Source organism: Chionomys nivalis, chromosome 2 (assembly GCF_950005125.1).
Source record: "Chionomys nivalis chromosome 2, mChiNiv1.1, whole genome shotgun sequence".
NCBI lineage: Eukaryota > Metazoa > Chordata > Mammalia > Rodentia > Cricetidae > Chionomys > Chionomys nivalis.
This window is the reverse complement of record NC_080087.1, coordinates 86,681,150-86,786,340: the sequence shown is the minus strand read 5'-3', so window position 1 is coordinate 86,786,340 and position 105,191 is coordinate 86,681,150. Positions and strand designations below refer to the sequence as shown.

General features: G+C 44.4%; 2 protein-coding genes across 2 annotated transcripts; one reads left to right on the top strand and one right to left on the bottom strand.

Annotated features, from left to right (window-relative positions):
• The first annotated feature begins 200 nt into the window (after window positions 1–200).
• Window positions 201–73,090, top strand: Tdrd12 (tudor domain containing 12). Its single transcript, XM_057762297.1, has 31 exons — window positions 201–336; window positions 8,200–8,358; window positions 11,811–11,947; window positions 13,778–13,897; window positions 22,026–22,081; window positions 23,412–23,497; window positions 27,646–27,835; window positions 31,837–31,931; window positions 32,470–32,546; window positions 35,196–35,276; window positions 42,425–42,485; window positions 42,819–42,926; window positions 46,973–47,158; window positions 49,027–49,183; window positions 49,608–49,735; window positions 51,538–51,729; window positions 51,934–52,062; window positions 52,792–52,909; window positions 53,754–53,893; window positions 54,086–54,306; window positions 55,679–55,778; window positions 56,938–57,125; window positions 57,789–57,999; window positions 60,992–61,084; window positions 62,911–63,083; window positions 70,237–70,346; window positions 71,842–71,905; window positions 71,981–72,094; window positions 72,222–72,375; window positions 72,458–72,524; window positions 72,996–73,090. The coding sequence occupies exons 1-31, from the start codon at window positions 313–315 to the stop codon at window positions 73,088–73,090; spliced, it is 3,834 nt and encodes a 1,277-aa protein (XP_057618280.1). The 5' UTR covers window positions 201–312.
• A 2,891-nt stretch (window positions 73,091–75,981) lies between these two features.
• Window positions 75,982–97,805, bottom strand: Slc7a9 (solute carrier family 7 member 9). Its single transcript, XM_057762486.1, has 12 exons — window positions 97,719–97,805; window positions 95,111–95,258; window positions 94,567–94,809; window positions 93,842–93,967; window positions 93,453–93,552; window positions 92,431–92,475; window positions 91,756–91,879; window positions 90,350–90,453; window positions 80,574–80,670; window positions 79,564–79,713; window positions 77,814–77,988; window positions 75,982–76,082 (listed from the first exon to the last, which is right to left on the bottom strand). The coding sequence occupies exons 1-12, from the start codon at window positions 97,803–97,805 to the stop codon at window positions 76,021–76,023; spliced, it is 1,461 nt and encodes a 486-aa protein (XP_057618469.1). The 3' UTR covers window positions 75,982–76,020.
• Window positions 97,806–105,191: the final 7,386 nt, after the last annotated feature.

Here is a 105,191-nt window from a genome sequence, read left to right as displayed (position 1 = left end):
AGCAAAGGGACCTGGCAGTTCACCGCCCCTCCTCAGGGCGGCGCTGTAGGTAAACAGGCCGTTATCCAGGCCGTTGGTGCGCAGGTGCTTTCTAGCCCTCTCGAGGCCTGTGCGCAGGCGCAGGGTGAGCAGCACGGGCGGTTAAAGGTGCGTGCGCGGGCTTCGCGAGGTCTCTGGTGCAAGAGGGCTCCAGGCCACGTTGAAGTGTGCTTGTTGTCCTTGGTGAGCTGTTCCCCTCAAAGAATTGCCTTGCCAGCCTGTGTGGTTGGTGTAAGCGACTCTGCAAGAGAAGGACGAGGAGGCGTCGGCGGGATGCTGGAGGTCCTGGTGCTAAAGGTGAGGAGCACCCACCGCCTTCCTCGAGGCGCTTCTCCACGTGTGGCTGACATCCTACCTCCCCCACCCCCCAGCCCAGGTGCCCGAGGCTCATTTTCAGATAAGCAAGTGATGCAGTTGCACCCCCTGGTAATGTAGGTTGCAGATGTGGCGGCAAATGCTAATAGCCTTTGAACTGTCCAGTATAGGAACTGGTGGAGCACGCAGGAAAATCACAGGAAGTTCCAGGCCAGCCTGGGCTACATACTGAGAACCTATCACATAGACACTACCTCCCCCAAATTAAATATTCACTGGTGGTCTGCTCTGTTACAACGAAATTTATTATGTAAACTTTGACCGTGTAACCAAGGTATATTCGCATATTCTAACATTTGTGGTTATTGCCAATGTGGGTGTGCCATGGTTCACATTTAGAGACAAGTGACCCAAGGGTTGAACTTGGGTAGTCAAAGGTGCCTTTTATTGGATCATCTTACCGGCCTTGCTTATTTTTATTAATTTGTTTTAGGGTCTTAATCTGTAGCCCTGGTTTGCTGGGAACTCCCTACATAGACCAAGATGGCCTTGAACTTGGATCCACCTGCGTTTGCCCCTCCAGTGCTCGGATCAAAGTCGTGCTCTACCACCCCCAGTCATCTTTAAAAATCTGTTTTTTGCTATGTCTGGATGTGTACACATTGAGTGCAGGCACCTTCAGAGCTGGAGTTCCAGGCAGCCATGAGTCACCCGATGTGGGTGCTGGGAACTGCCGAGAATTGAATTTGGGTTCTCTGCAAGAGCAACCAACTACACTTTTAACCACGGAGCCATCTCTGCAGCCCATCAGGCATCTTTTCACGGGATGAATCGGCCGCCTTACTGGGTTCAGTAGAAAAAGGCCGTTTCAGGTCCTTAGTCTTTTTTTTTTTTTTTTTTTTGAGTGGTTCAAGCTTATGGTATGGTTGTTGAGTCTTAGAAGCCCGCTTTACACTCTGAAGGTCAATTCCTTTCCTGCTAAGTGACTTACAATTTTTTCTCCCATTTCATGGTGTGCTGGTTACTTATAATTGACACAGCCTGGAATCATCTGGGGAGAGTGTCTCAGTGAGGAGTTACTGAGGTCAGGTTGGCCTATGGACACATGAGTGGGATTGTTTTGATTGCTGATTGATGCGGGAAGCCCCAGCCCACTGTGGGCCTCTGCATTCGCTGGACCTGGCATCCTGGATTGTATGATAAGAAAGTTAGCTGAGCAGAAGCAAGCAAGGACCCAGTCACATGTTCTCACTCTGTTCTTGACTGGATGCGATGATCCAGCTCCTTCTGAGTTCCTGCCCTGTCTTCACTTCCTGCATAATGAACCGCAGAAGAAGCCCTTTCCTCCCTACATTGTTTTAGGTCAGGACCATTTATCACAGCCACAGAAAGGAAATGAAGACATATGGACTATTTACTGATGGACTTCCTGGAGGCAGAAAATACAATTTTGATCAGTTATTTTCCTTTTGTTGCTGTTTCATATCCAAGTAGCCAAATATAACGTGAAGCTTTTGTATTGTTCCCATCTAAGAGTTTATAGTCATACATCTCATAATTAGGCCTTTGATAACATTTTGAGTTTTCTTTCTTTTTTACATTTTTTATTGTGTGTATGCATTCATGTTTATTATGAGGAGGCACATGCCATGGTGTATGTGACAAACTTGTAGAGCTAATTCTCTTCTTCCATGTTTACATGGGTTTCAGAGATTGAACTCAGGTGCCAGGCTTCCCCAGCAAGTGCCTATATCTACTGAACCTTCCTGCCTGTCCCTTGAGCTAATTTTTTTATATGTTGCTAATAATTTCATTCTTTGGCATGAAATATTCAGTTTCCCAATAACATTTTTGGAGACTGTCATTTCCCCATAGATATTTGGGTACCTTTTGTCAACTATTATTGGACCACATTGTACAGGAGTTCATCCTGGGCTTTTTATCCTTCTGGTATGTATGTCTATAATTGTAACAGCACCACACTGTTTTGATTATTGTAGTTTCGTAGTAAACTTTGAAACCAGGTGTGAGTCCTTCTAGCTTGTTTGGCTTTGATACAATGCCTCCAGCTGGGACTGGCTTCTACCCCCTTGAGTAGCCTAATCCTGCCCACCACCCCATGCGTGCTGCGACTACAGGCATGCACTACCACGTTCCGTCTTATGTAGTGCTGGGGATTGAACCTAGGACTTCATTCGTAGGTAGGCAAGCATTCTACTAGTTGAGCTACGTCCCCAGCACTTTAGCTTTGTTGTTTTTAGAGGTTTGTTGGCTACTTAGGATCCCTTAAAATTTTGTAAAAAAAAGAAATAAAAAGCCATTGCGATTTCATAAGATTTGAATATCTAGTCAATATTAACATTTTAATTAATTTATATCAATGTTAAATCTTTCAATCGACAAGTGTGGGTGTGTTCTCATGATTTTTTAAATTATTTTTATTTTATGTACATTGGTGTTTTGCCTGCATGTATGTTGTCTATGTGAGGGTGTCTGATTCCCTGGAACTGGAGTTACAGACAGTTGTAAGATTGCCATAAGGGTGCTGGGAATTGAACCCCAATCCTCTGGAAGAGCAACCAATGAATGCTCTTAAACACTGAGCCATCTCTCTAGTCCCGATTTTTTTTTTTTTTCTGAGTCAGGACATCTCTGTAACTTTGGAGCCTGTCCTGGAACTAGCTCTTGTAGACCAGGCTGGCCTCGAACTCACAGAGATCCTCCTGCCTCTGCCTCCCGAGTGCTGGGATTAAAGGCATGCGCTGCAGCCCTGATTTTTTAAGGAAAGGATCTCACTCTGTACCCCTGGCTTGCCAAGAACTCACTCTGTAGAGCAGGCTGGCCTTCAAGTTAAGGAGATGTCTCCCTCCTCGGAGTGCTGGGACTAAAGATGTGTTTTGGCTCTCCCTGTGTTTTCATGTCTGTCTCTTTTATCATTGTTTTATTGTTTCCATAGTAGCTGTAATATAGTTTTTATAGAATCCTTAGGATTTTCTGTGTAGACAGTCATACTTTATAGAAACTGGCAAGTTTATTTTTAGTTTTTTGGTAGTCTTGTCTTACAGTATTATTTAGCAGACTCCAGCCAATGTTGAATGAAATAGTATGTATAACACTATTAGATTCTTATTTCCTGTATTTTACTTCCTGTCCTTTAATATAGATCCCATTGGTAAATACAGCTGGATGCCCTGGCATACTCTTGTAAGCCTAGCACTTAGGAGATGGAGATCACTCTGCTGTAGCTAGTTTGAGGCTAGCTTGGGCTAAGTGAGATCCTGTCTCAAAAACCAAAACACAACAAGCCCCATTTCTTAACTAAGCTTCTTTAGACACTAGCTATTGTCTGGTCCTTAAGTTCTTGAGCAGACTTGTAAGCTACTTTTAAGTCCTTGCCATTAAATATCTAGGTGGCGGGGTGTCCTCCCTCTGTTCCTTTCTAGGAACAGAGCTCTGGACCTTGAGGGGTTAGGCAAGTGCCTGCCACTGAGCCGCATCCCCAGCCCTAGGGTCACTGTCTAGTGACTTTTTCTTGGCCATGTGTTATAGTTTCATTCTTCATATGCCTAATACCTGGCTTTGCTGGATTTTGTTTTGTCCCTTCCTTGTTATATTAAACATGAAGGTGACAGTTTTGCCTTTAATTATATAACTATAGACTAATCTGCAAATACCAAAATCAAAATGACTGCTGTATTCACCCCCAGTTTTATAAAAGCCTCAAACAGCCAACTATGGTGGTACAAACCTTTAAGCCCAGCACTCAGGTGGATATAGAGGCAGGTAGATCTTTGTGAGTTAGGGGCCAGCCTATTCCACATGACCAACTTCCAGGCCAGCTAGGATGCATAGTGAAATCTAGTCTTAAAATAAATCCTTCAACAACCCCACATTGGACATAGGACTGATCTCCAAAATATACAAAGAACTCAAGGAACTTGATAGCAAAAGAACAAATAATCCAATAAAAAGAATGGGGTACAGATCTAAATAGAAAAGTCTCAAAAGACAAATCTCAAAGGGCTGAAAGACACATAAGGAAATGCTCAGCATCCTTAGCCATCAAAGAAATGCAAATCAAAACAGCTCTGAGATTCCATCTTACACCTGTCAGAAGGATCAAGATAAAAAACAATGATGACAGCTTATGCTGGAGAGGATGAGGGGTAAGGGGAACAATCCTCCATTGCTGGTGGGAATGCAAACTTGTACAGCTGCTTTGGAAATCAGTATGGTGATTTCTCAGAAAATTAGGAAACAACCTACCTCAATACCTAGCAATACTGCTCTTGGGTATATATCCAAAGAATACTCAATTGTATCACAAGGACCACAAGGACATGTGCTCAACTATGTTCATAGCAACATTGTTTGTCATAGCCAGAACCTGGAAACAACCTAGATGCCCCTTTACTGAAGAATGGATAAAGAAAATGTGGTACATTTACACAATGGAGTACTACACAGCAGTAAAAAATGACATCTTGGAATTTGCAGGCAAGTGGATGAATCTAGAAAAACATATTGAGTGAGGTAAACCAGACCAAGAAAGACAAATATCATATGTATTTACACATAAGTGGCTTTTAGACTTAAAGCAAAGAAAAATCAGCCTACAGTGCACAATCCCAGAGAAACTAGACAACAAAGAGGACCCTGAGAGAGACATACATAGATCTACATAGGAAGGTAAAAAAGATAAGATCTCTGAGTAAATTGGGAGCTTGGGGGTCATGGGAGAAGGTAGAAGGGGAGAGGGAAGGAAGGGTGAGAGTGGAAAAAAAAAGGAAAAAGATCAGCTTAGTGCTAGTGGCGGTGCACACTTTTAATCCTAGCACTTAGTGCTAGTGGCGGTGCACACTTTTAATCTTAGCACTTAGGAGGCAGAGACATGTGGATCTGAGTTTGAGGCCAGCTTGGTCTACTGAGTGAGTTCCAGGACAGATGCCAAGGCCACAGAGAAATCCTGTCTTGGAAAATCAAAAAATAAAATGTTCAGAAGAATAGAAACAACTAAAACATATCTATGCTCTCTAAAGATTCAGAGTTGTGGTGTCTTGTTGCTTCTAGCCCCTCTCAGTAGACAAAGGTGGGACATGCATTTGAAAAATCAATGGTGGTTTTAACCGGTGTTTTTAATTGAAATTATAACTTTTTCCAGTTTCTAGCTTATCTCTAAAATTGATACTTTGTGCAGTTTTTAATTTTCGTTTGTATGAATGGTTGTTTGGATAAAGATGGCTTCCATAGGCTCATAGATTTGAATGCTTCGTCACTAGGCATTATTTGAAAAGATTAGGAGGTATCGGAGGAAGTGTGTCACTGGGGATGGACTTTGAAGTTTTCAAAAACCCAAGCCAGGTCCAGTGGCTCTCTCTTCCTGCGGCTCAAGATGTAGAACTCTCAGCTCCTTCTCTAACACCGTGTCTGCCTGTGTGCCATCATCTTCCTGCCCTGGCCCTGATGATAGTGGTCTAAACCACTGAACTGTAAGCCAGCCAAGTTAAATGTTTTCCTTTCCAAGAGTGGGCTGTGTTCATGGTGTCTCTTCACAGCAATAGATCACTAAGACAGTATGTATCTGGGTGTATACCGTGTCCTTGGAAGCTGGAAGATGGCATCAGATTACCTGTAACTGGAGTTACAGGTGGTTTTGAACTTCCTGGCTTGGGGTCTGGGAATGAACTCAGGTCTTCTGGAGGAGGAGCAAGTGGTCTCAGCTGCTGCTTTCTCTCCAGCCTCTTGTAGGTCTTTTAATCCATTTTAATTTATTTTGTGCATATGTGTGCCGCAGCAGGCACATGGAGGTCAGAGGACAACTTAACAACTTGTGGAAGTTTTCTCCTACTTTTTGAGTTCCAGGGATCAAACAACTCAGGTCTTCAACCTTGACAGCAGGCACCTTGATGGCAGAGCCATCTCACTGGCCTAGTTTTTAAAAATAATAATATATAACAAGGCATATTTAGATAGCTCTGACTTTAATCTTCTACTCTACTCTTCCTTTCCCCAGGTAATAATTTATATTTGTTTGATTTGTATTATCCTTCTCCAGCTTTTCTTGAGTGGGGCAGGGTGTCATGTTAAGACTGGGGTCCAGGGCCTTGCCCATGTTAGTTAGGTGCTTGCTCCCACTGAGCATTCCTCGTCCCTCTTCACTCTCCCTCTAGCTCACTTTCGAGATATGGAATCGTAGCTCAGACTAGCCCTTGAACTCACTGTGTTGTAGGTACAGATGATGTTTAACCCCTGATCCTCCTGAGTGCTGGGATTACAGGTGTATGCCAACACATCCCATTTTATGACATGCTGGAGATGAAACGAAAATGACATGCATGCTAGGCAAGTGTGTTACCAACTGGGCTACATCTCCAGCCCCTATTTTCCTGTTGAATAAATAATAAATGTTCACATACAGTGCATCTTAATGTGACTTTGGACTTAGCATGACTGCGGTGACGAGGGAATGAAGAAAGGATAGATAAAGACACATGAATGTAAAGACTGGGATATGGTGGGTTGTGTGCACTCTGAAGGAGCATCGCCAAGTATGCAGTGAGTTCATTAAGTGCAGCAGGTCCATGAGGGGTTAGCTAGTCTCAAAGGAGTCTTTGTATCAGAGCCATCTTGAGTTGCAGTCATGAAGGAGGAGAAGCTGTAGCTGCTAGTTCTTATGCGCACTCCCACCATCCACAGTCCAACCAGAGGAAGGCTTTGCTGATTCTCATGACTCTGAGGCATTGGTGTCCTTGGCGTGCCTGTGCCCATGTCAGCCATACACATTCACATAGGACTTTTTCTGCTCCTTACACTCTCACTCAGCTTCCTTGGCTCCCCACACTTATATGGTCTTTTTTGTTTTTGTTTTTGTTGTTGTTTATTTTTATATTTTTGATTGTTGTTGCAAGTTTTTTGAGACAGGATGTCTACATAGCCCTGGCTGTCCTAGAACTCATTCTGTAGACTAGGCTGGTCTCAAACTCACTGATCTGTCTGCCTCTGCCTCCTGAATGCTGGGGTTAAAGGTGTGCTACCACCACCTCCCAGCAGGTTTTTCCTTTCTTAAAAAGAGGTTATAAATATTGTCAATAGCTTGCTTATGTATATCATCTATATTTTTGAAATATTAGGATAAGGGCGTTTGTTTGCCTTTTTGGAGGGGTAGAGTTTGAAAAAGGTGTTAGATTCATAGTCTAGATTGGTTTCAAACTTGTGATCCCCCTACCTCAGTCTCCTAAGTCCTACTATTATACATGTGTGTTCCCATGCTCAATATCCTATTTGTTTTTTTTTGTTTTGTTTTGTTTTGTTTGTTTTTTTTGTTTTTCGAGACAGGGTTTCTCTGGAGCTTTGGTGCCCGACCCGGAACTAGCTCTTGTAGACCAGGCTGGCCTCGAACTCCCAGAGATCCGCCTGCCTCTGCCTCCCGAGTGCTGGGATTAAAGGCGTGCGCCACCACCGCCCGGCCCTATTTGGTTTTTTAATGTATACATAATTAAGAATTGCTTGCCTGTGCTTGTTTGTGTTTGGGGATTTTATCTTCAATCTGACCTTTTTTTTTTTGTTTTGTTGTGTGTGTGTGTGTGTGTGTGTATATATATATATAAAGACAAGGTTTTATTATATGGCTCTGGTTGTTCTGAAACTTACCGCGTAGACCAGGCTGGCATCAAACTTACATAGATGTGCCATCACACCAGCTTCAGACTAACCATCTAAGACAAAGGTGCTTGTCCAGAGTTTGTTAGAGCACTTGAGGTCAGGCAGTTGCTGTGATTTAAGGGTCTGTATCTCATGGCTCTGCTTCTAAATCATACGCTATTTTGTCTTCTTAAAATACTGCAGATTGAAGATCCAGGTTGCTTTTGGGTAATTATAAAAGAATGTCGTCAATTTTTAGAACAAGAAGTCGACTATCAAAAACTGAACAGTGCTATGAATGACTTCTATAGCAGCATGTGTCAAGACATAGAAATAAAGCCGTTAATGCTGGAAGAAGGGCAGGTATGTGCTTTCTTACTGTTGCCAAGACCTACGTGTGCCTTGATCTCAGTGTTTAAAACAGCATTCAAAATGCATGGTGTTCTGTACCTAGCTGGTGAACTACTTAGCACCTCGTATCGTCATTTGGTACTAGTTTGTTTTGTGCAAGGTAGAACCTAGTCTGGAAGAGGATGGTTAGGCCAGGCTGTCCTGCTGTGTGAGCTCCCAGGATCAAACTCCATTGGCCTTGGCAGCAGGGACTTGACTAGCAGAGCTGTCTCCCCGACTGACTTAGAAGCACGTGGTCTGAGACAGCACAGGCTGTCTCCTAGGACTGGACCAGAGTGTTCTAGACCCACATATACAGCACATACGCTTACTCAGCATACAGGACATGGGATTTTAGTTAGTGTTGGTGCTTCTTTTTCTCTTTTCTTTATTTTTTTGTTACCTAGACTTTGGGCAACTTGAGTTTCTTCATTCTACTTGTTCCATGTTGTGGCCCCTCTGTGTTCATACAACATAAACTCCATTGCACACAGTCTGGCCCTCTCATCGGGCCTTTTTCGGGAAAATGATAGGAAAATATTTATAAGCTTGTTTTGAGAAAAAACTAGAAAACATTTGTGTCCCCCCCTTATCATTAGTAACATGATGTCTTATTTTTCATGTAACACTAAATGCTAGCTTCAGAAATGAAGCTAGATCAGTTGGTCTTAAGATGTGTTTGCACGCATGTGCGTTTGTATTTAACTTCCCCTTTTGTCCTTTATGTTTGGTGCAGGCCGATAGCGTAGTTAATTGTTTTGGATTGATTTGATCTCTTTCTCTCAATAGCATTTATATTTTGCATTTCCCGTTGTGTTAATTTGGGAGATGAGACTGACTTGGGAGGTGTTAAAGTGCCGTGGATGGATATTGTCAGCCTGGTCTCTCCCATGGTGCTGCCATCAGAATTTCACTTGCCCAGCTCTCACCAGTAGCGGCCATTACTGCCAACACCAGCTCTTTCATTCGCGTTTTGACATAAGATTTTTCTCATTGCCTCTGCATTCTGAGTTAGACTTCATAAAGCCAAAAGTAGAACTTTTCCTTGTTTATTAACTAATATGAAATAGTTAACTGGGTGTGTTGGCACACACCTTTAATCCTAGCACTTGGGGGAGCAGGGAGGCAGAGGCTCTCTGAGTTCAAGGGCAGAGAGCCAGGGCTAGAGAGAGACCCTGCCTCAACAACAAAAGAGAAAATAAGCAATTTGTAATGTAAACACTTAATGATTTTTAAAAAATGTATGAGTGCTGTATCTGCACGTACAACTTTATGCCAGAAAAGGGCACCAGATCCCATTATAGATGGTTGTGAGTTACCATGTGGTTGTTGGGAGTTGAATGCAGGACCCCCTTAAGAATAATTCTTATTCTTAAAAATTTTCATCTTGGTGATTGGTGCCAGTTACCATCTCCTTTGCTACTGAGTCTTCTCTATATTTACTTAACTTTATTTATTTATTTTTGATTTTTTTGAGACAGGGTTTCTCTGTGGCTTTGGAGCCTGTCCTGGAACTAGCTCTTGTAGACCAGGCTGGTCTCGAACTCACAGAGATCCACCTGCCTCTGCCTCCCAAGTGCTGGGATTAAAGGCATGCGCCACCACCGCCCGGCTCTTAACTTTATTTTTGTGCTGGGGATGAACCCAGAGCTCCATGCATGCCTCTGAACTTCACCCCCAGCTCCTTTGTTCTTTACAGTACCATTTTGATCTCTGTGGCTTCTTCGTGCTTTCCCTTTTATGTGTCTATTAGATGTCCCTTGATCCAGGGGCTTCGGTTCTGCTTCCCCCAGAAGGGATGTGCTTCTGTTAAAGCTGCGTCTCTGCATGTGGGCTGACAGAAGATAGGGCGGCAGGCAGCAGACAAGAGTACAGCTTGTGTATGGCTCAAGACCATGGTAATTTTACAGGATCCTGGGCATTTCACATACATGAAATAGGAATAGGAGTCCAACTCCAGGCTGCCTCATGTGTTTCTCTAGAAGAGGCATGAAGAAGGCATGTTTTTATAGGGAGGTTGTCACCACCATAAAGGTGTGTGTTTTGGATAACAGGGATGGAAGCTAGGTTTCTGCATATAGGTATATTACTGAGCTACAACCTGCTCATTATTTGTGGTCAGTGTTATTCTTGGTAGATTGCTGTAGAACAGTAGTTTCAAAATCCCCTGGCTGTGGGAGTTAACTGTGCCTTTGATTTTGACATTCAATAGAAGTGCCCTTCATTCTTTGTCAGAATTTCTCCCCAGCCACTGATGTTTGAACTGTATAAAGTTCTTGTGGAATGGCTGTACTGTTTTCAAACTTCAGTTTGCAGGGTGGCTTTGTGAAAGCCTGTGGTTAGCACATGGTTAGTCTGGCTGTGGGCTGCCAGTCAAGTAGCCTGTGGCCTGGTGGGGACCTGTGGTCCATTAAGGATGATAGGGGCTGTCACTTTATCACAGTGATTCCTTTGAGAGCAGCTGCAGGCATTTAGAAAGTAGTTTTTGAAGACTCAGTATATGGTAGGCAATGTACATTGACCAAACAAACACCAGAAGACAAAGTTCATATGGTCGTAGATCTAGGGACTATTTATGCCAGACAAAAACCAGACATTACAGTGTGTGAGGCCACGAGGAAAAGGAACCTGGGGTTGAAGTTTCCGCGAGTCATTTGTAGGCTTTGTTCTCTGAAGAAGAAAGAACAATGCATTTTAACTTGCATGTTGTACAGACAGCCTGGTCAATGAGCTACCCTGCTAAGACCCCAGTGGAGAGCTGAGTTACTGCAGAGTTTAACTTACAAGTTAGGTCTAGGAATTATTGGCAACAATAATAAACTAACATCATGACAATATACTATAATAAAAATTCGCTCTAGTGCTATTTTTAGGTGATAGGAAGGGTGTTTGAACCAAGTGCTTCAGTTCCTATGACAGGATGACTTCTAAGTGATTAAGAGGCCAGTACTGTGGCACACACCTTTGATCCAGCACTCGGGAAGCAGAGGCAGGCGGATCTGTGAGTTAGAGGCCAGCATGCTCTACAGAGGGAGTTCCAAGATAGGCTCCAAAATTACAGAGAAACCCTGTCTCAACCCCCCTTCCCCAAAAAAAGAGACCGGTACTGTTTACATAGTATGTTCTGGGCAAGTGAGCACTTCATGTTCTAGGCTCAATGGCACAAGATGATATAAAATTTCCTTATGGTACTTGATGCAGAGGATAATTAAAATTATGAATTGTTTACTCCTGGAACTTTCATTATCGGACCACAGTTAACTGTGAGCCGCAGAAACTGTTATGAACAGGAAGTACTGTAGTAAGAAGACATTTCCTGAATTCTTACTACAGTAAGAGATGGAGACCCCGGAGCTCTCTCCTGTAATGACCTGAGGGACTTTTTGGTGTCTCATTTGTGACTGAGATTTGCTTTCGTTTTGCAGGTGTGTGTGGTATACTGTCAGGAGCTGAAGTGCTGGTGCAGGGCTGTGATTAAGTCAATCGTCTCTTCCGCAGACCATTACCTGGCAGAGTGTTTCCTTGTGGATTTTGCCAAGTGCATTCCAGTAAAATCCAAAAAGTACATATGTGTTAATCTTGCCTCATCTACCTTAAGGAGACAAATAGCAGTCTTAAAGGAAAATGTCAGCAAAGAAAATACATTGAATTCTTTTCAAAGAATTTTAAAGATGTGTTTCAATTATGAGTACATGTGTGTTGTATATGTCTGTGTGTGTGCACCAGAAGACCATTGGATCCTTGGAGCTGGAGTTCCGGGCAGTTGTGAACCGCCTATTGTGCGTGACAGAACCAAATTCAGGACCTCTGCCATAGCAGCATATGCTCTTAACTGCTAAGCTATCTCTCCATCAAAGTCAGTGTCAGTTTTTAAAGGAAGGAGATACTTGGAAGCACAGATGGTCAGAATGGGGCTCTTAGGAGGCTTCTGTTCTGAAAGCACAAGACAAGCCTTTGTCTCTGCATCTCTTGGTGCCTCTGCCAACTCCTGTCTAGTCTGTTCCCTTAGCTTGGTCATGGACGCAGGAGCTCTTAGAGGGAGAGAGATGACTCAAGAATGAAGCTGCCAAGAGGTAAAACTTTTTGTCTAATAGAAGAGAAGGATGTAGACCAATGTAAGGATACACAGGGCAGAGTATGCATGCATACATTTGCGGTTAGCCTGCATAACACAGGGAGGGCATGACCATCTCTCAGGGTACGACACAGGAGCCAAAGATCTACTGGGCAGGCTGCTCCAAGTCTGGGACCGATTGTTATAGTTTACTGAAATTAATAGGCCAGTCTTTGTATTTGTGCCAACCTTTCCAGTTTCCATCTCAGAGTAAAGGTGGTCAGTTAAGTAAATATAAGGGCCCTCTTCCCATGAATAAGGCGCTTAACAAAGGAGGCTAGAGTTACATCAGTGGCGTGCGACAAATGGGACATGAGGGTTTACAGAGCACAGGAAGAAAGCAGCTTCCACAGCTTTACAACTTCGATGGTTTTGTTTGGTTTTTATTTAGGACAAGAGAATTACATGAAAGAGCCATGTCATTCAGTAAAGCCACCATTTTCTCATCTCCCTAGATAACAAGCCTGTGTGTTTGTCTATGAAGGGAATGGATGGTGGGGACCAGAAAGAAAGCCAGTTGATATTTGAAATGTCATAGGGTAATGTGACTGGTAGTTTGAAGAAAAATGGAGTAAAGATACTGAATTTACAACGTATCAGTCCCAATCCTCCAGCTCTAGTGGCATCAATGTCTGTTTACAGAAACTTGTGTGTGATTCTGAGATGGTGTGTGTGTTGGGTTGATAGTTAAGCCACAGTACACACAGGGAGGCTAGAAGACTGCTCGCAGGAGTCAGTGCTCTCCTTCCCTTCTGAGACCATGTGGGTGTCTCAGGCTTGGCGGCAGGTGTGTTGGCCCTCTGAGGTACCCCCACCTGCCTTAATTGGTATTTTAAAATCTGAAATAGCCAGGCATGGTGATGGTGACACGTGCCTGAAATCCTAGCCCTTGGATATGGAAGCAGGCCTGTCTGAACTATGTGAGACCTTGTATAAAAGAATAAAAATAAAATTTTATATAAGTTCTTCCCAGGTTCAGTTGTTGTTCAGTATTTCTCACCATTTGTAGCCTCACTGGACATATTTGTTTTGCCCAAACTCCTGTACCATGGAATTTTAATAACAACAGATTATTTATGTATAATTAGACATATTAAAAACTCCTGCTCCTTAGGGAACAGCTTAAGGCCCCTTGGTCAGGTGTCTCTAAGGATTGTTGTAACTATATAAGAAAAAGGAAGAATTGTTTCCTATATAAAGTATATTATGTAAGTATGCACTAAATGAATTATGTATGATTTTTACTTATAATAGAATTATTTGTATTTTACTTTTAAGCATCCGAGTCGCAGTAGAATCCTTTATGCAGCTTCCTTATAGAGCAAAAAAGTTCAGACTTTATTGTACCAAGCCTGTGACATTGCACATCGACTTCTGTGAGGACAGTGCTGAGATTATGTAAGTACAGCTTCTTTTTGACCGCTTAAAATGTTGACACCCCTTTAGTCCTGTGTGTTTCCACCATTTTTTATGAAGAACACAATCAGAGAAGGTAAAGTCTAGTTAACTAAAAATTAATTCCATAGCTGGACAGTGGTGGTGCATGCCTTTAATCCCAGCACTCAGGAAGCAGAAGCAGGCGTATCTCTTGAGTTTGAGGCCAGTCTGATCTACAGAGTAAGTTCCAGGACAGACCCCAAAGCTACACAGAGAAACCCTATCTTAAAAAAAAAAAACCAAATTGATTCCACTTGCATGCAGGTTTGAGCCAGTAGCTCTGTAATACTACGGTGTGTGGCATTGTGAAGTCACTGCCTCCAGATTAAATCTTAACTAAAACTATCTGACGTAAGATATGCTTATTGAATAAGGGGATAGGATCTGATGTCTTGGGTATCTTAGAAATAAAAGACAATAGCCTACTACAAAAAATACTTGAATTTTTTACACTTTCCTTCTGAGCATGCAGCATGGGAAATGAGATGAGAAGGCAATGAAACATGAAAGAACGGACTCATGCTGACTTCAGGGTGTCTGAGTATAAGGGTGATAACAGTTTCTTTATTTTATATTCAAACAAATTGACAGTAATTTTACAGAGCACTTTGGTTGTTTCGGGAATGAGAAAGTAGCTGTTTTAGTGCAGTTTTTGTATGTGGCGGCTCTCCAGCCACCTTCCTCTTTTGAGTGGATTTGGATACCACTTAGCTTCATTTGCCAACAAGATGAGTTATAAGTTGCTTTATCTCTATGAATTTTTTCTAAAATTAAAAACAGGGAAATTAGGATGCTGTGATAATTAAAGGAAATATAATAAGCCAGGTGTGGTGGCGTATTCCTGTAATCCACATTCTCAAGGCTGATGCAAGAGGACTGCTTGTTGCCTTGGTGATAGTGTGAGATTTGATCTTAAAAACAAGCAGAAACAATACAAAACATAAGAGAATTCACTAAGTTCTGGTAACTGCAGTAGTGAAAATGAATATTTTCTATTATCATTTTTTTATTATGAGAAATTTATAATGAGACCTTGTTACCAAATTAAACCAAACTGCTTTGAAAATGACCGAGCCTCCTTGAATGGTATTTTTCCCACTTTTACTGAAAATAAGATTTTTTTTCTCACAAAATACATCCCAATTAGAGTTTCTCAGTTCTTCCCCTCATCCCCTCCTATCCAGATTGTAGCGAGAATTCTATTTGGTCTTAATAATAAAAACCCTGAGTCAGATATTAGGGGGGTAAATGCTGAAAGATCAGAGAAGCAGAGTAGCCAGCCCCTAGTTTTTACCCCTACTGAATCCTCAGACCAAATGGGCAATCCCTTTCCTAGGAATCCTTAGACTGAATGCAGGGGAGCTTGTCTCCACTTCTCTAGTGCTGGGATTAAAGTTGTGTGCCTCCCAAGTGCTGGGACCAAAGGTATGAGAATGACCCAAGGCTGTTTAATCCTTCACTGGAATCCTGTGGAAATGTTAGATTTAAAGAAGTGATAGTCTCATATGGCATGCATTCACCTTTTGTAAAGCAGGTATTAAACTGCTTGATGTTGTTCATGTTGGTTATAGAAGGACATGGTTTACAATTTTCTTGGTTTGTTGCCAAATGATGGAAAAATCATTTTTTTTAACCTTTGTTATTGACATGGTGTTTTTAATGAAATTTTGAGGACTGCAGAACACTTCCTATTAATAACTGATTAATTTCATCATTACCTTTAGTAGAGGACCTGTCAGAACCGTATGGGATCTGATGTGATACACACACATACGCATACACACATACATATATGGGATTTGATGTGTGATATATATGTGATGATTCCTATTTCCAGTTATTTCTTCCTTAGCTGTAGAACGGGAATTTCAAAGCACCACACCTGAAGTGGATGGTGGGCCAAGTGGGCGGGCTGTAGACTGTTGGGTTGTCCCAAATGTTGATGCCAATTGTAGGCAGAAGTATGTAAATCCACGAGAGCCCGAATAAAAGACTATCTATCGAGGTTGATTTTGGGGTTAAGCTCATTAAACCTCTTGGTGTCCAGAGCAGGATGTCTTGGCAAGGGAAAACTGGCCAGGGAGAGGAATCTGCGGTGTAGAACAAGCTGGCTGACTTAAGCATGTTCCTCCTGCATGTTTCTTTATTTCTTGGGGGAAGAAGAAAGAAAAGGCCATTCTCACAAGGCTTTCAGTTTGTATAGATATACAGGCAAGTTAGCAATTCCATACATGGTAACAATATCAAGCATGCATTTCAGAGTCGCAAAAGCAGGTGAAGGAGGCCTCTTACATCTCAGAAGGGGAGGTATGGCTATAAAGCTCCACGGAAGATATTGGGAGGATTAATTAAGGATGGGACTTTAAACCACTACAGAATTCTAAGAAGTTTTCCTGCACTTAAGTGTAGCTAAAGTTTATGATTAACTGTAGAAAAATGCAGCAGCACTGCCATACTTTGAGCATTTCTCTTTCTTCCCTGGTGGCTGGTAATCCAGTAGGGTAGCCATAGCAACCTGTTTTGACTCCAGCAGGGTGCCTGCCAGTACCCACGTGAGAATTTTTCTCTCTGAGGCTGGTTTCTGCGACTCAGGCCCCTTTCCTGTGTCTCTAGGGGTAAAGGTATAAACAGTTAATTTCCTGGGCTATGGTCTTATGTTAACTGAAACCAAGGAGAAGGGTAAATACAGAGTATTTTTTTTTTTGCCAGCAAATCATAACAGGATTTATTACTCAAATTGTCCCCTTTTCCTTCATTCTTAAGCAATACATTTACAATTTGAAAAGATAATATTTTACTGATGTAATATTCAACTCATCTTGTTTGAGCATCAGTGAGATGGCTCAGTGTGAAATGTCTGTGGTGTGCACACTGGAACCTCTCCATGGTCACCATGTGAAGATGGCCAAAAGAAGATTCTAAAACGTTGTCTTCTAGTCTCCACACATCTGCCATGGCCTACAAACCCAGAGTCACCTTACAGACACATACAAAAGAATTTTTTTTAAATAAAACTAATTGCTGCTCTATTATCTGGAATCAACGTATAATATGTTTAGAAGGCAGTACTTCAAGATGAAGTGACAAATGGAAAAGTCATGGAGACAGGAACAAGAAAATAGAACAGTAAATAATATATACATATCTATAGCACATCAAGCTATGTTATGAGATATAGAGTTGATTACTGATTATTCTATTTTATTACATATCAACTAAAGAAAATCATGCTTTGAATATGCATATGAGGTATTTGCTGTTTCTCAGATTCTCTAGTATTAAGTCTTTTCACATTAGCGTCATTAAAACATGTTATATCACAACAACATAAATGACACAAATTCACATCCATAAACTTTTACAGCTGGATTAGATATTTAATGTAATTGAAGAGCAGTGTGAAATCTCACAGGGTTCCATCATTATTTAAATTTGTAGGGCCTTCCTTCATATGAGTTTGCAGGTGTATAATCTACGGACAAATTGCTGATATTGGCAGCATTTCTTCTCCATAATCAATACTCATGTAACTTAGTAATGTATGTTCACTGAAGATGTTGCCACATTCTTTATAGTTAGAATCTTTTCAGTGTTTTGCACTTCCTCAAAGACTAATATGAAAAGGCTATAACCAATTGTGCACTAAAAGCTTATTCTTGTAGAAAAACTACCATAAAATAAAAAAATTACCACACTGACTATAAGGTGTCTGTACAGTATATTTTCTCATGAATTTGAAGACTTCTGATACATGCAGAGGGTTTTCAACATTAGTTACATTCATAGGGTTTCTTTCCTCTGTGTTCCTTTATATTTTTGAAGACTACTGTGAAAGGCATTACTACACTGATTTCATTCACAGGGTTTCTCTCTGCTATGTGCTCTTTTATGCCTTAGAGGACTACTGTGATATATAAAGGCTTTATCACATTGATTGTATTGATAATTTTTCTCTCCCATATGTGTTCTTTTATTTATTTGGAGAAGATGCTGATACCAAAAGCTTTACCACCCTGATTACATTTGTAGGGTTTCTCTCCAGTGTGTGTTCTTGCATGTATTTGAAGATAACTGGGACGTGTAAAATCTTTACCACACTGATTACATTTGTAGGGTTTCTTTCCAGTGTGTGTTCTTTACCTTTGAATACGACAGGATTGTGTAAAATCTTCATACCAACTATACTCATAAGTTTCCTCTCCAGTGTGTGTGCCTTCATATATTCGCAGTTGACTGTGATATCCAATGGCTTCATCATCTTGGATATTTTTACAGGGCCTCTCTTCCATGTGAATTCTCTCATGCCTCTAAAGAGGACTTCCACGTCTTCTACAACTTTGAGAATACTCTTCAATATCATGGCCTTCCCAATTGTAGCCAATGGCAGTGAGGTTCCTGATCGTCTGCAGCATCGCATTGTTGTAGAGATTCTTCTGCAAAGGGTCCAGCAAAGCCCACACTTCTGGAGTGAAGTTCACATGCACATCATCATAGGTCACTGCATTCATGGCCTGGCAGTCTTCCTTGTTTGACAGCTGTGCATAACTCACCATGCCCAAGCTGCACACCTCAACCACGCTCTCCCAATATGGAGCCCAAGATACAGCAAACAGGGCAAAATATAGAGTATTAATAGCTTGTTAGGTTAGAGCAAAGGCTGGTAGATACACCTTCCTGAGGCTGCTACTAGAGAATTCAGGGCCACCCAGACCTGTTTATCAGTAGGAGCAAACATGCTCTCTCTCTGCTCAGTGCCTCCTGCTTGGAGCTCCTTTCTTGTCAGTAAGTCCTGTCAATAAAGATAGTTGTGGGGGACATGTTTTATGCAGATTTGTTATGAGAACAAAGGTTTGAGTGGATGCTTCCACACCAAGGCTTCATGATGTGGGGAAGGTATCCAGGAAAAGTCAGGTTTATACACTGCTGGAATACTATAGAAGGGAGAAACGTCATGACCTCACAAGACTTCTACAGAATTGACAGTGACATCCAAAAGACAGGTGTTCCCCCAGCTCTGCAAAACAGGTTCTCCACAAGATCATATTTCTGTGGATTTTTCTAATAGATCTGTTAGCTGTACATTTATTGTATAATACTCTTGGGCTCAGCACAGATATCAAAGAATTATTAGGAAACACAAATAACAGTGTAGAGAGCCGCTGAGATCTTCCCTTCTGCTTTGAGGTGAATGTACAACCATCACAGGAGTGAGCAGGAGCTGCCCCCACCCCCCCTTTTAAAGGCAAGAAGCTCTGCCTCTGTCGGCCAGATAGCCCAAGGTCATGGGTGGGGTGAATCCCCACTACACCTTGCCTCTTACAACCGCCTTCATTGTGTTCCTTAAGTTTGAGTTATTCAATTCTAGGAAGCACTTAATTTTCTTGACCCATTTTTAATTCAGTAGTTGTTTGTTTTCTATGAGTTTGCGAGCTTTCTGTTTCTGTTGTTGATGTCCAGATTTAATTTGTGTAGGATGTGAGGTATTATTTCAGTTTTCTTGAATCTGTTGAGACTGACTTTGTGTCCAACTATGTGGTCAGTTTTGGAGAAACCATGAGGTACTTAGAAGAAGGTATATTCTCTTGTGTTTGGGTGAAATGTTCTGTAAATATTCTCTTGTGTGTGGGTGAAGTGTTCTGTAAATATCTGTTAAGTCCATTTGGTTTATAACTTCAGTTAGCTCCTGTTAGTTTAGTTTCTGTCTGGATGACTTGTCTGTTGGTGAGTGAGGGACTGAAGTCACCCACTATCACTATGTGAGGATCATTATGACTTTAGCTGTGGTTCTGTTTCTTTTACAAATTTGGGTGCCCTTGTGTTTGGTGCATAGCTGTTAAGAATTGTGATGTGCTTTTGGAATATCTTATTTTCTTCATTTATTGTGAATGAAAGTTTGCTGGATATAGAAGTCTTGCTTGGCATCTGTGGTCTCGTAGAGTCTGTAGCACATCTGTCCAGGCCATTCTTGCTTTTAGAGTTTCCATTGAGAAATCGAGTATAATTCCAAGAGTTCTACATTTATATGTTGCTTGGTCTTTTTCCCCTGCAGCTTTTAATATTTTTTCTTCGTTGTGTACATTTAGTGTTTTGATTATTATGTATCAAGGGGACTTCATTTTTCTGGTCCAGTCCATATGCTTCTTGTACACATCTCCTTTAGGTTAGGGAAATTTTATTTTGTGTTGAAAGTATTTTCTGGGACTATGGCATTGGTTTCTTCTCCTTCCTCTATTCCTTTTATTTATTTATTTTGTAAGTCAGGGTTTGCCTGTGTAGTCCTGGCTGTCTTGGAATTCACTCTGTAGACTGGCTTTGAACTCACAAGAGATCATCCTACTGTCTCTGCCTTCCAAGTGCTGGGCTTAAAGGTGTGCACCACCACTGCCTGGCCTATTCCTATTATTTTGTTGTTTTTTTTTTTTTTTCAAGACAGGGTTTTCTGTGTAATAATTCTGACTGTCCTGGAACTCAGTCTGTAGACCAGACTGGCCTCAAACTCAGAGATCCACCTGTCTCTGCCTCCTGAATGCTGGGATTAAAGATATGCACCATCACCAACCAGCTAGTCCAGTGTTTGTGGTGTGTGCGCGCATACACAGTTTTGTTTTCTGTTTTTGTGGAGATAATTTCCAAAAAAGATGGAGAGTGGTCAAGGAAAGATAGCTGACCTTGACCTGACCTTCCATACATACCGTAGGTTAGGATCCAGGAAGGGGGTATCTTGGCAGGTTGGGGCTAAGGTGTGCTGCTAAGAGACCACAGCACGGAATAGATTTCATCAGTTTTCCTAGGCTGACTGGTCACTCCTCCTCAAGACTGGGGCTTGTCTGTAAGAGAGGAGAGCAGGGAATAGAAAATAGAGAAAACCAGTGAGAAGTAGGAGTGAGAAAGATGGTAGTGGCATAGTTAAGGGGTGGTGTGTGTGTGTGTGTGTGTGTGTGTGTGTGTGAGAGAGAGAGAGAGAGAGAGAGAGAGAGAGAGAGAGAGAGAGAGAGAGAGCACGCTGGAGGGAGTTTAGGGTGGGGGAGAAGGGGAGAAGGGCTAGGATAGTGAACTTTGGGTTTTTTGTTTGGATTTTGGTTTTTTTGGTTTTTCAAGACAGGGTTTCTCTGTGTAACAGCCCTAGCTATCCTGGAACTAGCTGTTGTAGCCCAGGCTGGTCTCGAACTCACAGAAATCCACCTACATCTGCCTCCCGAGTGCTGGGATTAAAGGCATGTGCTGCCACCACCTGGCTGGATGGTGAACTTTGAAATGTGCGACAGGTACTTGTTAGTGAGGGAGCCTTGAGGCCAGCATGAGCTCTGATATGCTAATAGGCACCACAAGTTGCCAGAAGTCCTTTCCACCAGAAGTAAGGGAAATGACTCCTTTTGGTAAGGGGTAACCAGCATCACAAGTTCCTAAGGAATGCTAGCTTTTATCTAACCACCAGAAATCCTCCTACAGTCCGGGTTGGGCCCATTTTTGGATATTTGGACTGCCTTTTGGAGTTTGGGAAATTGGAGTTTCCTCTGGACCTAACAGGAATGAGCTTTTTTTTTCTTTCTAAGCCCCCCTTTGTTCGTCTTTTGCAATGCCTGTATCTTTTTCTCCAGCATTCTTTGTGAAATATACTAAAGATGTAGACTGAGCAAGCGGTGGAGATGAAAACCAACTGGGGCCAGGGTACTAGAGCCTCGGAGTGAGGGCCACCCAGAGAGTGTAGCTGACTTTTCCAGAGCTGACTGGGGTTGGTTGATCAGTGTGTGGTGCCATTCTCTATGGCAGCCAATGATGTGTGGTGCACACTTGGCGCTCTCACCAAAAAACTTGGACTGTGTTTGGGGAAATGGGTTTGTTGCAGGTAACTTGGGACAGTGGTGTGATAGGAGGTGCCATACATTGGAATAGGGAGAGTGTCATCTCAGCAGAACTGTGAAGATGGCATTGTCATACATATCTGGAGTCTATACCCTGAAGCAGAACTGGCATAAGCTCCTTGTATGCTTGATAGTGTGGGAAACACCCATCATCCAGCTAATAAATGGCAGTGGTATATTAGCATAGGCTTTTTACTTAATGAAATTACACCTGTTTGCTGTTCCAGACCTGCCACAAAATGGGACAGTGCAGCTATCCAGTACTTTCAGAACATTCTAAGAGGTAAGGCCAGGGGTGTTTTACACACTGCTTTGAGTTGATACACGTGGTAGCTTACACTTCTGTTGCCAGATGTCTGAGATCCACATGATGGATGTGGCCCCCTTCATGGTGCTCCTGAAGTTACTTGGAGCACCTCCATGCCAGATCACATTGATTATGCCCCTGTAATTTTACAGGTGGATTTGAATGTCAGTAATTGTCAGTTGAAATTAAAACAAAAACAAAAACGAAAACTGGCATGTTGTGTAGAGGACCCCTCCCAAAGTAACAATCTCTGCCTCTCAAGAGTGCTTTTAAATGCTGAGGGCATACAAAGTGAATGTGTGTTTATTTTCTTGATCCAGCAGTTATGAAAAGCCCGGCTTCTTTCACTGAGCAAGGGATAAGTGTACTTTTGTTTAACGATTATTGTTGCTAACTTAAGGCATGTTTGTCGACGTCTGCTGACCTTTGAAGATCTGTCAGCAAAACCTGGAATTTGAAGACCTTAAAGAATGGGGTGGACTACAGTCTAATGCTATAAACACCTTTACTTCAGTTTCAGTATACATTTTATACACGAATGTAGCAAAGAAACCAGTAACCCAAGGAAGATTTCTGCTCAGAAAAACATAATCAGAAAAGCATGCAGATAATCTCCAGTGAACACATACTGAATTTTAGCAGAGCAGCCCTTTTCCCAGAACTTCCTCAGCACAGACCAGTTTAAACACAATTGCCTGGCACATACCATAGATTGTATCTGGGAAAGCACAAAAGCAAGCTGAAAGCCATATCCAGATTTAGGGTACACTGACCAGATGGGGTTCTATAGCTATGTTCTGACATCCAACAAAATGTCTTATAAATTGAATGTGAATGTTTGTCTCAGAACAGTTCCCTGGTGCCTCTCCCAGTTCCCCAAGGCATTGTCCACCATGGGTCATTCTTTTGACTGTGCTCTGACACTGTTTATGTTGTAATATCTGTCCTAACTCATGTCAGCATCCTGTGCTGTGCCTACCTTTTAGGACTGTTCAGAAGTCTACGTGCCTGTGAAAAGCATGTTACTGGTTACCTAATGAGGCTGTGCTTGCCTTAAAAAATACTTAATGTCGGGGGCTGGAGAGATGGCTCAGAGGTTAAGAGCATTGCCTGCTCTTCCAAAGGTCCTGAATTCAATTCCCAGCAACCACATGGTGGCTCACAACCATCTGCAATGAGGTCTGGTGCCCTCTTCTGGCCTGCAGGAATATACACAGACAGAACATTGTATGCATAATAAATAAATAAATATTTAAAAAAATACTTAAATGTCAGCTCACTTGTATGTCCATTTATTGCCATTTAGAAACTACCCAAGTGGAAGCAAAACTTTGTGCTGTGGAAGAAGATACCTTTGAGGTTTACCTTTATGCAACAATAAAAAATGAAAAAGTAAGTAAAAAAATTGGGGAGGACAGGGTTGCTTTCTGGTTTTAGTTTTTTGAGACAGTCATATATAACCCAGGCTAGCCTTGAACTCTTGAACTTTCATTGTTGCTGAGGATGATCTTAATTTTTTGTTATTTTAACCATTGGAATTGGACAAAACAAACAGAAGGGAAAGAGCCCAAGAAACGGCACATGAAACAGACTCACTTGTTCCCACGCTCAGGAATCCCTTAAACCTTAAACTAGAAGTAATAATATATATGCAAAGGACCTGGTACAGACCTATGCAGGCCCTGTGAATGCTGCCTTAGCTCATGAGTTTTGCTTATGTTGATTTAGAGGGCCTTGTTTTCTTGGTGCCTTCCATCCCCTCTGGCTCCTTATACTCTTTCTGCCTTCTTTCCTCAGGGTGACCTGAGGGGAGAGGTTTATTAGTTGGCTCAGTTAGGGCAGAGTGTTCCAAGGTCTCTCCTCACTCTTCTGCAGAGTAGCTAGCCTGAGTCAGTGTGTTCGTTTCCTCTCCAGCAGGAGGAAGCTTCTCAGATGGTGGTTGAGCAAGGCACTGACCTATGAGTAAAGCAGAATATCATTAGAGTCATTTTGTTGCAATTTTTAAAAAGAACACTAGCATTTGGTTTTACCTAGATCCTTAGGCTCTCTAGTGCCAGGTTTTTGGTCACCCAAGCACTGGATGACTTTATACTCTTAATTTTGTCTCTACCCCCAAGTGCTGGGTATTACAGGCATGGGGCCATCATAGCTGGCAAGATTTGTATTTTGAAAATGTTTATCCTTATTTAAAACTTTACTTTAAATAGCACAGTGGGCTAGTGCCAGGACAGGAACCAAAAAGCTACGGAGAAACCCTGTCTCGAAAAATCCAAAAAAAAAAAAAAAAAAAAAAAAAAAAAAAAAAAATAGCACAGTGGGAGTTGTTTTAACCTTTGAAGGTCTATCTTAGAATAGAAACTGGTAGGGCTATTCCTATGTCTTTGTATGTGCACTAGTGAGAGACAGACACACACCTGGGGGCCATGTGGGGGCTAATACTCATCTACCTTTCAGCTGCATTCCTAGCCTCTTCTGATTATTAAAAACATTGACCTAAAGCCTGATAGTGGTGGCATATGCTTTTAATCCCAGCGCTCTGGAAGCAGAGGCAGGGAGATCTGAGTTCAAGGCCTGCCTGGTCCTGGTCTACAGAGTAAATTCCAAGACAGGGCTATACAGAGTAACCCTGTGTTGGAAAAAGCAAACAAAATTGACCTAATCATTTTTTTAGACAGCATTTTTAGTTCTTTATTTAGCGTGTGTGTTCATCGTGCTTGTTCATGAATATGCATATGGAGGCCAGAAGTCAGTGTTGTTTTCCCCTATTGCTTTGCAGCCTGTCTGTTTGTTCAAAACAGGGTTTCACTATATCCTGGCTGTTCTGGAACTCACTATGTAGGTTAGACTGGTCTTGAATTTACAGAGACCTGCTGCCTGCCTCTGCCTCCAGAGTGCTGGAATTAAAGGCGTGTGCTGCCACATCCAGCTGAAATTGTTTCTTCAGTGTCTTATAGTTTTCATTATGGAGGTCTTTTGTCTCCCTTGGTACTAATGTGAATGAGACCCCCCTCTATTTCTTGGTGAGCTTGTTTTAAATACATAAAAATGTTGTTTATTAGTTGGTTTTGGTGTGTACATGGTGTGCATGTTTGGATGTACAAGCATACCTGTGTGCAGGTCCATGTGTGTATCCATGTGATACTGTCTTTTGTCGCTCTCCACTCGGTGAGGCAGGGTCTTACACTGAGTTCTTGGTTCATTCATTCTAGAGAGTAGCAGCCAGGTTAGCTTGAGGATCTCTGCTGGGGTCGCAAGTGGCTGCCATGCCTGCCTAGCTTCCTCTTGGGTTCTAGGACTCTGACCTCTGGTCCTTAAGCTCGTATGGTAAACATCTTATTCATTGAGCTCTCCCCCAGCACCTGCCCAAAGTATGAGATTCGAAAGTTTTTTGGTGAATCGTTTAAGGTTTTTTAAAATATAGGATCATTCCATCTGAAAATAGGGATAATTTTCCTATTTGTATCTTTTATTTTTGGCCTTTCTGCATCATTTTTTCTCTTGTTTTATTGCTGTGTCAGAGATTCAAGGTCTATAATGAACAGAAATTCTAGGTCTACCACCTTTTTTTGCATTTGAGGCAAGGTCTCATTTTGTAGCCCTAGATGACTGGGAACTCCTAGAGATCTGCCTGCTTTTGACTCCTAAATGCTGGAATTGAAGGCGTGAGCCACTCCATCCAACCTTTTCTTTTTCTTTTCTTTTTTTTTTTTTTTTTTGAGACAGGGTTTCTTTGTAGGTTTGGAGCCTGTCCTGGAACTAGCTCTTGTAGACCAATCTGGGCTCAAACTCAGAGATCCGCCTGCCTCTGCCTCCCAAGTGCTGGGATTAAAGGCGTGCGCCACCACTTCCCGGTGCCTTTCCTTATTCTTACACAACTATCTCTGAACTGTGAGAAACTTATTTTTTATTAGTCACAGTGCAGCTATTTTATCAATGCCAGTATCTGTCCCCAGGGATTACCAAGTTACTTTTTTTTTTTTTTTTTTTTTTGGTTTTTCGAGACAGGGTTTCTCTGTGGTTTTGGAGCCTGTCCTGGAACTAGCTCTGTAGACCAGGCTGGTCTCGAACTCACAGAGATCCACCTGCCTCTGCCTCCCAAGTGCTGGGATTAAAGGCGTGCGCCACCACCGCCCGGCTGATTACCAAGTTACTAATCTGCATTCCTGTGGGAAAGAAACTTGTTAGTACCGCCCAGATAGTTTTCAAGAGCTGCTCGGATTAGTCTCTGTCCTACTCCTTCCCTGTATCTTGACTGAGTTCACTAGTGACCTCCATTTTGCTTATTTTATATCGTGGTGACCAGTTGTTTTATTTTAAAAATCTATGCAAAGAGAAGTCATACCATACAACAGGGCTCACATAGGAGGTTTATTGGAAGAGGAGAGAGAAGGGGCAGAAAAGGGTGCTGGGGGGGGGGAGGGTAGAAAGAGAGAAACAGGAGGTGAGCAAGGCCCACTTTTAAAAGGGAACATAGCAAATGTGCACAGGAGGTGCTCTTAGTGGCTACAGCTGAGGACATATCCTGCCAGGACCCCAAGGGCAGGCCAGTACAGATGGCTGAATATTAACATCAGTCTCATAATACATTTTTAGAAGACATTCTCTAGCCCGGCAGTGGTGGCACACACCTTTAATCCCACCTTTAATGGGAGGCAGAGGCAGGCCGGTCTCTGAGTTGGAGGCCAGGCTGGTCTACAGAGTGAGTTCCAGGACAGCCGAGGCTACACAGAGAAACCCTGTCTCAACACAAACACTCTCTATTAACTTGCTTTCTTCTTGCTTTTAAAGAGCAGGTCCTTCTTTTGTACCATGTGTTATAGTCTGATAGCTGACTTTAAGTGATGAAGTGAGGTGATAGCAAGGGGCCCATCCATAGCAGAGAGAGGGTGTTTATTAGATGCACATAGTCACAACTGCAAACGCGCCTCGGGTTCCAAAGGGAGCACAGTGATCTATCCTTTCACTCAGGTGCAGTAATTCACGACATCCATGTCGCTGCATCTCTCAGTCCCCTGTCCCTCATAAAGACTCTTCCTCTGTGTGACTGTGTGAGAGCTTATTAATGCAATATCTTTGTTCGTTTGTCTACTTGGTTTTTGTTTTGTTTTTGAGATAGGGTTTCCCTGTGTAGCCAGGTGTCCTGGAACTAACTCTATAGACCAGGCCTGCTTCTGCCTCTCAGGTGTTGGGATTAAAGGTCTGCGCCACCACTGCCAGGCTAAGCATTAAGTTTTGATAGGATCTAGTATTTCAGTTTCCCCTTGTGTGCTTAGTGTCCTCCCACCAAATCTGTACCTGGCCAGATGGAGTTAGCTCCTTCTTCCTCCACAGTACATCTTGATCCCATGTAACTTTTTACTATTTTCTTGTGAAAATCATTAGGTCATAGCTAACATACCAGAAACCAAGAGCTGTTTCTGTCAGATTATGCTCCATAAAACATTTTTCAGGAATTTGGAGCTGAGTCTGAAATACTAACTTTGTGTACATTGACTACACCCATTCGAATGGTAATTCATGGAATATTTACATTTTTATAGGTTTGTGTAAATGATGATCTGGTCGCAAAGAACTTTGCTTATTATGTGTCACCCATGGGGAATAAAAACCTCAATATGTTGGAGAAGCCCAGATCCAGTCTCAATTCGGTGCCCTGCTCCAGTAAGCTCAGCCCATCACTTACTCTGTGGCCAATGCTTTTGCAAGGGAAAGACCATCGTGGAATGGAAAGTGAGTATTCCATGCTGCTTTTCCTTAGCATACCAATTTCTAAGCCCTTTCCTACTTGGAGACAGACTTAGACTCAGTTTAATAATCAAATTTTACTACTTAGCCTCTGACAGGCATTGTGGTCCTGGAGCTGCTACTGTTTGTATTTAGGAGACCAGGGAATTCTGACGGTTCTGTTAATGTTGGGCTACATTTTCAGAAGTCCAGACAGTATGTGGTTTAAAGATCTCAGCAAAGTGAGGTTCTGAATAGTTTTCAGACACGTGAGAGAATTTTTATTACAAATGATGCTTAGTGTGGTTCGTGGATGCAGTTTTAAATGCTCCTCTCTGCATTAGATTTTAATCCCTCAGACTGCCATCCCTTGTTAGGCCTCCCATAATTTTACTGCATGAGCAAGAGCAGAAGTAAATAATAAGGGTTCATTTTTATTTCATGTTTTAGTTTTGAAATATAGTATGTTCTTTCAGACTCACAGGGCTTAGATTTTCTGTCACAGTCTCTCCGGCATACATGGTGTAAGAATGTTGTCAGTGACCTAGGGCCACCTGCTGCAGCACTAGGTGAGTCCACCAGTTTGGTTTCTTTCATAGGCAGCGCAGAATCATACTGAGTGCCCCGGAGAGGGAGCCCAGGCCTCGTTGTGCTCTGCCGCCGAGCTTTATAACCTCAGCCCGTCTCTGTCTATCTCACGCAGGTTCTTTGTTTTGAGCTGTAAGTGTTCTTCATCTGCTTTGGTGATGGTCTTTTACCAGATGTGTCTTTTGCAGTTATTTTCTTCTAGTGTGTGGCTTGTTTTCCTATTATTTAATGACATCTATTACATAGTTTTTGATTTGTCAATATTTTGAAAGGATTTTACATCTGTGTTTGTAAGACATAATGGGCCTTCATTCTCTTGAAATGCTTTCTGGTTCAGGCATCAGAACAGTGAAGGTCTTGTAGGATGAGCTGGGAAGTGCTTGTTTTGCTTCTGTCTTCTAAAAGAGCTTGCGGGTTAGTGACATTTCCTCCTGAAATGCTTGATAGAATTCTTCAGTGAACCCACCTCAATTTAGTTCTCTTTTTTGGAACATTCCTAATAATTCAATTTCTTCAAGACATACTATCCTTATTCCCTATTTTTATTTTATTTGGGAGTTTTGGAAAAGTATGTCTTTTAAGGAATCTTCATCTAGATTAGTGATTCTCAATCTGTGGGTCCCTACCACTTTGGGAGTCGAGACCCCTTCACAGGGATCACATCATATATCCTGCATATCAGACATTTAAATTACAATTCATAACAGTTGCAAAATTACAGTTATGAAGTAGCAATGAAATAATTTTATGGTTGGGTCACCACAGCATGAGGAACTGTATTAAAGGATCGCAGCATTAGGAAAGTTGAGAACCACTGATTAAGATGATCAAATTGTAAGCATAGAGTTTTCATTTCACTATCTTTACATTTCTTGATACGCTCATTAACACATGAACTATCCTTTATTAGCTTCTAGGTGTCCATGAATCAGTAGGCATGGCCCTGCTTTCTCTTCCTTCTTTCCTTGCTTCTCTCTTAATCTCCCTTCCTTCACTCTCTTGGTTAAGAGTCTTAGTAATTTTGTTCCTCTTTTCAAAAACTATGTTGTGGGTTGAATTCTGTGTCCTCAGAACTCATATGCTGCAGGCCTGCCCTCAATGTGGCTGTGTCTGCAGGCAGGGTCTTCATGAGAAGTTCTGTGATGCTATAAGGGTAGGGTCAGACTCTGATAGACTTAAAAGAGCCCTTAGAAGAGAAAAAAACCAGAGCTGACTTCTCCAGCACTTGCCCACCAGGAATACATCACCCCAGGATTCAAATTGACCAACACTTTGATCTTGGACTTGCAGCCTCCAGAAATAAAAGAAAATAAATTTCTGTTTAAGCGACTCACTCAAACTGATACAAATAGTTCTTGGACATTTCTGTTTAAACAGTTTTTTTTCTTCTGTTTGCTTTTTCACTTTGGAATTTTCTATTCCAGTCTGTGGGATGGGAATATAGATTCTGTCTCTTAGTGAGAGCATTGCATAAGAATTAAATTTGTAAAAAGAAATAAAAGACAAGAGTTTAGGTAACGTCAATAGCTAGAGGAGAAGCTTTAATTAACCTGAGAGATGGCATCTCAGATCCTGCATACTGACAATGCAAATAAGCAAGTGTATTACAGCTCCCAATAAGGCTTTCCTACTTATCGGGAAGCCAGGCTATACCTAGAGCCACAATAGGACGGCTCAGCCTGGGAGGGAAAGGTGTCCTGACTTGTGAAGAAGCCAGGCTACCTGAAACTGGGGTATAATGGGGGATGGCCTCCCCACAGAATATAGCAATCCTGCTCCTATCAAGAGAGCTGCTACAGCTGAGCTCTGCTCTTTTCCCCTAAGGAAACGTCCTAGCAGAGCTATCTGCTTCTGGGGCCAAAGATGTTTTTTCTTTTGCTACACTTGGCTAAAGGGGAAGCCCTTGCAGAAATGTAGCAATCTCCTGCAACTTGGGGAAAAGTTACTACTTTTTTCTGTTCAGCCTTACACGGCCTGTATACGGGACCATCTATCTCAGTAAGGTTCTTCTGTTCTGCTCAATCTTGCTCCGGCCCCCTAAGGGAACATCTCAGCAAGGTTTTTCTGCTCAGCCACCTAGGGACATCCCAGCAAGGTTCTTCTATTCTACACTGGCAAATGAAGATCTTCACCCAAGACTCTTTTGAGAAAGAGATTTATTTTGGAAGAAGAGTGGCTGCCTCTGCCAGGGTGGGAAAGGGCAGTCCACAACTGAACAGGCAGAGGGGCTTATATAGGTCTTACTAGGCTTGGAGTTTTCCCAGGGAGTTTTCCTGCTCAGGGATTGGTTAGTTTAGTTGGTCAGGGTCAGAGATCACTCTGACTTCAGGGCCAAACTGTGTTTCTTTCACTGGTCCTTTTTAATCTTTTGGCTCTAATTTTCGGATCAGGGCATATTTCTTTCACTGGCTCTGATTCTAGGGACAAAGTGTGTTTGACACTGGTTTCAGAGTCAGTGTGTTTCTTTGGTTCTGGGTTCAGGGATAAAGTGTTTCTTTCACTGACTCAGGTTTCAGATCCTGGGCATATTTCGTTCACTAGCTCTGGGTTCAAAGTCAGGGTGCTCAGGGATTGGTTGGTTTCCTGCTCAGGGATTGTCAATTTTCCTTGACTGGCTCTTCTACCTTATACAGAGTATAGGTTTCAAGCTGGGACTTCTGTAGCTAAGGATAGGAAAGGGAAAGGGGTTTTATTAGGGGCAGAATGGGCAGTTAGCTGTTTTCCTTAGACAGCTGTGTTTGAAACTGCAGGGTCTGTTGTCTCTCTACAGCCAGCTGGCTGATTGCTTCTGCATTCTCCGGGAGTTTGGGATCAAGGGGTCAAGGGCAGCTGCTTTTTTTTTTTTTTTTTTTTTTCCCAAATAGCTGGCTTCTTGGAAATTTGATCTCAGTTTGCCTTCCTTCCTTTCTTTTCTTTCTTTTTTTTCTGGGTAGGGTGACATTGTCCTATACATTGTAGGAAGAGCATGTGTATTGGATACATAATTGTGGCCTCCTTTGGAAAGTACAGTCTACCCAATTGGGAAAATTACTTTATTCTTAGTAAGCTGGTCTGTGGATTTCTACAACCTTTAAAAAAAGATTGACACAAAAATGTTTGGATTGTATTTATTTAGCGTGTAAGTGTGCATGTGAATGGGCATACTATGCCATGGAGTGCCGTGGAGGACAGAAACCATCCACCCTGCATGTAGGACCTGGGGACCAAATGCAGGTCGCAGGCTTGGCAGCAAGTGCCTTTACCTATTGAGCTGTCTTGTCAGTCCCAAAGCAGATTTTTAATTTTAATTCCTACAAGTTTAATATAAACAGACCTGTTTGATAATAATTCATGTGTTGCGATTTTATAAGTGTTTGGTTTTTGTTATTTTTGTCTGATTTTATATAGTTTACAAGGTAGCTTTTATCTTCATTTTGCAGATAAAGCTATAAAATACAAGGATTCCTTGAGAGACTCACCTAAAGTTCTGTTTGAGAAGAAGCAGCAATGCCCCCCTTTAAAACACATGAACGAGGTTGTATGTTTGATGTTCCCTGAATATAAAGTTCATATGACATGAATATTCTATTATGAACAAAAAGTGTGTTTCCTATGTAGAAATTCATGAAGAATGTAGTTGTGAGAGTGTTTGATGGAACAAGGTAGCTGCTCCCCCTTGTTGAGCTTCTGTTTCTGCTGAGTTGTAACTGCTCTCGAAAAGGTGGTGTTCTGCTCCTTGAACACAGATGTGTGACTGTCTAGATTTGGGGAACATTCACATAATTTCACTTCTAATGTGCCTTTCAGTTCTTTCGACAAAGACAAATGAAAGTAATTGTAAGATACTTTAAACACTCATGCGAATGCCGATTACCTGCTGTCTGACATATTGATGTAATAATTATAGTGATGGCATAATCATCCAACTTTGATTCTCTGTGTATGTATGTGCACTCGTGTGCATAGAAACTCTCTGAAATGATTGTGATGAAAATAATTTCCGTTATATTTTGATTCCACAAATATAAATCATCCGCCCCTCCCTCCTTCTCCCCTTCCTTCCATTCTTACAGTGTATTGAATCTTCAGCATACTGGCCAACAAAAAGAGGCATAACTATATATGCTGATCCAGATATTCCAGCAGCAAGGTATGTTTTGAAAATTCAGTTTAGCAAACTAGAGCCTTAGGATAGTACATAGTCAACATGTTAGCCTTGCGGGGCTCAGTTTTAGGACTACTGAGAATATCAAACTGTGTGTGCTCAAATTCAGATTTTTAAAAAGTGGCATGATGGTTATATGTAACTATCACACATTTTCATGTATAAAGTCATCTCTAGTTGGCTTCTAATACCTACCCAATGTAAATACTATATAAATCGTTGTTATTCTGTATTGTTTGGGGAATAATGTCAAGGAAAAACATCTACATGTTTAATGCAGGCAGTTGTTTTTGCCAAATATTTCCAGTTGTTGGTTGGCTGGTTGATTGCACAACTGTAAGTCCACAAATACAGAAGGTCACGTGTACAGTAAGTATGTAAAAGGTTGATGATAGACATACCACACCTCCCAAAAAAGAAGGTGGTCTGGGCAATTTTGGCTCAAAATATATTACTTTGAAGGAAAAAATATCTTTTTACAGTTGATTAGCTGGCAACAGAGTGGACTAAAAACTGGCAGTAGGTCTAGAATCCTTTTGTTGCCTGGTTGCGCACTGTTATATCTGTAAGGCACCTCCAGTGAACAGCACAGAGTGGCTGTGTGAAGGATGAGTAAGTGTGGGCCACAGCAGCATAGCCTTGCAGGTTACAAATCTGGAGAAAGCCAAGTGTGGCTGCTTGTCTTCTCCCAAGTCTCCAGCTGTAACCCTGTCCTCCTGAAGATGCACACGGTGATATCAGTGACATTACAGGAAAGGGTCTCACCTTCTGTGACTGGCTGCAGTGCCAGGTCTTTGTAGGACGTTGGTGAGTGGCTCTGGGACTGGCGTGCTTGTGCTCAGCCAGGACTCCTGAGCTCAGTTGATGGGTTTTCTTTTGTGACTTAGGACACTGCTGATAGCTGCAGTGTTGGAGTTACCAAGATTGAATGTGGCCCTGAATGTGGTAGGACCAGAAGAGAATGGAGACAAAAAAAAAAAAAAACAAACAAGTAGAAGTGCCCATGCTTGGGCCCGGGGTCCCTGCCTCCTGTCTCTGCCTTGGCAGGGCAGTCTTGACCACTACATTTGCTGTGCAGTTCAGCATCCAGGGTGCCCTCAGCTTGATCGAGGAAGGGAACAATAAAGCAGTCTCCAGAATTCTGTTTGTTTCCAGGTCGATACTTACTCTGTGATTGCTTTGGTCCCTGACCAGTTTCTAATTGTAGAACTAAACCAGTTTCAGCAGCAGAGAGGTTGTGTGCCAGCACCAGGCAAGATTCCATAGTTAGTGCTAAGCCTCTGTCCTCACAGAAATGCATCTAGGGAGATTGCTTCCTTACTGCTGCTGCTTAGAATTCCCCCAGAAAAGAGCTATCTGTGTGGTTTGAACAAATTTGAATAAAAGTTCCCACCCCAGTCCTAGCTTTGCTTTGAAGTAACCAGTGGAAACTGTTCTTCTGTCTCTAAGTGGGTTCTTGTCAGGTAATCCTCCAAGAATGGTGTAGGCAAACTGTAAAGAATACAAATAGGGAGGCACTTTGTCAATTCAAGATTAACTTCCTTAAACAGGATAAAACAACTTAAAATTTAAATGAAACGTTGAAACTCTCAGTAGCAGGCAGGTGCTAGCTGAGAGCCACTGCAGTTTAGACAAGTATTTCAACTCTGGGGTTCTCGGAGAGCCTTGGAATACCAGCTGAGAGCTGTCCTTGGCAGAGCAGGTCTGTGGGTCGGGCGTAGCAGGAGGCCCAGTCTTGTGTCTCCAGCAGGTCTTAGTCAGGGACCTCTGAAGTTGCAGGTCTGCAAGTTGGAGTGGCTGGAATCTGGAACAGTGGGTCTTGGAAGGTGGAAGAAGCCTCATGGAGGGATTCCCTTCCACAGCAGAGTACCGTGAGTGCTGGAGGCACTCCAAGGCAGGAATGAATCCCTATGACTGGAAACTTGCTGAGTGGGCGTAGTGTGGAAGCCTTAGTTTGTCCTTGGCAAGTCTGGAAGACAGACTGATGGGTGAGCCAGCTGGGAGTTGGACTCTAAAGTCTGCAGGTTTCTTACTCTTAAGGGAAAAGGAGTCCCAGGGGTTGGACCCTAGGGTCTTCTCCTCTCCCTCTTTAAGCTCCTACAGCTGCTCTGGTTTCAAAGCCCCAGCACACTGAATTTATATAACTACCTTCTGGGTCTTGATTGAATGTGGGAGATGAGAAATCGGACCATCAAGAAAGATGTGCTAAACCTGGTGGAGGGAGGGGGAAGAAGTCTGAGCCCACAACAATATTTGTAAGAAGTCCACAATCAGGTACTCTCTGCCTTTGCAGGGGTCAGGAAACTAGCAAAGAAATTGCTGTTCATTCCTGGTTCCCACAGCAGTCTTTGCAGGCTGCCTGCTCCTTTTGGTTTGTCCCACCAAGAATTGCACTCTGCCTAGTTTGGGTGGTTTTTTTGTTTGTTTGTGGTAAAGGCCAGCTGTCAGGAAGCTTCATGGGGTGGGTGCGTGGGGCACAAAGACAAGGACAGGACCCTGACCTCCGACAGTTTGTGTCTTGCAAGTGAGTTTCCTGTAGTTTCCTGAGCAGCAGGGTCTTAGCTCGGCTCTAGTGGGCATCCAATAGCCTCTGTTAACTTGTGAATTAATCTTTTCATGTGTTTTGGTTTCCAGTGGGTTTAGCCAGAAACCAAATGAGAAGCTGCTGCGGTTGACGGAGAAGAAAGACTGTGATGAGAAGAATGGCTGTGTGAAGTAAGGCCCAGCTCACTTGCTCACTTGGCTGGAATTGGTTTGGTTTAGTTTTCCCCTGACTTGAATTGGTTTTTGAAATAATTGTATAAAAAGAAGCAGGAAGAATATACCTCTATTTTTACTTCAAACTTCCATTCTCATAAAACAGTAAATATGCAGGAAGTCCCCTAGCTGTGTCAGGGTAGGGGTGTATTAAATCTTGGTTCCGTTGTAAGGAGTCATTCTCACCCTGGTTCCTTCAGCCAGGTGGACAGTTTTTAAACTGTTAGGTACAGTTTTATACTTTTATGGCCATTGATTTTGGTAGGGTGATGTTTGGTTTCCTTCCCGGTTTTCTGATGTTGGATGAGATCACCTCCTGTTCTCTAACAGCAGTGACCTCATTTGATGCTTGTTAAATACACAAAACTGAGACCATACTTCTGACTTTTTCCCTAGACTCCTAGCTGAAACAGTTTACCTGTGAGAACCTGGCTGCTCTGTAATTAGACTGACAGCTTAGCTTGGTGCCCATGCTGTCTCTGTTCATTAGCAATGATAGCCTCGGACACCTTCCAGAGTCACCCATGCCCTGTATGGCCTCTAACTAGCACAAGCACCTCAGTGTTCAGGAATCAAGTGTGTTGAAGGCTGGTGTGGGGTTCACAGTGGGGCTTGTGGTTAATGTTCCCTCCCAGAGAACCTCTCCTGCCTCATGCCTGACGTTTTTACTGCTCTAAGTGACTTTTCCTTGGGACGAGTAACTTTTTAGAAATTGTAATTTAGTTTGAGCTGATAATTGAGTGAGTTCTGACAAACTCTATTCTCTTTCATGCCTCTATCGTAAAGCCTTGTCTTCCCTACTATCTTGCTCAGTGCTCTTTGCTTAGTCCTGATTGGTAGGAAGTACAGTGGTGACTTGGGTGACTTGCATTCCAGGGAGTCTGCAGGTAAAAGACCTGAAGAAAGTTAGTGTCCTAGTCAGGGCTTCTGCTGCTCTGCTGAAACACCATGACCAAAATCAGGCTGGGGAGGAAGGGTCTGTTTGGCTTCTTCTCTTCCGCATTATAGCCCATCACTGCAGGAAGTCAGGCCAGGCTTACAAAGATTATTGCAGCTGGATGGTGATGGCACATGCCTTTAATCCCAGCACTTAGGAAGCAGAAGCAGGCAGATCTCTGAGTTTGAGGCCAGCCTGGTTTACAAGAGCTAGTTCCAGGACAGGCTCGAAAGCTGTGGAGAAACCCTGTCTCGAAAAGCCAAAACCAAGATTATTACAAAACTGTTGGCCTAAAACCCAACTGGAGCAAGGGTTATTCAAGAAAAACCGTAGCTCTTGAGTTCCTAAACCTATGAGGATGACAGAACAGGGCAGGTAGAATGACTTAGTGGATAAAGGTGCTTGCCACCAAGCAATCATGAATTCAATCCCTGGCTCCTGCCTCATGGAAGGGGAAAACCGATTGCTTCAAGTAGTTCTTTGATTTCTGCATTTTCGTAGATAAACATGTACAAAAATAATACATGTGGGGTTTTTTGTTGCTGTTAAAAACATGAGCTTAAAGAGGACAGAAACCTCCTGTGGTGCAGAAAGGCAAAAGCTCACTTTTGATCTTGATTTTCAGTATGAACATAAATCTTGAAAGCTGGGCCTCCTTTCTCTCTGTTCAGAAGACTGGACTTACATAGATTATAGATGTTTTTAGCACAAAGAGAAGCACTTTTAAGTCTATACTTAGACAACCAAAGGAAATTTAAAATCTTGAACTTGAGACTGATAAGTCATCGGCACTTACCAGAGGTAGATGAGCCAGCTTATCAGAACTCCATTGATTAATATTAGAACGCTGAACTTAAGTCTTAATACAATGCTGGCATATGGAGGGAAAGAAATCGGAAGCATTTTTCATTCTTTTTATATACCTTAAATCACTTTATCGTAACTTAAGCTTTCATGTCCTCTGACCTTATATGACTTGCATTTACACACCTTAAAACAACTTCTTAGACCTTAAAACATTTTCTTAGATTCTGTAGTGGTTTGAATAGGTCCAGCCCTGTGGACTCAAAAATGCTTGGCCTATAGGGAGTAGCACTATTAGGAGGTGTGGCCTTGTTGGAGGAAGTGTGTCACTGTGGGGGTGGGCTTCAAGTTTCATATGGCCAAGCAATGTCCAGTGTGGGACAGTGTTCACTTCTGTTGCCTGCAGATCAAGATGTAGAGCTCTCCGTTACTTCTCCAGCATCACGTCTGCCAGCATGCTGACATGCTTCTCATCAGAATTACATCTGAAACTGTAACCAGCCCCGATGAAATGTTTTTCTTTATAAGAATTGCAGTGGTCACAGTGTCTCTTCACAGCAATTAGAAACCCTAACTAAGACAGATCCTTACAGCTTAAACTTGAAACTTCGCACCTTTTATCTATCCAGTCATTCATCATGAGACACAGGTGGTTGATTACTGAGTGCAGTCATTGTAGAACAAGTTCCTTCAAATAAAGGAATAGTAAAAAGTTACTTTGAAGTCTGTTTTGTGAGTTTATCTCTTTTTGGAGTCTGGTAGCAAGGTAAATTCTCTAGACATAGTAGTAGCTCTAGGAAAGTAAAGACTATGGCCTGATTTTTACACCAGACCAAAGCAGGGCTTCAAACAAAGGAAAAAGAAATAGGGAATGGCAATTCTTTTTTTCATTTCAATTGCTTGCAGCATTTGTAAGGGTCCTAGATAATAATGGAATCTAGAGTACTGTTAGTCGGCCACATTTGGATTACTTATCTAAGGGGTATTGAGGCCAGAGTCAACTGCAAGACAAGTAAGTTTCGAGACCCTTAAGTCAGGCACTAGGTATAAAGTATCTCCAGAAGACAGGTAGAAGGAGAGGTCCAAGGCCTGAAGTCCATGGCATCCCAGGACTTAGGGAGGAACAAATGAAGGAGAAACTGAACAGTGGGTTGTCAACACATGCTTCAGGGGCAAGGGCTAGCCCAAGGAAATACAGGTGCCTGGTGCCAGGACTTTTGAATGAAACCAGAAGGCAAAAACCAAGCCTTGCCCAAGGGAAATGGTCAGAGGTGGGTACCTATACCTCCAAGAGTACCAGAGACTTAGGGAGAATTTAAGATAACCGCGAAGGATCATTCACCAATTGCCACTGATGGATGGAAGGCCACGTGATTTGTGGCCCAGAAGGTGGATCTGTTGCAGGTTGACTGGAAAAAAGGGATAGGTTTTCTCAGTGTGGCTTCGACCCCCCAGTGGGAGCACTAAGGCACCAGGAGAGCCTCCTGAATCTCAGCAGCAGTGTTAGGATTTAGCAGCAGGTAGCTTGGCGGGTCTGGGACAAAGTATGCTGCAAAGACCACATCATACAGCAGATTTCATGGAAGAAGAAACTTATGACCAAAATGACATTTCTGTTTCAAAGAAGAAAAGTACAAGGATGCTATCTAGTTCTAAGCAAATCTCTGGCAATGCTTGTCCTCAAGAAGTGCCAGCAGCTGGTGAAAATCCTGAAAGCAAGAATGGCTGGCCAGCATCAACCCAGACTTGCTTTTGAAAGAAGGAAGAACAAGGCTACAAATGTTCCAGAAGACACTACTCTTAGGACACAAAACCCTGTATAGAAGCCATAAAATAACCAAAGAAGTGCCAAACAGTGCGACTAAGCTGCCTGCTCATGAGGCCCGTGGACTTGAGCTGAGGTACAAGGGCTTCGAGGAATATATCCAGAAGGAGCCAACCCTCATCCAGGGTTACAGCTGGTCTTGGCTCCATTTTAGAGCCTTTTTAAAAGCTCTCTCAGGTTTTATGTGGAAATTCTTGTCAAACGTTTGAACACCAATGTAGCTAAAGGTTTTTCACTGTACCACTGGTCCACGTGGACCAGTTTCTTCCCTGCTCACAGGTCCTCACAACCATTTATGAAATAACCAGACTCAATAGCAATCAGTTGTTTGGCCAATGGCTCAGGCTTCTTACTGGCCAGATCTACCTATAAAATGAACTCATTTCTGTTAATCTGTGTGTGTATCACCACATGGCTGTGGCTCACTGGTAATACTCTGGCATGTTACTCCTTTGGTGACTACATGAGACCCCACTGCTCCTGGCAGCACCAATCTATTCCAGAGAGGATGTTGGGTACCAAAAACACTCCACATGGAGCTTCTTTTCTTCTTGGCAAAACTGGCCTTTTGGGTAAAGAATGCCCTTGCCTTGACTGCTGACAATATGCTGGACAAACAGGATATAAGCAAAAATGACTACTGAACCTTGCCAAGACAGAGTAGGACAGTCTTTTGAATTTTCCTGCTTCTGAAAATGGTTTGTAAGATACTCTAGGCCTTAGCCAAAGTTGGTTGCCCCAACATTACAGTGAGCTGTTTCTGTCCTATCTTGTACCTTTTGGAAGTTACTTGCTTGTACTTCCTGCTTATTCAGTAATTTTCCTTCTCAGGTCTTTGTTGAGGTTGAAGACTAGATAGTCACAGCTACTATCCTCTTATATATTAGCTAAGATATTTCAGGTACAAGACTTAGACTCCTCAGGATAGGACAGCTATTGGAATAATCTGTTATTTGCCTATTACCTATAGACTGGACATTTAGTGTGTTTCTTGCTTTATGTTGTTCATGTTGGCTGTAGTTCTATTATTTTGTGTATGTTTTTACCTTTTCTTTCTCCAGGCCAATACTTGATATTTGTTCTTATTGTATATAGTTTTGTGTTAGGTTTAGAACCTTTTTATTTAGACAAAACGGAGAAGTGTTGTGGGAACTCCTTTCTGCCAACAGCTTTTTGGGTACCAGCTTTACGGCATGGCTTCTGTGTGTAGATGTGATCTCTTATAAGGGAGAGGAAGGGTCTTGCTCACAATCATGGGAGGCTGTAGCAGAAGCAAGCTTGTGTAGTTGTTCATATGTCCCTGGGGCAGAGCAGCGAGACACAGTGGCTTCCACCTTGTCCAGTATTCTGTGAGTCTGTGTTTTCCTCTGAATCCCATTTCCTTCTGTGAGTCTGTGTTTCCCTCTGAATCCTATTTCCTTCTGTGAGTCTGTGTTTCCCTCTGAATCCTATTTCCTTTTGTGTCCCCACAGTAAAGGCATTCCGCAATTTGTAGCTCTCACATCACCTCTCGCTTTATCCTTTTAGCTTATTTATGCTTGGGGAGGGGAGCCAACTGTATCTGGTCAGTTTCAAGGAATTCCTAAAACCTTTGAGTTGTTACTTTCTGAATTGTGTCCATATGGTTTGAAAAATGGCCCCCAAAGGGAGTTACACTATTAGGAAGTATGGCTTTGTTGGAATAGATGTGGCCTTGTTGGAAGAAATATATAACTGTAGTGGGTAGACTTTGAGGTCTCATATGCTTAAACTTCATTCACTGTGACACTCAGTTCACTTCCCATTGCTTTTGGATGAAGATGTAAGAACTCTTGGCTCCAGCACCATGTCTGCTGTCATGCTGACTTGCTTCCTGCCATGATGGCAATGGACTAATAAACTTCTGAACTGTAAGAGAGCACCACAATTAAATGTCTTCTTTATAAGACTTACAGTGGTCTTGTCTCTTCACAGCAATGAAACCCTAAGACAGTCCCTGAAAGATGGAGTGTTTCAGCTTCCCAGAGAACACCCTTTCATCTATCTGTAAAAATTCTGTGTTGTTCAACTCCCTGTAACCTCTTATATCTTAATAAACTTTCTTCCAAAATGAACATTTTAGTCTGTGAGAAACTGCAACACAATAGACAGCTCTCTTTTAGGGATTTTTAGGTGTTGAGTAGAACCTACTCTGTTCCTCTGAGGGTGTCTCTTGATGCCAAGAACCTTAAATTAGGCTTAAAGCATAATTTCTTTCCAACTTCATCTGCCACGCTTGAATATATGTGGAATGAGATTCTACTCAGTTTTGTTGGTAGTGGCTCCCTGTAGCATTCTCTTTAAAGAATATTTTGATATTGAGACTAGATTACTGAGGACTACTTTGATAATTGGTTAAGGTATCTGGTATGGGTGTCAAAGAGTGGATGGGTCACCTTATTCACAGACATCCATCTCACTCTGTCTCCTGAGTGCTGGGATTAAAACTGTGCGCCACCACTGCCTGGCCTCTGTGGCTAACTAGTGGCTTAGCTCTGCACTCTGATCTTCATGCAAGCTTTATTTGTTAGAGCATAAACAAAAATATTACCACAATTACCTACATTTAGTTGCAGTTCAATATGCTGATTGCATCAAAATGCCTTCATAGACACACCAGTTTTTTAGCTACGCAGGCAATCCTAAGTCTCTTTTTAGTCTTTGGAGAACACCAGCCTTAGAAGCAGTACTTGATGTTAGCTGCTGAGTCCAGGAGGCCTGAAGATTTTTCTGTGGGGATGGGGGGAGATTTTGTCTACCTGTCTTGGCAGGATGAGACAATCATACCCTGATGTAGTGTCCAGGAAGCTGATGAGGTGGAAGGCTGCTTTTTTCTTTGTGGATAGCTTTGCCATATGCAAAGGCAAGCCTCCAGTTAGAAGGTCTTTTGCAACCATGCATCTTCTTGGAGGAGCTATAGGATGCTGCAGGAGCTGGCATGTCTCTGTGTTAGAAGTTCTTTTGTTAAATGCCATACTCTCAGATCTGTAAAGGCACTTGAAAATTGGGTATTATTACCTATTAGTTATATTTAAATTAGACATATATGTTAAATTTAGACATGTATTTTACCCAATTAGTTACAGCTTAAAAGAGTATGACTTCTCTGATGCTGTCACTAATCCTTTACCCATATTGAGGAGTGATATGTTTGGGTATAATGAAAAGCACTTTCAAATTCCTTCTCTGCATAAGCAGAGGACAAGTCCTTCTCTGGTATTTTCTGACTATAAAACAAAGCTAATGATTAGACAAGTGGATCTGACTTTAGCTGGGCCCCTTTCAGACAACTGTACAGGATGTTGGTGGTAGGGGTGGTAGCCCAGATGCCAGCCCAGGTTTTGAATGGGAAGGAGGAAACTGATGTGATCTCCATGGACCTTGAATCTTAGGCCATCAAGACAGTATTTTCACAGATAAACCTTGGGGTAGACAACTACTGTTTCTCTCCACAGGGAAAAGTTAAAACAGGGAAAATGTAATGACTTTCTTCTTCAAATTGACCTTTTACCTGCTTTACAGATTACTACAGTTTTTAAACCCTGATCCTTTGAGAGCTGATGAGATCTCTGACCTGCAGCAGGTATTACAAACCCTAAAAATGAAAGGTCAAACAAGACAGACTCTTAGTGTTATTAAGCTTCCTTCCTCCCTCAGACTCATGTCTTCCTTAGATGGGGCTTTCCCAAGTCATGGCTTTAGCAGAATCTATAGAGCTATGGCTGTGGTGGGTATTTTATATGGGGGGAACAGATGATCTTTAATTTGTGGGGGGATTATGTGTTTTCCAGGAAGCATGTATTCCTAGGTTTTTACATGATGATCTTGTGTTTTCCTCTTGGGAAAAAGACCTTAATACTCTACTGCCCACTCCAGAAAGACCTGGCTATGGTTGTCTGATGTTTGTGTTGGTTAGTTGCAGAAGGTGAAGTTGGGCACACTACAGCCTGGTGTGGTACTCCGGAACAGGATCGAGCCCTGTCTGACCCTGGAGAAATCCCCTCTATCAGCAGACCTGAAGAAGGTGAATGTATTGTTAGAGTCAGACTCCTGAAGGAAGCCCAACCTTTCTGACACAGGAGGCTTGCTTTGTTTTCCTCTGTTCTGTTCTAAGAACGATGGGCTGGAACCCAGAGTTTCATGCATCTTAGGCTTGCATTTTATCAGTATTTCCCAATCCCATAGGAAGATTTTGAATAAACAGTTCTAAGGCTGCATTGCATAATTCTTGACTCTGAAGTTCTCTTGAAATCTTTGTGATTTATTTCTCATGTATTTGGAAGTCCAGATTTCTTTTGTTGAAAAGCCTGTCGTGAAATTGTCAATCTGTTTCTAAAATAAGTGTTTTTGGGTTTTTTGAGACAAGGTTTCTCTGTGTAGCCCTGGATGTCTTGGAACTCACTTTGTAGACCAGACGGGCTTTGAACTCAGAGATCCACCTGCCTTTGTCTCCTGAGTGCTGGGATTAAAGGTGTGAACCACCACCATGCCCAGCTTTTCTAAAGTAAGTTTTTATTTTCTTTCATTCATTTATTCATTCATTTATTGGTTTTTCGAGGTATTGCTTCTTTGTGTAACTTTGCAGCCTGTTCTGGAACTTTGCTCTGTAGACCAAGTTGGCCTCTAACTCACAAAGATCTGCCTTCCTCTGCCTTCCAAGTGCTGGGATTAAAGGTGTGTGCCACCAGCGCCCAGCTGAAGTAAGTTTTCAAATGGGAGCTTAGAACACATTGCCAGGTCAGAGTAATAATTTTTTTATCCATCCTTTGCCAAATTTTTTTATAATCCTTAGATTTCATTTGGTAAATCAATTACATACACTTATGTTTCCATCCTGACTTTAAAAAAGGCTAAAGTTTGGTTTTGAATAATAGAAAGCCAAACCTCAAGGATGGACAGACTGCTGAAAGGTTGTGAGGTCTGGAGCGGGGAAGAGATCGTACAGATCTCAGGGAGGTGGACAGGTGGAAGAGATCGAACAGATCTTAGGGAGGTGGACAGGTGGAAGAGATTGTACAGATCTCAGGGAGGTGGACAGGTGCAAGAGATCGTACAGATCTCAGGGAGGTGGACAGGTGCAAGAGATCGTACAGATCTCAGGGAGGTGGACAGGTGCAAGAGATCGTACAGATCTCAGGGAGGTGGACAGGTGCAAGAGATCGTACAGATCTCAGGGAGGTGGACAGGTGCAAGAGATCGTACAGATCTCAGGGAGGTGGACAGGTGCAAGAGATTGTACAGATCTCAGGGAGGTGGACAGGTGCAAGAGATTGTACAGATCTCAGGGAGGTGGACAGGTGGCATCGTGGCTGACTAAGGCAGGAAAGGCAGGTGGACAGTAAATATCCCCAGTCTGCTTCTTGACTGTGCACTACCAGTTTGTATTGTTCTGAGGGGAAGGGGTGGCTCGAGTCACTTTCTGGAGAAGCATTTCATGCTACTATTTGAAACTGCCCCAATCAGAATGCCTGCTTGCCATCCTGTCTTCCTGCAGTAGCTTGATGACAATATTTGTCTCACCCTTTGAGCTGCTTGCCAACTTTCAGTCTCTCTTCTGTGTGAACAAACTGGTGATCGTAGATATGTTGATAATAATCCTTCACCTAAAACACCAAATGCAGTTCAGGGAGAAGAGACTGCCAGAAAGTTCACATCACTGGGTGCAGTGCTGTGGCTTGCAGTCTAGGGACTGGGCAGGATGGGACACAGGAGTCCTTGAGCTCAGAACTTTGAAATCAGCATGTTCAGCATGATGAGACTTGATTTCTGGAAAAGAAAACTACCCCCAGAGACAGAAGAAGATATTGCCTCCATTTCACAGTAACAAGGTTTTGTGTTTCTGTTCTTGGAGGTGGGGTTTCCTTTTGATTGGACCAAGGATCTTGCTGTAGTTGGCCATAGTGACAGACACAAAAGGAGAGGAGGATCACTTGATTGCTGGATGCGTCCCCAGGCCTTGTAGGGAACTGAACTGTTGCTCACTCACTATATGTTCTCCAGGTCTTCCAGGAGACATGCAGATGTTCCTTTGGCCATATACATGCAAATCTACAAAAAAGGGTGATACTGTAGACATCAAGGGAAGGGGTACTGTTCAAAAAGGAACACCCCGTGAGTACTAGTGCAGCAAACCAGGAGGCTGCAGGGTCGCTCAACATGCTGTTGGCACTGTTGTAAACAAGCACAGTTAGTGTCGATATGTGTCCTGAACATATTAAGCATTCTGAAGAGCTGATTGGTTCCTCAAACAGGTACAGGAAAATGAGGGGGGAGTGGAAGCCAGCGAGAAAGAATATCTGGGTTTGGCTGTGGCTCCAGCCTGCTCCCCCTGCAGGTGTAGCTTGTGAGAGATAATAGAAAAGAGCTGAGCTGCTCCATCTATTCCTATGAATTGATGGCTTAGCTACAAGAAGTAAAACACTTAGACTTTAAGGGGGGACTGATGTCATCTCAGTTCTTGAGAGGTAGAGACAGGAAAAACAGAAATTCATGGACAGCTTGAGTTACATGAAACTGTCTCAAAATACAAAGTTAGAATGAAAGGAAGACTCAGAAAATAAAGAGTGAGAATGTTTTTGACTGGTAGGTGTGAGGTATAAAATGCAGGCGAACTGAAAGAACAAGGATGAAAGTAGAATAAAGTTTAGGGTTTAACTTGGTCCAGTAACTGGAAATTGGAATGCAAGAGAAAAGGAAGCAGAAGGAGATTCTCTGAGGAGTGGCGGTGACGCGACTCCTCATGCCGACAGTCAAATCGGGCTGGGCTGAATGAGCAGAGTGGTTAACCAAGTGGCTGTCACTCAGCTGAACTCAGATACAGAGGTCATGAGAACTTTAAGAAGTGGTCCCACCCCAGGTCATGTTTCAGAATGACCTCATACTTGCACCCAGCAGCTCTGGAGACTTTGGACTTGAGCATGCAGTCCTTCCAGCCCTAAGACAGGTCTACACTTGTGCTCTCTGTGAGCTATCTAGGCAGAAAGGTGTTTGCAGGTTTTCAGAGTCTCATTTTCTTCACCTCATGTCCGAAAGCTACTCAAGTTTCTCCTCCACAAGACTGTCAAGAATGAAGATCACATGAGCTGCCGGCAAAGGAGCAAGTTGGCACATGTGCCTTCAGCTCTGCTGGAAACTCGGGACGTTGGGGAGGAGAATCGCACAGCACTCAGTGCCTTTTAGAAAGTTGTATTTGGTTGCAGACTTCTGCTGAAACATTTCAGGTTTTAGTGATAGGTGAAGAGATTAATATGTCAATAAAAGCATGTTTCTTTTTAAATGTTAAGGTAGGTGGGGTGGGTGGCATGCATCTGTAATCCCCGCCCCTGGGAAACTGTGGTAGGAGGGTCGAGAGTTTGGGGCTGGAGAGCTTGTTGCTCTCGCAGATTGACTTTGGTTTCCAGCAGCCTCTTCTGACCTGCACAGGCACTACGTGAACATGCTGCACAAACACTACATGCAGCCAAAATGATACACATGAAATGAGAAAAGAAAAACAAACGGAGAGTTTGGGACTCGCCTGGCTATATAGCAAGACCTTGTCTCAAAAATCATATGAGGAGGGTTGGAGAGATGGCTCAGAGGTTAAGAGCATTGCCTGCTCTACCAAAGGTCCTGAGTTCAATTCCCAGCAACCACATGGTGGCTCACAACCATCTGTAATGGGGTCTGGTGCCCTCTTCTGGCCAGCAGGCATACACACATACAGAATATTATATACATAATAAATAAATACTTTTAAAAAAATCAAATGAGGAATAGTTTTTATAAGTGAGGCAGTTGGGCTGGCAGAATATGAAGAGAATAAGGAGACAAAGTGTGTGCTTTAGTCCTCCAGTCAGAGGGCTGGCTACTCAGTAAATACTTTAGTGCATTCAGAGAACCAGTAGTCTGAACACAGGAAGTCAGTGCTTGGGAGAAATTCACGCAGAACCTAAAGTAGGTCTTGGGAGCACAGCAGGGTAAGCCCCATAAGCTGTGTACTATGTCCTGGGGGGGGGGGCTGTGAGATGGAGGGATTTCTCTGCTGTTATTCATCTTTCTCTTCCCCGTTCCCCACCGTTTTCTGTGTAGGCTCTTCAAAGAAACAAGTTCCCGGGACCCAGCCACACTGCATCTTACTCTTGGCCTCCTATTGCACGTGGCTGTGACGTGGTGGTCATTTCTCACTGTGGAAATGACCCTTTATTGTACCTGCCACCGCTGCTTACGGTTTTGCAGATGGGGGGCTGCTACAAGTCATTACCAAGTAGAAATGGAGTAAGTTGGAAATCATTTTGAAATGGATTAAATATTTGTTTTCAAATAACACGTCTTTATTTATTTATTTTTTTGGTGAAGCTGAAGTTTTATTACTCAATTTTTTCCCACACTGATAGTCTAGAAGCTGGATGGACTGTCAGGCTGGCTTGGTGACACAGGCCTGTCTATATTCCCGGTACTTGGGACACTGAGGCAGTAAGGTCACAAGTTTGAGGCCAGCCTGGGCTATGTTGTGTGCGTGAGTTCAGCCTCAGACACACCTTAAGACCACGTTGGAAGAAGACAAAATGTGGACTGCTAGAAAATATCCTTTGCTTCCTTAGTGTCAGAACCAGATGACTCTTGCTGTGATTTCTACCTTTGGCCCTAGCTGGGCAGAAGAGACGTGGCTTTTAGAGATGATAGAGTTTGTACGGTGATCTTACCTTAATTCATAAAATTGCCACATCACCGAGATAAGATGGTCAGGCCATGTCTTGTTGCTGTCTCCCGTGAAAACAGTTAGTGTGCAGGAGACTGTTGGGAATGTGTGATTAGAAGTTTATAATCTCTGCTGTCTTATCCCACATTCTTTTGTTCCATTGCACCTCCTACTGCTTAGGAGTCTTTCCCCAGGGACAAGAAAGAAGAGGGAAATGAGACATAAGGACAGAATGGCAGCAAGTGGCTTGCTGGGTTCGGCCCTGCAGAATAGTCATTATGAAACTTCCATCCCAGAACACGGCACAAAGGTTACAGTATAGAGGGTCCACCATGCACCATAAAGCAAGTGTGGCAAGGAAGCTTGCTTAGGGTGTGAAGGGGTCCTGGGGTTTAGCATTTTTCCTAAACCAGCCATGCAATGTGATGACTTGTCTTTGGAATCTGCACTAGTTATGCACTGACTTGAATGTGTGCATGTATACCCTTCATTAGGTTAAGCAGCTGAGCCCAGCTGATGGTGGAGGTGCCATTTTGTGCTGAGAGTCCTTTCTGAGGCAGAAAGTGACATCCAGTCCTTACTTGTGTCACCACTGCTTTCCCCTGCTGCCATAGCAGCCTGCTTTCAGGCCCGTGGAGAAGCTGGCACTTGTCTGGACCTTCCTAGAGGAAGGAGGCCACCAGGCTCTTCTCAGTAAAAAACATACGTCCATGAAATGTTGGCAGGCAAATCACCTTCTAGGGAGTCTCCGGACTGATGGGGCACTAATTCAGAGGCAGTCTAAGAAGGAGTCAGTAGTCTTTTTAAGGTTCTTTGAGAGGTGACCACTCTTTTAAGGCATTCATTCATCCTGATGCTTAGGAGCAGGAAACGGAGCCAGACATCTGCGCTCTTATTTTTTTTTTTTAACTGATGTATTAGCTGCACAGCCTTGAGGAGTGACTTCACCTCTGTGCCTCAGAGTTTTCCTGGGAAATGAGGAAAACATAAAAAAATAAATAAAATTAAAAAAGAAAAGAAAAGAAACTTTCTAAGCCGGGTGGTGGTGGCGCATGCCTCTAATCCCAGCACTTGGTAGGCAAAGGTGGGCGGATCTCTGGGAGTTCGAGGCCAGCCTGGTCTAAGAGCTAATTCCAGGACAGGCTCCAAAGCCACAGAGATACCTTGTCTCGGGGAAAAAAGAAGAAGAAGAAAAAAGACTACTTGGCCCTACCCTGTACGAGTATGTTAAGGTTAAATGTCTTAGGGAGTGTTTTGCCTTGGCTTAAGAACTGGTTCAGTGTTTCTAAATCCACTCTAATGAAATTATATTTTCACTTTTCTCATCTGTATGATGATAGCTAAAGACTAATTCTATACCAGGAGATGGTCTGGATGTTTTGTATACGTTATGTTTGATTCCTAACAACTGTCCAAAATTATTTGAATCTGTTTGTCTTTTCAGCCTCTTGCAGTCATCGTGTGTCCTGGGTGGAAAAAGGCCCAGTTTATTTTTGAGTTATTGGGAGACTATAGCATGTCCTCCAGGCCTCTTCATCCTGTGTTATTAACAATTGGACTTTACAAAGATGAAGCCAAAAACATGAAGCTTCCAAGGGGGTGTAAGCATCCTTTCCAAGCTGTTTGGTTTTCTTTGCAGATGACGGTGAGCTTGCCTAGGCACCTGGGACCTCAGTTACTGGCCGCTGGCTCTGACTTCCTACAGTGGGAGTCCGTGGTGAAGGCTCAGTCTTGACTCACGTCTGAGAAAGCTGCATGATTTCATTCAGTTGTCATGTGCTACTAACCGTTCACTGTCAGATGCTGAGCCTAGAGTTGAGAAAATCTGCCTTTCAGGCAAGCAGAGCCTGTGGCAGCTGGGGGTGTGGTCAGATACTGCAGGCTAAGACAGGGTGGATGGAGGCTTGCTTGCCTTGCTCACCCAGTAGAGAAATGGCTGCTGAGAAGGAAGTGAATCGTGGTGAAGGGAGTATTTGAGAAACTTGTAGAAACCCTAAGATGTTGATTGTTTTTTTCTAAATGTAGGTGATGTGATTGTCACAACTCCACACAGCCTCTTGAGACTTCTCACGTACAGAAGCTTATTGTTTCTTAGACTCTGCCACCTGGTTCTGGATGAAGTGCAAGTGTTGTTCTTTGAAGCCAATGAGCAAGTGAGTATGGACACACTGGGTGCCACTGCTATCCATTATCATAGCTTGTGTGTTTCCGAAGTGTGTCAGCTCTTCAGGGCCTGAAGCAATCAGAATATACAGTTGGCAAATCAATTGGTTTGTATCTATAATTTATGAGTGTGTTTACCTGAAATTTCCTTCCTAATGGTAAATCTCCCTTTGAAGAACAGAAATTCCCAAGAAAATTGTTACATATTTCATTACTATTTCTCTAATTATAGAGGGACATTCTTAAAAGAAAATTTTAAAATATTAAAAAATAGAGGAACACTTGAAAGCAGACCTACCGTCCCTTGTCTTGTACTCAGAGGTAGTCTTTCTTTTAAATGGCTTTTGTTGATAAAGACACTTAATAGCAAGAGCCATTGAGTACTGATTCAGAACTTAAACTTTGCAGTTAATAGTTGTCAGGGTTTCTTTCCTGCCTGTTTCTTGCAATCATTATATCCCAAAGGAATCACACAGAGGTCTACATTAGTTACAAACTGATTGGCCTAGTATCTTAGGCTTCTTATTAATTCTTACAGCTTATATTAGCCCATTATTCTTATCTGTGTTAGCCATGTGGCTCAGTACCTTATTCAGCAGGGCAGTCACATCCTGCTTCTTCTGTGGCCAGATCAGGACTGCAGAGGAGTGGGCTTCCTCCTTCCCAGAATTCTCCTGTTCTCGTTGATCCACCTCTACTTCCTGTCTGGTTGTCCCACCTCTACTTCCTGCCTGGCTACTGGCCAGTCAGCATTTATTTAAAATATAATTGACAGAATATAGACCATTCTCCCACACCAAATAGTGTTGTGCTGTTCTGCAGCATGATGGTTGTTGTTCATAGGTGCCTTGTGCCTGTTAGGGAAGCGCCCTCCTGCTGAGCTGCATACCTTTATTTTTTTATTTTATTGATTTTTATTGAGCTCTACATTTTTCTCTGCTCCCCTCCCTGCCTTTCCCCTCCCTTCAACCCTCTCCCAAGGTCCCCATGCTTCCAATTTACTCAGGAGATCTTGTCTTTTTCTACTTCCCATGTAGATTAGATCCATGTAAGTCTCTCTTAAGTCCTTATTGTTGTCTAGGTTCTCTGGGATCGGAGCCACATACCTTTAAAACTGAGTTTGTGAATCATGTGTTGGAAACAGTGTGGCATGCTGACCAAAATTGTTATTTGGGAGTGTTGGTAGCCTCCAGGTAAAGCGCAGGCTTGTTTCTTAGTGACTGTATGGGCTTCTTTGAAGCCGTGGTGCATATTACCATGCTGATAGCTAGAGAGCAGCTCTGTACCGTGGCAAACCCATGGGCAGTCTGTTGCTGTCGCCAGCATGTTGTCACATCAGGCATACTGCTTACCTGCCATGTGGAGGCCTGAGCCCGGATTTTGTTTTATTTTCTATGCCAACTGGTAAACAGTGGGTTCCTATTTGCTTAGTTCCTATTTCCTTGACTAATTAGGTTGAAAATTAATGCAAATTGATCATTGTTTCTGTTCTTCTGTGTGTTGCTTGTTTTTTATTGATGGGGTTATCCTTTCTATAATTGAGTTTTGAAGTCTTTAATATAAGCATCCTTGGTACAAACATCACACACCAGGATGCTGTTGTGACTTTATTCTGACCCAGTGGGATTCTACAGTGTTTATTGACAAACGTTTTCTTTTATTTTTTTCCTTTTTTGATCTTTGGAAAGGCTTTCCCCACACTAAAAACATCAAGTGAATAGTCCCGAATTTTATGTTCCAGCTAATTCTTTACTCTATTTTGAAACAAAGATTAAATTTACTAATTTTTCAGATGTTTGCCATATTAGATAACTTTAAAAAAAACGTTGAAGTGGAAGACCGGGAGTCTGCACCACACCAGATTGTGGCAGTGGGTGTTCACTGGAACAGACACATAGACCATCTAGTCAGAGAGTTCATGAAGGATCCCTACGTCGTGATCACCGCCCTGGAGGAGGCTGCCCTCTATGGCAATGTCCAGCAGGTGATGGGGAGGGGCTGGTGAGCACACACAAGTAACTAGTGTCCGTTAGATGGTAGCTGTGGTTTCGTCCACAGGTCTGTAAGTGGGTTATATTTATGTTGGTTTCCTGTGCATTCCTTCCTGTTGAATGGTATGCTCTTTGGAAGAGGTGCTGCTGGAGAGCTTTACACCTCAGAAAGCACCTGTTTGTCTGCTCACCAGCAGGTGGTGCATTTGTGCCTGGAGTGTGAGAAAACCTCTACTTTACTCCAAGTTCTTGACTTTGTTCCAAGTCAGGCTCAGAAGACCTTGATCTTCACCTGCTCTGTGGCTGAAACAGAAACTGTATGTAAGGTAAGTCTGTCCTCAGGCCAGCACGTTCTCATCAGTGGTAGGAGCCATCGCTGAGTCTGCTGATCAGAAATGGACGGGGGGGGGGGGGGGGGGGGGGGGGGGGGGAGCTGCAGTCTCACAGTATAACTCCAGGACCTGGAGGAGGGGCTGTGTTGAGAAGACTGAAAACAGGGACCTGTCAGTGCTATGTGGCTGTGTCATGTGAAGTGTGAAAGACTTGTTTGGTGAAAAACACCACATTTTGCACTCTTAAGAAACCGAGAAGATAATAATGAGGTAATATCACATGGCGTCTTCGTTGTAGACTTCTGAGCCAAGCAAATTATCTTAAGATGTATGCCGCTTAATCTAATTTTGTAAACATTTCATGCTAAAATGTAGAAACAAAGCCAAATACAAGATTAAAAACTCAGAACCATGCCTTCCTCTCCATCATAAGCTACAGCATACAATAGCAGCACACGTAATTGATGTAGGCACATACATATGTATGCACACACACATGCATGTTATTTAAAAGAAAAGGAAATAGTGTTTCACTTACAGTAGATCTTTAGATGAAGACTGCAGAACCGTGGGGGATGTTTCAGCCTCATTCTCAAAATTTCAATTCTCAAAATTGCTTTATTCTCTTGCTGATAATTTAAAGTTGGCATGGGCAGTTCACAGAGCCGTTACCTGAGCTTCTGTGATCTGGTGGTGAACTGACGGCTTTGATTTCCTCTTTAGGTAGTGGAAAGCAATTCAATATTTTGCTTGAAAATGCATAAAGAGATGTCTTTTAACTTAAAAAGTATTTTAGAACAGTGGAAGAAGAAGTTAAGTCCTGGCTCTCACATTGTATTAAGTAAGTATTTTGATTTCTGTTTGTATTTAGACGAGGCTGAGCTAGCAGGGATCATTTCTTCATTTTTATGTCAATTCAGACTTTTTATTTTTTTTTATTTTTATTTTTATTTTTTTTTTTTGGTTTTTCGAGACAGGGTTTCTCTGTAGCTTTGGAGCCTGTCCTGGAACTAGCTCTTGTAGACCAGGCTGGTATCGAACTCACAGAGATCTGCCTGCCTCTGCCTCCCGAGTGCTGGGATTAAAGGCGTGCGCCACCACCGCCCGGCTACTTTTTATTATTTTTAAGGTTTCAGCATTCATGAAAAATCTTCCTTTCAGATGAAGATTGGCCTTTCTTATAAGGTGAATCCAGGCACTTCGGGGCTCTCAGCTTAGCAAGCAGGTTCTTACTGGAAATCCAGTTTGGGTTCACCTATGTAGAAAGTCTGTGTTGGTCTGTGTGTCTGTCTGTCTATCCAGTCATCCATTCATGCACACACCTGTAATGATACTAAACTTAATAACAGAAATATGAAGCTCAAAACTTAAGGAACAAGTGAAAAGTCTGTGGGCAGTCTGATTTATGATAGAGGAAAACATTTTTAAAGCTAAGAGGTCACTGTCCTCTGGAATTTTATCATTAGGCTGTAACTTTTGGCGGGAGAAAGAGAAAGGTCTTACTTTGCATATATAAAGTATGATGCAGTGACTTAGTTTGAGCCTTTGCCTAGCTTGTGTGAGGCCTGAGTTCAGCCTGAGCACTTCAAATAAAGATGTAAAATGTAGTACAGAAACATGGAGTGGTATGGGTGCTAGGCCTGCTTATGGGAGTTCATGGGACCTTGTGGACATTCTTTCTCCAGCCTTAACAGACGACTGCATACCCCTCCTGGCCATCACCGATGCCACCTGTGTAGTTCACTTCAGCTTTCCTTCTTCTCCGAAAGTGTTTGGTGGACGCCTGTACTGCATGTCTGATCATTTTCAGAGTGTAACTGAACAGGTTTGATCAATTTTTATTTCTTGTTTCTCTCTCTCTCTCTCTCTCTCTCTCTCTCTCTCTCTCTCTCTCTCTCTCTCTCTCTCTCGTGGGTATGTGGGTGTGTGTGTATGGTAAATTCTGAGCTTACAAAGTTTTGAATGAAATCAGATTGGTATGGATGATCTACCTCTTTTATTCACCCTCAATTTTAAGGGCTCTCCTGCAGAGCAGGGAGATAAAAAAACCAAATCTGTCTTGTTGCTGACGGAGAGAAATGCAAGCCAAGCCGTTGGTGTCCTACGATACTTGGAGCGAGCAGATGCCAAAATCCCATCAGAGCTGTATGAGTTTACTGCTGGGGTCCTGGAAGCCAAAGAAGATAAGAAGGCCAGAAGACCTCTTTGTTCATATCTTAAGGCTTTTGGCTTTTGCAAGTAAGCCAATTCTTTTTAAAATTGAGTAATAACATGGATTAAAATTAATAAGAAATAAATTTGCCTCTTGATGAAAATCTCACATACCTATGTTCTTGTGTTAATCCACTCAGTGCAAAAGGAACAGAAAGAGGTTCCCACATGATCTTCCAGAAATGACTGCCTTCTCATAGCTGTTAGCACTGGCAAGCTCTGCTTTTTTTAAATGGCACATATTGTACATGTTAATGGAATGCAGTGTGCTATTCCCATTCCCCTCCCAGTTCCTAGCACTGGCGTTCTCCTTTCTGGTTGACCTGATTTTAAGTTTCCACCTGTAAGAGAACATGCAGTGCTTGTTTTTCTGTGACTGGGTTGTTTTATTTACTTTTTCCATTTCCACCCATTTGCTACAAATGATAGGACCTGATTTTTCTTCATAGCTGAATATTAATATGCTCTCTCTGTGCACCCCATTTTTTCCATTAATTTATTGATAAGTTTTGTATTAGTTTGCTTTTTTTGTTAGTATTATAAAACACTGAGCAAAAGCAACTTAAGGGAGGAACAAGCTTATTTCAATATTTTACTTTACTTTATGGCTTCATATTCTGTTCTTTGATATATTGCCATGTGTGCATCCACTTTTAGTTAATGGGCTTGTAGCAGCTTGTGGTTGGGGCTGTTATGTATGGTACCGATTTAAAATGTTTTCATGAGGGGCTGGAGAGATGGCTCAGGTTAAGAGCACTGACTGCTTGCTCTTCCAGAGGACCTGATTTCAATTCCCAGCAACCACATGGTGGCTCACAACCATCTGTAATGAGATCTGGCGCCCTCGTCTGGCATGCAGGCATACATAGAGGCAGACTGTTGTACACATAATAAATAAATAAAATCTTAAAAAATAAAATAAAATAAAATGTTTTCATGAGCCATGTCTTTTCTAGGGACTATGTGTATGTGTTCTTTCCTTTGGGTGACAATAGTTAAGAAGAAAGAGGCTTCTGTCTTAGAGGTTAATTGACTCTTGTCCCAAGACTGCTCACAACCATCTATTACTCCACTTCCAGGGGATTTGATGCCTTCTTCTGGCCTTTTTGGGCACCAGACATGCATGTCATTCACAGACATACATGCAGGCAAAAGCACCCATACACATAAAATAAAAATACACAATTTAAAGACAGTGTCTCTAGGGATAATAAAGAACTTTGTCCTTTGAGCTCATCCAGTGTTGACTAAACACTGCGTATGCGTTGTTGGTATACTCTGCAGTCTAAGCTAATACTTTTCCGATTGTAGCTGAAGGTCAGTTTCCTGGAGATGTCTTGACACTTTATGTTAACTACCTTTCTTCTTGGTTTAAAATTTGGCCTTTTTTTTTTTTAAGAGACAAAAGGATCTGCCCTGACCGGCACCACATTAATCCAGAAATGGATATCCCAAGGAATTTATCCAACGAAGCTCTGCCAGTGTCTGGACACGTTAGGGTGAGTTCTGCTGGCCTCCTTTGTCTGCTGAAGAGTCATTTCCATGAAGACCTTTTGTCTGTTTTAACTTCTTAGTAGTCTTTTTTGCAGGGCGTGTGTGTGTGGGGGTGTACAATGTGTTTTGATGATATTTATTCATCTCCTTCCAGGTCCACCTCCTTACCCAAACAACTTTTTGTCCTCTTAAAAAACAAAACGGGAGAGTCCAGTTTGTGCTGCCCACATGTTCTTGGATGTGTGTCCCCCACTGGAGTGTGGTGTCTGCTAGGGCTGCATTCTAGAGAAAATAGAGCTGGTTTTAAAAGCAGAAGACAAAATGAATCCCTGTCTGTTGGGCTAGCTCACTAGAGTTGCTGTAACTCAGCACTGCGGGTGCTGACTCTCAACCCAGCTATATTCTCACAATTTATAGCCAGCCAGTGCAGGATAGCCTGTGCTTGTCTTTGTTGTCTCCCGGCCTCTCCTGCCTCCTCTTGACCCCATCCCCATCACTACCTCCTCCTGACCAGCCCCTATCCCCCACTCCTGCAGACTCCCCCTCCTGACCTCTGCTGCCTCTAGGGGAACAAAGAGCATAAACAGAAGGGAGGAGAGGCAAGAAAAGGGTGGGTGGAGATTGGGATGTGTGGGGGTTAATATGTTCAACATATTATATATATATATATTATATATATGTACAAAAACTTTAACACAAAGTTTTTTAAATAGATATATAAAGAGTTCAGTTAAAAAGTGAACAAAGGAACATATAGCTAAAATGAAGTGTTTATTTATTGTGTGTATGCATTTGAGTGCATCAGTACAGGTCAGAGATCAGAGCTTTCTGCTGTGTTTGGGATCTGAGCTCCAAGATTCCATCTCAGGTTGTCAGGGATATGTGCAAGTACCTCTTCTAGCTGAGCCATCTTTCTGACCCTAAAATGAAGTTTTTAATGATGGAATTTTCTCTGAGATATCCTTTGTTAATCTTAAAATGAGACTGGTTATTTATATGGTATTTATTCTGCTTTGGCCCAGTGTTTGGACTGCTTCCTGGCTTATTCTTCTGTCCTTTTGTGCATATCTTGGGTTCTCAGTATGTTTGGTGGTTTCTGCCGACATCACTTGTGCAAGTTTTATTTCAACTGTCTTCTACATATGTGCGCTGTATTTATTTCAGATAATACCTTTTTACGTTTCAAATGCAACCAATTACTTTGGTCGTATAATTGATAAACACTTGGATCTTTATGCAACTCTCAATGCGGAAATGAGTGAATATTTTAAGGATCCCGGTAACAAAACAGCTGTTGAAAAGGTGGAGAGTTTGGGGTTGTATGGATTAGAAGAGAAAACACTTTTCCAGAGGTAAACTATCTGTAATCTCTCTATAGTTGTAAGACATGAATAATTTAAGCAGTTTTGAGTGCTTATTCTCACTATTGTCTATTGTGAGTGAGTGTGTGTACCCTGAGCCTGGCCACCTCCCAAAAAGGTGGTGCTTGCACACTGTGCTCAGAACACCTGGAGCAGATGTGCATGGAATATCTACTAGCTCCTGAACAGAGGACAGTGACCTTATTCCTCCAAATATGTACTAATCCATCACTGTGTGTAGCTACACACTCCTTGGTAACATTGAGTTTCTCTCAGATTCTTATAAAAAAGGCTTTATTCTCACTTTACAGAAAAGCAAACAGATCTGTGGCCTTGATGAGGAAGTTGTCTAAGGCTAGCTCACTGGGTGGCAGAATTAGTGTCCCAGCCTGACCATCCAGCCCACGTGTTTATTTTCACCTACCTTTCTGAATCCACTGTTGATGTTAGCCTCATCTCAGAAGTAGGATATTTACTTTGCTGTGATACCCTTGCTCATTCATCAGCTACAGGGTTTGTTCTGTTGAGAAGGGCTACCTGTTCCGTGCCTTAGACAGTCTGTCAGGGAAGGACTCCTGCTGTGGAGTCAAACTGCAGTGTGCAGAGTAAGGTGCCTTCCTTTTTGGTTTCCCTGATATTTCTGTTGTTCTTTAGGGTTCAAGTGTTGGAGGTGAGCCAGAAGGAAGATAACTGGGGTTTGGGGAGTGTCTTGGTGAAATTCATAGATGAAGGCAGGACCAAGCTCATCGCAAGAGACAAGCTGCTGCTGCTCCCAGAGAAGTTCCACACTCTGCCCCCTCAGGCTGTGGAATTCATTGTTTGTAGGGTGAAACCAGCTGACAGTGAAATTGAATGGAACCCAAAGGTGGGTTACTTTAGCGTTTTATGTTTTATTGACTTACGCAGTGCATTTAACCCAGAATTTACGAAGAGCTGTGCTTATTTCAAGTGTTTATATGTAGAGGGATTTTTTTTTTTTAACATGGGCTTTCACTGTGTTGCCAAGAGTAATCATGAACTCCTGGATTCAAACAGTGTTTTGGGTCAGCTTAGTAAGCAGTAGAGACTACAGTTTCTGGTATATTAGAGTCTTAAATTCGAACCTTCGCTTTGCAATTTAGGTCATTAAAAGCATGATTTACTGAGGTCTTTACTGTTGCAATGCAAGACAGTACTGTGTGTCACCGTAAGTGGACTTTAGTACCCATGATGGAGGTACCAAGCTCCCTGGCATAGTAGTGGGAGAACCAAAGTTAAGTTCTATGTTTTAATTACTGTGCCTAAGAGATCCATGAAACAAAAATGCAGAGATCCATGAAAAAAAATGCCTCTAACCTGTAAGCTCCTTGCCCAAAAACAGATATTCCTGAAATGCTGGAGGCTATTGTTTACCAGAGATAACAAGCCATGTGTCTCGATCATCTAAGCAAGTTTGTTTAACCCAGCTGCACTGGACGTGCTTGATCACATGTGGTGGGAGGTAGGCAGGAAATATGTCGGAAACATGTCAGGATATATACTTGCCCTGATTCGACCTGATTGGAAATTAGATTTATAGATTTGCCTTGTTAGGCCTCTGTAAAATGTGACTCATTGCCATTTCATGTGAACCCAGGAGTGGACTTGCCAGAGTCTGTCTTCCTAGCCAGTATTTAATTAAAGCTTGCTTTAAATTTGGCCCAAAACTGTGGCAATGGACTTATTCTTACCTGGCAGGATTAGCAGTAGCCATTATCATTAGTGCTGTCTTAGAACGTATAACATATGGATCATGGTTTTAAAAAAAAAAAAATGGCTTCAGTTGGACAAAGGAAACAGTGTGAGGAGTTCCTGAGAAAATAGGGGCACAGGTTATGGATGTTCATTGGGAGGCTAAGCGATTCTGTCAGGGTTGGGAGGACTGGTTAAGAAAAGAGAGAGAGATGCCAGAACAGGCCATTTCCTCTGGACCCTATGGAGTCACTAAAATGTCATCAGTCAGATAGGATATCAACAGCAGAGAAAAATCCCTGCTCCATGCAATGTGACACAGAAGGCCACCCCACTGTGGCAGTCTGAGATGGGTGGAGGGCCTGACAGACGGTCCTATTCATTGCCAGAGCAACGGTTCATGATAGTGCACCTGTTTCTAGAAGGTTAGGTTTGTGGAAGCTGGCTAGTGGGAGTTGAGATAAGCCATTGTAATGAAGTTGTAAACTGACTGGGTTTTAAACAGGATTAAATACTACCTAGAAAGTAAATCAGTATCAGGGATAAAGATGCAAACTTGATGTTTCAAATTTAATTTAGAATAACTTTTTTCAGCTGGAAACTTTTCTCCTTTGTTCTAATAAGAACTTACTGAGTGTCCATTGTGTGTGAGGGGCTGTGCTGAGTTCTGCAGCCATCAGCCAGAAAGCCATAGTCCTTGTCCTTTAGGTCTGTAAAGATGACTTGGCCAAGGCTCTCATTGGCAGACAGCCTTAGTGTAGAAATGTGATATCAGCTGGGCACTCGGGAGTCAGAGGCAGGCAGATCTCTGTAAGTTCAAGGCCAGCCTAGTCTACAAGAGCTAGTTCCAGGACAGGCACCAAAGCTACAGAGAAACCTTGTCTCGGAAAAAAACAAACAAACAAAAAAGGAAAAGAAATGGGATATCCTAGTTAGACTTTCCATTGCTGTGATGAAACCATGACCCAAAGCAAGTTCTGGAGGAAAGGGGTCATGGTCTATGTGACTTAGACTTCCACACTGTAGTCCATCACTGAAGGAAACAGGGCTGGAACCTGGAGGCAGAAGCTGATGCAGAAGCCATAGAGGGGTTTGCTTATCATGGCTTGCTCAGCCTGTTGTGTTTTTGTTTTGTTTTTTATAGAACCAGACTACCAGGTCAGGGATGGAACCATAGACAGTGGACTGGACCTTCCCCATCAATCACTAATTAGCAAAATGCCTTACAAGCTGAATTTAGATGTATTTTCTCAGTTGCAGTTCCTTCCTTTCAGATAACTTTAGCTTGTGTCAAATTGATATAAAACTAGCCAGCATGTCAGGTTGTGGGAGTGCATGCCTTTAATCGCAGCACTCAGGAGGTAGAGGTAGGCAAATCTCTGTGAATTTGAGGCCAACCTAGTCTACAAAGTAAGTTCCAGGACAGCCAGAGCTACACAGAGAAACCCTGTCTAGGAAAGGGGGGGGAACACCCAAAACACAAAACTAGCCAACACATGAGGCAAGTTCTCTTGTGTTGGTGTTCCCAGTTCACTCACTGTCCCAAGGGCACCAAAACACTCAGGACGAGGGCCAGCTCTCTCCTGTCCTGCATTATTATAAGGTTTCAGATATAGAGAGAACTCAGACATGCATTGTCTGCTGTGGTCTTTCCAGGGAGGAAAGTGGTAGTGTGCCTGTGAACAAGCAGGGCCCTCAGTTGTGTGCCATTGGTTACAGAGAGGTCTGTGGCCATGATGCCTTCTGGAAAAGCAAGCAGAGCCTCTACTTCACTTACTGAGCTGTCAAGGAAGGAAACTTCCAGATGCTGATGGCTTTCTGTGGGTTGATGGTGGAGATGGGTTCACCAGCCATAGTGAGAAAGAACATTACAGGTCCAAAGGCATGGATCCTCACCAGTTTTCAGAATTTACATGAGGTCTTGGACGAGTTCCTGCATCTCTGAAAAGAAAGGGGGCTAATGCTTACTTAACCTCATAGAGTTGTTGAGAAGCAGGTACAATGTGTGGATGTGCTATGTTCCATACAGTTTACCTAACCTCATAGAGTTGTTGAGAAGCAGGTACAATGTGTTCCATACAGTTTATGCTGGATGAGATGCTTGCTTGAAGCCTCAGTTGAATAACAAAAGTGAGGTTTTTTTCCAGGTTACTAGATACATTCATCATAAGATTGTTGGGAAAATGCATGATGCCAAAGTGGTTCTAGCCTTGGGAAATACCCTTTGGATTGATCCAATGGTAAGTGTTCAGTTTTCTCCAAAAGAATCTGTTTGGATGACCCTCAAAAAATGATATAAAGGACCCCAGTCTGTTGTTAGAAATGAAGGTTTATTTGGGGTTCTATGTTAGGAGAGATGTTTTTAATGTTTGGTCATAGGTTTGATATAGGTTTTGGTTTTGTCTGGTGGGATATTTTACATGGTGACAGTCAAGCAGAAGGCATTGTGTGTAATACACATCTGCAACATAACTGACGTTCATGAATCTTTACTGCGTGTGGCATTTTCCAAAATTTATAGTGGTGTTTCATTTTACCCTTGAATTATAAATCACAGACCGTTAGGGGGCTTCTGAGCCCACTGTCCAACCCGTTTGAGAAGTCACAGGTCAGTGTCTGCTGCCACAGTGCCTGCCTTTCCTAGTTCCTAAAGCCCTGGGGCATGCTCAGTAGTTAGCTTGAGCAGTGCAGTCCTTGGCCCTCAGCCATGTTCACAGTGTCGGCCTCAGGTCTTCCCTGGGCATTTTTGGGCTCCATGGTGCTAAGGCTGGAGTGCACCCTTGAGTTCCATGTTTGGAAAAAGAGCAGATGAGGCTTCCTCCTCTGGGGTCAGCGTGGAGAGGAAAGTGTAACACAGTGACGTGTGGCTCAGGCCTGTATGTCCCTGCTGACACTGTCCCTTCCTCCTTGCACCTCAAGGATTCCTCACAGTTCCTTTGTATTAGGCAAGCCTTACCCATTATTATTTAGAATATTTAAAGGATTCAGTTCCCATGTTGTTCAAAGTAAAATTCACAAGGATGGAAAAGCTTTAACACATTCAGGTGGGAAATTGGAGTATAAGATTTATGAATAAGAAAAAAAGTCATTTTTAGGAACAGAAAGTATCAATTACCAGAGCAGGTAGGTAGGTACTTAGGAGTTTTAAATAGTGTCGTCATAGCTCAGACTGGAATTGTTCTTTATTAAAGAAAAAGGAAGCTTTATTAAGCAAAGGAGTTTTTTTTAATGCCATCAGAATATGAAGTAAAAAAGAAAACCCTCTTGGCAAACATGTTTCCACAGCTGCAAAGTGTATGACAGTGTCTACTGGCACACCGGGGGCATGAGTGGAGCAGCACCCCGGCTTGGCTTCCCTTCCCAGAGCAACTCTCCCCATCACTCTGAGTGAAGGCAAATTCTTCTGTATATCCCTCAGCTGCAGTGTGTGTGTCCAGGGTTCATTAGGAACATGTGCAGCAGGGCCAGCCTGTTTCCATCCCTGCCCTTCCACAGAAAGGCACCTGACCTGTGTCCACACCTCTGCACAGAGGAATCCACTGTTGCAGATTTTCATAGCTTGCTGAAATTGCACAAATTGAAATGCTTTGACTAGAGAAAAGATAGGTAGGTGGGTGGGTGGGTGGGTGGGTGGTGGGTGGGTGGGTGGATAGGTAGATAGGTAGGTGGGTGGGTAGACAGACAGACAGACAGACAGACAGATAAAAACAGTGTAGAACACAGGACTTAGAGCCTTGACTGGAGGAGTCCTTCCATGAGGACTTCTGAGCCTTGTCAGAGAATCCAAAGAAGAGTATCTGGCTACAGCATCCTAGGTTGCTGTATACTAGGGTGTCATACCAGGGTTTTGCCCATAGCTCTCCGCAGTGTGGGGCAGGACTTAGAGGATTCTGCCATCACCTTAGTGATAAAGTAACTGGCTGCTGCAGTAAGAAGCCCTTGCATACTGAGTCATGTATCCAAGTGCATCTGACTTGCAGGAAGTCTTGAGAGGTTGTGAAAGTGCTTGTGATCCAGTCAAGATGCAGATGTGACTCTTACAAATGTTTCCCCCCTTTGATTGAAGGTGCATGTTACAAAACTATCAAATCTAAAAACCTCTATCATTGATTATAATGTTCGAGCTGAAATTTTGTCCATGGGAATGGGTATTGATAATTCAGAACACATAGAACAACTGAAAAAACTATGCAAAGAAGCCAAACTGCCAGCTTTCGAGGACCTTCCGGGCCAGACTTCGTAAGTGCATTTCTGTCTCCACTTGGAAAAGCCGTGTTAAGTTAGAGGAATCTCCATGCTCTAGACTCAGCTTTAAGAGCTTTCGGGGCTCACCAGCTTACCCCCTAGTGTTGCTGGAATAGTATAAACACATCTCAGGCATGTTGTTTTGTTTCTTTTACAGAAAGGACTTTTGTTGACATTTTATTTGCAGATAGCACAGTGTGCCGTTTGATAGTCCACTTGGGACATGGGGCCGGAGTGGGGGGTGGTGACAAACTGAGATGGAACTCCCTGGGTTTGTACTTGACTTGAATGGACACGTGTGCTTTGTTTGCTCTGACACTGAGTATACATTCATCTGTCCTGTGTGTAGACTGTAGATCTAAGTGTGCACTTAGTGTCCTTTGAGTTTGTGATGCTTACCTACTGTGCTATTGGCTAAGAAGATGTCAGTCAGGACGCGGTGCCCTCCCCTGTACATGTGCTGCTCTGATTCACGATGGTTTCCGACAGGTGGGATTGAGTTGTGCTTACTGCCATTGCCCACTAGTTTTTCTTCTGTATTAGCGTGTGTTGCAGGGAATAATGGGTCTCATCGTGACATTTTCATACATGCACATAATGTTCTTTGATCATATTGCCATTGCCCTTCTATCCCTTCTCCGTCTTGTCTCTCATCCTCCTCCTCCCTTTTTCTACTTTGACATCTTTTATAAAAAATCTAGATTCTGCATATGAGAAAAAAGATACAATATTTTTCTGAGTCTGGCTTCTTTCTATTCATACAATGATTTTTAGTTCTATTTTCCCACAAATGACATGATTTAAGTTTTACAGACAAGTAAAACTCCATTGTGTGTATTCTCCACATTTTCTCTATCCATTCACCGCTGGTGGGCAGCTAGCATGGCTTGGCTATTGCAGATAATATTGTGGACTGGCAGGATGGCTCTGGGGATAAGGGCACTTGCTACCAAGCCTGATGGCCTTAAGTTGATTGACAGAACTTACATGTTGGAACAAGAAAATCAACTCTGATCTCCATCTGTGTGCTATGGGATGCAATGCCCCCCACTACATACAAAATATAATAAATGTAAATATTTTCCAGTGGCCAGAACAATTTTGAATAGTAACCACATGCAGTGAAGTCACTGTGAGAAGTGATTGTCATCTTGATGGGTTATAGAATCATTTAGGAGACAAGCTCCTGGGCATGCATCTAAGGGGCTTTTGAGATTGTGTTGGGTTGGGGTGGAAAGGTTTGCCTACATGTGGGAGCACCATCGTATAGGCGGGGCCCCAGACAACAGAGAGTGAGCTGAGTACCAGCTTTCATGCTGCCCCTGCACCCATGCCTTCCCCACAATGGACTGAACCCTCAAAGGTGAGTCAGAAAATAAACCTTTCCTTATGTTGATTATATCAGTATTTTGTAACATAAATGAGAAAAGTAACTAATACAGTGTACTAGCAGCCTTGGAGGGAAGATAGACAAAGCTTGTGTGAGTTCCAAAGGGTTTGTACCTAGCTGGGCATGCTGGCTCTTGTCTGTAATCCCAGGGTTTAGAAAACTGAGACAGGCTGGGCGGTGGTGGCGCCCGCCTTTAATCCCAGCACTTGGGAGGCAGAGGCAGGCAGATCTCTGTGAGTTCGAGACCAGCCTGGTCTACAAGAGCTAGTTCCAGGACAGGCTCCAAAACCACAGAGAAACCCTGTCTCGAAAAAAAAAAAAGAAAACTGAGACAGGAGGATTGAAGTCAGTCGTGGCTCATGAATGAAGTTGTATTTCAAGGAAAAGGAGAGGAGAGTGTGGTTGTATAAAAAGCTTATCAGAGAGAAAAGTGTGGACACCGACTAGAGATAGAACTAAAGCCTCGAGTCTCCACTTGATAGTGTGCAGTTATGAGATGAAAGGGGCCTGGGCTCAGCTTATTTGTTAGAAAGAATGAGCAAGTAAGAACTCTGGGATCTGACTGGAGGGAGGACTCTGTGGTTAAGAGTTCCTGTGTTCTTGCAGAGGACCTAAATCTAGGTCTGAGCACCTCTAACCTGATTCCCATCCCATAGATGCCTACCCTTAGGAACCACATCCTCACCAGAATTTCTTTTTTTCTTTCTGTTGGTTTTTTTTTGTTGTTGTTTTGTTTTTGTTTTTGTTCTTTTTGTTATTTTGAGACAGGGTTTCTCTGTAGCTTTGGAGCCTGTCCTGGAACTAGTTCTTGTAGACCAAGTTGACCTCGAACTCAGAGATCCACCTGCCTCTGCCTCCTGAGTGCTGAGATTAAAGGCGTGTGCCACCACCTACTGCTGCCATTGTTTTCATAACAATAGTCATTCTGATGGGGCGACATGAATATCAAAGCATTTTTAATTGGCATTTCTCTGACCTCTAAGGATGAATGCTTTTTCCAAGTATTTATTGATCATTTGTATTTCTTCTTTTGAGGATTTGTCTGTTCAGTTCATCAACCCATTTATTGACTGGATAATTTTGCTTTCTGTTTAATTTTGTTTTAATTTTATTTTATGTGCATTGGTGTTTTGCCTGCATGTATGTGAGATCTTGTAGTTATAGACAGTTGTTAACTGTCATGTCGATGCTGGGAATTGAACCCAGGTCCTTTGTTTTTTTTGTTTGTTTGTTTGGTTGGTTGGTTGGTTGGTTTTGGGTTTTGGTTTTTTTCAAGACAAGGTTTCTCTGTAGCTTTGGAGCCTGTCCTGGAACTAGATCTTGTAGACCAAACTGACCTCGAACTCAGAGATCCGCCTGTCTCTGCCTCCAGAGTGCTGGGATTAAAGGCGTGCACCACCACCGCCCTGCAAACCACTGACATCAACTACAGAGCCCAGCTGCAGCAGGGCCACTGGCCCATGCATACATAGCCCTAGGCCAGACATCACCATGGACCCGGGTGGCAGTGCAAGTTTCTTAGAAGGGCATGGCCCACCCTCCGGGCATCTGCAGAACCCTCAGTGGTAACAGGAGCCACAGCATTAACACAGACCACTATGGCTGCATCAGGGCCACGAATCGAGACATGGCCCTTGGCAGCAGCCCAGGCCCATACATCACCATGGCTCCGAGTAGCAAGTAGGCCACCCACATCAGCTGGTTCTTCACTGCCCTCGATTCTTCAGATCAGCTTCTCTCCCCGGCACATGAACCTGTCTGTCTCTCTCTCCCATTTCCCCATTATATACCCCTCATCATATGGTGTCCACATGCCCGGCACCACAGGCCCACGGCCGATCTCTGCCTACCTAGGACAAATGTCCCAGGGCGGTGCTGCAGCTGTCCTCCATGTGCCTGGGCCTCCTGGCGCTACACGACTGGTAGCTGATCTCTGCCTGCCCCTACTTGTTGAGATTTAATCCTTTTCACACCGTGACCTTGGAATTGAGCAGAGAAAAGTCTTAATTTGGTTGTGGTTGGAGTTGAGGTCAGGGCTGAGACAGATGCAGAACCTTTGAGGTATAGGATGAAGCAATCTGGAAAGAGACACCTATTCCATAGCGCTTAGAGAATCAAGTTTAGTAGTGGCAGAGAACCTGTAGGCCTGTGGAAAGACTCTTTGAGGAGTCAAGAGCCAGGCAAGTGTGGGCCATTGGAGTCACCGTGGATGGTAGAGTGTGAGTAGGCAGGCTTGGCATCTCTGGCTGTGTACGCAGACCCTGAGTATGCCAAAGTGTTCAGAACTCTCAAACAATTGAAGGCAGCATGTAGGAGTGAGGAGACAGGAAGCTCGGTGAGAGGGGTTGGCAGGTGGGATAAGGGAGGAAGTTCTGGGCAGGCCTGATGGAGAGGTCACCGTACTGAAGGGTTGGTACAGGGCTGGGATTCTGAGATGCAATGACAGAGGGTGATAGCACTGTGGAGAAGAAGAGATGTTTGGGTGGGGGCAACTCATTCGAGCAAAGGCCCAGAACTGGTTCTAGAACATGGTAAGTTGGAAGGTCATTGAAAGGACAAGTACAGGAAGCAAACAGCTAGGAGAAAGGCCCATCCACAGTCTGCTGGCCCTGAGGGTGGATATAAAGTATGAGGGGAGGAGGGGCAGACTGGGGCTGAGGCCATGCTTGTATCCTGTATGGGAGGTCAGTGCTTTGGTAGTGGCAGTGATGGAGGCCCTCTGCCTAGGTTCATCGGGTTGGTCAGAAGCCTCTGGAGACTATGCCCTCTCTTCTTTAGAGATGTCTGTATCTGTGTCAGGTGAGTGCCAACTTGGATTCTCTCTGAAAGCCTTGCAGAGTGGATTACATTGTCGTCTGTAGAAAGGAAACTGGGAAGCAGGGTTGCAGGGAAGTATTTATCTTGTATTGACCTTTTTAAATTTGAACTACGTGACTGACTGTTGTGCTGTTTTGGTTTTTTATTGTTGTTGTCAACTTGACACACGTGGACATATTTGGGAAGGGAACCTGGAATAACGGAGTTGTATAAAATGGGGGTGTACACAAGCCTTCAGGGAAGTTTTTAAATTGATGCCTGATGGGGGTGGGCCCAACTTGCTATGGGGGGTACCGTCCTTGGGCTGATGGTCCTGGGTTGTATAAGAAAACAGGCTGAACAACCCAGAAGGAGCAAGCCAGTAAGCAGCTCTCCTCCATGGCCTCTGCGTCAGCTCTTGCCTCTAGTTTCCTGCTCTGACTTCCTGCCCTGCCCTCCTTCAATGATGGACTGTGATGCGGAGCTCTAAGCTGAAGCAAACCCTTTACAAGTTGCTTTTGGTCATGGTATTTTATTTCAGCAATAGAAACCCTAACTAAGACAGTAGTTATCAGCCGGGCAGTGGTGGCGCACGCCTTTAATCCCAGCACTCAGGAGGCAGAGGCAGGCGGATCTCTGTAAATTCGAGGCCAGCCTGGTCTACAAGCTACAGAGAAACCCTGTCTCGAAAAACCAAAAAAAAAAAAAAAAAAAAAAAACAAAGGTCAAAATAATGGTGATATATATGTAAGTGGAGACTGCGGTTTGGTTTCCCAGCCACCCAGACCCAAATAATAACACAGAAACTATGTTAATTTACAACACTGTTTGACCAACAGTTGAGGTGTTTCCTAGCTAGCTCTTGTATCTTAACTCATTTTTTTTAACTTAATCAATGTTTTAATTTATTTGGAAACAATCTAAGTATATGGACCAGAGTGGTCTGACACTAATGCAGATTTGCCCGCACCATCAGTCTCCAAATCCTGAGATTAATGGCCTTGGTTTGGACTGTGCCATGTTGACAGGAGTTGTAGGCTCAGAACTGACATCCTCCTGTGTCAGATCCTCTGTTGTCCATGGACTGAGCTGTCAGAAGTTTAATTAAGGACTCTGGCTACAGCTGTGGCAGGAACAGAAGCTTCCACGGTGGCTGGCCATTCATCCTCTGATACATAAGTCTTGTTTTCAGCTACTATGGGTTGACCAGAGTCAGGAACTGCAGCAGGGGCATGACTGTCAAGCAGGATCTCTCTATGGCCTGATCATCATGATGAGGATCTTGCAGCCTGGGGTTGAGTTTGGGAATTGAACCCACCATGGATGTGCCCTGGATATCTCAGGCTCTCCCATCTTGCCTGGATACCTGCTAGTAGTTGAAACCAAATTAACCCATTTCTATTACTCTATGTATCACCATGAGGCTGTGGCCTACCGTTAAGGTTCCGGTGTCTTTCTCCTTCAGCAGCTACATGGCATCTCCTTGACTCTACCTACTCTCTATATATCTCTGTTCGAATTTTCCACTTGGCTTTATTCTGCCCTGCCATAGGCCAAAGTAGCTTCTTTATTAACCAGTGGTAATAAAATGTATTCACAGCATACCGAGGTGAATCCCACATCATATATATTTTAATTTTTTATACACAGTCTCTGCATAGCCCTGGCTGTCCTAGAACTCACTATGTAGACCAGGCTGGCCTTGACCTCAGAGATCATCTTGCCTCTGACTCCCAAAATTAGGATTAAAGTCATACATCTCTGTAGCAGGAGGCTTTTCTCTGTCTTGTCCAGGCCCGCTAGACCAGTTTCTCTCCTGCTCACTGGCTGGTCCCGACAACCGCTTATAGAATAATCAATCACTCAGAGGCTAATATTAATATAATGCTTGGCCTATGGCTTAGGCTATTATTGGCTAGCTCTCACTTGTAAATTAGCCTATTTCTAAGTCACCATGTAGCTGTGGCATTACCTTAAGTGTTCTGGCCTCCTGTTCTATGGGCAGCTCACTGGCATCTCTCTCAACCTGCCTTTCTTATTCCCTAAATTTAGTTTGGCTTTCCTGCCTGTCTCTATTCTGTCTTGCCATAGACCAAAGCAACTTCTTTATTAACCAATGAGAGGAATACATAGTCACAACATACAGAAGGACATCCCACATCATACCACCACTCTTGACTGCAATATATATATATGTATATATATATATAGATCTATATCTTTCTATAGATAATATATTTATAGATATATATAGAGAGGTCTATAGATCTATATACACTTGTTTATGTCTATTACCTATATATATATGTATAGATCAATATCTAGATCTTTATATCTATATCTAGATAGATATAGAGGGGGCAGACACAGTCACCTGAATGAAATAATCTATGGGTAGCTAATAGGAAAAATCAGAGTGTTGTGTTAGATGTAATAGGCTTCTGTGTGCATAAAAAAAAATGAAAATGGATTTTTTTAAAGCCACATCTTAGTCTTAACCTCTCAACCACCTCATCCTGCCTCGGAACTGGAGAGTCACTGGCCTGCCCCTACCTTAATGATACTTCCTTTTGTATGAACAGTATTTCTGGAAGTTGGCCCAAACTGGTAACACAGACTCTGGGAAGACATTCTAGGAGACCGGTGGGGAGGAAGTTAAGCTAGCTTTGCACTTGGCTCTTCTGTTTAGTGAGGCGGCACAGCCCTTCTTCCCAGAGGTTCAGTGAGCTTGAAGGAAAGGCTGGTTGAGTAAATGAGAACCTGCCTTCCTCTGTTCCCATGTGCTTACTTGGAATAAGGGCACACTGGGCAAAGCTGACCGGCCCTGCACCGCCGTTGCCCATTAAGTCACAGAGGCTCCGTGGAGGTCCGACTCCAGTTGACAAGCAAGTTGTTTAATGTCTATGCCCTCTTTTGCCGGAGTCTCCTTAAGTCCAGTTAACCTCTGGCTCTTCTCTCCAGGACACCTACCACAGTGGAAGATGCCATGTGTCTGCAGGGCACTCAGCAAGGAGATGGAGACACAGAAAAAAGTGCTGCTTCCAAGGTGGACTTGGACACCCAGAAGGCTGGTTAGTGCTGCATTTAAGATACCTAACTCCAAGTCGAGATTTTCCCATATTTAGGCTTTCCTTTTGAAATGGCTCTAGCAGGCCTGAGCTGGCAAACATACCTCTGGCAGGTCTTGTCCTCCCCCATTCCCTCTGTCGTATAAACTGTTAGATTATATTCCTAAAGCTAGTCACTAAGGCCCATTCCCATCTTTGACTACTTCTTCCTCCTGAGACTGACTACCAAGGTCCAGTATTGAAGTCCCACAATAAAACGTCCCTTTTGGGCTACCTTAGTTTGCATGCCCTATCAAAACAAACCAGCTCAGGGGTTTCCCCTTTCCCTTTATAGATTGCCATTTGCCTATGGGTCTGTCTGTCTATCCAGAGGCAGTCCTTTGTCCCTCTGGGGCAAATATCCCTCCCCCTCCTTGTTTCTTTCCCCTTCTCCCTTGTCCCCTGTTTCCTGTCTTTGTCTCTTATTCCCTCCCTACCTCTGGGGCAAATAAATCTCCTTTGTTTTGAAACCTTGGTCTTGGTGAGTCCTGTGCCCACTCTGGCCTTTCCACGTTTCCCTGTGAGTGCGGAGCACAGTGCTGTCCGTCAGCCATTCTTCTACAGTGCTGCTTAGGGTTTGTCTCTGCGCATCTTCGGCTGGATGTTTCCAGAGCCCTCCCTGGTGATCAGCTCTTCTTATTCCCATCCCTATCAGTTTTGCTGAGTTCAAAGCCTGTGGCTTCCTCCCGTCATTAGCATTATAGCCAGAGTTGGTTTTGTTTTTGTTTTAGTTGTTAGGTTATAGTCTATAATTTGAATATACCAGAGTTTATTGGGAAACACTAAGGTTGTTTCTCAGGAGAGTATAATGTGATGAAAGCTGCTTAACCCTTATTTTTTGCATTGCTGTAACTGAAACCTAGAGTTTTGTTTTAAGTTTTGAATGATAATTTTAAATATTTTAGGTAGAGAAGTCTAAATTCCATAGTCTTAGAAAATGTTTGCTCAGCAGCAGTTCCGTCCGTGTGTTGAGCTGCTCTGGAAGCCTGCAGGTTGAGGGAGCACAGGAAGCCTGGGTTTCTGTGTGCACACCGCCAGCAGTGAGGCACAGGTTCTCTTTCACAGAGCGCTTTACTCTCCCGGAAACTTTACCGTTTGGAATCTAGTATATGTTAGATAGTGTTTCCTAAATGATGTGCATTTTAGTTTCTTCTAATCATTATTTGCTACTAGATACCTAGGTTTTTATGACATTTATACTCTTTTTGTTTGCTTTTTGAGACAGGGTCTCTACATATCTCTGGGTGTCCTGAATCTCACTATGTAGACCAGGCTGGTTTCCAACTCACAAAAATTGGCCTGCTTCTGTGCACTAAGATTAAAGGTGTGGGCCACCACATCCAGCTGAAATTTATACTCTTAACATAAAATTCTTCATGTAAAAGTTGCCTTGGGTATTGAAAAAGTGTGCATTATAATATAAATAACCTGTGGAAATTTTAACATTGATTTTGTCCAGAAGTTTTATCTGAGGACACTGGCAGTGACTCCATCAGCAGAACTCCACAACCACATGTGAGAAGGTACGTGCTGCTGCGCCTGGGCCTTCCTAGACGCTGCGGTGAGCTAACAAGTGCAACCTCTTTCTTTCCTTCTAGCTTTTATCCACAGATAAAGTGGTTCCAGAAAGATGATGTGGTCATCTTAAAGATAAAGATAAGGAATGTCAAAGATTATAAGTGTAAATTCTTTACAGATAGAGTCATTTTCAGGTAGGTCTCTGTGTGTGTGTGTGTGTGTGTGTGTGTGTGTGTGTGTGTGTGTGTGTGTGATAAAGTAAAATTGAAATCACACACTACATTTTAGATGGCCAACTTTTATTTCTTTTTGTAAACCCAGTGCCTGGGTAGGAGACAAGTTTTACTTGGCTGATATGGAGCTGCAAGGTGACATAAGGAAAGATGACTGCAAGTGTGTAATTAAAGACGATGAACCTCTAATCACACTTGCAAAAGAGAAAAGGGCACGCTGGCGCGGCCTGCTCAAGCAGAGGGTGAGTTGGCATGCCTGTACTGGCTGCACCTAACCCTGAGCTCTTTGCACTTACTGACCTGTGTCCACTGTTTGTCATACAGCATCCTAATGTGGCTTTTGACTTTGATCACTGGGAGGAATGTGAAGAGGACAGCCCCTTCTCCAAGGGTGAGATGGCAGCCCTGCTCCTGGGCTTGGGGGCTGAGGCAGTGAGAGTGGTTGACATACCAGCTGTTCTTAGAGTTTCTGCCTTTGTAGAAATGGGCTGGTAATGTAAGTTCCTAAAAACTGAAGTTGATTTTGGTGCCAAATGTTCTGGTATGGGTACATAATGATATTTAGTGATAAATATGCGTCTTTAAATATTTTGAGTACAGAAGATTGAACCCGTGTATGGTAGGAAAGCTCAATGGAACTATACCATCAGGTCTTAAACACACCTGAGAAACTCTCTTACAATATCCTTTCCAGGAGAACTACTTGCTTAAGAGCAGACGCATTTTACGTGTCATTGCTTGCTTAAATAATTTGTGAGGAAAACAGAGCTAGACCTATGGGACATTTGCTGCACTGACCAAAATAATGGGGGTGGGCAGTTCACCTATACTAAACCATTTTTAATAATATCAAATCTTCTAGTTGTAAATTCTAAAAACCTGTCCTGCAAAGCGGCAGTGTTAGCTGAGAGCAGCGGCACCTCTTCCGACACTAGTGATGGGAGTGACAGCGAGTGAGCCTGTGAGAAGGCTGAACAGAGACGGACATTGCTGTGTGACTGAGCCACGGAAACAAATCGTGTGAAGCTTTTCACCTGGAGAGTGACTCGTCACTGTACTGTGTGTCGCTGGGGTGGGTGGGGATGAGAAGTTCTTAACTGAAGGAAAGCGGGCAGACATACCAGCTGATAGGTTATGATAAGATTGTCAAAGGAGCCGGGTGGTGGTGGTGCACGCCTTTAATCCCAGCACTCGGGAGGCAGAGGCAGGCGGATCTCTGTGAGTTCGAGATCAGCCTGGTCTACAAGAGCTAGTTCCAGGACAGGCTCCAAAACCACAGAGAAACCCTGTCTCGAAAAAAAACAAAAAAAAAAAAAAATAATTAAAAAAAAAAAAAAAAAAAAAAAGATTGTCAAAGGAGAGTCCAGGAAGGGACACAGAACACTGGGGACACTGTTCATCTCAGCACTCAAGAGATTGGGGCAGAGAATTTCAAGTTTGGGGGCAGCCTGGCCTATATAGGGAGATTTTGTTTCTAAAAATGTCTTTTCAAGCAAAGGTCTAATGTAAACAAGCTCGTCCAGCATGTCCTCTCGTTGACTCTTAGCTCACCCTGACGCCTCCGTGTAGAGTGATGGAGCAGGCTGTGGCGCTAGGGAAGATTGTGTCATACGGACTAGTGGACCCGTGTGTGACACTGCTCAGAGCTTGTCACCCGTAGAAGCTGGTTTCCACCTTACAGATCTACACCCAGCTGCTGCTTGCCGCCCCTTTCCCCATGACACAGGTGGATTTGCTGCCACCATACAAATACTCCTTAAGCTTTCCAGACTTTGGGAGCTACTGAGAAGTAAACTGACTTCTTTTCCCAAAGGTGATATAGACTTGTTTCAGCTCAGTGGGATCAGTGGCCTGCAGGAACCTTGGCAAACATGGCAGAACTTTCTTTCAGAAATGTTAAGGGGACCAGTGTCTATGTAGTATATAGTTATCCTTGAGAAAACCCAGATAGGGTTGAGTCCTGAAAATTCGAGTGGCAGCCTTGAATGAGGCTGGACCGCCAAGGTTTGGGGGAGGGTGTGTGTAGTCACCATTTAAACATCACTGGGAAGGTGAGCCAATCCTGTGCATAGCATTTCTGTATCAGCTTCTCCTAGAAGTGACGGGCATGGATGAAACAGCACTGTTGAGAGTGAGTGCCCCCGAGAATTTATTCCTTTTTATATCAGAAAATACAGTGAAGATGGGCATGGTGGCCGAGCATTTGAGAGGTAGAAACAGGGACCAGGAAGTTTCAGGTCAGCCTGGGCTTTATAAGACCCAATGTCATAAAACTGAACTAAAAATAGAAACACATCTGTCCAGACTTCTGTAATCCCCTATAGTGAGCCACTGCACAGCCTGAGGCAAACTCTTGGCTTGCTGTGCCAAAAGCAGGGCTGGGCCCATGCTGGCTCTTGGTTTTCTCATCTGTAAAATAAGACCTGAGCACATGCAGCGCCAAAGAGGCTGTGTAGGGTGGGCACCTGACTTTGACAGCAACTGTGCAGAGGGGCAGACCTGTGCCCAGCCTGGGCAACTGCCAGGAACACATCCTTTCTGCTGCTGTGACTCTCGGGTTGATTGGCAAATATCAGAATGGTCATCAAGCAAAGAGGCTCTTGAGACAGCAGAAAGCATGGTGTCTTGCTGGAACAATTCAGCGGTGGGGCTGGGCTATGCCGCTGTCCATTTGTATTTGTACGGATGCAGGTCCACCCAGCTGGTGGGGGATGGTGGTAGCACTGGATATGCTGAGTGCAAGAAGCAGGCTGTCTCAGAAGATCCAGGGAAATGGTGGGGACAACTCTGTTTAAATCATTTCTTTTTTCACATTGTCAAATTTTTCAATATTTAAACCTCTGAGCAACATTTTGTGGCATATCAGAGGCTGGCTATGCAAGCAATCAGTTCTTTTCTGTATTATATTAAAATGTACTGTTTGGGGTAAATTTTTAAAATATGAGGTGGAAATACTTGAGTCTGTGCTCTAGAGTTGCTCCTATGTGATATGAGCATCATCATTATTATGTGGTGGATCATCAATAAAGCCCCAGTGTTCTACAGAAATGTGTTGTTCACAGTGTTTTGCTCTGGGTCAAATGCAAAGTAACATTCTATTCACACTTTGTAGAAAGCAAAGTGCCCGTGAAGGTGGTAGTAAGTTGGGGCGTGGGTGACACTGACACCAACAGAGTCCTTTGGACAGTTGTAGTGGGCAGAGACCAGCTGTGCACGGCACATGGTAAGACATGGGAGCGACAGCACTGGGGGGGGGGGATAAAAGCACATTTAAAACCCTACCAGTGGTCTGTGTTGAGCTGAGCAAAAGTAGCAGCAACTTCATATAAGGACGGAGGGGACAGGTTAGGGCTGCCTGTGGTTACTGTTCTCTGCCCTGACAGGCACAGAGCCTTTCATGTGCTAGGCAAGCGCTAACTCCTGAGCTTCCTCCACAGCTTCCCCGTTGTTCAGTTGAGTGGGGTGTACTATAATAGGGATGCTGTTCTGCAGCCCCTCCCTCACCACCAGTCCTCTTAGGTAACGCCTCCTGCTAACTCGTGGGTTTTATTTCTGAGACAAGGTTCTGGCTGGCCTGGAACACTCATTGTAGACCAGGCTGGTCTCAAAGTCACAGAGATCTACCTGCTTTTGCCTCCTGATCGTGCATCCACATCTAGCACTTCTGATAAAGTCTGGAAGCATCTCTTATCTCTACTTAAGAACTTTAACACAGAGAATTAAGGATAGCTAAGAATAATAACATTAAACAAATAGCTGAATACATGTTTTCATTAAAAACACCAGGAAGAAATAACCACAAATAGTTGCTTACAAAAATAAATTGATTGTAGCTTTGGGCTGTGTGTGACAGACGATTTACTCCGGGTCCTTCTCTGGTGGACGGTTTACTCCGGGTCCTCTGGTGGGACAGCTTCCATTAGCAACTGCAGGTGCTTGGTGACCGGCCCTGGAACAGAAGCCAAGGCAAAAATGCAGTTAGAACAGTATGGTCACAGGCTTCCCTTTTCTGACTCTGGTGACGTGCTGCCCGTGTCCTGAGAGCCTGCTCGAGGGACCACGGGGTTCAGAACCGCACCACTCGCTGCGTCAGCTTTCAGGTTGGTTATTTCCCTACCAAGAAGTAGGAACTCACAGTTTTATTCTCTCCCCAACAATTCACACTGCAGGGAGAACAAGACTGTTATGTGTTTGCAGCTAAGCTCTAATGAATCTGAGGGACTACATTTTGTTTAAAATACAATGTTTTGTTTTTTTGCTTTACATTTCACCAGCTTAAGGCACTTCAGTGGTTTTTGTGCTTTGTTTTTTGAGACAGGGCCTTGCTGTGTAGCCCAGGCTGGCCTCAAACACATGGTCTCCCTGGTTCAGCCTCCTGAGAGTTGTGGTTATAGGTGTTTGCCGTCGAGCCCTAACAGTTTCTAGAGGAGCAGTTTGGCTCTCCAGGTTGCCAGTTATCCTGTCCAGATGGCCAACTGCAACTTTACTCTGGCGGTCCGCACCTTTCTGCAGCCTTTACTCTCTTTGAAGAGGTTTGGGGCTAGTGAGTCAGGAAGGAGATCACCATAGTTTACTTTGGTCACTAAGAAATTAATTTTCCTCCTTAATTCTTGTATCGCTGTGAGGTAAGTGAGATGCCAGTTTTCCCAGCTGACTTTGGTAAGTGGAGTTTCTTGTGACATAATCTGCTTTATGGCAGAAAAGCACTGGATGTGATATATATAGTGAGACTTTACAAGTAAGGCACAGCTGAGTTCGTGACACCTAGAACCCCAGCACTAGTGAGGTTGAGTCAGGAAGACCTAGAGTTAGGGTGCCAGCCAACCCAAAACCAGGTACAATTCAGGCTGTTCGTGCTGCTTGGCACTAACTTTCCATCTAGAAATGAGGGCGCTAATGCAACTAGCCAAATAGCTTTTTTTCTTTCTTTTTTGTTTTTTTGAGACAGGGTTTCTCTGTAGCTTTCAAGCCTGTCCTGGAACTCACAGAGATCACCTACTTCTGTGCTGGGGTTAAAGCTGCACTCCACCACTGCCTGGCTTGCAACTAGCTTTTTAAAGCGCTAGTCCAGCTGGGTGTGGTGGTACACTCCTTTAATCCTGTCACTCGGAAGCAAGCAGAGGCAGGTGGCTCTATGAGTTCAAGGTCAGCCTGGGTACACAGGGAAACCCTGTCTGCGGAAAAACAAAACACTTATCCAAACAGCTGAGAATCAGGACAGCAGAACACAGAGACCTGTGTCCTCGGTGTAGGGGGACTCAGGCCCTTGTCCCATACCTGTTTCTAGCTATAACTTTGGGATCTCTTTGGGCTGTTACTGAGCCTCTTGGATGTCTGCCACGGGTCTCTCAAAAGAAAGCAGTGACCAGGGCTACACTGGGGTCCTGCTTCAAAACAACAGAAGGTGGTCTTCCTGAGAGAGCCCATCTGATGAGATGCTGAAGATGCTGCTGAGCTACGCCCTCAGGGTGGCCCTAATGGTAAACTGTTATCAGCTAGTGTGTACTATGCAGTACAAAATAAAATGGTACTTTCCCCTCCTCCTCGTAGTAGAGAGGGGACCGAGGGACACCAAAGGTGGGCCCAGAGGGTGACACTGGGGAGTGCAGTCCTGAAGGAGTGATGTGCTAGAAGTGAAAGTCAGAGGCACTTGGCTTCCAGACCTTCTGTCCACACTTACTGGAGATTCTCTGGGCCCATCTGAACTTGTAGTGAACAAACAGGAAGTAGAATATGAGTCCACTCAGTATGAACAGCACACAGTAGAGATACTCCCAGGCTGGCTTACTGATGATCGGGGCCAACACCAAAAAAATGGAGACGAGAATCACCAGGATAGGGATGACGATGGGCACCTGCAAGCAGAGCGTCAGCACGTCAGCCGCACCGCCCTCGTTCCCTTTGAAACAGAGAAACCGTACATATGCAGACTGAGCTCAGCACCTTTGCCCACTTTTTCACCCCTTCCAACACTGTCGTGTCTCTGCTAGAATCTAAAAAAGCAGATGCTTCATCTGGGCTACAAAGTAAGTGTGCACCTCTAGCAGATTAAGGCTTCCTGCTTTCAACTTCCATATTTCCTCCCTCCCCTTGCCTCTCTTGTCTTGGAGAAACTGGATGACTGACAGCATGCAGTGTCTGGCTCTAGCTTTGGGGGATATTTTCCTCCACAGGGTAACTCTCATTTCCTGCAAACAGGTGATTGGAGGTGAAGGAAGGAACACACACCTGGCCGTTCACATGCCTCGAGGGGGGCCTCTTAGATGTTCAGAGCCTGATGTGAGTATAAGCTCTGAACCCAGGCTGCTCGCCACCTCTCTTTAGTCTTCAGTCCAGGCCTCAGTTTATTTTCTTAGTATGGATCTGGTCCTGATGCAGACTGAAGGAGGAGTTTTCACGTCACCTGTTAGTGTGTTTGATTCTGTTTCCCCTGCAGCTTTGTGAGCACCGTTGCTGGGAAATCGGTGAGTAGGTTTCCTAGCTATTAACTCAGTTGTCATTTCTGGCTTTTAGAAATGCATTGTCTTTTTTTTTTCATCTTTGTCTTAAGTGCTGTTTTGAGTTGTTTGAAAGAAAATGGCTCCCCCAAGGGAGTGACACTATTCGGAGGTGTGACCTTGTTAGAGGAAGTGTGTGCTGTGGAGGTGGTTTTTAAGGTCTCAGATATGCTCAAGCCACACCCAGTGAGACAGAAAACATCCTTTTGCCTTTGGACCAAGTTGTAGGACTGTGAGCTCCAGCACCTGCCGCACTCATAGCTCCCCACCATGGTGATAGTGAACTAAACCTCTGAAACTGTAAGCCACCAACTCAATTGAATATTTTCTTTTATAACGGTTGCCATGGTCACAGTGTTTCTTCACAGCAATAGAAATCTTAACTAAGATACCTGATACTTCTCCCTCTCCCCTGTCTATGCCTCCCTTCACCCCAAGACAAGGTCTCATATAGAAAGATGTATCCCGCCGGGTGATGGTGGCACACACCTTTAATCCCAGCACTCGGGAGGCAGTGAGTTTGAGACCAGCCTGGTCTACAGAGCTAGTTCCAGGACAGGCTCCAAAGCCACAGAGAAACCCTGTCTCGAAAAACCAAAAAAAAAAAAAAAAAAAAAAAAGATGTATCCCTTGCTGGCCTAAGCTCACAGCAATCTTTCCTCCTCTGTTACTGAGTGCTGAGGGTGCAGGAAGGCCGGTTCCAAAGTCCCCGTCATTGTGTAAGCATGTCAGAACCGGGTAGAGGCAGGGCGCAGATCCTCCTGCAGCCTGATGTATGAGTTCACCAGCAGCTGTGTGGACCACAAGCTGTCCTTTGAAATGAGCAGGAGGAGGCTCAAGAGCAGAGCAGAGCAGGCAGGAAGGCATCAGAAATAACTGCCTCCCATTTTCCCCAGAAACCAAAGGTGCTGTGACATTCAAACACAGACTTACCTTGATGGGCCTTTCTAGGTCTTTCCTTGTGAATCTCATCACCACGAGTCCTAGAATTGTCATCCCATAAAACAGCCATGCAGCAAAACTGAAATAATTAACTAGGGAGTTGATGTCACCGGGGATGATGTAAATGATGGCTATGATGCCCTAGTGGGAAGAAGAGTGACATTCTAGGTCCTCGGTGTACAGACATTGTCCTTGTCCTCACAGAAGACAGAAGCAACAGCTTCCACTATGTGGGCCTGCCTCTGCCTCCCACCAGGCCAGCTCAGCCTGACTGAGTTGTTCTCAAGGCCCTACAAGAAGAGCTTGGACAACTTGAGTCTATAAAGTTGTGCCCTTGCACATGTACTCTCTCGCATGCATGTGCGTGCATGCACACGTACACACAGTCTTTATAACCCAAGCTAGCCTGGAGCTTGTGATCTTCCCACCTCAGCCTCCTGAGTGCTGGGATTGGACCACCATGTCTGACCTAAGTCTTGATGTTAAGAAGAAACAAGCTCCACACACATTTTGTGCTCCAGTTTTATAAGGCTGACTTAACTTGGGGAGAGTTTTCGCTACAGGTAGTCAGCTGGTGAAACTCAGGTCCAGTTGGGACTGTATTTGTGGCCTGGGATGCCAGTTTCTGGAACTGTTTGCTCATCTTCAGAGTGGGGAAAAGGACATCATTGTAGTCCTTTGGCCCTAAGCCAGGTCTGCCTGTCTCTAAGAAACCACAGCCAAGTTAACAGGCTGAAGTCAGAGGCCATTAGCTGCCAGGACATGCCTTATTCCCCACCCTGAAGCTATAGGCCTTCGTATTGTATGTCCATACGTGTAAGAAGCAGAGTGCATAAGCTTGGAAGATTCTGGGTTGTCTTGGGGAATGAGGGAGCCTGGCTCACTCAGAAAAGCCTGGGCTCGAGAGCACAGGTCTGCTTCATCTACTGCAGAGAGAGATGGCCTGCTTTCTAGCCACGGCTGCTGCGGCTCCAGCTGTGTCAGGCAGTGCTCATACTTACATAAAATATGAGGGCAGGGGCGGGTGTGAGGCGCTTGACGCTGACATACGAGAGCACTTTGAGCATGTGGCCCTCTCGGCCTGCCACGTAGATGAGTCTGAAAGAACAACGGGAGCACTGAGGACGCACCTCCGAGGTCACCTCTGAGGTTGCTGGCGAGGACGTGCTAGCGTGTCCTCCAGAAGGGGCTGCAGTATGGTGCAAGTATGGTGGCTACTGCACTGTGAGGAGCTCATCCCGGCTCTGTGGAAGTCATTAGGGCGGGGGGGGGCATGGTTTATGAGTAGATACTTGCTCGACTCCCAAAGTTATGCAAGAAGTAAAAAAGCATAAACTAGTCCAGGGTGTGGAACCCAGCCAGGGCAAGAAAGCAAACACACCCTCTCCTGGGGCTCCCGTGTTCTAAAGGCACACTAGGGTACCTGAACAGACACGAGTGACAGACCCCTTTCCCAAATTCCTCCTCGTCCAGCAAACACTGTTTAAAATGTGACGCGGAGATAGGTGAAAGCTCTAAACATGTAAGAACGCTGCCATGCTCAAGAACTCGAGGGCACTTGCTGATCTTCCAGAGGACCCGAGCTCAGTTTCCAGTCCCATGGCAAGTGACTCCTAATTGTCTGTGACTCTAGTTCAAGGGAATCTGACACCTTTGGCACCCCATATGCCCTCACAGGAAAATAAAATGGGGGCTATAAAGATGGCTCAGTAAAGGGTGCACACTCCTCTTGCAATGGACCCAACTTGAATTGCCAGTATGTATGCTGGGTGGGTCACAAATGCCTGTAACTCCAGCTTCAGGGGACCTGATGCCTCTGGCTTCTGTGCTATCCTACTCACATGCACATACTAACACACAGGCACACATACATGCACATACTAACACACAGGCACACATACATGCACATACTAACACACAGGTGCACATACTAACACACAGACACACAAACTGAAAATTGACTATAAAATCTAAACAAACTATCAAGTATTTATGTCAGTAACATTTAGTTGGAAGCTCTGCTCTAGCCTCTTCACCCCAGGCCAAACTCAGCCCAGATGTTCAGCTGAGAACCAGGCCCCTCTCCTCCCATTGCAGACCCCGCCCCAGAGAAAGCCTGCCAAGGGTCAGCTCCTCCCTTGGAGCTGCTCAAGATGCCATCCTACAGGGTATTTAAGACCTGCCATGTAATTCCTCTCCTGCCTTTCCCAAAGACACCCGGGAGTTGCTTTGTTATGTTTATTAAACCTGGTCTTATTAATTTGACTGGATTTGGTTGATTCCATTGGCAGAGAAACGACAAACAGAGGATTTTTCAAAATACTTATCAATAAAGACTACAGTTTCTAGCTACAGTGTGGTAAAATTACATAGGCCAAAGACATCTCCCAGAACACCTTGGCAGCCTCTCTGAAAGACAGCCATAGATTTAGGCATTGCCTGCGTAAGGGCACATGCTCCATTAAGTCTTTTCTTTTTTTTTTAAATTTATTTATTTATTAAAGATTTCTGCCTCCTCCCCACCACCACCTCCCATTTCCCTCCCCCTCCCCCAATCAAATCCCCCTCCATCGTCAGCCCGAAGAGCAATCAGGGTTCCCTGCCCTGTGGGAAGTCCAAGGACCACCCACCTCCATACCGGTCTAGTAAGGTGAGCATCCAAACTGCCTAGGCTCCCACAAAGCCAGTACGTGCAGTAGGATCAAAAACCCATTGCCATTGTTCTTGAGTTCTCAGTAGTCCTCATTGTCCGCTATGAGGTAAGCCAGACCCAAAAAGAGGAACATGGGATGTACTCACTCATATTTGGTTTCTAGCCATAAATAAAGAACATTGAGTCTTAAGAGAAATGTCTACAACATAATTTTCATAATTTTGTAAGTAACTAAGGAAATCAGACAGGTCTTATTTAATAGACTGGCCCTTTTTCATTATTGTTCGAGGATGAAATCAGACCCGGGCACAGGCTGAGCACAGTTCTGCTGCTGAGCCACATCCCGACAAGTCTGCTGCTTTAGCATCACAAATGTGGAACCACTTTTCTCTCCCAAATACACACTGGATAAGGACTTAAAATTTATGTCAGCTGATACTTGGGGTTCTACAATCTAGATACATTTGTAGGTTTTATGTCAACAAAAAATAAAAATATAAAAGTTTATTTAGATTGTAGAACAACCTCAGCAACTTTAGCTTAGAGAGAAAAATCCTTCCAGCTGAAAACCAGGGTCTTGCTGGGTGGTAGTGGCACGTGCCTTTAACTTTAATCCCAGCACTCAGGAGGCAGAGGCAGGCAGATCTCTGTGAGTTCAAGGCCAGCCTGATCTACAGAGCAAGTTCCCAGGCAGCCAGGACTTCGCAGAGAAACCCTGTCTCAGAAAACCAAAAAATAAAATAGATAAAAAATTCAAGTTATTGTGTAAGCTAGCAATTTTATTCTTAGGAATTTATCCAAGATGAAAATATGCTCCACATAAAATAATACATACATGAAAAAACAGATGAGTTCCATAACAATATTAAGCTTAAAGCCCAAAATAAAAATAACACAAAGTTCACTGGTGATAAGCAGCATTGTTTACCATACAGTGGAGTGCTATCCTCTGGGAAGGAAATGCACTGATACACTGCAGTTTGGATGAACCCAGTCACATGCTACCTTGAAAGAATTAGCTGCAAACATGATTTAGATGAAAGACACAGAACAAGCACAGCTGTGGACGCAGGAGCCGTCCACCCAGGCGGGCAGGCGGAAGGGATAACAGATCAAGTAGAAGGAAATGCCTAGGGACGTTGGCTGTATGTTAGAACTGGGTTATAGATGACGCCTGAATGACTGTGTTTACCACATGTTGTAAAATTACAAGAGCAAAGTCTGAGGGAACTTCTACCAATACAGGTGTCAGATTTTTATCTGTGAACTAGATGTGGTGGTATACACCTTTAAGTCCAGCGCTGGGCAGGAGGGCAGAGGCAGATGGATCTCTGAGAGAGGCTATCCTGATCTACATAGTGTCAAGCCAGCTTGGGCTACAAAGTAAGACATTCAGAATATTTGTACTTAATTAAACTTCCAAGAAACTATTGGAAATGATATTTAAAATTTACATAACTAGCACGAAGAAATAAGCAGTGCTTTGGAATAAATATGACAAAAGATGCTCAAAACTGTAAACTGAAAACTCAGAAACCCGAGGGGGTTCGCAGTCTGTGCCCATGAGATGTCATTCTCCCCATGTGTATTGAAAGAGGCAAAAGAGAAGCACCAATTCCTCTATAACAGGAGACCCGTCAAACCATAGCAGGCTTCTCAGCAGCAATTTTATTAAGATTGCTGAGTGGGCAAAGGACCCTGCTTCCAAGCCTGTCAACCAGAATTCAGGCCAAGGAAACCATATGATGAACAGAACTAACTTCCAAACATTGTCCTATGACCCACCACACACACACATGTGCGTGAGATGTGTGCACCCACACTCAAGACCCATACATGTAATTTTTATAAAGCCAAGAAGTCTTGAAATGAGGCATTTCAAATGCTGAGAGAATTCTCAGCCCACATGACTACAGCCAGCAAAGGTATATGTTATAACTGGAGAAGAAAAACTTCTATAATAAAAACAGGCTAAAGGAATTCATTACCACTAAACTGACTCTCCTAAAGTCACTTGAAGGAGCTGGGTGGTGGTGGCACATGCCTTTAATCCTAGCACTTGGGATGCAGAGGCAGGTGGATTTCTACAAGTTCGAGGCCAGCCTGGGCTACAAGAGCTAGTTCCAGGACAGTTAGAGTTGTTACACAGAGAAACCCTGTCTCAAAAAACCAAAAAGAAAAAACAGGGAAAAAAAGATACTTGAAGGAATCTTTCAGAAGAAAGTGGAAAATGGCAGCATCCACGAGGCTACGGGAAAGAATAATAAAACTAAGAAAACCTCAAACTCTCTGAAATCAGAAAATGACAGGTACGAATGCGCACATTTCAATAACAATATATATGGTCTTAATACACAGGCTAGCAGATTGACTCAGAAGGGGATCATGCTGGACATGCTGGTGCATGCCGTTAACTCAACAGAGGCAGGTGCTGTGAGTTCAGGGCAGCAGGCAATGTGGAGAGGCCCTGTCTCGATTAAAAGTGGGCCTTATCCAATTGTTGCCTCAGAAATGCATCTCGCCATAAAAGACACCATAGGGTGAGAGAATGGAAATGGTATTTTTAAGCAGATGGTAGAGGCAGTAAGCAGGTGTTGCTGTTCTAATATATAACAAAATAGACGTCAAACTCAAATTAGAAGATCACAGTTAAGCCTGTAAATCAAAAGCAAGGAAAAACCATACAATACACACAGATGCATGAACTGAATGATGAGTGGCGGTCATTGAAGACATTTTAGAAAATGTAAAACTTCCTAACATCAAATGAAAGAAGACCCCAAAGTTTACAGGATGCAGTGAAGATATTCTGTAAGGGAAGTGAATGGCTCTAAATGCTCACAAGAAGAAACCAGAGAAAGCTGGGCAGGTGGCAAATGCCTTTAATCCCAGCACTTGGGAGGCAGAGACAGGCAGATCTTGACGTTTGAGACCGGTCTGGTCTACAGGTTGAATTCTAAGCCAGCCAGGGCTACACAGAAACACTGTCCCCGAAAACCAAAAAGAGAAAGGAAAAAAAGAGAAAAAGGAAAATCAAGAGAGAGGTTGGTGAGATGACTTAGTGATTAAGGCATTTACTGGTCTATAGAGGACTTGGGTTTGGTTCTCAACATGCACATGGTAGCACACAGTCATCCATAACTCCAGTTCCAAGGGATCTGATACCTCTTTTGGCTTCCATGGGCTCCTGCATGCATGTGATGTACATACACACACTCAGACACACACACAGTTTTGTTGTTTTAAAATGCTAAAAATATTCACTAGAGAGAATACACCCCTAACTAACACAGAGTGCCAGGAAAGCTGAATACCCATATGTAGAAGAATAGAACTAGATCCCTAACTTTCACCCTACACAAAAGTCAACTCCATGGCTAGGGAGATGACTGAGGGGAAAATGATTGCTGTCAAGTATGAGAACCAGAGTTTGGTCCCCAGCATCCACATTAAAACAAAACAGGCATCAGTGGTGTGATAACGGCACAACTGTTACTGGGGTAACAGACCACTCCTATTGGATGAGATACAAATTCCACAGAAAGAGCCGGGCGGTGGTGGCGCACACCTTTAATCCCAGCACTCGGGAGGCAGAGGCAGGCGGATCTCTGTGAGTTTGAGGCCAGCCTGGTCTACAAAAGCTAGTTCCAGGACAGGAACCAAAAAAATGCTACAGAGAAACCCTGTCTCAAAAATAAAAGTTAAAAAAAAAACCAAATTCCACAGAAAGGAATCTATTCCTGACAGACTACACCACTCACAGCCTTAATCAGAGATGCTTCCCTGATGTGGGATGTCCCTCTGTATATGTGTTGCTCTTATTGATTAATGAATAAAGATGCTTTGGCCTATGGCAGGGCAGAGATATACATATAGAGATATAGGCTGGAAGAGATATAGAGAGTAGGCAGAGTCAAGGAGATGCCATGTAGCTGCCGAAGGAGAAAGATGCTGGAACCTTACCAGTAGGCCACAGCCTTGTGGTGATACATAGATGAATAGAAATGGGTTGATTTAAGATATAAGAGCTAGGTAGGAACACACCTAAGCTGTTGACCAAGCAGTGTTGTAATAAATAGAGTTTCTGTGTGATTAGTCGGGTCTGGGCAGCTGGGGAATAAAAGAGCAGTCTTGCCGCCGGGTGGTGATGGTGCACGCCTTTAATCCCAGCACTCGGGAGGCAGAGGCAGGCAGATCTTTGTGAGTTCGAGGACAGCCTGGTCTACAAGAGCTAGTTCCAGGACAGGCTCCAAAGCTACAGAGAAACCCTGTCTCAAAAAAAAAAAAAAAAAAAAAAAGCAGTCTCCGCTCACACTTCCCTTTGCAATAAGTGGAGGAGAATACAAAGCTGCTCAGCTTCTGCAGGATGCTTACACCACCCCCTTGAAAGTTCAAGAAACTGGGAGAGGGGAGTGGGAAGAACATAAAATCCGGAAGATGGGGAGAAGGGCTGCATATCTTCTGGGCATTCTACAACCAATTCAAACATGGCCTCACTGCTACAGACATCCTTATCTACTTGAAGGTTTTCCTTTGGCCTTGGAGGTTGTGCTCCATGTAAGAAGTCAGAGCTCTCTTTATGAGACTCTCGAGATAGTCTTTAAAAATCTGCACCTAGGGGCTAGAGAGATGGCTCAGAGGTTAAGAGCATTGCTTGCTCTTCCAAAGGTCCTGAGTTCAATTCCCAGCAACCACATGGTGGCTCAAAACCATCTGTAATGGGGTCTGGTGCCCTCTTCTGGCCTGCAGGCGTACACATGGACAGAATATTGTATACATAATAAATAAATATTTAAAAAAAAAAATCTGCACCTACACTTAGCCAGCAGCAAGACAATCAAAACAAAGTAAACTTAAAAGGTCAACAAGATTCGGTGGCTAGAAGAGTTGGCCATAGATCAGATCAGAAGTTGCTTCCCACTCTACACTCAGGTGACTACATGGCATCTATAGCAACAAAGTTAGATTGGCTGGAGTTACCTTTGCCCTACACAGAGACTTATATTGATGAGCAAAAGATGATGCAGAGAGATAAGACAATGAGATGTCAGGACCTCCCTTCTTTAAAAAGTTAGCTCATGCAGAGGCCCTGTGATGTCTTATGACCAAAGAACAAAAGAAGGCCAGGATTAGACACATAAACAAATCCTATAAAGATATAGGATGTAGACATTGTATTATGCCAGAATTTGAATAATAACTGTAGCATCTCTGACCTGAGAATTTTTCTTGGGCACTCTGACTGTTAAGAATTAATAATATTGGCCAGGCGGTAATGGTTCATGCCTTTAATCCCAGCACTTGGGAGGCAGAGGCAGGGGATCTCAGTGAGTTCAAGGCTAGCCTGGTTTATAAAGTGAGTTCCAGGACAGCCAGGACTATTACACAGAAAAAAATGTGTCTCAAAAAAACAAAAACAAAAAGTTAACCATACACTGCTTGGGACATGGCAATCTGCCCGGCTGGCTTGGAGATTTTCTTTTGGTCTAGCATCCTTGAGGCCACAAAAACTCCTAGCCTGAGAACAGAACAAGCAGTCATATGCCTCTAGATTCTTAAAGATTGGGCTGTGGGGTTAATGAGTAAAAATAATTATAAAAGGTAACTTTATAAATGATGATTAAACTTTAGGGAAATTATTTAAAAGATAACTCTGTCTGGGTGGTGGTGACACACACCTTTAATCCCAGCACTTGGGGGTGGAGGCAGGTGCATCTCTGAGTTTGATGCCAGCCTTGTCTACGTAGTGAAATCAAAGCCAGTCTGATCTACAGAGCAAGTTCTAAGACAGCCAGAGCTACACAGAGAAACCCTGTCTGACAAAAAAAAGAAAGAAAAAGATAACTCTCTTCTGTCAGTTTATCAATTATGACCAAAAGATATGTAAGAGGAAGTGAGACACATGTCCAAAACGAAAAACGATAGGATCTACGTTTTGTAACAACGTGAATCTATCCCTGCTTACTGAATTCTATATAAATAAACAGTCTGGTTGCTAGTCAGTCAGGTTGCAAGATTCTCCCAACCACCATGCCTGCTTATCTTTCTCTTGCTGACTCCTGATCCCCTCTCCGAGACCTGTCTACTGCCGGGTGGCCCCTGGTATACACTGACCTCTACGTGTGCATTATATCACTTGTACACTCGCAGACACACATGCATGTACACAAATAAGTATGATAAAAAAAACAATTTCAAGTTTTAATATGGAAAAAAGTGTTCCACATCTTTAACCTCTGGAAATTATTTTGAGATTCCGTTCACAATAGTCAAAATGATTAATATCGAGAAAACTAATGTCAACAAGTGCTGGCAAAGATGTGCAGAAAGAGGACCCTTAGTCACTGTCAGTGGCATTGCAGACTAAAACACCAGCGTGAGGCTCCTCAGAAAACCCGAACCAGATTGTTCGTCGAGCCCAGTTTAACACTCATGGGTAGAGGAAACCCAAAGGACTCTTAACTCCAACTGCAAAGAGAGTCTACATATATGGCTACTGCTGCTTAATTGATGAATAATTCAAAACTGCTAAGAATTTTTTTTTTATTTTTTATTTTTTGGGTTTTTTGAGACAGGGTTTCTCTGTAGCTTTGGAGCCTGTCCTGGAACTAGCTCTGTAGACCAGGCTGGTCTCGAACTCACAGAGATCCGCCTGCCTCTGCCTCCCAAGTGCTGGGATTAAAGGCGTGCGCCACCACCGCCCGGCAAGAATTTATGTGAAATATTCTCACCAGAAGGACACACTAAACATGGGAGCGATGGATAAGTTAATGTGCTCATTCTACAATACATACAGGTATCGAAACATCACAGGGTGGCTCAGAAACACATGCTGTTATTCTCTAATTAGAAAGCAAAATTCACATTTACCACCAAAGCGTGCTTTTCTTTCCTCTCTGTCTCCCTCCCCTTCCTCACTCCCTTCTTGCCTTCTTTCCTTGCTAGGGATGGAACACAGGACCTGGAGCATGCTCAGTAAGCAGCGTACCATTGATCCATGGCCTGAGCCCAGAATGCTTTGGGAAAAGTGGGGGGCCAGGCCCTATACACACTTCGCTGTGGCGTTAGCAGAATTATTTTGTGGTCTGTATTCATTTTTAACATGTGATATTTGTCAACAGCACTTGGAAATCTATTCATTCAGAGCACTACCCTGAAAAAGACGTGCTCTGGAATGTTCCCCTCAGCAGTGTTCATAGAAACAATTCGCACTTGGCCCATCCAAGTTTATTAAATGTTTATGAAATGCTCTCATTTAGACAAAAAGGGAAGGTGATGGAGAACCTCCGTCAGCCAATGACCTTTAAGAGGCTGGGCCAGGATAGGGTGTGGCCTTTTGGGTACCCAGAGAAAGCCATGAGCCTGCCCAGCTCACTAGCTCTTGTTCCCGCGTTACACACCTTGAGGTTGGACTTCTCATTCCCGTTCCATGAGTTTTCCCCTTACAATAAGATAATAACTAAAGTCTTTTAGAGTTAGCTGAGATAATTCAGCTCGCGTCCTTACCCCGTTCGCATACGGCTACACAGAGGCTTTGTTAAAGCATGTGTCTCGCAAAGAGAAACAGCACAGCTGTTAACTGTCCGCACCGTGGGAACTGGAGTGGCTGGCGACACCTGTCCATGGGGCTGACCCACAGCTGCCCACAGCTTCAGAGAGTTGAGCTCTAACAGAGACTGACGCAGCCTACAGCGTCAACAGCTGCCCATTCACAGGAAAGCCTGTCAATCCTCAGTTAAGTTTGTGCATGCGCATGACAGAATGTTCAGGAAGGACCATCGGGGGAGAACATGCTACACAGAAAGTCCCACACGGAAGCTAAGCCTGTTCATCTGGTGACCCTTCCCTCTGCCTGGCCCTAACAGGGCGGCATTCCCCGGTTTGGAGCCCAGGCCAGCAGACTGCACAAGCCAGGCCCAAGGCTATCCACCCTTGGCTACTTTACTTTGAGGTTCAAGCCGCACCCCTTGTCTGTTCTTCAGAGTTTGTACACGTATACCCAGCATGCTCTGGGCTCGGCTCCAGTGGGATTTCACCTGGCAGAGCCCTCCGGATGCAGGGAGTCCCTCACTGACTTGGTTGTTCCCCGCCCACCCCGAGAGAGTGACAGGATGGGTTTCCTACCTGCCTGCTGTAAAGCAGGTTCCATTAGCAGCACCAATGGTTGAAAAGGCCACGAAAAGGGGGACCACCCAGGATGCGGGATAGAGAACGCGGTCACCGAAGGTCTGGAGCAAAGCAGAGTGCAATCCTGAGAGCTCCCCCTGGGCACCCACGTCCCCACATCACGTCGCTGTGTCACTGTGCACAGCCTTTGGGGCCCTCTGCTGGAGACGAGGGAGAAGCCTTCAGAGCTGCCCAGGCTCTTGGTGACAGGACTCTGGTCCACCCTGCCATCATTCTCAGTCACTTCCTGGCCCCACCTCATCTCAGTCACCTCATTTTCAAGCTCCACCTCATCTCATCTCACCTCCTGAACATAGCTTCTCATTTGTCTTACTTCTTGGCCCTACCTCACCTTAGTTACCTCACTTCCTGGATCTACCTCACCTTAATTACCTCACTTCCTGGATCTACCTCACTTTAGTTACCTCACTTCCTGGATCTACCTCACCTTAATTACCTCACTTCCTGGATCTACCTCACCTTAGTTACCTCACTTCCTGGATCTACCTCACCTTAATTACCTCACTTCCTGGATCTACCTCACCTTAGTTACCTCACTTCCTGGATCTACCTCACCTTAATTACCTCACTTCCTGGATCTCCCTCACCTTAGTTTCCTCACTTCCTGGATCTACCTCACCTTAATTACCTCACTTCCTGGATCTACCTCACCTTAATTACCTCACTTCCTGGATCTACCTCACCTTAGTTACCTCACTTCCTGGATCTACCTCACCTTAATTACCTCACTTCCTGGATCTACCTCACCTTAATTACCTCACTTCCTGGATCTACCTCACTTTAATTACCTCACTTCCTGGATCTACCTCACCTTAATTGCTTCAGTTCCTAGAGCTACCTCACCTTTGTTTCCTCACTTCCTGGATTTACCTCGACTTAATTACCTCACTTCCTGGATCTATCTCACCTTAATTACCTCACTTCCTGGATCTACCTCACTTTAATTACCTCACTTCCTGGATCTACGTCACCTTAGTTACCTCACTTCCTGGCTCTACTTTGTTTTACTTTACTTCTTACTTCCTTGATCCCCCTCATTGGGCATGACCTTGCTTTAACCACCAGCCTCAGGGTTCATGAACTTTTCTACCATCCTTGGTGCCCTGACATCCTTACTCTGCTTCAATCCCATCACTAAAATCACTTTCTTCCGCTCACCTTTGCTCTCCTCCTTCCTCTGTGGACTCTGGCCCAGGGCCCTCAGCCACTGCTACATACACCTGGGAGGGAGACTGAGGACCCGGGAGCACAGCCCGCCGCATGCTGTCTTCCTACTTTGGGCCCCCAGCCTTCCTGCTCTCCGAGTCTCCCTCCTTTGAAAGGTCACAGCCTTAGCGACTTACCACAGCCACAGCCTGGGACTGCAGGAGCTCTGTTGGAGTCATCACCGTGAAGTAGGAAATATTCATGAGTATGTAACACACTGTCACCAGAGGAATGCCAATGACAATGGCCATGGGCAGGTTTCTGAGAGGGACAAAGACACAGGAGCCCAGAGTCACCCCAGAGCATCCTGTGAAAGTGCTGAGATGGACATTTCCTTCCTACCATCAGCCCTGCTTCTGCTCTGTGCTGCATTGGGGTCCCAGATGCCCTTCTTGGGGCCACCAGGCAAGGGATCTGTGATAAGGTGGACCCAGCAAAGACAAGAGTCATTTCCCCAGGGCTGAAGAACTGAGTGGTTTAGAGCAAAGTTAGGCAGAGATAAAGGAAGTCAATGTTCTTCCTTCCAGTTACCAACCGTGCCACTGCCCGGCAAAGACAAACCAATGGGGATGCCGAGCACACAGGGGACCTTGGTTCACCCAGGGCCGGGTGCATGGCCCAGTGGACCGCACTTGCCCAGCATGCTCAAGGCCCTGGGTTCCACGCCCATGGGGTGGGGGTGGGAATCCACTGAGTGGAAGGGGAACAGGAAATAGCAGAGCAGCAGAAGGATACGGCAGCTCCACTGGGTGCCCCACAGGGGAGAAACACTCCGTAGGAGCACGAACCCCTGCCCTGTGCCACACTCTTACCTGTAAGGGTTTCTAAGCTCCTCAGTGATATAGTTGAGTTGATTCCTGGACAAAGAAAAAAAAGAAGGGTTGACTCATTTTAAGATTTCTACTGTAGGAGCTAAAGGCATAATTCAGCATAAGGGTGTCTACCTAGAATGCCCTAGTGAGAGGCAGTGGGGATGGCTCAGAGATGGAATGTTTTCCAAGTACCGGGTGGTGGTGGTGCACACCTTTAATCCCAGCACTCAGGAGACAGAGGCAGGTAGATCTCTGTGAGTTCGATACCAGCCTGGTCTACAAGAGCTAGTTCCAGGACAGGCTCCAAAGCCACAGAGAAACCCTGTCTCGAAAAACCAAAAAAAAAAAAAAAAAAAAAACCCAGAATGCTTTCCTAGCCTGTGCAAAGCCCTAGGTCTCCCATCCCCAACATTAAAAATAGAACAAAATAAAAATAACGCAAAGAGTGGAAAGTATTGAATAAAGAGACCACAGAGAGCTTTCCTAGACCAATTCAGGGGGACCTCTACCCCATAGGTCCTGGTGGTGATAGACCTCACAACTGTCAAGCGCTAGGTGTCTGTCAGGGGCTAAGTCATTGCCCTCTGTGGAAATCATGTAAGTTTTGAAAAATATTCAGGATACTTTAAAAAGATGGAAAGAGTTTGAAAGAAGGATGAAGCCTATACCGGTGGCACAGGGGTGGGGATGGGGGCAGCGTCACCCTGGCCATGCTGCAGCCTAGAGGAATGCAGGCATCGTCTGATGTTTGCAGTGCCTCTCTTCGCCTCAGACGGGTTCTCCTGGTGCAGATTCTAAACAAGGCCTCCCCAACTACCCCTTCACAGTTCCAGGCTAGAAAAAGGGGCAAGGGTCTGAACCCCATGACTCATCCACAGAGTAGGAGGGACATGGGAAGATAAGGGTCTGGGCACTTCACATAAAGGAACCATGAAGGTGATGTTAAGTGCCCCATCTTTGTTTTTTGTAGGAGCTCAAATGAAGGCGCCCTAAAGACCCCACTCATAGACAGAAGAGCTTACCACCCATCATAAGCCCAGAGTCCATTGTAAAATGCCAGGCTGATGGCGCCCACAGAGGTCTGCGCACCCTCAAAAGAATTCTGAAAGTTCTTCGTGCTTCCTGAAATTAAGCCAGATAGCGAAGAGTGAATGTCAGCTGGCCAGACGCTGGCTTTAGCCCCTTCTCTGCCAGAAAGAAGGGTATGTATGACTCGTGACCCCAGCCTATTCAAGGAACCGAAACTACAGACGACATGTCTGTCTGTCATCCCAGCACTCAGCACACTGACGATATAACTGGATCATCTCCTGTAAGAAACAAGCCTGGGCTATATAGTGAGTTCCTGTATCAAAAATAAACAAAGTCCCATGCCAGCTGGGGCCTGCCATCCAATCCTGCCGCAGCTCACCTTGGGCCAGGAAGACCAGTCCGCTGATGATGATGATGGCGACGATTACCAGCTTGGCTGCCGTGAAGAAGTTCTGAACGTAGCTCCCAAGCCGCACGCTCAGCGCGTTCACTGTAGTGATGAGCACTGGGGAGGCCCAAGCGGGGTAACATTCTGTAGCCGTGGTTTTCCCAAGGTCCTGGAAATGTCTCTTCTAGTCCTCTACCCCCCCCCCCCCCCGTCCACCTCACATTCTTTTTTTTTTTTTTTTTTTTTTTTTCGAGACAGGGTTTCTCTGTGGCTTTGGAGCCTGTCCTGGAACTAGCTCTGTAGACCAGGCTGGTCTCGAACTCACAGAGATTCGCCTGCCTCTGCCTCCCGAGTGCTGGGATTAAAGGCGTGCGCCACCACCGCCCGGCTCCACCTCACATTCTTAATGAGGGGAATAGAACTAAACAAGCTTGCCTCAGCACCTTTAAAGGGCTCACAGTGCTGACCCTTGAAATCCTGCCCAGTCTCAGACCGATGGGGAAGCAGCCAGGCCCTGGGCAAGGAAAGCCCCTCCTTGCCGCTGCCATAGGCATGGGGTTTGCTCAACACCTACCGGGAGAGCCAACCCTGGCCCCTGGCCCGCTTCACCAGACCCTACTGTGCCTCTCTCTGGGGAAGGGGGAGCCAAGGTCAGAGTCCCGGAACGCCAGTCATGCACCTTCCCTGCCTCCTGGGGCCTGAGGCTGGGTACTCACTAATGGCGGCGGCAGCCAGGAGTTTCACGACCAAATTCGGAGGGTTGCAGCCTGAGTAAAACGCGGCACACACGTACTCCGAGAAGCTGAGGCAAATGATGGCGAAGGAGGAAGGCTTCATGACGATCAGGCTGGTCCAGGAGAAAAGGTAGGCGGGGATGGGGCCAAAGGCCTCCATCAGGTAGGGGTACTCACCCCCCGACTTGGTGATCATGGTGCCGAGCTCTGCAAAGCACAGGGCACCTGGAACACAGAAGAAGGGACCCCGTCCCTCGTGAAGCTTCAGCCTATCCACAGCCTTCCTCCTTTGAGGGCTCCCGTTCTGAATCGCCAGGTTCTGGCCGCTGGACCTTTAACCGCAGCCAGATTCGTCCTTATTTACCACACACCCATTGGGAGACACCCAGCTGGGAATGGTGGTACCCCAACACTTAGGAAGATAGAAAGTTGGAGACCAGCCCGGGCTACAGAATGAGACCCTGTGCTTTCGTGGCTTGTCTCCACACTGGAAGGGGAGAGGTTACTAGGAAGTCGCCTCCCTTACCCAGAGTAGCCAGGATTCCACAGGCTGCCCATATGATGAGACAGGGCCCCACAGATTCTGTGTTGGCCAGCACAGACTTGGGGGAGATGAAGATGCCGGAGCCGATGATGGTGCCCACAATGATGCAGATGCCACTGATGAGGCCCACCTGCGTGTGCAAGGGCGGAGCTAATTCTATCAGCAAGGAGTTCGCAGGGTCAGAGGTGACGGCCCCCCAAGCTCCAGGGCGGCCCGAACAAGCCAAACTGACTCTTGTCCCAGGCGTGTCCACTCTGTGCCGCTGCCAATGGGAACATCAGGCCCCTTTCCTGACACGGAGACCTCAGAACCGCCACATGTTTTAACTAATCCCTATCACACCCATTTCACTGATGGGGGAACTGAGGCCCAGAGGCCGAAGACAAGGCTTCCTTCCGTGTAAACCACTGATTTAGTCAACAGGCTTTCAGAAACAGCCTGTAGAAAATGCCTCTGTTGGTCAGAGCAGCAGAAAAGAGTTCTTCGTGGGCATGACAAGGGACACCGGGGATCCCTGGGAAGCTGAGGAGAGCCTAGGCTGCATGCTGAAACTCTCTTTAAAAAAGAGAGTACTGGCCGGGCGATGGTGGCGCACGCCTTTAATCCCAGCACTCAGAAGGCAGAGGCAGGCGGATCTCTGTGAGTTCGAGACCAGCCTGGTCTACAGAGCTAGTTCCAGGACAGGCTCCAAAGCTACAGAGAAACCCTGTCTCGAAAAGCCGAGAGAAAGAGAGAGAGAGAGAGAGAGAGAGAGAGAGAGAGAGAGAGAGAGAGAGAGAGAGAGAGAGAGAGAGAGAGAGCCGTGGAACAATCTTCGAAGCCAGTCTGGTGTACAGAGTGAGTTCCAGGACTGGCTCCATAGTTACTGGGAAAGAGTACAGATAAGAAATATAGGTTAATTTATGTTGTAAGAGCTAGTTATTAATAAACATAAGCTGTCAGCCGAGCATTTATAATAATAAGTCTCTGTGTGGTTTTGTGGTTATTTGGGATCCAGCAGTCCTGAAAAAAAAAAAATTAAAAAACTCCACCCATGAGAGAAAGAGAGAGAGTTTTCCACCATCTAGACAAGATTAGGACTCAGCTGCTGGCCAGGAGCTCCAGCTCAACAGCAGGGAGCCCACTGGTGACAGTGACAGAGTTCCTGCAGGTGTCTGAGCTTTCTAAGGAAAAACAAAACAGGTGAGGAAGGCAACCAGACGGCTCCGGCGGGAGGATCGGGAGCTCATGGGCGTCCTTGGCTGTGAGACTGAAGCTTTCCTACAAAAGAAAGAAAAAGGAAAAAAACCTGCACGTTTCATTTGGTCTAAATTTAATACCAACGAATGAGTCAAAGAATTCAGTAAGATTTTAAAAAAATAAAAACAAAAAGCTGACTCAGGTCTGTACTTAATACCTCTGCCCAGGGCTCTGCAAACACCTTACGGAAAATGTGGGGAGCAAGACCAGCTTCCCCCCAACTTTAGGCTGGGCAGGGCTGCCTAGGCTTCCTTTCCTTCCTTGACCGCCCTCCCCGCCTAGGGTACGAGTTTGTGTCATGTCATCTGGAGGCCTCCAGAACCTTCCTCCTGCAGAAGAAGTATCCAAATTCAGGACCGGTAACCTGTACCGGGAAGTGCCAGGGTCCCAAGGTCCCAAGAAGAAACTGCTGGAATCAGGACTGTGACGGAGAGGACAGTGTCACGGCCCAAGGCCTGACTGCTGGGGACAAAGACTCCATACTGACCCATGGTTGGAAGGGATTATTCCCCATCAGGCACAAAGCTTCCCCGCATCCCTCTCCAGTTCCTCCACCCGTCAGGCAGTGGGTCCCAGGGGTCCAACTCAGACCTCAGCCCTCCCGCCTATCTCTGGTGCCCTGGTTCCTCATCCATGAGCCTAGACAGCCTCTTGGCCCTTCTTGCCTGGCTCCTGCTCTGCCTATGTACCTGGGACAGGCACAGAGTGGCTCATCCAGCTGAAATCTACCTCCACTCCTACCCTGGAACCCTTTCCTTCAGCCTAGCCAGGCAGTACCTCAGGCATGCAGCTGGTCCCATCCCTTAGCTCCTTGCTGCTAGCTTGGGCTCTTTGATGTCATGGCAACACGGATGCTGAACCAGCAACACAGCGGGGGACAGAAGAGGACCAGCTGTTGTGAAGAGGCTAGAGTCCTAGCCGAGTCAGTCATCGGCGACCTCTCTGACCCTTTTAAAAACACCATGGATTTACAGCAAAGTCCAGATAAGTGTTCCTTTTTAATGTATTTTATAAAAGTCAGCCAGGGTGCTAGAGGGTTGGGTCTGCAGTTAAGATCTATGGGTACTGCTTTTGCAGAGGACCAAAGTTCTATTCACCATATGGGTACATGGTGACTCATAACTGTAGCTTACAGCTCCAAGATGATCTGACACACAGACTGAAAAAGAAAACCATCACAGCCTGTCATCCCGATACTTAGAAAGTAGAAGCTAAGGATCTTTAGTTCCAGGCCAGCCAGAGCTACATAGCAAAGGGCCTTGGTTCAGTAAACAAGCAATCCTGTCCTAGAGCCCCTGGAGCCAATGCTGCTGAGTACAGGTTGGTCAACCCCAGCCTCGCCGCTTCCCACCTCTTTCTGGAGACTTGTGGTCTTGGGTTCATTGCTCTGGATGGATTTCTCATCCTCTCTCCGTCTCCTCAAGTTTGTCTCCTCCATTGTTCCCCACTGCTAGTTCCAGCACCTAGAAGGAGAGCATCGGCCTAAGGTCCAGTCATCAGATATAAACAATACACAAAGGGGCTTCCTCAAGATCTCTCTCAAGCTTGCGCATGGAGGTGGCTCCAACCAGTTCCAAAAGTACGGAGCTGTTCCCTCCGAGGAGAGCTCAGGCCTTGGTCCCCTGAGGACACTCTGCTCCAGGAGAAAAGGCCAACAGGAATGCCGTCCAGGCCCCAGAGCTTCCCGGGTCCCTTCCAATGTTGTTTTGTGTCCTCCTCCCCACCCCCAACACATTTAAAACACGCTTTACATCTATGACCCCGGGTCACTATTTTTCAAAACTAAAGAGATTGTTGCACCTTACATATGTAACAACACACACCTGTTCTCCCAGCACTGGGGATGTGATGTAAGTTCAAAGCCAGCCTGGGTTACCCAGCAAGTCAAGTCAGCCTGGGATACATAGAAAGACTGTCAAAAAAAAAAAAAAAAAAAAGACAGAATGGTAAATAAAATAAACCTAAAATGGAAATACATTGAAATGTACTAAGGCCGGGAGGGTTTGCTGGAGTAAACAGGCTCAAGGTACAGCTAGGTGATGGTGGTACCCTTTCTAAATCTCTCTACATCCCGTTTCCACCTAGGGCTCACACCAGACAGAAGTGGGCCTTCCCACCATGAGGGTCTTACCTTAACGATGCTCGCTCAGCTGACCACCACCTAGCCTGCAACTGCAAGGCTGAACCCCAGGAAGGCCATGTCTTGTGCCCAGGCGTGGAGGAAGCCAGAAGGTACAGAGGTCAACAAAGGTAATTATTAAACACCCATCTCTGCCCCCCCTTTTTTCCTTCCAAGCAACAAAACATAGAAAGATACCACTGCACACCCAGAAAAGGACCAGACAAGCCCAGCTTCTCCCAGGAATGTTTCGATTTTGATTATCTGTGCCTAGATCATTTTTGTAAATGAATGGATTTCTCCAGATCAGCAACTTCCTATGAGGAGCACTGTCCGCAGGAACGGGGATCATTCTGGGAAATCATGACGGACAAACTTTGGAACCAGCCTCTCACTATCTCACTGAGTGCTGAGTGTGTAACTTCACTTCCCAGTTGTTTTTCTTCCTCAGCCAGGAATTTCCTTCAGGGAGTCCAGGTGCCCCAGAGGGAGCAGGCAGGAGGTTGAGTGAGGTATCCCATGGGTGAGGCCTTTCCATCAAAGCAGAGGATTCACACAGGGTGCTCCACTTCCTGCAGGACTCTAGCCCAGTGCTCCCACGTTCCCATCACATGCTGTCCAAGGAGCCATAGAGGGGAAAACAGAACACAAGGATGCAAGTGTCCCGTCTTCACTTCCCCAGCGGGAAAACTGAGACCCAGAGAGAGCCAGCAACAGGAGGCTCTAGGTCCCAGTCCTTTACTTCAGATCTGAGTGGGAGGAGACAGAGGGTCACTGGCTGGGTTCAATGGGACTCTTGGCAATTGGTCCCCACCACAATCATCCTCAATCATCCCCTTATCTCACATCAGGCATTGGAGTCAAAGCTGCAGCCATTATCAGAAAGGTGGGTGACAGCAAGGGATCCTCTATCTCCAGCCCCAAAGCACCTCATTTAAATGTAATAGTATCCTGAGGGTAGCATAGGACCAAAGGACAGGGTAGGAGCCGGTGGGAGGAGGGCGAATTTCTCAGTCCTTTCAAATGTTAGTTGTCTCAGAGCCAGGGAATTGGCTGAGAAGTCCAGGGTTTGTTTGTTTTTGTTGGGTTTTTTTTTTCTTCTTCTCTTTTTTTCTGTTTTAAATGCTGGGAGTTTAAACTCCCCAAGCCCCTCCCTTGATGCAATCATCTGCACCCTCCCTGCTAGCCGGCCCTTGGAGGTCAAAGTATAACAATTGAACTTTCTTCTCTTTTTGTGTCCTTCAGCTGGACACCAGCTGAATTCTGTCTGCTTTCTAGACACTCGTCACTGTCTCTGAAGGTCCCCCGCCTGACAACCTTGAGTTCAATCCCTGGGACCCCACTCTGTTGTAGAAATTCTGTTTTTGTTTTTGTTTTGTTTTGCTGATCTGGTGTTGCAATGAGGCTAGGCCAGCTGGTAGAGTCCCAGGCTCCACCTGCTTTCTGCTCTCCCAGCGCCCTCCAACTCAACGCAACTTTCTCTTCTCTCAACCCCAACAAAACTATCCTCAGTATTTGGTTGGAGCCTCCAGTTCATCCCTGCATCATTGTGAAAGCTCCATTTCTGTCTCTCTCTCTCCAAACCCCATGGCTCAGAGAGTCTCTGAACAAAGGGAAGGCACCAAAAAGCCCGGTTCTGCATTCTTGGCAACTATTGCAGCTTCCTCCCCAAAGTTGCCAGCCGCCCAAGTCCCTGACTAAGCACTCAGCTTTTTTTTTTTTTTTTTGATTTTATTGAGCTCTACATTTTTCTCTGCTCCCCTCCCTGCCTCTCCCCTCCCCTTCAACCCTCTCCCATGGTCCCCATGCACCCACTTTACTCAGGAGATCTTGTCTTTTTCTACTTCCCATGTAGATTAGATCTATATATGTCTCTCTTAGGGTCCTCATTATTGTCTAGGTTCTCTGGGATTGTGGTTTGTAGGCTGGCTTTCTTTGCATTATGTTTAAAAACCACTTATGAGTGAGTACATATGATAATTGTCTTTCTAGATCTGGGTTACCTCACTCAAAATAATGTTTTCTAGCTCCATCCATTTGCCTGCAAATTTCAAGATGTTATTTTTTCTGCTCTGTAGTACTCCATTGTGTAAATGTACCACATTTTCCTTATCCATTCTTCAGTTGAGGGGCATTTAAGGTTGTTTCCAGGTTCCGGCTATGACAAACAATGCTGCTATGAACATAGCTGAGTACATGCCCTTGTGGCACGATTGAGCATCCTTTGGATATATACCCAAAAGTGGTATTACTAGGTCTTGAGGAAAGTTGTTTCCTAATTTTCCAAGAAATCGCCACACTGATATCTAAGGGGCTGTAACAGCTTGCATTCCCACCAGCGATGCAGGAGTGTTCCCTTTTCCCCACAACCTCTCCAGCATAAGTTGTCGTCAGTGTTGTTGATCTTGGCCATTCTTACAGGTGTAAGATGGAATCTCAGTTTTGTTGTGATTTGCGTTTCTCTGATGACTAAGGATGTTGGTGCTCAGCTTTTGACCACACTTGAGCACAAACCCAGCTTATGGCAGACACATCATCACCCCTCACCTACAGCCTATAAAATCACCCTGCTTTAGTTCTGGGGCGTGACTTCTCTGTCCTCAATTGGTGGAACCAGAGAACCCACTGGAAGTTGCTCACCCATAAACCCATTGTTACACTTTTCAATTTGGCTGGTTACTGTGTCAGCAAAGAAACTTATTGGGCGGGGGGGGGGGGGGAGGCAAAAAATCTATTACTCAAGGGTATAAAAAGAGTACCCTGTTACCACCTCTCTTGGGGGCACCAGACCTGTTTGACTGCCCAGTGCTCTGTGCAGAGTGCTGGTCTGTGAGTACTGGGTCCCTGGAGATCTATGCCAGAGGCTAGCAGGGGGCCTGTCCACAGCCTGTGGGGTCATTCCTTAAGCCTTGCTGAGTATCACACTTCCTAGTAGGACCTATTTGTGTCTGCAAAGTACAGCAGACTGATCCTTGGAGCAACACAGCAGTCAATGGACTGTCATCCCCCACACCGTTTCACTTTAAAAATGGGGTGCATAGGCTGCACCTCAAACTTCTGAACGTATGCAATCCTCTTGCCCTCCCCTGCTGAACGGCCAAGAACACAGGAGGAGGAGACAGCCCTGAAAGCCCCTCAAACTCACTTTAGTCTCTATGCACAAATTTGATTGTGAGTCTGAAATGTGAAACTAGATAACCGGCCCTGGTGGCATAGGCTTGTAATCCTACTTATTCAATTATGAGTCCCAGGCCTGCTCGGGCAGCTTAGCGAGACCCTGTTTCAAAATGCAGAGTACTGTCAGGGCTAGGACGTAGTTCTGTGGTAGAGCATTCTCCTAGCCTGTACAAGGCCCTAGGGAACAATCCCTAGCTTCGGAGTGCAGACAGGGGAATGGAGCCTAGTGAGGGTGCCCCCTCTGGTAAGTATTTTGAATCCCCATTATTGGGTCTCTCTGCTACTGCAGTAAGCCAAATCAAGCTGAATTAATAAGACCAGGTATAATCTGAGCAAAGCGCCCCCAGCTGATCTCAGGGAAGAAGAAATTATGCCTCTGCTCCGGGGCCTTAAATACCCTGTAGGTGTGGTCTTTGAGCAACTCAGGGGAGGAGCTACTGCTTGGAGGACTTTCTGAGAGCAGGGTCTGGACAGGAAGGAGTGGGGCCCAAGCAGAGTTCCCAGATAAACACCCTCGTGGACCTCTGAGGATGGCAGAGGCTCCACACTGAACTGGAGGTATGCTCAGGGCTTCTTGGAGTGCTGGGTTTGCAGCCTCTGGATAATAAAGTCCACTGTCAAGGTCAGAAATCTTTACTTCCATTCATTTTGGTCAAAGGCAAACCTTTCGTTTTTCCCTTATCTCTTTCTCTCAAGATGAGCATGTGAGCCCAGGCTAGGCCCAGGCTAGGATGGAGCTCAAATCCCTGTGCTTCAGATTTGAGCACCAGTGTTCATTACAGGGGTGTGTACCACACGTGGCAAACACCTTTTCTCCCTCTCATGTGCTTGTGTGTGCCTGTGTGTATGTCTGTATATGTATGTGTGTGTGTCTGCATGTGTCTTTGTGTGTCATGTGTGTATGTACATCTGTGTTGCAGAAAGGGGCTGCTTGTTCATCCAACTGCCCATCTAGCTTACACCTGAAATAACCACACAGAAACTGTATTAATTAAATCACTGCTTGGTGCATTATCTCTAACTTCTTATTGGCTAACTTTCACATCTTGATTTAACCCATTTCTATTAATCGTATATCTCCATGTGGCAGTGGCTTACCGGGAAAGATTCAGCATGTCTGACTCTGGCAGCTCCATGGCGGCTCTCTGACTCTGTTTTCTTCCTCCCAGAATTCAGTTCTGTCTTTTCTGCCTAAGTTCTGGCCTATCAGGCCAAGCCAGTTTCTTTATTCATTAACCAATACAAGCAACACATAGAAAGAAGGACCTCCTATACCACATCTGTGTGTGTCTGTGTGTAGTATTTGTGTGTATGTGTATCTGTGTGTGTGTTGTGTGTGTACATATGTCCTGTGTATCTGTGTATGTGTCAGATAGGGTTTCCTATAGCTCAAACTGGTCTATCCCTCCAAAGTACCAGGATTTTTGTTTGTTTGTTTGAGACAGGGTTTCTCTGTGTAACAGCCATGACTGTCCTGGAACTCACTTTATACACAAGGCTGGCCTTGAACTAACAGAGATCTGCCTGTCTTTTCCTCCTGAGTGCTAGGATTAAAGGTGTGTGCCACTACCACCCAGTCTGGGATTACTTTTTGATGCCAGTTTTCAATCTACTTCCATACCATATTGTAGTTAACCAGATATGGGGTCCTCTCACAGAAAACCATATGAATTTGGTTTCTAAAAACAAAAACATTCCCAGTTTTTTTCAAGACTGAATAACTGGCTGACACATATTCCCGAAGGTCTTAGGTGTAGTAGGGAGCTGTGGGCCTCTTCCCACAGCCCGGCTCATGGCTGCCTAGCTAGCTTATGCCCCGAAATAAAAACACACAAATTGTATTCTTTTAAACACTGCTTGACCCACTTCTATTCATGTGTGTAGCACCTTGAGGTGTGCTTACCAGGAAGATTCTAGCCTACGTCCATCCTGGGTCGGAGCTTCATCGCGTCTGCCTCAGAGAGTAGAGCTATTGAGTCTGCCCGGGAGAGGGGAGCATGGTGTCTGCTCCAGAGAGCAGAGCTGTCGCGTCTGAGCTCACTTCCTCTTCCTCCCAGCATTCTGTTCTGTTTACTCCACCCACCTAAAGGCTGGCCTATCAAATGGGCCAAAGCAGTTTCTTTATTAGCCAATGACCTTCCTCCATCACTTAGGAACTGAGAAATCACTCCTCTATCTGTCTCTAGGCAGGTTCATCCACATGCAGATATGCCACATACAAGAACCAGCACGATGACATCATCACACCAACCCCATCACATACATCTCGAACAAATATATGTCTTAGTTAGGGTTTCTATCGCTGTGAAGAGACATCGTGACCACAGCAACTCTTATAAAGGAAAACATTCAGTTGGGGTGGTTCACTTAGGTTTCAGCAGTTCAATCCACTATCAACATGGCAGTATGCAGGCAGAAATGGTGCTGGAGAAGGAGCTGAGAGTTCCACTTCTTGATCCATAAGCAACAGGAAGTGAACTGTATTATTGGGTGAAGCTTGAGCATAGAAGACCTCAGAGCCCACCCCCACAGTGACATACTTCCTTCAACAAGGCCAAACCTATTCCAGCAAAGCCACACCTCCTAATAGTGCCACTCCCTGTGGGGACCATTTTCTTTCAAGCCACCACAATATACCTATATGGACCAGTCACACATCTGTAAAGACCAGCAGTCTTGGAAGAAAAACAACACTTCATGAATTATAATTACTGGGTAAATATAAATTAATTTATGGTAAAATCATCAACTACTACTAAAAAAAAAACAAAAAACCAGTACCATGTGGATTAGTTCTTTTTATTTACAGCCATGGTTGATGTTGAAGGAGCAGAACAACCTCTATTTTGAGAAAGAACTCCATTTTGGACAGGACCTAACGAGGGGAGAAATGAATGCAGTCCAGTAAAAATCATAAATGTTCCCAAGAAACTGTGCCAGCCTGGTCAGAGTGAGCCGCCAGGGTGTCCAAACAACATCTGCTTGCTTCAGACATCCTTGTAGGGATCTGATTAACTGCTGTTTTGAAATTCCTGTCTGCTGACTGTCACTGTTTTGAAATTCCCCTGTACCCCAACCAACGAATTCTAACGTTGTATACTTTTACCCAATCCAAATGCCAAGGCTTGTGCCACCCTGCTTGCAGTTTTCCCCTTTAAAATTCCCTTACCCTGAGGGCTTGGGGTCATTTCCCCCCACCCGTCCAAGCTAGCTTGAATAAAGCCCCAGTGTGTTTGCATCAGATACAGGTTCTGTGGTGGTCTTGTTTGGGGTTTCGTGTGATGCGGGCACAACATTGGTTCCCTGATGATCTGGAACCCCCATGACCCCTAGACCCTGGCCCCAGGGGTTTCTTACCAACCAGTAAGTCTCTTTGCTTGTCTTTGTCTCTGCCTCTGTCTTTAGCACTTTCATTTTCTGAAGCGTACAGAGTATTGATCAATCGAGGTCAGAGTCAAAATGGGTTAGAGTACCATTCGGGTTGCTGAGACCAGCGGACGCGCTGAACAGGGCCCCACGAAGACCCGG

Bases quoted from the DNA above. Each gene is read 5' to 3' on its own strand.
- Tdrd12 (XM_057762297.1), top strand. From the start codon at position 313: ATGCTGGAGGTCCTGGTGCTAAAG. The intron at 49,184-49,607 runs GTAAGCATCCTT...TTCTAAATGTAG, and splicing joins CATGAAGCTTCCAAGGGGGT to GTGATGTGATTGTCACAACT. The intron at 55,779-56,937 runs GTGAGTTCTGCT...TATTTATTTCAG, and splicing joins CAGTGTCTGGACACGTTAGG to ATAATACCTTTTTACGTTTC.
- Slc7a9 (XM_057762486.1), bottom strand. From the start codon at position 97,805: ATGGAGGAGACAAACTTGAGGAGACGGAGAGAGGATGAGAAATCCATC. The intron at 95,259-97,718 runs GTGGGAAGCGGC...TTGCACACGCAG, and splicing joins CCACAAGTCTCCAGAAAGAG to GTGGGCCTCATCAGTGGCAT. The intron at 77,989-79,563 runs GTAAGTCTGTGT...CTCTGCTTGCAG, and splicing joins ACCTAGAAAGGCCCATCAAG to GTGCCCATCGTCATCCCTAT.